This window comes from Cygnus olor, chromosome 4, assembly GCF_009769625.2.
Source record: "Cygnus olor isolate bCygOlo1 chromosome 4, bCygOlo1.pri.v2, whole genome shotgun sequence".
NCBI lineage: Eukaryota > Metazoa > Chordata > Aves > Anseriformes > Anatidae > Cygnus > Cygnus olor.
In genome coordinates, this window is record NC_049172.1 from 31,011,012 (window position 1) to 31,155,190 (window position 144,179).

General features: G+C 36.7%; 1 long non-coding RNA gene across 1 annotated transcript; it reads right to left on the reverse strand.

Moving 5' to 3' along the window:
* Nucleotides 1-5,695: 5,695 nt before the first annotated feature.
* On the reverse strand, nt 5,696-65,666 carry LOC121068945. The gene is made up of 5 exons (XR_005819152.1): nt 65,574-65,666; nt 10,619-10,701; nt 9,726-9,877; nt 9,339-9,431; nt 5,696-8,268 (listed from the first exon to the last, which is right to left on the reverse strand). It is a non-coding gene; the product is annotated as an uncharacterized LOC121068945 (long non-coding RNA).
* Between the last annotated feature and the right edge of the window lie 78,513 nt (nt 65,667-144,179).

Here is a 144,179-nt window from a genome sequence, read left to right on the forward strand (position 1 = left end):
ACTTAAACTCTTCATTAAGCACCTGCAAGCAAGTTGTTATTTAAACTGTGAACAATGCTGGCAAGCAGACCCTACTCCCAACTTGGGGACCTGAAAGCTGTATTCAATTTGCAGTGACTTTTGGGACGGTATTTCTTCATTTACAGATTAAGAATTATACTTCCCCGTGACTGTGAAATCTTCAGATTCTCCAGGCGTTGCAGTTAGCCAGCTTTTCAATCCCAAATCCTTCCCCTTCTGGTCTTCTGAAAGCTTAGACAGTGGTAGGCAAATTGTAAAATCGAGGCTAAACTGAGTTCCCATTGTGGTTGAGGCTTTAGCAGCCTTTCTAATCTGTTTTTGTTTACTGTTGTTTAAATCTTATGTCAAGTAGCTCCAGCTGCTGACGTGTACTTCTGCAGAAGGAATTAAGAATTGAGACCTACTTTCAGCTTGCCTTTTCCTACAGGAAGTTAAAATAGTAAAATTTTACACAAAGTAAAATAATGAGAATGGTGTTAGTGTAATGATGGATACATAAATATCCTGTGAATATACATACTATTTCATATTAAGAATTGGTGACCTATATTTACATAAAGGATTTCAGATAAAATGTTAGATCTATTTCTTTTGTACTCTGTCAACAGCAATTCAGAATAGAAAGAGCACCCACCCCAGTAAGCTTACCATGCCACAGGGGGCTGCAGGGAAGCCTGGGATGTAACAGTCTCTATTACTAAACTCAGCGTCCAGGCTTCTTAAGGTACATTTTGCCTTCTCACCTGAAAATTGTTTACCAGACCTAAAGTTGTAAAGCAAACAGCATTTGTGATATTTATGTTTGATTAAACTATTTCACTAAGAATTTAATACACAATGATATTCAGAAAGACTGTGCTTATGACAAAGAATAATTATTCCATGCTCACCTAGTTTTTTTTACACCAAAACTGCATTTCTGAGCCATATATTTTTGCATAAGCAAATTAGAAATTGATATTTTAAAATCTGTAGCATCACTTTCTTCATAGGCACATACCCCAAAAAGCAGAGAAGATGTTGACTTTGAAGTAACTGGCTTTGATGTTATTTTATTAGATACAGTTATCTGGAGGAATGCATAGCATCATATTTGGTGTTTTGGCTAACAGAATAATCTTTACAGACTTATTCAAAATGTTTCCCTTCTCTTTGCAGGTCGCTAAGGAAACAGGCAGGAATCCACACCTGACCTACATTATAGTGATGTCTAAATATGGAGGAGGACTCATTTGCACCATCTTTGAAGACACCAGTTCCTGCCAGTGGTTCAAAGCAACAGTGACCTGACCTGACAAAAGTCTTCATTCCTGCCAGCTAAGTATTTTTTTTTTAATTGGTTAACTTAGTCCTATTTATTTTTTCCCAGCTTCGCAGATTACACTAACTGGAAACAGAACTGGAATAAACTTATCTACATTATAAATACAATGTTCTTATCAGATATGGCTACTTATGTTCTAAGAACGACAGAAGCCACGTTAAACATAAAATAGAATTTCTAGATGTTCTTCGAGTGTGTGATGAGTCTTCTAGGAAATTGGATCAGTAGTAATTCTAGAAGCATGGTTAAATTTGACTTTCTTGGTTGTGTTTTTTGTTGTTGGGGTGGTTGTTGTTCATTTATTTATTTATTACATACCACTGGAACAGAAAAGAGGAAGAGTATTTGGTTAAAAAAAATAACTACAGGCTCCCTCTAATACATCATAATTATTTTCATTTAGATCAGCTATTAATAAGTTGTGGGTCATTTCCAATGTGATTCAAAAGAGAAGCTGTTGTTAAGAAATGAGGTGGTAGGTGAAGGATCAGAAGTGGCATAATCTTATTTATTATACTCACCATCATAAAAAACACATGAAAAAGTTTCACTGGGAAGTACACTAATATTCTTCTCTGGGAAACCTTTGTTCCATTTGCAGTTGTTGTCTAGATCTATATTTAGAAGTAAATCTGTGCCACATCATCTGTGTATGTGTTTGTCATTCTAAATAATCATGCCACTCATCTTTAAGATCAGTGACCAACTGTATAATGCTGCTCTATGGGCAAGCCCTAGATAATGCTCCCACAGTCAATGACTTGCCAAATGTAGTTAAATTTGAGAATTAGCCAAGTGATGCAGTACTCACTCTAAAGACAGGTAACTGAACAGAGGAACTCACTTCTTTGATCTTCCTTGTCAGGTGGTACAAGTCTTCCTTGCAACCTTTTAAAAATTAGAGGGTTTAGCCAGTATATACCTTGTTCTTGCCTCTACAGTTAGTACAGTTAAAAGAGAAAAGAAAAAAAAAACTGGCACAGCACTGAACATTTAATGTTGCAAATACATACTCATACTATCATGCTTCTCAGCTAGCCCATAGGTACAAGAAAGTATATGAGTGAAGACCAGCTACAAGGGTAAGACAGAAATGATGTTAACAAATCTGGGAGGAAAAAAGCACACTGGAGAATGAGTGTTCACTGGAAATTTGAAGAACAAGTGTTGGCAACAGCCTGTATGCCTCAATTCATAATAAAGTTGTCAAATTCTAGAAGGCTAAGGTTTAGCATTGCATCTAGACACTCTTCCTCCCCGTAGTCCTCTCTCTTTCCCTCCCCTCCCAAATCAACAGAAGCTGGAAATGTCAGCCATTTATTGCTTTTTGAATGATTATCAGGTTCCTTTAGGCCATATGTCACTGTTCACATCCAGATAACTTCTGCAGAAGATGTAAACCTATCTTATTCTTCTGGTCAGAGATTTTAAACAAACAAACAAACCTGAAATAAATAGTATAAAAGTCAAATAGTACATAGCTGATTTAACGAGCAAGTCTGAGCAATTATTTCCTGAAAATAATGCTTCATTTTTGTAAAGGAGCTAGTCTAGCTTCCACTGCACAGTCACAGAGATTACGTTTCCTGTGTGGCCCATTACTGAGGCTGGATTTGATAAGGTAGCTAGTAATAAGTCTCCTGTGTGTAGGAGAGGATTTATGTAGGATTTTCTCCATCAAAATCTTACCATACTGGCACACCCTGAACCATAAGTTACAATGCACTTGAGTCCTGACATTGTAATGCATAGAGCAGGACACTTTGCTGTAAATTGGATTCTCTAGGAATGGAAAAAATGGAGAAATCCAGCAACGTTTCATTATGGAAAGCACTCAAATGTGAGAAGGCTAGCCAAACGGGGAAAGGATTCTTTTCCAGCTCCTGCTGTTGAGGCCAACTCAATATCATTACTTTGCCTTGCTCAGTAAAGGGTCATTTATTTTTGCCATTTTAATAAGACTTTCTAGCTATCGACTTCATTTTACTATTTCAAGTGCTTTTCTGAATATAGAGTGAAACTAACAGTCCCTTTATCCTGCTAGCCTTTTGACACAGTATTTGAACTGCTGTCAGGAGTTCGGGAGTACAATTTGCAGAGAAGGCGTGGAAGGAAAGGAGAGCAGTATGTGCTGCCTGCCTCTATGAAGCAGTTCCAGGGCTGCACCGTCTGACACCACGCTCAGGTAACAAGGTATCTCAGGAAAAAGTAGTTGAGCAAGCCATTAGGGCTTTTTTTACCTAAACTAGCAAAGATCAATACTTTGTACAGAAGAAAAACCCTCATGCTCTACTACCACTATAATGCATTTTCAGTTTTGTGTTTTCTAATCAGCCTCGCACTACCCTGTTCTTCCACATATAAGAATGCGTTACTGTTCCTAATGGAACTCCACACCGTTCTCCATCCCTCATTCATGAACTAGGCCTCACTAGATTGACTAGTTTACATTTTATAGTTACATCTAAATTGACTTTTTTGCAAACTGTTCACAGCTTGATAATTCACCAAACCAATAGGAGTCCATTTTTGATTCATATTCACACATCTCTATATAAATTCCTTTGGGTTTTCCTGTTTACAGAAAAAGAAAAGCGAAAAAAAAATCCTCTAAAAAACTACTGCAAGGAATGTGTTTGTGCATATAAAAAAACTTGTTTGTTGCAAACACACTACCTGAAAGTAATTTATTTTACTTGAATAAATAAAAGAATTAATGGCCTTATGTGCTGCTGATTACACAGTTATACCATCATGAAATTGAGACTGATCCTCAGTGCCCTACTATTTCACCTAGTCATGTTTCTACAAATGGACTTGGGGTTATATGATCTTTAATGTCCCTTCCAACACAAGCCATTCTTTGATTCTATTCTATGATTTGCTCATGTTTTAGAAGCCTAGCTTTCTTACTTCCTGGTCAAATTCACATCCCCAAGTAGCATTTCTAGATGGTCAGAGGCATTATGTTCAGTTTTTTTTGTTTGTTTTCCTAAAGCATACCTTATCTAAGTGTAAATAGGAGCTGAAGCTCCTATTCATAAGTGGATCACATAGTACTCCGTTGTTTATTAAACTGTTTGAACTTTGGGGGGAGGAAAATGTTCTGGCCTTTAAAACCCAACCTTTACCCCCTTCTTCTTTCCTTACATATGCTGCTTTCTATTCTTTTCTCTCCCATTTTCCTGAAGTGTGATACAAGTAGCTAATTTCTGGTACCGACAGACTGGTTTGAACTGTCTTCCATGTCTTACTCTTGGCATCATATCTTAATACCTCAGTATATTGTGTAATTGCTTCTTTTGATATCTGCATTATTCATCTCTCTTGTTCCAGTACCACTTGTTCTAATCCACCAGGAGCCTGTAGTGCCCTTCAGAAGCGTTCTCTTTCAGCACAGGATGTTGGATTGTACTCACAGTTTTCTGGGAGACTCTCTCTGATCATTCAGTCCATTCTCTTCTGGTGGGTTTTGGCTGCTCCCTTCATTCTTCAGATGTTCAGTCCCCGAACATAACAATAACAATTCATCGAAACAAATACTGTTAGAGTACTGGTTGCCTACAGCCGTAGGTTAATGACAGTCTTTCTAACAGGTGAGTCCTGCATATAAATGAAGAACCTGTGTCTCAAAAGGTTCTAGTTCTGGTCCAACTGAATAGTGAGCATGTTACTGGTACATTGTGAGATAACATAATGGACAAAGTATGATTTTATATTTCTAAAAGCAAGGTTATAAATAGGAAATACCATTTCTCTAATATGATAGCAAAGTTCGTAAACATGAAATTAATCATCTTTAAGAAAACAGTACTAGCTAAACAAATTGCTGTGAGTTGAAACTTTAACACATGCATATGAAGTTTGCTTTGGGAAATTGAATGCATAGCTTGCTCAGCCTAAACGAGATGCTCTACAAAAAGCCAAGAAACAGAAGAAGAGAGAGCAGTAGCTTCTCTTTTTGGCTCTTTGGCTTTTCTTTTTTTTAAATAGAAAACTAGTACCTAGGTTACACAGATGATGCATGCAAGCTACGTTAATATGCAACATCTCAAATGATGCTTACCTAGACTGAATGCTTTCAGATTTAACAAGGAATTAGTATTCTTTTTCTATCTACCAGAAGTGCGAGAGAAGCAAAGTTGGAGTGGTGAGAAACTTTGAACAGGTAGTGCCTGTTGAGGTATGATTTAAGCAGTGAGTGCAGCAAGAGCTCATTTCTGGATTTACGTATCAACATTTTCTTATGGGAGACAGATCTCACACAGCAGATGGCGTACGAATTAATGAACATCATCTTAGTGGAAATCTATATAAATAGTATGCGTATTTTTAGTAGAAAGCTTTTTTTTTTTTTTAAGTGGAGCTCTGAACTGCTGGTTCAGTTACTTTTTTGGGGGGGTTGTTTTCATTTGATAGGCTACTAATTATTTCTCACATTTCATAGCCGTTCTGATTTTTCCACAAGCAGTAACAAAAAAAACAAACGGTTGTTGTCCTTATAAACTGTACTTCCTTAGATGATATTTATAAAACTGAAAAACAAACCTAATCTCAATGAATAAATGACACAAATACTAATTTTGTCACCTTAAGGTTAAACAGAGAATATAAAGGCCCAGAGACCCCTTTTCACCATTTGTTCATTATCATTCCTTATGCTTATACCTTAATATTCCTTATATTTTGCATAGCAGAGTTTGCCTGCAGAAGGACAACACATCTAGTTGTGTGGGGAATGCATTCTAGTCTTTTCTCAACTGGACAAGATAACCATTCCTAAACAATTTTCAAGCACACTGAAAATCATTAAGTGTGCAGTGTGTGGATTCAGTAGGCTCACTATTAAGATACCAATAATCAAAACTCTTTTCTTAATATGTAGGTATCTTAACTTAATACTAATTTAAAATTAAAAAAAAAAAAAAAAAAAACATAACAACAAACACTTGCATCACTTAAGAAAAGCAACTTTTTCTTCTTAAGAGAGAAAAAATTATCAGGGTAAGGAGACAAGATACCTAATTTAGCCAATAGTTAAATTCTTGATCTCTGGAGATAGTGCACTTAACTCCGGATTCTTAATGGGGGACGAAGGGTTGTGCTTGTTTTCTTGCTGTTTTGTTCACTTTCCACCCCGATGAAGAAAAGAAGCAAGATGAGCTCAGCCTTCAGTAAGGAAAATCTGAGAGAGGAAAATTGTCACTACAGTAAGTAATCCCACCACTGAAGCCACCAGTCTTATGTCCATGAACACTGAAAATAAAGGATAAGATCTATTTTCTCCTTCAGTCCTGTTAATCCAGGCAAGGTAGCCTTTACTATGAAGACTCAAAAGTCTACAAAATAGCAGCTGAGACAATTTGGAAGGTATAATTTCTTTGTGCCCCAAGAATTATAAATATTAACACATTTTTTGGATCTAGCCTTGGTTATGACATTCTGAGATTTTGTCTAAGAAGGGATTTTTCATTCCTTGGGAGTGTCTTTACACTGTTATTTAACTTGTTCAATTTCACAGGTAGTTGCAATAGTAGGAATTTGGATTGAAAACTTGAATGAAAATACTTGTTAAAAAAACTTCTGTTTAAAAGAAAAGTAAAATGCAAGACTTAGATGCCTAATGTGAGAGTGAAATGGAATTTAAGTGTTTGAATCCAAAACTGAAACTTTTCAAAAACTGTAATAACTGTGCTTTATCCTGGAACCTGAAATGCTGCAGTCCTTAGCTCTCCCCTTCAAAGTTCTTGTCTGAATTTTGGCCTTTGAATGTTTCCACATGCATCTCATTTTGCTAAGGACTGAGTTTCCCAACAGAGGGGGGAAAAAAACAGACGGTAAATTGTGAATTATATAGCATGTAGATATTGAAGTTCAAGGCAGTAAAACCAGCAGAAATGTAAAAACAGTAACTAATCTTCTATGTGTTTAAGCAACCAGAAGTCAACACACACCTGTATTTTTACTAGCAAAGCGAAAATGATGACTAAAATTATTCCATAATTGAGCACTGCCAAAAACACTGATATACTTTGCTACACACCTTTTTGATTATTCCACATATGATTTGGGATTCACAAATAAGTTTTCCCTGGATCTAAAACCCTGAAAGTTTGATTTGGTGCCTGTGGTCAGACCACAGATAGTGTTGTGCAAGAAATCAGGCCGGGGGAGGATATTCTCTGTTTCTGCTTTTGAGACAGTGTCTTTGCAACAGTGAATGTTAGATGTATACAGTCTGAGAAAAAACAAGTATTGGAAACACAGTGATAAATTGTCGTCCAGGACCAGCAGTACTGAAAGTTCTAGTTTTCAGTTCCTGCTCTCAACGCTAAATATATTACTTCAACTACTATTTAAACTAAGATGCTGACATAGCTTGGGATATAGGAATCAGAGACAGCTATTCTCCATTCCAGACAGATGACAACCACTAAGCTAGTAAATTGTCACATACCTTCTGATGATCTCTCTTGGGTTTACCGATTAACGATTTTTTCCACCCTGCAGGCTGGCACAGCTTCCACATGAGTAAAAAGGGGCTGAATTCCTACTTTCCAGGACAGCTTGTAGTCTTCTGATTCCACCACTCTTCAGGTTTAGGAGAAAATTTGCTCACCTGCTGGACAGGCAGCCTAAGCAGAAGGCAGTTAGATACAGAACAGATTTTCATTCTTCCTTCAGAAATAAATTTGAGAATAATTTACAAAAAGTGTTTTCTAGATTGTGGATTCTAAGTGAAAAGAGATGCCTAAGCCCAAGAGAACAGAAGGATTACATGCAAAGAAATAATGGGGACAGCTTATTAACTGACTGTATTGATAACTAAAGTTTTGGATTACCAAATCTTCCCTATACTCTCCATGGTGTACGGGTCTGAAGTTAGTCTTTGAAGGACAGTGTTATCACAGCAAAATTTCTATCTAGAGCAACAGAGAAATTCTTAAGTTACCTCTTACTTTCTTTGAAGCCGTGTAAGGTACCATCTTTGATATTCTTGAACAATTCTAATCCATTTCCCATGTTCACTTGCTCACGTGCTATAAAATAAAGCTTAAGAATGAAATCTTAGGTACAGGGTGTCTTTTAGCCTCTCTCTCTCTCAAAAAAAAAATCTAAGAGAAACTAGAGTCTTGAAAGTTCTAGGGCAAACAGTACATTAAAATCAGACCAAACAAATTGCTATAGTAGACAAACACAGAAATCTCTGCTACTGTATGAAATTAGCATATATTTTTCTCTAGCTTCACATTATAACAGCTTTTTGTATTGTGAGCTTTTTGTTCACACAAACGACTATGCCCCTATTCTAGAAAAGGGAAGATGTTTTAAGCAATAACAGCATTTCCAAAATAGCCATTTTAAAGAGGAATAAATGAGCTTATTAGTTAAAATACAATGTGAAGAGGGTACGTCTTATGTGCTCTCTCTGTGCCAAAATTTTCAGTAACAATAGCATTAAGCAAGATGGTCTTGGCAAAAGTAGGAATAAAAAAAATTCTAGCACACAGTATTTCTTTTGTTTACTGTCAGTATCGGTCCAGAGAACAAAAAATGAGATGCCAGAGCTGCACCTACTTGTCTGCCAAGATGCAACGTACAAGGCTACACACTAAGTTCTTCCATGGGCATGTATTGCTATTGCCTCTCTCTCAAAACAAACAAACAAACAAAAAAACCCACACAATGAAAAGCAGAGAACATGTTTGAAATAAGGAAAAAGTACTCAAATACCACTGCGCTTTCTGGCTCAAGTAATTAGTCAATAGTTAAGTTCTTCACCTCTTGGAGTAGTTAATAAGCAAGTTTGGTTATAATCCTAACTAGCAAGAATATACCCCTTTTCATTGCTTATTTTACAAAGAACAGATACAAGACCGGTCAGTTTCTCTATCACAGATCAAAGTCTCTTTATAGCTAACACTCTGGACTGGAAAACTCCCTCTCTCGGCTTCTTAATGGGGAACTAAACACTTCTCTAAGTCTCTCCTACCATTTCTGCGTGGTCTCACAGCTGCAGGATCCCAGCCTCTCTTTCTCCATTATCAGTAGGTGATTGCTGCTTCACTTTAGAAGAGAGATATATCTGCATGATTGATAATACATTATCATTAACCTGCAGAATTTAGCAGATGTAAGAGCAGACCAGTATAGAGAACATCCCTAGACCTTTGCCTAGTGATAGGTAAATGGTTATAAACGGCTGGTTTACAAATAGATCCATAATTATAACACACTATTATAAATTATCTGCTACTACTTTAACTTTCAACCATATTGCCAGTCTGTTACTATGTTCAGATAGGGCACTTACTGTACAGGTTTCACTTGGTAATCAACAGCCACCTGCACCCTGTCAAATGAGATCAGACTTACTTACCTGCAGGAATGGGGCCTCCTCCTTTCCAATGGTAAATTAATTCAAGCTGGCTGACTGGAAACATTGGACCCAGACGAAAGGCAGCAAGTGGCAGCAACCAAGGCTTGTCAGTCGCGGCTCTTGGAGTTAAAGTACATTGCACTGTACTGAGGCTTGGAAAATAAAGACAGACAGCTTGCGTTAGATGTTAGTGCCTATTGAGCGGTGATAGATGGCAGTCCTGCTATCTTTGAATGGAAATTAGTGTTACCTCCTCCATTATGTTACACTTCACTAGCAATTTATGTTAAGCTGCAGACTAACAGGATAGCACAGATGGGAAGATGAAAAGTTGGAACATACTTCCCAGCAAAAATGAGTCCAATTCCAGTGGGAGCAGGAACACTTATCCTTTACTCCTCCTGAGCATAACAACATTGTGCTGCAGCTGAGACCTGTGCTTTGCTGCCCCCAGGGCTCTAGATGGATGAGGAGCACTCCTGCTGTCCACTGAAGTCTAACCTGGGAAGTGAAAAAGTTAACTCCATCCCAGCCAGACCCCAAAAAGAGAGGGACAGACAAAGAGAAGAAGGATAGGAAGGAACAGCTTTCTAAAGTACTCCAGTTGCCTATGGGCTGGAAAGCCAGGCTCTAGGTTTCCAGCATGTATTAAGACCCCCGGCATTAGTGTACCACAGTATTGTAATGCAGAGCTAGCACTGTGCATGGTCGGAGATGTAGGCCAGAACTGGTTTCATGTAAGGAACAGATGAAAAGATAATCTTTAAGCTTTTCTCTGTATAGCTTACTTTAGGACTGAAAGCAGAGCTTCAAGTGCAAAGCTGGAAGTAGAGGCAAGTGCTTTTAAGACCCAAAGATGAAGAAGTCATCCACTGACAAACCACTGTATGTACCTTAGCAGGATGGGGATCAGAATCAATTTCTCTGGAGTTTCTTGAAAGGCACAGGCTCTTCAGTGGGGCCGCAAAACATTGGCCTGCAAATGGAAGAAAGATTTGGATCTCAGCAAGTTGGAAAGCATACCTTTTTTTTTTTTTTTTTTAACTCTCCCATAGATATGTCTGCAAGAAGACAGAATTAATTCTAAATTAGAATAGCTTCCCCCCCCCCCCCCCCCCCCCAAGCTCCATGTCAGTTGTCCGAGTTCCAAACTCCTTATTTCAGGGAAAATAAAAGTTGTTTCCATTTGCCTAAGTACATTTATCATAAAAAGTTTAGTTGCAATTTTTGCGGGTTTAAATAATAGGACTCAGCATCCTTGCCAAGACAGAAAGGAATGGCTCATGGTTAGGTGGCATGAGCAGGCACACGCAAGCGTTCCCTCACAGTTCTACCAATACGCATCTGATTCTGCCATCTGTGTCTGCTGTTTTAACAGAGGGATTATCTTCAGTGACCAAAATGTACAACTGTTTGCGCAGCAACAATATACACAGATTATTTTTAGTTGAAACATGTGGCACTACTCATTGTGCAGCTGCTTTCATGCATTAATGCATTGTGATACAAAACCCTAACTGCAAGAACCCAAATTAATTGCAAGCAACGAGACATTTTGGACTGAAAACCCCTTTTGGCTACATTAGAATCGACTTGTTGACTTTTCAAGCTAAAAGAGATATGAATCATGGAAAATATTTCATTCTTAACCCCTCAAAGTACCCAATATTCCTGAACTAATGCAAAATGCAGTTGTGTGTTGGCTTAGAAATTACAACTTCTCTGCCAAAGGTTAATTTAGACTATTCATCCAAGATTAGTTGCAAGTTTTTAAACTGTAAATAAATTCTTGTTCCTAAACAGCAAAGGTTTTCAAAGCAGGGAGTATAACCCACAGCCTATAAAAGGAAAAGATTTAAAGCAGAAATGGGACATTTGACTTCTGCATATTTGGAACATTTAATCACCCTCTTGGTTATATGGAATAAGTTAGACTGGCAGCTTTTTCTTCAGCTCCTTCTGAAAGTACATTTCTTTAATAGAGCTTTAATGCTTTGTAGGATGATTTAAAACCTAGTCCTGCATCTTTTACAGACAACTGTAGAACTCCTCTTTATTTCAGTAGGGAAGAAGCCCAAACATTGTAAGTGCCTAAATCTATGGCCCATAACTTTTTCTCCCAATTGCACAGTAGTTGTATCTTTTCACATTCACATTACGAGTTATTAAACAAAATAATATAGGCACAAACCAATAATATTAGAATTAGTAGGACAACCTTAATATCTAGTATCTCATTCTACTAGATGTGGAGGGCTATACAAAACTTCAGCTGTTTTTAGCTGTAAGCACAGGAAAAAAAAGTTTAAGGTATTGAATGACTTTCTCAGCTCTTACGCTGCTATAAAGAAACACAGCTGGGGAGGCAAAGTGTAATTTCTTTATGAGACTCAGGTCTCAGATAGACAATCTTTGGCAGATTTGGCTGTGGCACTTCAAAATGCTAGTGCTGTTGAGTCACCTCATACTGTCCTTTTGCTGAAGACAACTGCCCACACAAAATGACTGCTCCTGCATCTGCCTTACGTAGTACAGTCGTAGCACACGTGTATATTCACTGCTAGCGTCAGTGAATTATTCATGCTGCCTATTACAACATTAAAATAAACATACATATTGTTCTACTGATTTTACTGTAAGATTAGTTACCTGAGGAAAAAAAAATGGACAAATCAGGTCATAAAACTCTCCAAACAGCCACACCCACATTAACCAGAGAATCTAATGTATCTTCATCTCATTTTCACATTTCATTTCTACCTCTGAAATTTCAACAATTTTCTCTGTTGTTTCAAATGAGGGAGCAAACATTTTAATCCTGTTTAGATTGTAAGCAAAAGTGTTTTTTTTTTTTTTTTTGCCTCTGACAGACCTACCTTGTAGTCAGCAGTTTATTATTCACCTTGAGATGTAAATTTAAAACTAAGGACAATATTACAATACTTGACATAATTCTTAATGTCATTAGAACAAAATCCTCAAAGTTGAGGATCTTGTTATTTCTGTGAGGTTGCAAAGTCCACATCAGCTTACCACAGCCAGCGGTTTTGCCAGACGAGCCAAATCTAGCAAACTCTCAGCTCGTGCTATTTGCCTTGTAAAGGACTGGACCAGATTGTTCCCTTTTCCAATAGTTTGCATCCAACCTGCACTAAGATGCTGGAGTTTTGCTTCCTGCAGCGTGCAGAAACCAAACTGTGGGTCTAGGCTACTTAGTGAGGATCTATCCTGTTGCTGTCTGGGCTGGATGCTCTTTATCCTTTCTGATTGTCACTCTACCTTTTGTATCACACCTATGATTAGCTCATCTAGGGTTCCTTGAGAAGGTACCAGCACGCTTTTGTTGACTGTAGCGCTCACATTAAGCAAATATTTACAACATTGCTCCTGGTAGGGCACTGCATCCCTCAGAGATCATCTGGAGCCTGATATAAAACACAGCAATCAGCAGCAAATGCCTCTGGGTTTGATACTCTATCATAGCTCTTCCATCTGATATAACCTGATTTGGTTTAACAGCAAATCTACAAATTAACCGTGTAGAATAAGTTAGCGCATAGATTCAGATACACATTTCAACAAAAGCAGAAGGTAAAGTAACCTCATCATTGTCATGACATTGTCCTTGTTCTTTCTTATGCACAAAGCTAAGGGTTTGGTGACTCACGACATCCAGTTTCACACAGTTTAGCGCTCTTTCCTGATGGTTGCGGCTGAAAGCATCTCTCAAATGCTGACACAGCAGCTATCAGCGTATTCACAGCCCCCCTTGGCATGAATCCAGACATTTTCCATAACCAGCCTCTACCACTGCTTTGTATCTTTTGCACAGTGCTTAAGGGCATCTTCTAGAAATAGTCTGAGGCAGCTGTTAAGCAGATCAGTAACCCAAATACAAGTGTCACTTAAGTTTCTTACTGTTGTGTTTTTGTAGTGCTGTGAGGAAAGATACGGATAAACAACTACCTATTCCACTCAGCCACCTACTTCATGCAGCACCACGCACTGCAATAAGTCAGCGTTCCTCATTGGAGAAATCTGCATGGAAGAAGGTGTTGTTTAGCCACACGTGTGATGGAAGGATTACCTGTAACATGACTGACTTTTACTGGGATGCAGGTTCTATGTCTGCAGTATGGTATACTGGGCACTAAACTGTAGGCAGTTGCTCTTTAGCAAATTTCAGTGAATGCTGGACTTTTGCAGGGAATCCTTTTCCGAGCAGTTGCTAACATTCTCTGTTCTAGCTTTTTGTTATTTGAGGTCTCTACCTGTATACAAAGTTACATATAACTGAAGGACTAACTGCGTTGTTTTTTTTTTCTTCTTCTCTTTGTTGACTTTTTCCAACTGCACAAATGTCTGCCTATTCAGACATGATAAAATGGATCAAGTGATGAAGATTGACAATTTTTATTGCTGGTTTATCCCTTCCCTATTCAAAATGAAAAGGGAACTCAAGTTGAGGATGTCCCAACCTTCCAAGCTAAGTAGCGAACAATCTCTGCTTGAATGTCACATACAATGTTACCTACCGACAGCTTTTCATTATCCAGTTTCTTATGAGACTTTTTCACATCTAGCACATGCTGTGATAGAAATACTGTAATTATAGAGTACACAAAGTAGGCCTACTTTCTCCTCCTGAATTCAGTGATTTCATAACATGAAAGACCACCTTCAGAGCTGTCAGTACTGATAATGGAAGAGAAACGCTAATACCCAGAATGAACCTACTTGAGCTTTGATAGGATTAATATCAGCTGTCAGTCTGTCTGTTGCTCCTGCTTGTGTATCAGTACAAATTTGCACTAATATGCCAGCTAGTGCTGACCCTGCATGGAATCCTCTGCTACTTTCACTACAAGTCATTTATAGTCAGGCTTTACAGAAAGGGTTGCTTGTTTGTTTGTTTCTGTTTGCTTCTCTCTCTCTCTTTTTTTTTCTTTTGCATATTTTAGCCATTTTCACTGGGTGCAATGTTCACTGAGCGCTTGTAAGCTGAGACAGTACATGACTACCAGGGAGAATAATCATAGGAATATGAGACTGATAGAGATCCTAAGGTCAACTACCACTGTAGTTGACTGCAAGACCCATAAGATAAACTTTTCACTGGGCTGGTAAAGAGTTCCCTGTAACTTGCTTTTACTGACCTAATAGTTTTGGCAAAGCCTGCCAGCCAAACAGGAGGGCAAGAGGAGGATAGGAAGTGCTGCATTTCCAGCACTGACTCTTTGGAAACCTTCTTGTCCTAGGAAACTGACCCTTATTCTAGTGCTGTTTGTATTACTATATTCCATAAGCTGTTATTAATACTACTGAAAAATGAGTTTTGAGCTGCCCTCAGACATACTTACATTAAGTAACACATACTGAAATTACATCCTGATAGTTATTTGGCTAACTGCGTTTTGTCCCAAACACTTATACAGTCAGTGCAAGAGCTCTGGTAGTCTAATCTGTAATACTGCTTTTAAATGGGAAACTATAAAATCCCCTTTTCTCTCTTTATTCCATGCATATGGTTGGAGTATTTTACTTGGATGATACCATTCTTACTTGTCTTACCTTTAAAAAAAAAAAAAAAAAAAAGATGTTAAACATCTTCAAACCTTTCTGTACCTTAGATTCTTCAATGTATTTACCAACAGTTAGGCAGCTGTCCCCGCAGTTACCTTGTGATCCCTCCATTAACCCAGGTCCACCTTCTGTTGTTTGTATGGAAACAATTACCGGTAGTGGTTTTACACTATAGATCCTGCTTTATCGGATGCTTATTTCCATTGCCTCTTGGCCACATCATTTAAGACTGCAATAGTTCCCCTCTCTTATTCCCCTCTAAACAAATGTAAGACCTCAAATTAGACATACTGTGATAATGTAAGCTATAATGGAGAAGCAGGGGTCACAAAGAGAACTTAGCGGTTGAATAATCTGATTTGTCAGCATTACTTTGGTACATACAGGATGTCCTAAAGCACAGTGATTATTAAAACACAGAGACAACTACATCCACTGGCATAAAACTCATTAGCAAAAGGAATTTCCAGGAGCAATTATTGTGTAAGTATTGCCCAAATGTGCATTAAACAATCAATTCCACTGTTAAATTTGTGTTTTATGAGAGTCAGCTAAAGTGGTTCAGGACAGGCCTCATACATAGTATGCTTAGTCACATCTTTTGTATTAATTACTTTTGCCAACTTTTAACTTACTTGCATGATGTTGCATAGCAACAGGTTATTCTATTATTTGTTTTCTCTTCATTTTAAAATAGATAAAAGCAGTACAATCTCTAACGTTTCTGACTAAAAAGCCTGTTATCTGATGATCTCACGTATATTCAGAACAGAATAAAACACTTTTCCAGACTTGTGTTATCTACATATTTCTTTTTGCTAAATGCCTGTTCCTCTACAGATCTGCAATAATGCTTTGTGACTTACTAAGCATTAGGTCACCATGACTGAGCCACATTAAGCAGACTTCAGGTGGGACTTAATCACAGTGTGTAAGTGCAGAAATCTAGGGCAGTTTTTGTACTTTACATAAATTTGTTCTTATTTCTGTGTGTAGCTGAAGGCATAAAGCTTCTAAAGTGACCACTGCTCTTAAGGCCTTTCCCTCAGTGTCACAGTATTTTACAGTACTTGTTATTTCCTACACAATAACAAGCTTCAACAATATCTCACTTTCCTGGTTTCTTAATTTCCATTCATTCTCTTCAATTAGCAGATTTTAAGCACTATTACCAGCAAATTCCTTTGGTTACACATTCAGCAGCCAAGTACTACGCTTTTTCTGATCCACTGCAAATACAAAGTGCACTCTACAAAATGGAAAGCACAAGGACTCTGGAGGAAAACCAACCAATAAACAAACCCAAAACAACCCAAACTTCCTGCTATGTCCAGGCTCAGTGGCGGCGGTTAAAGTTGCAGCTCCTACAACAAAAGCTGTCCTGAGCAATTCTGGACAGGCTTCCAGGAGGGAAAGGGGCGTACTAGCAACTTCACTTCAGAGATCACAGAGCTTATTTAAAAGTTATTGGCTACTGCTAATAAAGGTATTTGATATGTGTATTTTATGGAGTTGTAAAAACACAGATTTAGACAACTTCTTTTATTAGTACTATTTCAAGAAAGAATATAATCATGCAGGTTGTAGGAAAGGGTCTGGCATATAGAATCATAGAATCATTTAGGTTGGAAAAGACCTTCAAAATGATCAGCTCCACCCACCCAACACTATAAGTCCAGTGCTAAAGAAAGTCCCTAAGCACCATATCCACACGTCTATTAAATAACTCCACGGGTGGCAACTCCACCACCTCTCTGGGCAGCCTGTTCCAATGCCTAGCCACTCTTTCTGTGAAAAAATTCTTCCTGATACCATTCTAAATCTCCCCTGGCACAAATCAAGGCTATTGCAACAAGATGCAGAATAGTCTACCTCATAAACCTCTATCTTCTTTCAGGGCCTTATCCTCACTTATAAACACTGGTGCTGGTACGTTCTGTAACTGAACTGACAAAAATGGGTACTGGGATAATCCATGATAAAACCATGCTTCACTCAGGCAGATTTTCCAAATGAAGACGTTGAGTCAGACTTGGAAAAACTGACTCTGCCAGCTTCTCTTCTGATAAAAGGCCTAAAGACAGGATTAAAAATTCTGGGTTTGCATATTGGCCTTAAGAAATTGTATTTTATGTTCTAGAGCAAACTGTGTAGTAATATTGCTATCCACCAGCTTTAATTTTACTTTAAATCTTTCAATATTAGGGATACCAAAGAAAGCGGAGCGATGCTCTGTGTTTGGGCTTTTGAACGAACCATGAGAACTGATACTGTAGCATCCTGCAGCAATATGTATCACCACCTTCATTTTCCCTGTTTTCAAAATGCCTGGTAAATTAGTTCTCCTTGTTTGTACTCAGAATCTTGAGTACTAGTAGGGCTGTCTTCGTTGATAAAAATCAGCATCTTAAAGTATGTTATAAAGATATGTAAAAAATATTAGTTCTTCCATAGGGTCTATGTTCACTTTAGAGCTTGTCATGCAACAAATCCAACGATATGATGTAGCACATACTAATCCATCCAAAACATGCTCTTCCAAGGGTGACCTAATGCAGAAATGGCTACAGCATCCCTCCCAGTCCTGTGCTACATGACAGCAACAATTAGCAGCTGCTGCATGCATCGGGCCTGCATTTCTCACCCTTACATAACCTTAATTCCTTTTTCTTTCATTTCTAGCACTGCATCTGCTACTTAATAACATGGGTGCAGGATAGGATGATGATTTAGCTAACCCTATGCAAATTTGGTTGGTAGCACAGAATATGATCTGTGATCCAAAGCAAGGATTTTGCCAGCTGTCATTATTACTAACATTTTGAACTTTACTGTACAATGTTATCTGGAACACTGAATATTGCTTAAGTCCTTTCCACTCCCTTATCCCACAGGGAAGTTTCCGTGCTCTAGGCATGTGATTCCCCCCCACCCCCACCCCCCAACATGTAAGTAAACATGAAGCTGTTATAATTGAGAAAGAGCATTTTCAAAAATAATCTTTTTCATTCACAGAAAATTGCCTTAGGAGCATATAAAACCAAACACCCCTCTCTCTCCTGCCCCTTTCAGTTGCTACTTCAGCAGGTCGATACACGCCCCATTTTGGAATACTCTTCCCAGGGCTAGAAGGAGAGGAGAGAGAATGAGCTGATGTAGCCAGTCATTTTTCAGGGTTTAAAGACATTTTGGCTTTCAGTGAGATTTCAGATGAGGGGCAACACAATTTTTTTACCATAATCCTGGAAGTTTTTACACAATAGCTTCCAAGCTTGTTGGCTTTTTCAAAGCACAACAATGATATCAGCTGTTTATCCTTCACTCCTGAGCCTTATTTTCCAAGGGGCCACTTTGCCTGCTCTGTTCCTCTGTGTCTCATACCTCCCTCCAAAACCAGCAACTCCACAGGACCGTGAAGCATGGCCCATCCACTGGAGAGGTACAGAACAGGAATCTTCCACTTTTCAAACTTGCCTTTTCCATTCTTGGTTACTGAGTCTGTCCAGCTCTTTACAGTTTTAAGAAGAGCTTGTAGCAGATAACATTTAAAGGATGTCTTTTTTCCTGTGCTTCTTTCTGAAGCAAAAATCTAACCAGTTTTCCATTTTGAGAATCATATTAACAACTTCAGAACTGTTGTGAAATCTACAGCACAATTTCATTTTCTGAGAAATTTATTTAAAAAAATAAAAATTCAACTTGGTAAAGTTGAATGGTGCAGATTTATCATGTGAAAAAAAAAAAATTAAATAAGCCCAGAATTGCACAGCAAACTGACAACGAATTTCCCTTATTACTTGCAATCCATGTTCTTGTTTTTATACTTTTTGTTCTAATCTTTTTGATGCAGGGGACTTCCACCCTCTCCTGTCAACTTCTTTCTCTCCTTTGTTTCCCGTCAATCTTACTGTTACATTCGTTTTGGGGATTTCCTACAACTTCACTACCAAGTTTGCTGACTGTAAAAGCTGACTGTCTTCAGCTTTCCTGTACAGAGCTTACAGCGCCCTTTTGCTTCTAGATGTTCCCATCTCTAACACCCAAGTTTAGTATATAGTCTTCAGCAAGTGATTCAGTTCTTACAGAGTAAGGTTGAGGACTCTGCGTATAAAAAAAAAAAACCACTCCAGAAAAGAAATAATGAGGTGTATTTGGAGATAAAAAGTGTAAAAGAAAAACAGAGAAGGATTGAACTGTGAGACTACAGAGTTTAAAGTACTAATGCAGTACTGGCAGATTTAGAATAGTCTATTATCAGCACACCAACACCATTTTTAAATGAAAAATGTATGCTAGCAGAGCACCAGGAATGAGTAAGGGGCCCAGATGATAGCTGTCCAACATCAGTCATTGACAAAATATTAGAAAACCTAGATGGTATAACAGTAGAAACGAGCACCACTATTGTACTATTGTACTGTCACCTAACAAAACAAACAAACAAAAAAAAGTTTAAGAGTTATTATGTTCTTATGCTGGTTGGTGATTATACAGGTCAGTAACACAAAGTCTGCTTCTGGCTGATCTTTCACCTGAGGAAGTCCTTCACAAGCTCTGTCTCAGGAACCCACACCAAGATGTATGGATTTCTCTGTACCGTCCTGCTGGTCAAAAATAAACTACATAGTCAAAGCAGTTCAAAGCTCAACATACCAAATGCTATGTCATAAACACTAATTGAACCGTAGTATCTTGATTTATAGCAATATCCTACCTACAGATCTCTGAAACCACCTCACACTGGTGATTCTTCCCAAATTCAGCAATAGAGAACATGGTAACAGTCCCCATTGGCTTCAACAGAGAGAGGTCTCAACTCAGATTAAGAACCAGGTTTGAATTTTGCTATGTCATCTGCTTCCTGAAGAGTTCACATTTACATAGGCTCAGCCTTGCAATATTCATACACTCTTGCAGTTTACCTTTTAGCAATTATTTCTTTACTAGGTGACATCAGTGGAAATCCAGACTGCAGTAACATGCATAATTAAAAACTTCAGAAGAGGGAGGGAACCAAAGTGATGCATTTCTTGACAAGATCCACTAACATTTTCCAATAGGATTGAAGCACATATTGAAAGACCATGACGTGTCTATCAGGAGCTTTCAATATACATTATTGCTTAATCCGTATCAGACTGCCCACATGGCTTTCTGTGCCACAAATATTGTTCTTTAAATAAAAGTCAAGGCTCAGAATATGCTGTCTTATGAAATTTAACTCTGCCACACAGGCATCACAGACCTTCAGGAAAACCAGTGCCCTTCCAAGATGCCATCTAACCATGAAGGAGCTGATCAGGTACTGCTAGTGTCCCACAGCTCCTGCTACCTCAAGACCCCTTCATGCTGCATCTCTTAAGGTTTGGAAGGGCTTATGCAAGGGAGGTGCTCGTCTGCTATCTTACTGGGGATATTTCTTGCACCCAGACATATCAAAGCTGGCTGTACTTCCCTCCGTCCCCCCCCCCGAAGAGATTGGTAACAAAGAACGTATGTAGCCTGCTGCTTAAGACACAACCTGGAATATAAGCCTAGGCTCAATTCCCTGTCCCATATAGATCACTGCAGAGAATAGATTTACACCTCTCCCCCCTCCTCCCCATCAAAATAAAATGATTTTGACTCATTTAGCTTTGGCACAGGCAACATAAAAACTGGTGTAATGAATACCACTATGTTCACAGACTTAGAAGCAGAAGAACCTTGGGAAAAAGCAAAGGATACGTAAAGGAAAGTGATGCATCTTTCACCATGTGCATGGCCTTAAGACTCCCCCTGGTACCACACTCTTATGTAGCTGTAGACAATACCCCTTACATACAAAGGTAGATGTAAAATCTTGATCTTCCACACATACACACACGCCTTAATTTTGACATTTCTTAATTCCTAGTCCCTGATGTCCAGAAGGCCTGGCATTAAATACAATTTTTTCATGTGTATGACCTTGGTGTCCAGCAAGCTATTTTTAAGCAGAAAAATCTTGCATCCCCATAAAACATAACAGAGCAATTCTTTAGACTGCCTATAAAATTTGCTCCATTACCTTCAGAATGAATGAAAAGCTATCAAGTTATTATTTCAGGCATTGTTCCTATGGGATATGATTCTCATTTAATGGCACAGCAGTACAGCTCTGTGGATTTCAGTGCAGTACTTACCTGTACTACCAGCAGAGCTGTCTCGTTTTTATCAGCATAGTTATCAGACTAAAGTAAACATAGATCAATAGCAAGATTATATACTTGGATGTATCCAAGGACTTGCCAAATCATGTTGACACAATTCTGCACTTATGCGATTGAACTACGGAGTCTCATGTTGTCATAGTATATAAAGTCTTTTAAATAAAGAGAACATAACTGCAGCAAAATCAGAACATCTATATACACCCATAAAATTGGAGCTATTTCCATGTATCTACAAATTCAGAATCCAAAACTTTCAAGCTTTTTTTTTTTTTTCCCCTCCAGAGTAGAAAAGTTTTCTTTCCCTCCAAGAAGCAAGGGGAGCATTTCAGTTGGGTTGCATGGAGCAGCCTGTAAGACCTTTCCAAGTTTCCTAGAAACTTAACCACCCAGTTGGTCAGACCTCCTCCAGGCAAAAGGGCATCTCACTTAACATTTCTGATGGTGAGTGAAGATAACAATTCTGGTGCAATATTGTGCCCTGTTCTCTCTGGACAAATGTAACTTTGAGCCAGTTTAAAACGCAGAAAACATTTACTATGGCCACCGCACTCTGTGCTCCCTCTTTCTTTGACAGGGAGAGGTCAGCACAGCTACAGCTTCTACCAGAAACCCAGTTTCTTCCTGCTGATTCTCTTCTATCTAAGAAATATAGAAACAGAAGAGTCTTTTCCTGTTTGTACTGATTCTGTGAGCTCTACTTTCTGTGGGGATGTAATTACAAAGGACAATGCAAAACTTAGCTGTTTATGTGTTTAGCTTAGTTTCAATACAAATAAATGCAAGCATTTCTTTCCAGTGACCTCATGCCTTTAAACCAAGTTTTTACTCAGACTTGTAGTTATACACTAAACTTGATGAGCTGTTTTGATAAGAAAACTAACACTGTCAGACACTGTTGTAAAATGTTCTTTCTACTGTAGCAGTTTAGGGTCACCCTGAAGAGATGGGTGTGCAAACTTTTTAACAGTCGTCTGTTTACCTGAAAGAGTTTACCACATAGATTTTTTTTCCCCCCTTTCTCCCCTCCCCTCATCCCTCCATCCCCTTCTAATAGCCTCATTGCAGAGGATAATGATGAAAGCAATACTTGGAATAAAAAAAGTATTATTACCCTAAACCCTGAAATGTAACTCATGCCTTCCAAGGCCCGAAGCATGCCTTCAAGAAAAAAACTATAAGACAGGAAGGAATACGACTCAAAATCTATCATATATGCTAATGCACAGAAGTACTGAACATCTAGCATAAGCCAAAATAAAAATAATAAAGAAAAATGTGGCTTAGTTGCTAGGCCACAGGTCCAGATAGCAATGTGCGGCTTTTGCATGTGAAGTATTCTTAGAAAAGGAGAGGGGTTTGATTCCATGCATCCCAGTTCTTTTATTAGTACACTTAACTCACGTATTAGATATATGCAGGATTTTTTAAAACCTAATATTTGCCAGAATATTTATCATGTATAATTTAGCCGTCAAGAAACAGAATCAGACTGTGCATTATGAATACTCTTGGCAGCTTATTCATGTAAGAATTAAAGAAGACAAAAAGGTAGCAAGAAACTGAGGGGGAAAGGAATGAATTATGACTATTTTTTTCAAGGCAAGAATTTCTAAATCAGCTCCACTTTTTAAAATAGTCCTATGAATATGCAATATCCAATCTGGAACAAGACAAAAATTTCTCCAAAGGAATGCAAGTAGGCAACTTCTTAGGAGTAGTCAGGAAGTCTATTTTAGCTGATCCAAAGCAAGCTTTATAGTCTGCTTTCTCCATTAAATCCCACCAGACCACCATTTTTTAACAATTGTCTTTATTTTACTTTCTTTCAGTTAAAATAAAAGATTGCCAAAGAAAATTTATGATTTTAATGTAGGTTTTATAGGCTGTAGAGAAATTATGAGGTACTCTCCTGAGAGGGAATCTTTTCAAAGCCTAACAGTAAACAATATTCAACACTTTCCAATCCCATGTTTTGCTAATCCTTGATAAAACCAGACAAAACTAAAAATTGAGAGAAGAAAGAATAACAGAATGATATATTTGTTAATGTGTGATATTTAAAACTGTTTTATATAACTTGTCACACCGAGAGATCCTGTGATGCAGCTGCATCTATAAAGTTCAGTGGCTTTGCATTCATATCTACCAGGGGCAAACAGCCTGGCTGCTGAAGCAATCACTGGCCTTCCTAATGTTTTGAACATAAGAAACTGGCACCCCCCCCACCAAAATATAATAAAAAAAATCTCACTACAAGTCTGGAAAAATGAAAGTCGGGAATAGTTACAGTACTGTATAGGCCCACAAAAGATTTACTAGTGAGCACTAAATCATTATGCAAGTAGTGTTCAAAGCATGTACACCGCCCTGAGGTTCAGCATATATCTTAAAAGTAGAAAATGTACAGTAAGTCATGGCAAATCTACAGTTTGGCTACACAGAGGCTCAAACACTGACTTCTACTTGGATGCACCTGAAAGTAGGAACCAGCAGTAGCTGCTCCCTGAGAGCATGTGCTCGAGGTAATCATAACGCAGCTGCGCGCACTTCCTGACCACAAGGAAAACCAAATTGCGCTGCTGGCAGAAATTCCTGTATCAGGTGCATGTCTGCTGTGTCCAGGGAGAGGACTCAGCTTTTTATTGGCTTGCCTGCTGCGGCTAGCACTGGGAGGAGTGCATAATTTACTTCTTTTTCTTTTTTAAACTGTTATAGCAGCTCCCACTGCTCTGCCCTCTCACAGAAATACACCCGCCTCTGTCCTGTATCAATTTAAAACTTGGACTCACCAACTCCTGGTGGATGCACACACACTCATATCCTCCCCTTTTTACCGTGGTGTAATAACTGACCTAAAGGGAGAGGAGGAGCACACTGCTTATAGTGACAACAGAGGAGATTGGGGCAACCCAGGGAAAAGTAGAATGTAACGCACAGAGAAGGTAGAGAGAGTGGATTGCAGAGTCACAGGCTGCAGCTGCATAATCATTGAGAGAGATTTTCCTGAGGAGAACACCCACTGTGCACATACCTTGTGATGCAGGGAGGGGAAATGTATGTAACCATAATTATGTGCAAATGGCACACAGGTAGAGGTGAGATACTGGTGTACAGAAATCCAATATGTAGACCCACTTGGTTCTTTATAGTACAGATTTTGAACATTCAGCCTAGCAGTTTAGCAGTGATTCAGACTTTACAGAGATAATAAGATGTCAGGACAGTAGGAATACTTGGTATTCACAGAGAATTAAAAAATCTATTTTGTATGATTACACAAACATATGAACAACTTAAGGCACACAGAACAAAAACAAACAAACAAACCAAAAAAAAAACAACACCCAAAACTAATAAACTGCTCCAATGACAACTCTTATCAACTTTCTCAGAGCACTTGTTTGCATTTCTAGTGCCATCAGTGATGATGACAATTAATAAATAATCTTCAAACCAGGAGCTATTTAATACAAAAGCACTGGACAGCAAGCATAGCTGCTCAAAGTTGCTTTTTTTCCTTTCCTGAACTAGAACACACTGCTGACAAGCAGAGCAACCGGAAATGCTATAACATTAAAACTCGGATATTTCTCATCTCTCTTTGAAAGATGAAGCATCCAGTCATAACGGTGGGCTATAAAGAAAGGGCTGAAAGACATGTTTTCTAAGTGGTCTGGAGGAGATATATACCATAGAAGCAGCTTGCAGTTGAGCATCTTACTCCCTCTGGATATTTAAAAAAAAAAAAAAAAAAAAAAAAAAGCAGCCTAGATGTCGTCTCAGCAGCAGCCTCTTGGAGGCTTGCATGACAACCCAACCCCTATGCCAAGAAATTATAATTGTCCCTTCTGGAACTCAATAATCCCGAACATACTCAATATGTCAGGTAAACCAAAAAGGGGACGGTGGGAGGTGTTGTGTACGGTACCACAATGTGAAGGATGTCCCCAGGACTTCCTTTACATCTTGTGAGCTGTACAGGTGCCACGATACATTTCAACTAAAATCATAATGGAATCCCCTGCATTTTAAGATCTTTGTACTCACACCTGCCATCAGCAAGCAGAATCCCAGTTTGGGGCACAAGCACTTCTCCCTCCCAGTCTTCCCACTTGCTTTGTTTCCCACTCCTTTTACAAGCCCCAGCTCTCCTGGGGGCTCCACTGGAAGAGAGGGAGACCTGACTCCAGCTCATTTATTCACAGAGCAGTCTGAATTCATCCTTGGAAGTGCAGCCTGATTCCACCTCCTCAGAAATATTCGTGTCTCATGGCTGTATGAGGTGTGGTCTTCTGCCACCCTCAAACAGATGTTTCACTAAGCTCTAAATAAATCATTAGCCTGCAGTGAGATAAAATGCTCTTTACTGCACCACGCAGCAGTGTTCAGGTTTTAGGGTGAAGGCTTTCCACACAATTAATCATGGGAGCATATATACTGAATCATATTTCATACAAGTTTATGAACAGGATCGATGCACCCAGTTTACTACAGAATGCTGATTGATTTTTGGTTGGTTTCAGTTACTGAGAGGCAGTTTGGTCTTTGAAGGACAATTTACCAATGACTTTTTTGAATAATTGCCTAAATATGAAATCCCTCAAGAAGGGCATATTTTAACTTTCACTTTCCTGCCCAATGAAACAATCAGCAAATAGTTGAGCAAGATGAGGTTTATCCATATTAAGTGAGAGGGAAGCTAGGCCCTTTCACTTTAAAATTAGCAGGAAATATTGAGCTTGTTATGCAGTAGGGACTTTGATAGCCATAGTATTTTCCTTCTTATCACACCGCTATGGTTATGCTCATAGAATTTTATCTTTTTCATTGAGAAAGCAGTAAATATGAAACAGGCTGGGTTCTTCCTACATAACCATAACCTGGGGGCACGGCACAGCACAGGCAGGATCCTGTGCTGCTCTTCCCTTCAGGCCTGGGGATACGAGTGGGGCAGGATAAGCACAGAGAGTTTAATTCCTCTCTAGGAGTAAGTTTTGCTTTTGTGACCATAAAAAGAGTTACAAGAGCCACAGGTTACTGCTACTTTTGTGTCCAAAACTCTGTAAAAAGTGCTTTCAGGAGGGGCACAGTTTACAAGCCATGGCTCTGCAGAGCAGACAACTGCTGGTCTCCAGCAACGGCACCACGGTGGGCCTGCAGTGCTTATGCGCTGCTTCGGACATTACCGAGAACTGCTTGGGTGCGTTCCCTGGTATTTGCCCTCTTTCCTTGCTGGACAACTAAGGCCATTTTCTGACCTGATCAGAAGCAACCAGAATGAAAAAAATCTTTTTAATTTTCTTATTCTCTCATCTCTCAGAGGGTTCAAAATTTGCATACTAATTATAAAAGAAAAAAACAAACAAACAATACTTTGTTCCATCTTGGCAAATATTCAGACATTTCAGTTTCTGTTTTTAGCTGTGCTGTACATACAACTCTTCTTCCACCATCAGAAAAGATGTAATAGTTTCTGGTTTTCAAGAAAAAATACTATTAAAGAAAAGAAGCCATAAATAAGATTATGCCATGACATAATTTTAAGGCAGGTTAGAAAAAGAGCAAGAGTTTCAACACGTTTCTGCACATACTTTGGCTCGTGTAACTAATAAATATACCCTAACTGGAAAGCAGGTTGCTTAACGTGCTTCTTCCTGACAGCATTTTTGTGTCAGACTGTATCAGGAATTTCCTTTGAAGGACCTTTCATAAATGGAGTCATATCAGTTTGAGCTAATCCTTACATACCATGCTATGCTCACTGCACTCTGGAGGAAAAATTAAAATATCTAACTTCATACTGATATGGAATCACCTCTTGTTAATCTTGTCCTTGTGAAAGGACTCATTCCATTGATTTATGCAAATAGAAAATGTTAAACACACACACACACACAGAGGTTTGTTAGTATTCCACTATATTTTATCAGTTTAACCTGTATATCCCTCTCCTCTCAAAGAGCTCTTAAGTTTTGGTTAGGAAGATGATTGGAAGTCTAACAGATCCTTTACCATTGTATGTTCATTGCATTCTCCAAACGTAGTTCTGTGCACCAGTCTGATTTTCTAAACTATTTAAAATAAAATTAGTTCTATTTTTGTTCTTAATGGGGCCAGGTGGTAAGAGAATAGGAAGCAAAGCCAAAAACAAAACAAAACACCACCACTAGTTTTGGCAGGTATATATATAATTAAGCATGTTCTGCTCAACAGTGCAAAGAGAAGTTAGTTCCTGGAAAATTTTGCTAGGAGGCATTGTATACTATCTCCAAAATATGTGGGGTAAGGGCAGGCTGAGAGGGGAGTGATCCAAAGAGAGTCAGGGATTAGATTCCTGAGAGATAGCAAGAGTCATCTAGGGTTAATAAAACGAACAAAGGAAGGAGAAAACATTGCCTGTAATGAAGTCTATTGATTATGAAACTGCCTCCAAAGGGAGTGGTGTTTGCCCTTTTGAGAATACAACCAAAGCACTAAAGACGGGCTTGGAAAAGGACACAGCTGTACTAACAGAGAAAGGGACTTGACCTAGGAGAGTTTTAGCTTTTTTTTTTTTTTTTTTTTTTTTAAATACGTGATGTGGTATTTAGGTATGAATGCATACTGTAATAAATGTTTTTACCTGTCTCTACACAAACATCGGTGTCATTCCCTGCAGCCACCAGCTAATATCATGGTTTGCACGAACAGGCTACCCATCCCATCAGTCACGTCTGCAATAAGTGTAGACAAACCTGGTGTTCCACGCGCATTTTACTATGTGGAAATGTCACCATTATAGAAAGTTGCATTTTACTCTGAGTGCTCTAAATCACCGAGCTGCAGGTGCCTACACTCGATTAATTTTGTCACAGGTTTCTTTAATCAGTCATGGAAATTACATTACTTATAGCAACATTCAAGCCCACACTGGCTGGAGGATACATCCATCTAAGCAAAGCTAGTTTTTACTTCACTATACTCACAGATGCTTCAGCCACAGATCTACTTATTTATTTATTTATTTTTAAGAGGGAACTAAGTTCTTGGCCCCATTGGGAAGTCCCGAAGATTAATTCTGTATTGCATAAGGCAATGGTGTGGGTTTCTTTTCTGCTTTACTAGAACTCACATGTAGGAAGTCAAAGCACACACCATGCTTTTTGAAAAATTAATAGCTTTCTAGAGAGAAACTGCAATAACTCTATTCCTTCCCTGATTCTACCCTCTGCCCTGACAAACTATTTCAAGTCAACCCAATTCTTGACCCAAAACATTGATTTGGGGTTTACTCAGAAAAGACTTTTTAGAATTTTAGCAGCCATATGACCTAGTCCTGAACCAGAAACAGCATGTTATACACAGATAAAAAATAGACTGAAGAAAACAAAAACTAGCTTATTATCATTTTCATAAGATAATCAATGAGATTAAAAATCACATTTTGTCTCAATCACAAGCAATCACAGCAGGAAAAAGAAAAAGAATCTGAAATGCACGTCGATACACCTCAAGTCTCGGAGAGCTTCCCAAAGTGGCAGCACATATAAGAACCTACAGGCCCAAATTCATTCCTAATATACCTGTGGTGACCTTGAGAAATCTTGATCAATCCTATTGAGTTGTATATTTGGTTACACTAGTCCAGTGTCATCAGTTCTGGCTACCTTCTATAAGGTTTTGAGGGAGATCTCCTCCACCCTCACTTGCATACGTATTGCATTATTAGTTTGCATCTAGAGTTTAAAATCAGTGGCTTGCTAAACCAATGTGGAAAAAACATCTGGTTCTAGAATCAGATTTAGGCTCTCCACATCAGCCACAGAAATTGTGATGATTTGCTACCAAAGCCTCAGAAATGAAGAATGAAGGCTTGTCTAATTGAAACATTTAGTATGGGGACATAATGTTCCTCTGTAGGCTGCTAGAAAGCATTTTAAAGAAATGCTCCTGGCCTTGTTTCTGAAGAATTATAGCTGACCTTGTTGGTGTGCTGTGATTGTTGCATGGCCTGCCAGAGCTGAGAGAACTAGTAGGATTTTTACAGATTCTTGAGAAAAGTCAGTCAGAGAAACTGTTCATCTGAAGCTTTTAAGGACAGTACAATAGAGTAGCTATTGCAATAAAGTGACAACAAAAAAGGTGATGTTACAAAATAATTAAGCATCTCTAATTCTTGCAAAGAAAAAAATTAAACAAGTACAACTCAGAATTTCAGTGTTGCCAGATAATTAACCCTTAAGTCAGAGGATGTTTGTACCTACCCTTAATAAAGTTTCACTTAACATCCCTAGAGAACTAAGTTATTTCCAAGATGGGACTTACATGTAACTCATTGCCTCTCAGTCACTCGGTAACTCTCTACAAATATTGTGTAGCACTCAGTGGCATTAGGGCAAAATAAATCATAAAAGACATGAATTGTGTGACTATGAAGCATTCTGATCTCTTATAGCTTTAATCATAACAGGTGACCATTAAATTTCTGTGTTGAAGTGCATATCTGATGATATTACACTGCATATTGACTCTGTCTGTTTGCTGGAGATAGAAGTGAAAGCCTTGGGGAGAGCTGGAGTGAACTAAGACCATGCAAAGTAATATTTAAACTGGAGTTGAGGGAGTTTCATATCTTGGTTAGTTATTGGGGATTGCACAGTATTAATTATTACTAAATGTAGCTATTTCATACGCTATCTGAATAGAACCTTGTTGCATGGGTTCATTAGTTAACTCTCAGTTAATTTATACCTGAAGGAAGGGAGTCAGTCACTTTCACCACAATTTTTTCCCCAAAAAGTAAAATCTCTGTGCTTTAGTGATAGATTACATGAATTGAATATTGTCTTCTTAGCTAAAGAAAAGAAAGTTAACTTCTCTCAAGTTCCATCTGTAACTATAGCAGTTACCAGATTTTCTCATTTACACCCTAAAGAAGGGCAGAAAGAAGGACAGAGCAAATCTCCTCCTGGTATTTATTATTCCCATTTTCCAAATAAGCACAGGTGGTCAGTGCTGGATTCAAGCATGCTCCTGCTTCAAGTCACATGCTCTTTTTCACATGTATCTGAGTAGAGTTAAAGACGACTAATACTTGAAGCACCACACCATGCCGGATCACCAAGAACACCTCATCCCATACAACAGCAAACAGCATTTTCCATGACCAAGGAAAGCAGACAAATCCTGTCTTTGTAAGAGATCAGGCCACGCAAGCCCAGCTGACAGGTGACGATACAGAAGCACATTACCAGAATGAAAAAGAGTTTTTGGAACTAGAAGGTAAGACTTACTTATCAGTATTCCTGAGGAAAAAAACAAACCAAAAAATAATAATAAAAAAAGCCACGTCTAAACCTGGCACTTAGTCATAACAGAGCATGCCTAGACTCCCTCCCTTATTCTGTGGTCTTTGTGGTACTTAAATATCCAAGGGGAGGATGATATCACAGTGGAAGCAGCTAATGTGTCCTTCTGTGCCTCTGTATAGGCAGACATTTTTAGAGTATTATTCTGTGGCAAAACTGATTTTTCTTTTTCCCCCTTCTAAACGTGTTCCACATTGAAAGGACAGTGCAGAAAGCCAGTGAAACTCTACTCGCTAGCACCCAACTCAGGACAATAAATTAGACTTCAACCTCTACAGTTCCTTAGATATTCAACAACATTGTTCCTTTAAAAAGGAAGAAGAAAGAAACAAACAGCAACCCAAGATACAAACTTTTTTTTAAAAAAAAAAAAGTCATGGTATTTTCCCCCCTTTTTATTGCCCAACATCATAAGCAAGACAACTACTAGTTAAGTCAGACTTGGTAACTAGATGTACTATGTTTGAAAATATACCCAACCTAACATTAAAAGCAAACTCTGCAGCAGCTGCAATATTTTAAGCAGTTACCACTACATCTTTTTCAAATATATCTTCTGATCTTCCCAGTAATTACTAGCTGTATGCAACGTACCATTTTTCTGTCTCGTTAAGAACCCAATAGTATAATTAGATATGCAAAGCCCAAAACTGTTTATCATAACTTGTTATAAAAGATATAAAAATAACAACAAAAACTTTGTCTCTGATAGAGGATTAAGGAGATGTATTGAGAATATACTTGCACAAATCAAGAGCTGGTCTCACAGATACATCCAAGCCAAACAGTATTTGAGTAGATCAGTTACCTGTAGTAATGGGATCATGTTTAGTACTCACAAAAGAAATTGGTGATTGTTTAGAAACCACAAGCTTTGTAGAATGCGTGTAGCAACATTTAATATTAAAGAAAAAAACTAAGCCTCAAAAGTTGAAGTGAACGGGTACCATACAATGTCTCAAGCTGGCTAATGTGAGTGACTTAAGGAATCAAACTATCCTATCAAAAGAAGTGCTTCACTTAAATGCCAGTAAACCATGTATCAGTTGAGAGAGCAGAAATCCCACAGCTTTTCTACTTCTAGCTGTCATTTTTCTTCATTGCAGTTCATCTCTATCATAAAATTTACCTCCAAGGCAAGAAAAGACACTGGAGGAAATGATTGCAAAATTCTGGAAATAGTGTGTTGTGTCACACCGAATTCCTAGCACTGATGCTGGGGTAGGAAGTAGTCCAGGATGGCTAGGCAGCTATAGGTCTAAGCTATAAAACAGTTGTAGCTTAAAGCTTTTTTTCCATCTTTTCCCTAAAATCCTGTTTGTAAACACTTGCTAAATAAATCTTTTTGTTCCACTGTTAAGCCTGCGTAGAACTGGGGTAGGGAGGAGGAGGAGGATGGGAGGTGGATCAGAAAAGCACTGGGAATCTTCACAGCCTGCAGGGGCTAAGGAGTGTTCCCTGTCAAGAATCAGTCTGCAAAGAGCCCGGGTGGGACTTGTACTGTCGGTGACAGCTTTTGGGAAGGAGCTCCCTCAGGCAGGTATAAATCAATAAATACTCTATTGCAAAGTAAAGGTGGTTGAGAGACATACCAACAGTTCTAGATGAACTGAGTATTATTATAACCTTAGGCAATACAAAGCTGACAAATGATATCACTTGCACTCCCAAATGGGTGGCACACATCCAGGAAAATGCACTAAAATGTTAAGGACCCTAAAAGGAATGGGCACAACAGCATTCATTTTAAAATCTGAAATCCACCTCCAATGCCTATATCTAGCCACTAACAATTTTCAGTTGTTAGGAAATACTAATTCATGCAGCTGGATGCAAATCCCCTAAGTTTTTCTTCCAAGTTGTCAAAAGCCTGACGCAGAAGATAGCCTCGGCCTCCAGGAAGCAGGTTCAAGCCTGAAGAAATATGAACATTTCCTCATGTCAGCAGCTACTGCAAGGAACATCTCTTCTGCATTCAACTTGGGTACTTTTGGCTTTGCTGTCTCATGCACAGCAGCACGTGTACGCCAGCTCTTTCACCCATACATACAGAACATGAAACACATAATTCACTTCCTGGAGAGAAATTTGAGGGGTGGAAGGAGAGGAAGGAAAGCATCATGTGAGAGATTGTAGTCACCTTCCTTAACATAATACTAGCAGATGCTCAGACAGCATGGCAGAGACAAAGTATAATAGGAACACAACTTCCTTCCTGAAATGTAGATGTAAAAAAAAGCTCAGATGAAACCCAGTTCTTTGAGAGGCCTGATTCTCTTCATCATGGAAGTATCTTCAGAAGGAAATTTACTGGCAATGTGTGATAGCCTTTAAAACCATTATTAGTAGGACAAGAGGCAAATTTTCAAGTTCTGACACTACTAGAAATGCAACCATAGTGGAACAACAAAATATTAAATGCTTCTGTGTCTGATCCAATAAAAACAAAACTTTGCATTTCACTTATCAGATAATTAAAGTTGTCCAACTGCTTTAGAAAATCTTTAAAACTATTCAGTTGCAAGCATGACATTCATAACAGCATTCCCATATAACTTGAGAATCTTTTTCTTGATTATACATAAGACAGGCTGAGACTGATCAGAAGCATAGAAAACAAGAAACATAAAGGATTTCTTCACTATTTTTGCTGCCAGCTTTTGCAACCCATCTTTGTTAATGAACATCCTTCATTTACTAATTGCAGAGATGAGAAATATTCCAGCTCTAATATGGCAGGAGGGGCATCAGATTTCATAGAAGACACAGCTCTTTCCACCCCTCAAATTGTACCTGCTCCAGACAGTTTCAGGTCAAGCCAGAGTTGACTGATCTTTGGGTTCCATATTAAAAACAAACAAAAAACCAACAACAACGAAAAAACACCATTAACACACACAGATATTTTAAATCTAAACTCCAGACATCTTTGTTGAGAGTTAGGTGGCAGGCAGAGTAAATGGAAACTAACATTACAAAAGGTGCATCCTTTTTTTTTTTTTTTTTTTTTTTAAGATATATTTTATTTTGAAAACATCACAGGCAACATGGAACAAGAATTCCAGAAACAACTTCAATTCTGGTATATGTTACTTGTGAGGCTTCACTATCAGCCACTTCTCAGGTCTCTTGAATAATTTCTCAGCAATTTAGTAGAATGATACATAGGTCTCCAGATTAATTTGTCTGGATTGACAATGATGCTTTCAACTTAGAGGCATTTTAATCACTTAAAGAAGCAGACATGCTGGGATGAAGATAAACATAGATACACAAGACAAAAATCCCTTGTTTCTCTCCCACTTCAGTGTTAGAAACAGTCTCTAATACTTCAACTGTTACTCCTGCTTGCATCTTGGTTTTCTTCCAGACCCCTTCCACTTTTAAGTCCAGGCTCCACATCTCCACTTTTAAAGCTCCATAAATCTCTGCCCTACCAAAATCTGTTCTCATTGCCTCATGTACCTTGCTTCCCTTCATTAAATCTTTCATCTCCTTTTCTTCACATGCTTTTTCATGCTACTATTCCTGTTCCTGAAGATATCCAGTGCTCGTATTGGCTCATTCTCCCACAAACTCCTCCTAAGAATTATTTGAAACAAGACCAGCAAGATATGTCAAACACTGAATCCAGCGAGCTTTCTTCAGTGTAACACCAACCTAAGCCTATACTGGTGCTTGAACATGGTGCTGTGGCTCTTTTAAAGGGTTTTCTCTTTCTGGGACACGAGCTGGGGGATGTGGGGGGGTGAAGCAGCATTTACTTGATTCTGCCTAGAATTTTTTCTGCCTCCCCATTCTTCCTGCACTTTCATCGTAAGATGTTAGTTATGGACAAATTCAGAACAGTTGCTAATAAGGTAATTATTGAAAATAGCTATTAACATCCTCAGAAGCACTGTACTTAAACCCATGCAAATTTGATGAGTAGATACAGAAGTTTCCCCAGATGACTATGTAGAATTTACAGGACATCTTAACGCAAACGCCTTTAATCGCCTCAGTATTTTATGCTACATCCTGGCGTGTCACACTCTGGATGCAGAAATGGAAAGCAACAACGTTTATCCCTTGGAATAATGGAAATAGACACAAAAGGTAAATAATCATTGCTTTAGAGGCTGATTTTCTGCAAAGCAAGAAAAGAGGCTTCTGTGAAGCCTCCAGTACTTGCTGCCATAGTAATGCACCCAGGCTGGCCAAAGTCTGTTCCTAGAATGACACCCGGTGGCCACAAAAATGAACAGCAGGACATTCCCTTGCCCTTCAGTACCAATCCCTGCTCTGAAGAATAGGGGCCATCACTGGAAATTCTTCACAGGAATCTGCAAAACACACGAAAATCCTGTGCAACATTCGTATTACTATACATGCACAGGCTTACTACGTAATGCATGGTGTTTTGGACAACCATGTACTTTTTGTTCTTGTTAAAGTTGTATAAGAGCAATAGCTAGTGGTTTCAGAATTGCCGAAGTGAAATTTCTTATTTTATTCCATACTTTCATTTTGGAAACAGCTAGAAGTGGGTGAGTGGCATTTCCAAAGTATAATGATCCAGATGTAGGATTCAGCCATAAACTTATCTTCCCCACCTTGGAAAAGCAGTTTATCTATTTATTTGAAGTTATAAGACTAAAACGTACTTATTCAGCCTTAAGCTTTAGGATGAAGATATCTAAATTAGAGACATCCATCACTGTGGTTAAAATACCTTCGAACCAAGTGAAACAAACTGTGTTTAAATAAATCATTGTATTAAACACGGCATCATGCTCTAGAAAATTAATTAGCAATTGAGCATCAGTGAGAGTTGAGTTTCTTGCCACTTATTTTATCCAGCTTAACTACCACGAGTCACAGCAGAGCTTTTCTTAAGCAACATCCTAGACAAAATGGTGTGATAATATTTTGTAGATAATAAATGTACTGCTTTAAGGGAAATAAGCAAGAGCACTTCAGCACAGATTTTTGGTGTTACATTCTTAGGCCTTTTGGCAAGTTAAATGGAAAGGGAATATTTATTGCTTGTCAGTTTTCCTTTGTCTCATTTTATTTCTCACTTCAGAGTCAAAATTCCTGCTGATGCCATAAGCTTCTTTATAGTAGCTAGGAATATTACAGAAGACCATTGTCCTTTTTTCTTCTTGAGAAATATCTAATTTTTCTCCAGTAGGTACAAAGCCAAACACATAAAGCTTCACAGACATCCTTGCACAACAGAAATTCTTAAGGTAAGGGCAATTCTGTGCTTCATTTGGCAATCTTTGCACCATTACCCTCACCGGGCACCAGTATAACAGAGATGGCTGGTAGGTATCGAGCCATAACCCTGCAAACTGCTTTACTGTCTTCTCATCTCAACTGTGCCTCAACATCCCTGCTTAGAAAGATAAGGGTTAAAATACCAAAGATGTTTGCTTATATAAGCATAATGAAATTATTCAGGTACTTTGTCTGAAGTAATGGTTTATTAAGATACATTAGCATACAACATCTGAAAGAGATTACCACTGAACAGAAAATGGCGCACACATGGCAAGCATAACAAACTGCACTAGTCTGGAAACAATGACAAAAATGTGTCACTTATCAGTAAGTTATACACGTGTACTTACTGGCCAACCAAGTATGCAAGAATGTAAAGCTTGTGGCAGATCCAACAAATGAATGTAATCTAAACAAATAAGAAGCATAGCAATGGGAAGAATGACCTCCCACTGTATTAAGTTTAAAGCTGGATATTGCCAAGAGACATGCAAAGCTGCTGGAGTATGCACAGAGCTAATCCTTAAGATACCACGGAGCCAGACCAAAGATAGCAACAAGAAGGCAGAAGGTGGGTTAAAACACAGCCATGCAAACTGCTGCCAGCTGCCAGAGCTGGGTCAGGATGCAGAGCTCTGTGTTGCAGCAAGCAGGGCTCAGGCTGAGCAGCCTTCAAAGGATAGTCCGAGCACCTCCTTTCATCTTATCCCTGCTGTCATGATGCAACAGTAGGAAAGTTTTAAATGCTTTTCATTTGCTTGCCTTTTGTTCACTGAAGAAGAAAGACCAACCTGTGATCAGCTGGGAAGTGTCAACATTAATTGCTGAAGTACTACTAGATTTTTGTACTCCTTCTTTCACCTGTTCCCCTGTGTCTACAGACTGCTGTGTTAAGCCAAATCATGATTTAAATGCACTAGGTCCGGGTGTGGGAAAACAATGTCTTCATGGATCAATGCAAACCAGATAAAAGGTACCAAAAGATTAAATCACACAGCACAGTGTTTCAGACTACTGTATTTACACCCACATATACTACCTTTATGCATGTGCTACCATATTTATACAGCTCCATCCAAGTTAGGTCTGTATTTTAGAAGAGAAAATTATAAACACGTGCATCCACAACCTCTACCCGAATCCTAAGACAGGCCTGAAGGTTCCAAAAGTAAAGTTGTGAAAGCAGAGGTGAGCATCATCCTCAAACCTGTCAGAAGCAGGAAAATGCAAAACTCAAGCTCGTCACATCCCTGATGCCTTCTGAACCCATTCTTAACTTCCAGATAACCAGGAAATGTTGCTTCACATCAAACAACAAGGTATGATGTCTACTGACGTTCAGTTGCTTGCTCAGTAAATCACCTTCAACAAAATGCTTATTTTCAGGTGACCATTTATTTTTCCTAAAACAGTTTTAACACTCAACTCCCACATTTTATAAATGCTCAAAATAACTTATTCTGGTGCAACTTTATGAAGTATCTTGACAAACCTCTGTGAATCTGACAATAGTGAAGTTTCTTATTCCTTAGCAAAGATTTCTTTCATTTTTGGCATGACATTTACATTCCCAAACTTGACAGACATGGTAATAGTTGGTCTTGGCATTCACTGTTAAATGACTCTGGCTCATGTGTTCATTCATGTACTCTGTTTTACAGAATTCCTTCCGGCTGTTAGTGCTTTTCAGCAGGACTCTTCTTTTAAGTACTGTTTACTACCTTTGCCTGTATCTGTGGAAGAATATTTTATTGCAGATGGGTAGATCAATGTATTTATCTCACAGGATAATTCAGTATCAGCTCTTCAGATTCATGAATTCTGAAAGAGAGTTTTTTCCCCCCCCCTTCGTTTTCCTGTAATTTGCCCTTACATTCAGTTAATGCCCTTTCTTATATAATCACATTTGCTTGTAATCCCTTCTCTGATTTGTACATTCACTATCTCTTGCCCTTTAAAAATATTTTTATTAGCACATCCATAAGCTCATTTGTAATTCCAAGAAGTGTATAACCCCTCACCATCATTCACAGTGTACAATGGAGATCTGCCTCTATTTTGCCCACCAGGATATAATTTTCTTTCTATTCCATACTGAGCTGATGACACTGCATTTCTAACACTTGATTAAAACTAACAAAAAAGAAGCCTCAAATGAAAAAAAGACAAAGTGGTGAAGTAAGGATAACAAAGGAGTTCTCAAGGTGTGAGAAACAGTTGTATTAAATCTGAAGTAGGAAGCACTCCCTTACTTCACATTAACATAGCTGCCTTACACAGTTACTGCAAGCACTGTGGCAATGCTTATACACATTTCTCTGAAAAATCCCAAGGACAAGAGGGAGCTAAGTTGTGCAAGGCTGACCCCCAAACAAATAGATGTCAAGAAGTAAGATCTCTCTACCATTATACAATTTGAAAACCTCACAATATGTGGGGATTACAAGAACATCGAATATCAATTCATTGTACTATCCTCTTCTGGATCATTTTCCAGTATTCCATTCCCACAAGTAAACTAGAAATGAATGCTGTATCCTGTGTTTGTTGAGCAGAACTCAAGGCACAAGACGTTGTAGTTGTTTTTCCCACAATTAACTATTTGAGTTGTAAGCTTTATCAAAGTTTTACTACTTGGTAAGCACATATTTGATACTGCATTGCAATCAAGTCCTTCAAAGTTATACTCAATTGCAAATCCAATTATAAAAGAAAAGGTGAAATGGACTGTATGTCTTGTGTGGCAGAAACAAAAAACTCTTTATACAGCTATTAGAACTGCTAGTGCTCTGGAAACAAGCATTTAAAAAAGTTGAATAATTTTGCTTTTAACAAATTAGCAGAACAAGCCAAATGGAAAATTACAAGAGTTGAGAAGTGTTAGTAATACAGGAAATAATGTTCTATTGAGCATGTGGATAGTGCAAATAAGGTGTTCTTCAGTGAATGTACTTGTTTTCCTTGTACTAGCAGCCCAAACGACTGTATAAATAGCAACTATTGGAAATGAAACTATAACTTACAGAGACCAGTGTTTCCACAGCGACTATAAAGGGGAAAGTTCAAGTGAGATTTTGATTAGGAAGGTCAGGAAAGCCAATCTTTTGTTATGCTTGTTCTCCCCACAGTAGAAGACAGGTGGTATCTGTGCCAGCTGCAGATAGGCTAGAAACACAACCAGGAAGGGAGAATTACAATAAGAACTCAACTTTCTTGAAAGCCCTACTGAAATCAAATGATTGTCTTCCTGAGGTGGGCATTAGACGCTTTTTACGGGTGTCTATAGCCCTAAGTAATACAATACCCCATACTGCAGCATCCAGTTCTTTGGCATCTTAGATACATTACAAACTTTTCTGCCATTAGAGAAGTGCTGCAGCTGCCCATAAAATTAATGGAGGAAATTGTCTACATATATAAATAAAATAAATATAAGCCCCTGAAAGAGATGCACTGGGAACACCCACATGGCACAAAATAAGATAGTAGTCCTGCTATACATAAGCTAAAATATACCTATATTTATTCTTTTCTACAGCCTGCCCCAAGAAAAGGCAATACCCTTATTGTCAGAATAGCTCTGAGAGGGGCATTGATATCCCAGAATACCAGCAAATATTCTACCAGGCCATCTGCAGAAGGACAACCTCCCTCTTTGCCTCTTCTTGGATCAAGTGGCAGGCCACAGTGAAGGCACCAAGATTCATGCACAGCTGAGCCATATGGACATCTCTGCAATCGTTTTGAGGCAATTGGTGACATCTAAGTGGTGGCTGTAGTCATTCAAGTTCCTCTGATGACTCTTCAGTGATCAAACTGACCCTTTGGTTAAGTCATTTGTATACAACTTCATACACACTGAGTAAACATGGTTTACATGCGTGTTGCTTTTGCCTGGCAAACCACTGAGGCTTATTGTAAGTGACTGATGCTGGACTTCAATATATTTTCAAAAAGGCACAACATTCCCATTCCCAAAAGGGAATGGCATGTTGAATACATAGGGATCAAAGGAACTCATGGTTGTTGACATGATTAGAAGTAGGAAAGATGATTCTTACTGAGTAAAACACACAGCCTCCACAAATACTTTCCCTCATGAAATAACACCATGTTCTTATCTAAGTTAAACTTCTGCATACTGATCACTTTAATCAGACTGAATTAATATGAAAATGCTTGATCCAGTTCAAAGATGGATCTCTGAAACCTTAAATCTACCTTTTCTCTGCAGAAAATGACTAATCCAGAATTCTGATATATTATCTCTAATAAGATGTGCCAACTCTATGTCAAGGTTGACTTAATTAAAAATAAATATACAAAAAAAAAAGAAAAGCTTGCTTCAGTCTTCTTACAAATTCTCACTAAAAGTTTCCAAATATATTTAGAACATGTTTAGAAACATTCTGTCAAACCCTGACACAGAGTGATAGTCATTAAGTTTCCATTTCAATGGAGACAGAATATGAAATTGAAGTTAGATTCTTACCTATTCTTTCATTTTACCATGAAGATCAGTGTTGGTCTTTAAAAATGTGAGATGGCTTGCTTACACATCATGAACTTCTGCACAAATTTTGTGATATTTTAGTCATTAAAGTTTTATCGCTTTAAAAAAAAACAACTTAATATTTCTAAATAAAACAAAAATTTTAATTCCTTAGGATATTATTAACTTTAGCACAGTGCTTTGACCATTTACTAAAGCCAAGATGAGTTCCCTGGAAGAGAAAGAAAACATAAGAAGTGGGCAGATCTTGCAGACCCTAGGATGTTCTGTGTTACACTGGATAGACAGGGCTTTATTCCCCATGAATATTCCATGAAAGAAGATATAAGAATACCTGTCTCACTTCACTTATGAACTGGAAAGAAACATTTTCTCCTGGTAAGAAAGTCTTATGACTTGACAATAAAGGACATTTACCTGACACAAATTCTGCCATTAAAACAAATTTTTAATGACAATTTTTCTAGTATGGGAAAGTGAGTTTTTCAAAATGAGACTTTTAGAAGTCATAATTTTCATTGAAATTTATTTTTTAGGACTCATTTCAAAATAAGCTGGCATTACACTAAACAATATCAACTGGATGTATCGCCACAGTGCCTCTACAAATTTTTAATATGCCGAGGATGGCCAACGCGTGATAGAAGAGAGTCATTGCAACAAGCATGAAGTATCCTGAACTGAAAATTCTATTCAAAAATGCAACACTATTTATGTCCCAATAATGTCCATTATGAAAACTACTGAATCTTTCTTGCACACATGCAAACCACTAATATACGGCTTAGTAGTGCTCTACTTAAAGTTTGTACTTAAGATCAGTTAACATGCAGGAAAGATTATTCTGACTCCTATCCTAGACATATCAGTACAGCACAGGCTACTCAAACAACAAAAACCCACACAATCCAACCCTCCCACCCCCCACCCCAAAAAAAAAAAAGGCAAAAAAAATTAACGAAATACCACCAAAACAAACAAACAAACAAAAAATACTCCAAGAAAAGAAAACAAACAACAAAAGCCCAACCAACCAAAGAAACCACTTGCAGAGCAAGGAAGTACCCAATGCTGAACTATCACAATTTTCAGGCAAAAGCCTCTTTCTTCCAGTAAGGGCAACACCAGTACAGTTATAGGTACAACACTGATCATTTCAGTCTTCATTTATCCTAACACACTACTGAGAAGAATTAGGCATGGTGCCCAGCAGATACCGCTTTGGAAGGGGGTCTGGTGACAATGATCTAAGGCAAATATGGCAAAAAGCTTTGCTGCACCAGTATCATTATATGTCATGACATTCTACATTTGACACTCAGCTTCCTAGAAATGAAGCAATGGATTGCAGTGGCTCAGAAGAAATTGCAATCATTCAGAGGAAAACACAATGAATTTATTTTTACTTCTAAATTTAGGTCTTGTGGCAATTCAAGTAAATAAAGAAAAGACTGTTCTCTAAGTAGCAATCCATGTAACCCACTAATTATCAGAGACTATGGAATTAAAAAGCTATAGATGTGAGAAAATTTTAATGTAAACTACAAAAATCAGGTATGATTTAAGGACACATTATGCTTAAGACATTTCATGCATTCTCAGTACATGACTGAATTAAGAATTTACACTATTTCCTTTTAAATAAATTACCACCTGATCACAATTTGATGTCATGAAGCAATGATATCACGGCAATGACCATCATTCAGATTATTGCAAAATGTTACAAAACATATGGAAACACTATGCCTATATACTTTCTGATGAAATAAAAATTGGAAATATTCCAGAGGAGAGTCCTTCATATTCTTCCAATCCCTTAATTAAAATCCAGACAATGTATATAAAACTACAGATTAAAATATGGTGATGATCAGGTAAATTTATGGATATGAAACACATGAGGGGAAAAAAAAAAGTAACATCTTATATAGTTGTTAAGAACCTTGCACACCTTTACCAAAATCATGTTTTGACAGCCCTGGCTTGTTTTTCAAATTTTAAATTATCAAAGTGCTTTGTTACTGAATAAGAGGCAATCTAAAAAAGCAATTTGACAGTCAAACAAAATTATTAGAGGGGGAAAAAATTGATTGTGAATTGATCTTTGAATTTGCCAGTCCTGGTCAGGGTTAAACAGCCTTCTATAATACAAGAACATGTTAATAAAGCAACATTTAAGTATAAATAACATACATTATCATCAATAAATGATATATATATAAATAAAAAATATAAAAAAATATCACTTTATAAACTTATGACCAAGACATAAGTTCCCGTTTCTTTGTGCTTGGTTACACAAGAGTTTTAGAGGAACACCTCTAATTTACTAATTTAATCAAATTCTTTCCCAAGAAAATTTGTTCAGTCTTATAACAACTTTTTTTCAGGTATCAATCCATTCCGGTTTCATTGACTTCATTAGTCTTCCAAATCCATTTTATACTGGTTCCTCTGCCTTCAGTTCAATTATTCTCAGTTCATTGTTATACAAGTAACTTTAAGTAAGATCAATGAGTCAACTGTGTAAATCAAAGTTACACTGTATATCATGCAAGAGACTTGGCTTTTATGGTTGATTTGAGCTATGAAAACCAAACTGAAGGAGAGAAGGAAGCTACATTAGGGCACCTCTGACACCAGCTGAAAACCAATGCATAATATTGACACTTATGATGAGACCGTAACCATCATGCAAACTGTGTTGTTCTGATATTCTAGCTAGGGTAAATTCATGCAGCTTCACTGGTTTGCAGCTTAGGGGTTGGTAAGCTCAAACTCACAAAAGAAACCGTAGAATAGGTGGTTCGGGTTGATACAAAATATTTTTCTACCAAGTAAGAAGTAAGCTCTTTTAACTAAGTAGGTTATCTAGCATTTCTCTTTCTACCCTGACATTACTTTCAGCCATTTATAATTTTTTTCTGCATGCAGACTTACTACATTCAAGGACCCATTTTGAAAGTAACCAGTCACTATTAATTTCTGTACATTTAAACATCAAGAGATAAAAATAGATCAGAAGTAGCTTCCAATATCCCACAATATGCATATTTATGCACAAACATACACATTCCCTCCCCCCAACCCCGTTCCCTTCCCACTGTTTAACATGTCCTAGGAAACACTCCTGCAGGAATTTAATCAATAGAGATCACAAAAATATGTTCCCGCTTCCCTCTATCCCTTCTCCTGGAAATGGAATCTCAAAACAGTTTTCTTGCCTACTGAGCTCTTGACATTTTTGTCAAGTTGACAAAGACACTGTAGTAACCAGCCAAACATGCAAACACAGTGAAGACACTACAGTAGGAATCATTCCTGAGTCTTTAAAACAAAGGTACATTTGCCAGTAACAAGATTCCTCATCTATCTAGGACAACTTCTGTCATCTAAATAACCTAATATAGATACAGCAATACTATGGAAACAATACCACGGGGATCTACACAATAAGGATCCTCCCTTACAAATAACTGCAGGATCACTTCTGTAACTTCTGAACAGGGCTATAGGAGATTGCAAATAAAACAACATTGTACCTTGAAAAACAGAATTGGTTTAGATAATAGTAGCCTACCACACTGCAAATGGAAAAAGCTGTTCACACTTTTTAGCATACCTGATAGCAAAAAGAATTGAGCTTCAGGGAACAAATATTGTGATAGAAATGCTGATACTCATGTATGGAAAACAGTAATTGATGTAGAAATCTGTTGTATCTGACATGATAAATGCGAGGAGACACTAACACCAATCTGATAACTGCTGTCATGTTATGCAACCATTTCATTTCAGTCTAAGACCTAAAAATTCTGTTAAGACCTAAAAGTGGACATGAACATTTTCTGCCAATTACTGCTTGAAAGGTTGTGATTGATCCTTCAATATCAAATCAGTGGATACTTTAAGACATTTGAACACCATGACAGAAGAAAGGAGATCCCTGAAACGGTGCTGGTTTCACGCTTTTTCCTCATTCTAGTTGCAGAGATAAAGGTTCAAATAGGACATAGGACAGGAACAAAGGATCGAAAAATACCACCACAGACTAAAACAGAGTACACCAATTAACAAGAAAAGGATACACTGTGCAAAAGAACGCTTTTTGCTGACAGGAATAGAGAAATTATCAAGGTCATAATACAAGACCTCCAACCTGGGCCTTTCAATATTTAACCTGATATGGTGTTGGAGGAATCTATCTGTAAGTGTTCCATTCCTTTTGTATTTGGGGCAATAATAATCGCTATTTAGAGTTAAAAAAAACAAACAAACAAACAAAAAAAAAACCTTAATGTATAAATACTCAAATATTACCTTGTCCTGAGATATCAAAAATATTCCTTCAATTTCTTAAAGAAAGCATTATCAGAAAGGCATCTGCAGTAAGTCTGCCAGACATGCTGGAAATAAACATTTTGCCACAGACAGCAGTGGAAAATTCCACCAAGCTCTTCTAAATATTGATGATATTGCTTAATAGGAAGCACTGATTCATTGAAATTTGTCACATCTGGAGAACGAGCCTGTGATAAACAGGTAGGTCATCTGTTTATGTAGCCAGACACTGGGGGAAGAGTTCAGTGTGTTCTCAGTATCCAAACTATTTTTTGTGAAATCCATTACCAAAGAGAAAAATAGAGTACTTCACTGTATGAGTAGCTGAGGGAGAGAGAGAGAGAGAAACCCCACCTAAGGCCAGACTAATTTTTTTCCTGCAAGTACTGAATTCACTGTTTTACAATGGCCTTTAAAGTCATTAAGAACGAATAAAATAAAACTGAATCAGCCTGCTCCCTGAACTGAAAATAAGACACGTTAATATTTCTGTCTAAAGTATAACCTCTTTCCATGGCAAAGCATATCGAATTGCAGAATTAAAAAAAAAAAAAAAAAAAAAAAGAAAAAAAAGAGGAAAACTAGTAGATACATTCAGGATAGATGTCAAGTCCTGAAAACCAGCTGTAATTTAATAGATAAATATAATCATAAAGAATTCATTCGGGCAAACAGATAAACAAGATGCAGCACAACATATATCCTAACTCCATAATCAACCATACACGTGCATGCTTATATATATCCAATAGGTTAACTCAAGACTGATATAGCTTCTATTGTAAAATAAATTATTTTTCACCTTTGCTATACAGTTATTTTCAGGTAAATATAGCATCTACATCCACTCTAAATAACATTTATTGGCAGTTAATGATTTTGCTGAAAAACATCTCTTGCCAGTATACCAAATGTGGCCCTTCTGTTTTCTATCTACTGAGAAAAGGAACAGGGAGATGGATATGCAACATGAACAGTTATTTTGCCTAAATGGGGCCTGGAAAAAAAAAAAAAACAAAAAATTTTCTTAGCAGAATTTACTATTATTTAGGTAGGAAGGAATACTCTATCCTCTCTGTCTCCTCCTTTCACTTTGTTGTTTTCTAAACAACAAATCTGTCATTTTTGCCAGTCACATGGGAGAAAGCCCTGGGTCAGCCTTAAGAATTTAAAGGAGTGTGGAAGGGCCTCTATTTAAACATGGAATATTAGTGAGGAACTTGGTAAAATGTAAGAATCATAGGCACAGCTGTAACAAGAAATTTAGTACAGGGAAAGGCATGATCAAATCACCCCACATATCATGACATGTTTTTGTCAAAAATAACCCATATTTCTATTGATAAATCAATGTTTCTAGAAGGACAGAGATGGTAGATCAATGGAAAGTTAATAACAACAAAAAGGAGGTGCTGCTCAGTGTATGTAACTGTATTTGAACTGGACCACAGGAAGAGAAGAACAACTCCATAGCAGTTAAGAAGAGCACATCTATCCTGTGCCTCTAGAAAATCCCAGAAAAGAAATTTTAATTTAAGAAAAATTAGTATTTTCACTTTAATCAAGGCTTAGCCAGAAAGCCATCACTTCTTAAAACCACATATGTTTTGTGGTACCATTACAGACTCCTTGAAACCAAACTCCCTGTTGCACCTGTGAGAGAGACTGCAGCCTTGCACCGAACTACTTACAATTCTCACAACACATATGCTCTAGGAGGAAGTGCCAATTAGCATGAATACCATCTTGATTTGCAGATCTGATAAACAGCACAGTTACAGCTTCATGAATTGGCTACATCCAACAGGTAGAATGCATTGCCCTCAAATTAAACCACCACACCTTTCTCCTACTTGCAGAGGCATTTATTCCCCAGTTGCCAATAACATCACTTTGTGACATATCCTTAACTCTCCCCCTGCATGCTTGGAAAATAATTCTATATCTAATGAAAAGCTACAGGACACTGCAAAAAATGATTCACCCCTCACCCTTACAGAGGCTTTTGTGTGAAGCCTCATAAATCTCATTGACAGCAGAGGACCCTGATATTTCCTTGTCATTCACCACCTCCCTGCCATGTCCAAAGGAGCTTCTTCAGATTTATTTACCCTAAGTTTTGCATGATATTTAACTGAAATTCAGATTTGCTTAATTAAAAAATAAAATGACATTTATGCCCTCAAATAGTTTGCTTAGTTTTATAATAGTTGCTAAATGCATTTTGTTAACATGATGGGTTCAGACCAACTATCTCTGGGTAGAAAAAAAGGATGATCATTACAGAAAACAAAAGCCAGATCTTATTTACTTCAGTGTATACTTGTCAATGAAATATTCAGAATAATTCCGCAGAACAAATCTGGGGAACATAGAAATTCATATAATCTAGTTAGAATTTTCCTCCTTACCAAGATTGCTCCCATTTATCTATCACGCAGCTGTTAAAGACTAAATATACAGCCAGATCCCTCTCGCCTTCCCACTTATTTTTCTTCCACTGGGACTACAAATAGGATTTTAGATATTTACCTCACAAGAATTAATGCATCTCCACTATAAATCTAGCTCCTGTGCTGCTATGTAAGTTACTCAAGTGCTCCATAATCAAAATGTAAGTATAAACTACAGCTGATTAATTCAAGCTGCAGAACTGGAGAATGGATTGCAAAATCCTTCCACAGATCGCAAAGTTATAAGCTTTCAGATCCACCCTGCTATACAGTGGGTCATATTGCAGAGTTCACATTTAGATTTATTATGTGCTTATGTGTACTCAAAAGTTTTACTCATCAGCTTTTCTTTATAAAAGCCTTGCAGTCTCAAAATCACTGAGATGCAGAGAGGACAGTTTTTTTCAGCAAGATGTTTGCCTTTTTCTGATCCATCCACCCAAGGCTCTGTCTGTTTAGAAAAGGCTTTGTATGCAAAACAGACAAACACGAACAAACAAACCACAGAAAACTTCAAACATCATGTAGTTCCCCCAGCTACAATATCTATATGTCAGATGGTGGAAGCCATGCAAGAGCACAGATGAAAGGATTTTATGCTCATCCTCTTTCTTCAAAAATTCATTATTCCACGCCAGAGATTATTGCTGCCCACCCTGAAGTTAGATAAAGCAATTTATTAAAGTTTACACACAGTTTAAAACGAACAAACAAACCACCACCTATGTATGTGAAATTATCTCTGTAGTTTTCAAATCTTTTGTTGTTGTTGTTAGTTTTGGGTAAATTGCAAGAATGTGGATTTCTAAATCTCTGTATTTCAAAGCCATTACAAATTCCATTAGGCCTGGTAATTTTTGTTGATCAGAAAGTCCACTGATTTTAACTGGTATTGGGTCAAGCCCAGAATTCTTGGCTATTTAGTTGCTTTTTTATAGAGGTAACTAAACACATTGCAGGATTTAGCCTGAACTCCTGGTGCCTAGACCTTGTCCTTCATTTCAGTTTACCTCTACACCTTGTAGGAAACCATTTCATAAGACAGAAGTGGTAGTCCTGACGCACGACCAGCAGGCTGATCCATCAGGCCTAGGGTAGCGAATGAAGGATGTGCTGTCAGACACCTTGGCCGGGAGAGAATGCGTCAGACACCCAACAGCTCATCTGTCTGGTCTGCAGCTCAGCTACATGGTGGCAATAGTTTCTGCAAAGTTCTCTCCCTCTCTTCCTGGAGATATTAGCCGGATGTCCTTTCTGGAAAGCCACTGATGAGAGCTATGCTGTCCCAGTGACGTACACTCTGCATGCAGCACAAAACCTTTTCAGCCCAGTGAAGGGGAAACCACGACAGTTGCTACGAGGCACCTACACTGAAAGACTGGAAGACGATCTGATTACTAAATATGAATTCTAAATAGCATCCAATAACAACAGAAACCCATACATTTTGCCTTGAATTCAGCAGGGGTGGGTGGGAAAAAAAAGAAAAAAAAAGAAAAAGGTATAGTTTAAAAGAAAAAAAAAAAGCACAACTAAGAAACCTAATAAATATCTTTGTTCTTTGCTGAAAGTGATTTTCAGGTACAAGTGATCAGCTTCCAGACTTGTGCTTTTATAACCATTAGCAAAAAGACAACAGGGGAAAACACACAGAAACAAGCAGAACCCATAGCAATATACCTGGTAGTTTATTGTGGTCAAATGTAAAATAAACATGAAATTTAATGAAATGACTTAGTAAAACGCTGGCTTTGGATGATTACTCTTTAACTATTACTTTCTACATGCTGAAAACTTTTACATTGATGAAACACTTAGACTTGTTTTCTTTCAATGCTCAGTCTTGGTTTCTGTTACAGAAAATAAATGTGGTAGAAGAGAACATTTTTCATATCCTTCAGTGTGTTTGTTTTGACATGTGTTTAGTTCTCTTTTCCCACCTCCATCCACGAGAATACAGGCTTGCATTGTCCTGCACAGCCCTTTGGATTTTTCCACTCCTTAGATGTTGCATAAGTTTATTTTTAACTTGTTTTTACATCATTCTGTATGCACTGAAGCCCTTTTCATCATTATGTGGTTTTCTTGTGAATGCTGCAGTGTGAACATTGTAAATGTGACCGCATACAGACAGTGTAGCACAAGCAGCATGTGGCAACTTCAGCTACTGTATACAAGATATTTCAGAACCTCTTTCTAGCTGAGTGCATGCACTTTGTCTCCAGCTTCCAGACAGCCTATCACATAGCACTCAAGGCAGCCAGGGCTTTTATGGGAAACACATGGTAAGAGAAAGTCACGACCTACTTAGTAGCGAGAGTGAAAAGCAACTTTAAAACTAGTTGGTCCTGCTCCTTTCTCAATTCCCTTGAGAAGCAGAAGTCATGCCACTGAAGTCAGTGGAACTACAGCAGTGAAATCCTGATGTTAACCCCCAAAATCAGGAATGCTGCACAGCTGTGCTTGCGACAGCCAAACATGCAAAACACACATTTTCATCCAGTGAGAGTTCATGCAAATAAACCCCTCACAATTACTCCATCTGCAAGCCAGACAATATATGGTCCCTCTTCACAGATCCAAGCCACAGAGGTTTTAAGCAATTCAAGGAGAGGTTATAAAACCGTGTCTGAATTAAGGCTCTAGGCTGCAGCATTCAATGGCATCACACCTCCACTAACTCTGTTCTCTTCCGCATTTACTCACTACCGCCCGTTTCCAGAAATCTGGTTCAAGGAACAGTAACTGGCAACTGAAAGAGAGACCTACAGGCTGATGGACTCTAAAGAGCTCATGGGACAGCCACTACCAGGTTAGGGGAACACAGAAGCAACATTTGACTTATCCCTTCTTCCACTGCAATCTTGACCTGGCTGTTAAGACTTTTATTTTCCCTAAAAATATGTAAATTGTAAGCCTTTTGTATAAAAGGCAGCTTTTAGAACATCAGGCAGACATCATCTTATTGAAAACAGTTTGGCGCCTAAATCCTAGGCTGCTGTACCTCTTTGCAGGAAAGGTGCTTGGCATTTTACAGGCTTTTGCACAGAAATAACTATTTCAGAAATGTTGCAAGAATGTAGTTTGCAATCAGTAGTTTAGCACAGATGAAAAGCTGCAGAACAAGATATTTCTGCAGAAAAAAAACTTTCAGAAGGTTCAGAAAAAACTTTCTAAAGTGGAATGTCTGCAATCCAATGTTAGGTTGTGATGAAACCATAAGGTACGAGTTTTCATAGGCAGAGGAAGAGAAGCAATATGGACAAGTGTAACTCCCCCAAACCCAGAAGATAGCTCCATATTAGCACAGGCAAAGTTCCTCCCAAAGAGACAAAAATCTCCCTTGTTCATTCTGGGGTAGCAGGAAGCTTTTCACTTCCCCTTCTTTGAGGAAAGAAGAACGCAGACTCCCGCCAAAACCACAAACTTCCTGCACACAGAATAGAAAAATCACTTCCAAACATCAGAGTGATTTTAGCATAGCAGAGCTTACTCAATGTAACACTGTGCAGAAGTAGGAAAAAATAAAGGTTAAAGAAGTGCACCAGTAGCACAACCAATATGAAAATGCCTGGAGCTTTAAACAGATTTATTCTCCTTCCCGTCTTTATTCCCTCTACACAGGCTACGCGTTGAAGATTTGCATTTGAAAAGGACTTGCTCATCCTCCCCAGGGGATCAAAGCAGAAAGAAATCTTACTGCTGACTTTAGAACTTCATTAGTTCCCACAGCAACAGCCCCATCACACACACACCCGTCAGTTCTGGGAGCTGCCTCGCAAGCAACCCACATCTTGTTTGTAGCAACTGCACTTTGCAAAGAAAAGCACACTTCACACAGAGCTGCAGCATGAGACCGATTCCTCTGGAAAGCTTAGTGCTCTGCCAGACGTCTCCTCAGCTAAACCAGTCTACATCACTTCATGGGTAAGCACCGTAGTTGGGAATTCATCAGCACTGCATTGTAAACAGAGCTCCACATCTTACAGAATGAGAACTCTAAAAACTACAGGATAAATCCTTCGAACTATTCCCTCTAAAAACTACTTCCCAGCAAATGTTAAGATCCCATTATCTCTGGTCTCTGCAATTGCTAGGTCACGTGTTTCTTCTTCACTGCACATACCTAAGGTCCTAGGCGCTTTGGTTGACCTGCATGATCCAGGTGTAACTGATGATAACACATCTGAATGTGATTTTATAGATGTACTCACCCAAAGAAAAATGCCTATAACTGTATGCAAAATCAGGACATATAATCAAAGAATCATTTAGGTTGGAAAAGACCTTCAAGATCATCAATTCCAACTGTCAGCCTGACCTATACACCACCTTGTCTTTTACCAGTGTCACAGAAAAGATCACAGCTGCTGGCATCTGGTGCCCTTTTCATTTTTTGTGAAGGAAAAAAAATGTATTTGCATAAATATCTGCTGTAAATGTCCTTGGGGGGAGACAGCTTAGTCCTAAATGATCCACTCAACTCTCTTTTGAAATAAGAAGGAAATAAACACAGACAAAAAATAAATATTCTTCGGTCTTGTATCTATAGATTCTATTGATTATTAATACCCTCTGGAGTTGAATGTCTTGTACAGGAATCACATTTATTGAGTAGCAGTATAAAAACTGCAGGCTCCCAATAAGGCAGTCTGAGAGCATGGGAAGGGAGGAGTATCTTATCCAATTTCTCTGAAGAGAAGCACTGCAATTTTCTCTGTGGAAGCTGCTGAATGCTTGCCCCTCTGAGCAAAGATCTCCATGGATACTACATATGAAAGATTTCAGAGAGGTGCTGAACAAAAGCATTCGGTATCACTTTCCTTCTCAGCCCATACAGGTAAAAGACTTCCAGTTGGAAACAGACTTCTTATTTTGTGCTTGTAGGTCACATAGATTTTTCTAAAGTCATATCAAGAGGTACTTACAATGCTAACATAATATATTTGATCTTTTAAAATTAATTCCACTGGTGGTGTGTTTGGGGAGACTAGATCAGATCTAACCTGGGAGGCTGAGAAATCAATCCACAGAATATAATGAATTACACACAACATATTTGATTTATTATAACCTAGAAAACAAACACGCTGCCCTACTTACGGATTTGTTGAGCTGACTACTGCACAGACCACTGACGTTCTTTTACTGAAAGACCTCAGCCCGTGACACCAACCCTGCCCAAAGTGTCCTGTATTACCACAGTTCAGATCAGTTCAAGATCCAGGACAATGGAGAACGTAAAGAGGAGGAGGAAGAGGAAGCAAGAAGGGAAGACAACTTGATAGGAGACAGAGAACCATGCTCCAATTTTTATCCTAATGCCAATATATTTATTGAAATGTTTTGTCCTTAAGCAAAGTGATTTTCCTTAAACAACGCTTCACTTTTTTGCCCTGATTGAAAAACATGGGGTTTTCCAAGATTTAGGGAAAAAAAAAAAAAAAAAAAAAAAAAAAAAACAGCTAGCACATAAGTATTGCTCTGAGCAAAATGAATTTATATGACCATATTCACAATGTAAAATATTGAGATAGTCTTCTAATACTGGGCTACCTTGTTCTCCAGGTCAGACACCTCTGTATCACAGTCTAAAATGAAGACATATGTGATGTGTACAGACTTACAGATTTTTACAGAATCAGCACTGGGCTAGTTTTTAATTAAAATTATTTTATCTTTTTAAATAAATTAATGAAATTGTGGTACAAAGCAAATTATACCTCTTCAGATCCTCCAAGCTCCTGGACATAGTACAATTCACCAATGCAGTGTATGTGTAAAGATGCCAATTTAATGGAATTTCTGCATTGGATGTAGAAGGGTTACTGTTTTCGAAGATACGTTTTCCATCTGATACTTGGTCCAAATGTCATGAGCCTGAACACACTATACTTGACACCACGTCATTTAAGACACATTCCATACTGGACAATTTGAGACTCATGAATAGCAGGTTTTAGATTGTGATACCTTCAAAAGCACCAATTTTAAAGCCCATAGTTGCTTTTTTGTCGTTGTTGTTGTTCTTCATGAAGTTTGAGAACTCTGCAGTAGGAACGACTTGGATGAAATCATAGATCACTTTTCCCTCCCACTTGCACATGGCTCTCCAAAATGCAAAGTCTTTCTAGCTCTTAGTCATTGTCTTGAATATACTGGAGGAAGAGGAGGGGGACAAAGGTGAAAACTTGGAATGAGTTGGAGCAAATACAGCTACCAGTATCAGCACTGAGGATCAGACAAAAAGATCTGTCAGTAATTTCTATTTTACTTTACTTCATCAAAAGTTTTACATCAAAGGTGATCTAAGTGTACTGGATGACTGAGCTTAAGGTCTTCACCAAAGAGCTAAGAACAACTGACAGGGATGCTTCTTCAGTACAACAGTAAGTAGAATACTTCCTGTGGCAAGTATGTATGTGTATATATATATATATATATATATATATATATATATATACACACACACACGTACACACACACTTTTTAAATCTTAAACTTCACATTAGGTCTGTTAACATACTCAACTAGAAAGTTTCTCAAGCTCTCTTTGACAGCTAATTACACCATTTTGCTCTTTCCTCTCCTGTAACTAACAGTAATGCAATACCAGCTCTGTTTTTTTATACAATGAAGTCACTGAAAAGAACCCTCCACACAGCAGCCACCTTTACTCTCCATCATTTAAAATAAACCACCAAACCCACATACGGCACAGCTGAAATCCTTTTAACATTATTGTCAAAGAACTCAATAAGCTGCAAATCAACTTAGGTGAAACGTCATTAGACTGTGGGGACAGAGCAGTGACACCTGTCAGAGTTCTGAGACCAACAAGAAGAAAGGCTTCTCACCATCCCTTCCCATGCAAATGGATTCAGATGTAATGAGGATCCTACATCCACTACTGATCTTCCTTGTGGATATTAAATGACAGTTGCATTTCAAGTGTTTTCTAATGCTTTTTTTTTTTTTTTTGGCAGTCCCATTTCCTCAGAAGTTTCATTTATTGTCAGTTGCTTTTGCTGGAGAGGGGAAGTTATCCCACCACAAGAGGACCTTCATCCCATAATACCAGTAATGAAAGTGTCTAAGGTTCTGCCAAAGTATTCAGTCTGCTCTTCCTTCTCAAGAAATTATTTTAATTATTTTCTTTCTTTCATAGACCCAAACTTCTGACCACAGTCTGATGTGCTGCTCAGATGTTTATAGGGCTACATAATTTTACTGAATCTTCAAGAAAGAATTTATAGGCTCTGTGGAAACTAAAGCACTTCAAATAAGAAAGACCAATGACTAAACCAGTGTAACACATTTCTTGGTCTCCCCTCAGCAATTTTTGCTTACCCTCCTACGATACTCTTCTCAGACTGTGAGCTTACCTCACCTGTCAGTGAAAGATCTTTAGTTTTCAATGCCTAGTAAATGGAATTTTGCCAGACGATTATTGGCTTCACTTCTCGTATAGCTTGTAGATGTTCCACTGGAAAAAAAAAAAAAAAAAAATATATATATATATATATATATATATATATATCTGTATGGATGTTTTATTAGTTTTGGTTATATTTATCCTTTAAAACTGTATATGAAAAACAGTTTTCAACATCTTCCATTGATCCATAATTATGTTATTTTTTCTCCCACATTAACACTTCTGAGATATTTTATAGCAACTGCTAGGTTCTTTGGTGTTTGGTTTGCAAGTCTGAAATCCTTAAAAAAGTCCCGCTTGAAAAACATACCCATTTGCAAGCCATTCTGAAAAACAGGCTAGATGTACTTTGACTACACAGATTTGAACTTGACAAACACAATAAAAGGACTATGAAATGCCTCACTGTCCATGATACCAAGTGCCTCTCTGAACATTCAGTTGAATGCTATTGTTTTTCTTTATCACCAGTTCTTTTACCCTGTTAACCTCTATGTTCTTATTGAAATCCAGAGGCCTCTTATAGTATCTCCAGATGCAAGAGGAATTTTTCTTGCTATTAAGTGTGGGCCACCACTATATCCATCTGGAAGCCTAGCCTGGTCCTGAGAGTTCGACTCTGAATGGTTTCAGCATTAAATCCATTCTCAATTCTGCACAGAAGTTACTAGGGTTCAGATCAATAAAGCCTGCATGCAGCAACGTGCTTAGAAGTTTCTCCTGGTTTAAAAATGTGTAATAGATCACAGTAAGCTATTCTTTACAAAACAGAAGGTTACAATGTACTTGGCAGTTGTATCAGTCAGGCTTAGTTCAGCTTCCAAGCTCTCTGCATTGCTTTAATGAAATTCTCAGCCAAGGTTCATATAACTAGTAATTCTGAAATGAAGTGCTAAAAATCCCCACAGACAGTCCTCTCTCTTTCTGCTTAGGTTGCTTGTCTGCTTAGTTTTTTGGTGGCACAAACTATGACATGGTTTCATGGAGCAATCAAGAAAGTTGTTGCTATCTTTGGCATGACATAAGACTTTCATAACTCAGAATCAAACAAGAGTTAATACTGACTTGATTTGACAGCTCTGGAATTCAGTTTTCATGATGTTCCATTTTCACTCACCAAGCCCACTGAGACTAACAATACCCAACATCCTAATTGCACAGAGGGAAAAATTATTGCAGAGTGCAATCCTATAAAGGACATCTACCACTGTTGTGACAGTTTGAATCATGCTGTTGAAATTCTTTTAAAAGCTTAAGAAAATGTACAACTGATTGATTCTCACAAAAATTTAGGCAGCATGAGGTTGTTTTTTTTTTTTTTTTTTTGAAAGGCTGTTTCATACCAAAGCCTACATATGCTGTGTTTGATGAACAATTACCATTTGAGAAAGTTCTTATAAGGTTCTGAATAGGCCCTATCATATATTTATAATATATATAAATAAATAAATATAAAATAAATATAATAACCTTACTATTTTATTTGGTCTTTCCAATAAATGGCAAAAAGTATCATCTACCCCTGCTAATCTGAGAAAAATCCATTACTGCTAGAAGTCTAAACACTTGTACATATGTATATATGGAGATACATAAATATAATATTATTCTACTTTTCTAGCAGGCTTGTATCCTATAGCAAGCAAAAAAAAAAACACCAAAATAATAAGCTTTTCCCATTTTTTCATCTATTGACAGACTACTGTCCCTTTGTAAGTTTTCTTTTTGTTCTCCAAGTTAGAACAGCTCAAAGCAGTCTTGATAAGTTATTTTAAGTATAATATGCTTAAAAGAACAGAGTAATTAAGTCCAAGCCCAACCTGATCTTTAATAACATTCCCTGTAGTCTATAACTTCGTTATCATTCTTAGAAACCAGATACTGGTTATTGTTTTCCCTCCGCAACATTAACACTAGTTAATATATAGTGCCTCATAAAATGATTACAGACCTCAATTCTTCATTCTTTCATCAGATACCCAGATCAAGTAGTCAGGCATTCAAGAACAGTCTGGTTAGTCTAAAATATCATCTGGATGACTACAAGAATTGTATATACAACATTTGCCCAATTCCAGTGACCTCGAGGTGACTCACCACCCTTTCTCTCAAAATGACACAGCAAATCCCATCTCTAAGTACAATACATATCCACCACAGAACCCTCTGATTACTTTGCACAACCAATCATAAAACCATGAACGATGTCTGAAACCAATTTCAAACTGCATCCCAAATTCTTAGGCAACAATGTACTCTCCCCTCAGCAAGTATTAATGACCAGGGCCTCTTTCTTTGTTTTTCCAGTGAGCCATCTGTAAGCCATATCACCTCAACATGGAAAATGCATGAAATAAACATGTCTGATTTCAATTGAACAAAACCAGACTGACTGAGAAAGCTCCCTGGCAGAGAACCAAAGAGTAGCTTTGGAAAAGAAATCCGATTTTTTTTTTTTTTTTTTTGGGGGGGGGGGGGGGTGGGAGGTGTTGGGAATTTCTAGCAGGTGCCTTCACTTACCAGCTACTCACATTCTGTCAGATCACCATATCACACAGAAAGAAACTAGAAGACACCAGTCCCTGTGGTATTTGAAACTTCACACTGCTTCCCTATGAATACAATTGCTCTATTTTTTGAATGCCTCTAAAGACATTAAAGGAATCCTATTTATTTGAAAAAGCTTAAGAAAACTGGGATTATGTCTTGGGGAGAAGTGTTACAGTGTTTTTGGCAAGATGTACTGAGCCACAAATTAGACAGTTTTCATCTGTGAAATATATAATCTAACAAGCAGACTTCTCTTTGATTTCAGAGATTCATAGATTCGGAAGGGTATTCTCCATCTTGAGTTTTTACTGTTGGTAAGGATTTATTGGGTGAAAAAAAAAGGGTTACCAGATAGCAAAACTCACAATGAAGCATATGATTTACACTACAGAAGGGAGGAAAATAAGAATAAGAGAATGATCTTCTGCTACTGAGTTTTCAGTCTGAACAGATTTTTTTTTTGTCTCCACAACTTTCCCTATTACTTCATCATTTCTAAGTTTTGCAGGTGAAAAGAAAGCAGGGCCTAATTCTTTTATAAGATTACATGCACAGTTCCATTAGTGTGGCAAATGGATCCAGAAAGCTCAATATTAAGCAAAGGAGGATAAGCTTAGTAGTGTAGTATCTGTGCTATAAAAAAATGTAGGCAAGCTACTAGAAGTGACAACATTTGCTCCCCACATCCAACAGTTTAGTCTCATCAGAAGACTTCCCACCAGATGTTCAGGTACACGCACAGAACAGTGGTCAGATAGCTCTCCTCTTGCATTTAAGAGTTTTTCCCTCTTGGCCATCTTAAACACAAAAACCATTGAGAAAACGCCAAGAGGAGCGCAGAGGTCCTGAAAGTTTGAGACTGGGGAGGTGGAGGAGGGACCCAAGAAAATATCATTATAGGCAAACTGCTGCATCTAAATGCAAATAGCATAATCAAACTGCAGCTAGAGCTAATGCAATTTCATTTTCTAAATACAATGCCACCACTAGATGGTCAATCCCTAGCAATATAATACTGTTTCTAAAGGTCTGAAGGCAAAAAAAGAAAATGCAGAATCTTGAACAATACAGTTATATACAACAGTACACTATCAGTTTTGTGAGCATTTAATCTAATTCTCATTCTTCAGGCTATATGGTAGGTGTCTAGTAAAGAGCAATGCACCTTTCAAGGATCATTTCTCTTTGACTTGGTAAAAACATAGCGCAGCACCTGACAGCTTTTCTTTAACAACAGTGCCAATGGCATAAATAAAATAAATAAATAAACTTTTGTACAGAGAGATTGTTACAGTAGCACTGAAATAATTGTCTGTGGACCCCTCATTTTTATTAGTAGTTTTTAAAGCTGTGTGCATACAAGCAGGAGGAAAGCAATTGCTTCACTGTACAGCAAGGAAGTCACCAGGGATGCTAGTTAACTGTAGACATTTTAATGCAACCGATAGTGGAAGTGGAAATGGAAAGTTTAGAGTATTCTACAGGAAAAACCAGGCAAAACCTTTGATAATTAAGCTGTTATAAAATGGTAAATACAGATGTAGCTTACATAGGAACTGAGAAATTGCTTTGTATTAAAACAAGTTGCACCTAGCACTTGGATAGACCTTCACAATTTGCATTCTTTACCCTTGATGATTTTGACTGAAAGCAGACCTTAGATCATAAGAATTGAGTTTCACAAATCCAAAAGTATATGAAAGGTTTTGTAAGCCAGAACAAGACACAAGTGCAAAACCCAGGATTCCTATGTCCCAGCCAAGCTCCACTGCTCCAACTATTTACAGTACTGCCAATGCTTGAGCACTAAGCCCATGTAAACAAAAAGTTGCTCTCCTCAGAACACACCTGCCAAGTATAACCTAGATTTACCTTTCTTCTTACCTCTGGCATTTTTAATGAAAGTCCTGAGATGTCTCTCCAACACTGACTCCTTTTTCTGTTGCCCCCTAAACAAAACACAAGCTGCTGCCACCAACACCACCACCAAAAGTAAATAAATCAAACCTTCAGTTTTCTAACTGCAAACATTTTAATACTGCAACTCTTCATTCCAGAAAACCCAAGATGTTACATAAAAGAGGAGACTGAGAGGAGGAAAGCCTTTCCCAGCTTTAGGCTGGAACAAATTAACTCCAGCCTGCAGCCTAAAACTGCAGTAATCACCATTAACCTCTCACACCTGGGCTTGCAGAAAATGGTAAAAGGAACATTATTTAACCCTTCATATCTTTTTAAAATGTGGTACTTTTTATTACACTATTGCTCATTTCTAGGTGTACAAAAAAAAATCACTTTAGGCAGATAAACTCTTTAAAAATAACTCTCACACACTTTCCGTTGTGAAGTTGCACAACACAATATTTTTAACATACTGAGTTTTGTGAGAAAGACAGTTCATTTATTGAGTGCCAGATATTAATTTTATTGGGGTTTATAGCAAATACAAAGATTTTTTTGGTGAGTATTTTGTTGTTTTAAAAATAAAAATAGAGTCTGAAGCGATATGTTTGTGCAAAGGAAATAGCTAAGGTAAGGCAAAAGTTCAAGGTATGGCTAAGGCTATGGTCAGGCCAAGGTAAAAACTAATTGAGAAAAATATATCCATAGCCTTCAAAATTTTTAGAATGAGCTATCATGCATTCTAAAAACAAGTTTGATTCATTGTTTCTTACTTAGGAGTAAATTATATCACTAATATTTTGTAAATACATTACATTGCAAGTTACATTACCCTCATATTCACAATGACTTTTTGTTTTAAGATAAAACAAGAGAACAGGAAAACAATAGTCTCCGCTAAAAGTGAAAAGGAAGCAAGTCTGTAATTAAAGGCAACAAAAACAGTAACATATAATAGAGATTTTATCATGATATTTAGACAAAAACACACACTGGAAAGCTTTACTAACTACTGTGGCTTAATAAGGAATCAATATAGGCAGATCACAGAAGTGTCTGCAACACACTGCCCTCAGCAGAAAAATTACTTTTCAGAGAAGCAAGTTAAAATATTTATTGATTGGAAATCTCAGAATAAGGTACAGCAACACCAGTTCCAGGAGAGTTTTTAAAAACTAGCTTGATCTAGTAAACTAAATTTCAGCTTTCAAATTATCATCTGCACAGGCATGCAAAGGAAGACAGGCTAGCGTGTGAGCAACTTTGCTTTTTCTCTGCTTCTGCAAGAGAGAAATTGGCACAGCTGAAGGTCTTCAGCTGTTAGGAATATGTGCAAAATAACCCTTCACCTGTGCCAATTTCTCTCTTCCAGAGGTAGAGTTGAAGTCCTTCAGCTGTTATGAATATATGTAAGATTGCCCCTTACACATCTAATCACTCAAAGTTAAACTCAGCATCTTCAGTATTATGTAGCAAGTTTTTATCACAGAAAATAGTAACTGCATTTTCTGGTTAAATATAAATAAACTAATATCTTTTATCTGGGACCCATTATACTCTGCTAATTTAGGAACTGTGTTACCACTTATCATTAAAGCCAACCCACAAGCACCTCTTATATATGGCTCTCCATACCATACCATGAGATCTGTAAGATTTTATACAAGATGTCTATACTATGTGTGTGATTATAGAGTTGAGCTCTCCACAGCATTTTCTGCAGTTTTCCTCACTACTGTCTTGTAAGGTATGTGAACCCTGCTGAGCCAAGCTGAAGTGTGACAGAAACTAAGCTATATATTCTGGAATTGCCTGGAAATATTTGGTAGAATGGAAAATCTAGTTCATATCTCAAGTTCTAGGTAGAGTCTAGATTATTCTTTTTCTCCTTAGATTTCTTTGGCTGGTGGGGGGAAAAAAAAAAAGGCTGCTTCTGTGCCTACAATATATGTAGAAGGCAACAGAGAGTAATCTTTAGGTAAAATTTTTAATCAATTTTTTTTTAATGAAGTTAAAGCATATTAATGACTTGTATTAGAAGACCTACAAAAGTCTTAAAAAAAGATAAAGGTAGTATTTTACCAAAATCTTTCTCTTAGTTTTCACGGCTTTTTTATTTCCTATAAATTTGGTTCTGAGTGCAGTTTGAAAACTTTCTGTATTACATACTGACTCTCTTCAGTTGGGGAGAACTGAATTTCACACATTATACACTACCATATCATAGTGTCCCAATCCCTAATAAATAAATACAAAGATTACTGCCATATTAAATGTTTATGTGTCTGTGTCTTTCCATTTTTTTAAAATATTTTTTTTTAGCTTTTTAATGTAGGGCTGTAATGCATCAGCCAAAAACCTATGTAATTTCTCTCTGATCATGGAACAGCAACCTAATGAGGCAGTTAATTCTACTTCAGCAGAAAGATCAGCACTGTTTTGTGACACGGTAAACATACCTGAAATATGAAACATATTTCATACCTGAAGTATGAAAATATGGATTATGTTACATAAAGAATGAACGTGAATGTAAATGTAGCTCTCTGTGAAAAAATTATCCTGGAGGGGAGGAAAATGAATTTTTCCTTTTGTGTAAGACCTCTGTGTTTTATCCAGCCCCGTGAGAAATCACACCAATGAAATCTCATCCTTGCCTTTCCTATGACTTCTATTTAGTGATCACAGGATCACTGAGAAGGCACCTCAGGATGCCTGATTAGAGAAATTAGCATTGGTATATTATTCAGTTAGGAAAGTCAGAATTAGAAAAACAGACTCACACCCACAAAAATGTCACAAACATTGCTGCTTGGCAGCTGCACTCATTTACTTGATCTCGTTGCTTGTTGGCAATAGCCTTCCTAAGCTACAGCTTTTCTTTTTCCTTTTGGGACTTCTGTGTCAAGCCAGTATTTTCCCCTGGCATGACAGTTTACTACCAATCCATTATCCATTACCTTCCTGGCACGTGCAGACTTCAGAAAAGGCTTGTCTGGGATTTGGCACTTTACCCAGTGCCTGATAAACCTTTTAAATTGTATTCATTCTCTTGTGGTGCAAAGTGGAAAAAATATGGCATGCAGCTATGCCAGTGTTACACTGCCCTCCGCCAGGGTTGTTTTTCACCATAAAGTCCTCCAAAAAGAACTGAAATAATGTAGTGTATCTAAGGACACTTCTTGTAATATATGATTTTCATGTAATATACATGATTTTCCCTTATAATTAGCATATTTTACTGATTTATGCAGTTATATTGGAGAAAATAAAACAGAATAGTTGAATTCTATATAAGGCAACTCACAGGTAGTCACCTACTGTGATTAAAACAGCTATCAGTAATCTAACACCAATGTATCCGTGAAGAAGGCAATGAAAACACTGCCTCCTCTGACACATGGAAAATTGCAATCATGCTAGTGGAAGGTTTGGAGAACAGGAACTCTGAAGAATAAATACTCAGATTCCCTGTGATCCAGAATGTGTGTATTGGTCTAAAATAGCATTTGCTTTATATGCTATTGTGCATTTTCAATTCCTCTCAAATTCTGGTCATACTGAGATGAGTTTCACCCCAACAGATTTCTGTACTCATCTGTCCTGTTGTGTCCTGAAGATGCTCTGAAAGCACACTCACTAACAAGACCTTCATAAAAAAAGTTTGTGCTGAAACTAGATTTAGAGAGACTTTGTTTATTATTTTACTCAAAAACTCATTGTTTTAGCCATTCATCCAGCCCTTATTGTCCCTGCCTTGTCCAAGCTAAATCAGACGTTGAATGATTAGGAAAGGAGATAGCAACAGACATGCACAAACACACACACCATTAAAATGTGAGAAATTGATTTTTTGGTCTCATGATCATGATGCTGTATAAAACCATGGAAAAGAGAGGCTTAAACCACTCCTGAAATTAGAATTTATTTCTATAAAACTCAACAGTTCCAATCTGAGAGACTGAGAAGTAATCCTGCCAGACTGCCCACTGTCTCTGCCATTTCTTAGGACACGAAAGACATATCATCAAACCCTTATTCTAACTCAGACAGAATGTAAATTGAAATTGGATCCCTCTCTCATGCTAGTAAGTATCCCCATCACTGAACTTTTGTGAAAACAAATCTATCCACTTAAGTGCATGTCACCAAGGCAGTGCAGTAGATTAGCATTTTCTTCGTAGTCAACAGCTATGCACCAAATTAACTGGGTGGCAGGAGTTTGGCCATTTGCTGAAATCTTGTATTACTGCCAGTTTAGCTACTAGCCTCCATCCATCCCTTCAACCTGCTGATTTCTACAGATGTCATTCTGAGGCAATTAATTTTACAAGAAAGTGAAAGAGAAAGAAAAGCATCTGAAAATTAATCACTATAATTCCTAAGTTCCTTTAGTAACTGTCAGGGTAAGAAAATTTTGCAAAATTATCATGAACTGAACCGCTAAATCCTAGTACTTTAACAGTTGCATTACATGTCCAATTTGCTAAATAAATATGATATAAGCTCCATAAGAAAGTTTGTTTACAGCTCCATCTAGAGTTCCTCCACCCTGAATACTAGAAGAAATTGATTAATCCATGATACTAGTTTCTATGACAGCAATAAAAACACACTTAAAAAATATCTTTATAACTATTTAGTACCCCAAGATAGATGCTACATACTTATTGCTAAAGGTTGTGTTAAAATACTGAAGATTTTCTTAAGGGAGAGGATGCTCCATTCTTAAGTCTTCTGCTTCTTCCCTTGAGCAATTAGATACTCACTTTGTGTCTCTGACATTCTGCAGAAGGAATCATTCATCTATATAAACCTGATTCTGACTGATTCACCTCTATCATCAGCAGAGCATGATTCTTCTCCTCTTAAAACAGGCATTTAAAATAGGTGAGAGAAATTATGCCTAGAAAGTTTCCTCCTCTCTCCTACAACTGTAGATGAATATAATTAATTCAAATGCAGGTGTCTACATAGTTGAGGTTCAGTGTTATTGGAAATGTGTCCCAGTCTGCTTAGGTGAATCTAAATAAATATTAACTCACTAGATGTTTAAACTTCTACCGAACCAATACATTTTGAAAATCAAGTTACCTATAAATATGGTAAATATATAATAAGATTGCAATACATGATAGCTTTTGTTTGCTTTCCTTTAACCCTGTAATCATAAAACATGTGAATTCCTGTTTGCACAAACTAATCTGAGTTCTTCAGTCAGTCTGTTTATGCGTCTTGTATCCTACAGCTTGGGACAGGTCATAGAGCACAGCTAGTTTTTCATGTTTATGAAATAAAACTATTTTATAACAAAGGTAAAAATAATCAGGAAAGAGGTATCTTAATACAGCAAGCTTAGACTGTCTGGCACCACAGGTTCAAATGTTCTTGCTGATTCAGCCACTCCAAATCTTCATCAAAGGGAACAAACTGAATGTTTTCAATGCAATTGTGCCTAATCTTGCACAATGAGAGCATAAAAAAAATAAATCTACTTTCTAATTTTTGCATGAGCATTAATGATGCAATGGCATCTTTAGTAACAATAATGGTTTGCCCTTTGGCTCTGTCTAGAATTTTGATCATTATCCTGACTCTTGTCTTCACCCCCAGCAGTGTCTGAATTTCAAAGGTGTTACATTTCTGTAAAATGAAGTATTCTGGATGGAACTACTTTACTTTCAAGTGTTACCAATGTCATTGTTACAGAACCTACCAGTCAGAAGATGATCTTCATATGAAATAATTATAGGCAAGATTATAAAAGTGAGAAAATCATAAATAACCGAGAATGAAAAAGCAGGAAAGGAATCCTATGTATGTGAGGTGAGAACAAGAGAAAATCACAAGTAATATCATTCCTGAGAATTAATGTTTTAGCTTTTTGTCACAGGATGTTCTCTTTTTCCAACATCTAGTCACAGTTGCATTTATGACATTCAGTTTATTCCCCTTTCTTGCAGGATTAATTGTCTGGCCATGGTAAAACAATAAGCTGCTATGATCTATTTCACTTTTTATTTTCCTTTCAGCCACAAACAAATTGCAGGTCTATCCATTTCAGCCTCTCTTTCACACATTAGCAGTTATGCTGTTTGGGACAAAATTGTGGCAGGCTTATAAAAAATCTGTGCAACTGTGCATGAGATTATTCAGAAAAAATATACTCATGACTCAAAGCAGGACATCCAAATGTACCAAGAAAGGTAAGTATGCAGCAAAAAAGGGGGTCACTAAAGAAAGAAGATCAACATACCGAAACTATTCTGGTACCTGTTTTCAAAAGCACCATCTCTCACACAGGTGTTCAGCATGTCAGCAGAAGAGGCGGGTGTGGAGTTTAGAAGGGCTGTAGAAAGGAAAAGGTTTGTTAGAGCACTCCTCCTCTCCATAATTGTGTACAGATTCACATTTACCATTGGGTTCTTTCAAACATAAAGGACCTGTATCGCAAGCCTCATAACTTCACATACTAGATTTGCTTACTATGTCCTAGTTAATTCAACAGTCTAGAATGAACAGTTTTATTAAAATTGTTTTTCTGTGACTTGAGGCTTTGTTGAGGCTTTTGGCTGAGATACATAAGCATACCATTAGGTTACAGAATTGTGCATCTTGTTTTTCATTTTTCCTACGCTCAGAAGTTTGCTAAGCCTGCCTGTTGTATTTACTTACTGATTAGACTTACATAGCCTCAAATCAAATTTTCATCTTCACACCATACAAACAAAAGCAAGTGTCATTTTATTCCTGTGGTATGCCAGTCTGCTTCAGAAACATGCCAGCCCTTGCAGAGCACAGAAATTAATAGATATTAGGAGCCAGAATCACATTCCAGAGTCTAGTCATTCTTGTCAACTATTTCATATTTGCCTCGCTGATGACCTGCCGGCCTTACTGGTACATTGTAGCATGAACGCTCTCTTGGCGTGCATTTAGGATGATCATGTGACTTGCCTGTGGTTTTGCCAATTCTGAGTAATTTAAGGTAATCCTAAATGAGTGCTAACAAAACATATCACCCCACACTTGAATGAATTCTCTAACACATAGCATATTGGAGAAGTAATTTCTCAATTCTTAAGTGATTTTTAGAAGAAATTGTCCAGATCTCTGGATAAGCTGAGATATATTTTATGAAAGCCAGCACTAGGAGAGGTGGTTAAATGGTGTTATTATATATGTTCATGCCTCTCTAGTCTTGGGTCTGGTGGGTGCAACCCTGGCTTTTTCTGGCTGCTAACATTTGTGCCAAAACAAGCCAGGATCAGCTTCTATGCTGGTAGATGGGAAATTGCTGTCAAAGGAACTTTTACAGCAGTCCTTTCCATAGTGGGATCCTATAAACATCAAGGAGTATCTTGGAGCCTGAATAAACATGGTGAAATCCTGTCTCCATTGGGATTTTTGCCATGGATATCAGAGGAGGCAGGATTTTTAACTGCTGTGTTTAAGACTGCTCTGCTTCACAGGTTGCAATGTCTGTCCAGTGACTATGCAGGTCTAGCAGGAATGCCAGGCGGGAAAACCCCACTGTTTTTAGTGTGCTGAGAGATCTTTTTTGATTCAAAGAGCTGTGCCATTCCTGGAGCTTTTATTCACTGCCAAGAGCTAACATTGCTTAGGCAAATAGCAGACACTGGCTGCAGTTCTTCAGAGCAGTTCACTTTGTTCTGTTTTATTTTTAATTGAATGCCAAAACACAAGCTTCTGGCCTTAAGGAGGGGAATAAAAACAGTGTCCAGTGCTATCAGATTGCAGAAAGTTCTGCTCTTGCATTTGCGACAGAAGTCTGAAAGAAAGTTTGCTAGCAAGTAAATATTTTGGAATAATTATTTTGCCTCAAAGAACTGTAAAATATTACATAAATGTGAGAATTCAAAACATAATGTATAAAAGCCCAGATATAAGCCCTGTAACTTTGGGATATATTTTGTTCTGCAGCATGACTATTACCAGAAGACGATACAAAAAATTTGTTTTCATTTAACTCAGTAAGTCAGGAGTATCTAAAAATTATTGGTGAAGTTCTTTATACCCTATCAAACATGAAGCAAAATTAACCAACACACTTTAAAATATGTTTTCATATAATTATGATAAGGTAAAGAACACAGGAAATACTTAAATTCCTTTTTGATAGATGGCCACTTTGACTTTAATAGAAATATGCTCTACAATGTAGGCATAGACATAATGTTATAAGTCCTTAAAGAAGAAATTCCAGTATTTATTAGCTATCACAAGTATGAAGGGCATTAGTGACAGTACTGACATCTGTTATAAGAGTCCTTGGTAAAGACTGAAATTTAGACACTGATGTGCCATATATGTTGATATGCCACATAACTTTTAAAAGCAGGCAGCTAGAAAATGACTGAAATTAATTTTAAAAATTACTACAGGCTATTACACTTCATTTGCTAGCCTGGTGAGAGAAACCTTACATTTATTTTCTTAAGCAAGAAGATTTTGAAAGGGAGGATATGGGTCGATTAAGAATTATGGCACAAAAACAATAAAACATATTCTAGAAGAATGGTCAAGATGATCAAACAAAATGGCAATTCATTTCTATTTCATTATGATAAACATTAAGGTCACCCATCTATTAATCCATAAAACAATTCATCTCATCTCATGTCAACAATATTGAATTATTTAAGTAACGTAATCACGTATCATAAGTTTAAGGGGCCATGTCATCTGAAACCTTGATTTAGTTGATGGGAAAAAGAGCAAATTTCTTATGAACACGTCAGTGTTACATAACAGTGTACCAAAGGAGCAGCTTTTCTGAGTCCTAGCAGATGTCTAGCATGTCCTAGATGTCCTGCACCTTCAACCACTAGCTGAGGCATAAGAAAGGTGTGAGAAACATTTCACTGGCATATCTTTCCAACTGCACAGGAATTTCCCTGAGTCGGAAATAGACTACTTTATCATATAATAATGTTATCGAAACATGCTTAAACTGAAATCCAAATTCATAATCATGTTACTGAAGCACATATCTCATTTAACTTTTGGGTAATTTTGTAATTTTTCAAAGAAACAAAAAAATACACCAAAACCATATTAATTGAAGATTGCACAGAGAACATTAGTACATTGTGATCTGGTTGAAGGACCTGGGCCTGCTAAAATTACAATACTAAAAGTTGTATGTAGATCGAGGTATTGGGGCGGAGCCCAAATCTCCTAGTTTATATTAGATTCAATAAACTTGCAGAAGATCACATGCTTACATGAACATTGATTTAATGTCCAAGTTTACCCTTGAATTCCAATCCCATTGCTTGCATGGAGTTCTTTTTTATTTCCTTGCATTGATAAATAAAAAACCCACAGGTTTACTTTAGAAGTGGAAAAACGCATAGTGTATGTTATTAACCATGTTATTGTTATTTTTACAGGGCAGCACCTATGAGTTACCAAAGACTGATGCCCCTTTATGCTAGGCATTTGGAAAACACATGCACAGTACCCTCAGCATATAGCCTTCAATACTGCAATGGAATACAATTCCAATTACAGAAAAGATAGTAGAAAATACCATAAAAACAAGAGTCACACCAAAGATCTACTTAGTCTATATTCTGTCACTGACAGTGATCAAAAGTGGAAAAACTACAGAATGGCTGATGTTGGCAGGGTCCTCTGGGTTCATCTGGACCAACCCCTGCTCAAGCAAGGCCCTGTAGAGTAGGGTGCCCAGGACCACTTCCAGGTGGCTTTTGAGGATCTCCAAGGAGGAGACTCCACCACCTCTCTGGGCAGCTTGTGCCAGTGCTCCATCACCTGCACAGTACAGAAGTGCTGTCTGGTGTTCAGAGAGAACCTCTTCTGTTCCAGCTTGTGCCCAGTGCCTCTTGTTCTGGCACTGGGCACCACTGAAAAGAGCCTGGCTCCATCTTCTTTACACCCTCCCTTTAAGTATTTATAGACATAGGTAAGATCCCCCCCCCAAGCTTTCTCTTCTCCATGCTAAAAAGTCCCAGCTCTCTCAGCCTTTCCTCACAGGAGAGACTTTACTATCCATAATAATCTAATTATTAATCTGGGGACATTTTTACTCAATTGAGCTTCTCCTAAGTTCTGTATGAACTAAGCAGAATATTTCATTAATATACACTGGGCTGTGCCATACCTTTTGTTCAGATGAACCCTTTTCTGGCAAAACTTCACCATTATTTGCTCATCTCTATGCTGTTTAATTAAGATGTATTATTTTTTTCCTTGAAAAGTAGGGCCTAACATTAATTATCATTCTATTACTTTTGTTGTGAAAGGAATGAAAAAAGTTGGCTATTTCTTCTCATAGTTATCAGGCTCTGAAATCATTTCGAAAAATAATTTAAGGGATTATTTTTAGTGTGTATATTTTTAATTTTTACACACTTCACCTGATAAACTGCCAAAGATGTATCAAACTATTAGGTCAGATTCCTAAAGATGTTAGTGAGAGTCAGATTCCTAGAGATGTTAGTGACAATGTTCCATGCTCACCACATCTAGGAAAAATAGTCTGTTTGATTCGGGAACTATAATTAACTTCATGCTAGTTAACATGAATCTGACAATTAGAAAGAGCCGACACAAGTAAATCTCTTATTTTGAAATTTTAAGTTAGAAAATACTTAAATATTCAAGTATTCAAGAGGGAATAAAAATATTCAAAGGTATTAAATAATTAATTTTCACTTTTCTAAGACTTTATATATGCACACACTGCAAATATGTTTTGTAGTCCACTCCTTTTTTTTTTTTTTTTCCAAAATTTTCAGTGAGCTCTGAAGTGTTTAAAGGGTTCTGTTTTGCTGCAAGTAAGCATGGAAACGTCTGCCTGGTCAATGTAATATGCAAATAGCTGCAATAGCTTGAATGGAAAACTATCAAGGAAAACAAAGATATAGAGTAGGACAACTCAGTGTTTTCCAAACAAGCATATTGCAGAGTCATACCTGATATAGGAATTCCACAACACAAGTTCTTATTCAGGCTAAATTTCAGGTGTTGATTAATGAAACAGTCAGATTAAAGGACTCTGTTAAATGAGGTATATCTGCACTATGCTAATTTTAAGACCGTGTGGCTGCCTAATAATGCTAATGCCTTTCTGACATTTCTTGGGCAGGAATATTTCAATAGTACCTTATTATAAACTGGATCGTTATTTTTGGCAAACTAAATGATATGTCACATGAGACTAAGTGAATTTTTAATGTATTCAGGATTTGCAGGCTCATTTATTGGAAATTTGTTTGATTGTTTCTACAGGTCTTTCTTACATATATCTTTAGGAAACTGAAGGTATTTTTAGATGTATTTAAATGGATTAACAATCTAACTCAGATTTTTGAAAACGTTATTCAGAATAAAAAATAATTTGCATGTTGAGTTGGATTTTAGATAAAAGCAACAGGAACTTGATTTAGCACAGAAAATATATTATACATTATTATACAAATATTGTATTATATTATACTACAAAGCATAGTGCCTTTGATTATGAAAGTCTAACAAGATTCATTTCAAATATTACAGCAAGACTTCCTCAAAATTGCAAAAGGAAAAAAAAATGTTACTGATACAGTTTGTGGATGCATCAGTTGCACATATTTGTGCAGTTTATTAAAGTACCCTATGGCATAGCAAATGCATTTCCACATGTTCCTTAGTATTCCCTACTGTTCATAAAATCACAAGATATTACTATTCATAACTAGAAGTTAGAACAGATGTGGCATACCAATCTGGAAAATGCTGGCTCCTGATTATGAGCACTTCTGCAACACTTCCCTTTTACTCCTGAATTTTAATAATGACTAGACTGTAAACTTTGGAATACAGCTCAGCTGAACTGCAAGATCAAATGAGCAAGGATGTCAGAAAGTAAATTGGTTAGAATACATACTGCAACATAAAATTTTATATATATATATATAAAGTACATAATTAATGACTCTTTCTTCTCCTAAATACTCATTCTCTTCTATTTCTGCCAACCAGAGTGTGTATTCCCTTACTCCATTCATAAGCTCCCACTGCTCTGCTCTTTAATTTAAGAGTGAAATAAATGTATTGAAAGTACCTCAGGATTCAGTTCAGCTATCAAAACAACCTTTTCATTCACAAATACAGAGGCTATGGATGGATAAAATTTAGAAAATGTATCTGTCAGTTTAAAATATGATCTTTTCCTTCCTAGGATGCAGTCTTAGAGCTCCTGTTCCTCTGTGTACGTGCATATGTGCCTGTTTGCAGTCACTCTGAGCACACATTGAAGTGGCAAATAGAAAGAGGGTTCTAAATGAGATAATTGCCCTGGAAGCAGAAGCCCCATAACTCAGTTCTGTCTCAGTAGATCTCTCCATAAATTCTCAGAAACCTGCAAAAGAGTAGTCTCACAAGGCAGCATCAGCAGGGAGTAGGGGCTGTTGCAGTGTTATCACATTTTAAAGCTAAGCACAATGCAAGCTGTACTAGATATGACCTTCTGTGACTGGAGACTATGTTGCAGGTAAGCAGGGCCACTTCCAGGGGCTCATTCTCCTGGCTATTCCATATTTTTTGAATGGGTCATTGCTGGTCTTATTTCTAGCTTTCCATGGATGAAAGCATGACTTTCTTATGAGAACTTTTGTAAACTCTGGTTCAAATTTCATTGAAACTGATGTCTTTCAAGAATAATATTTTACAGGTTCTAAAGCCTCTGATAAAGCATGTAATACAACCATAATTTATATGCATCACAGAGGTATACTATCTCAGAGGAAAACTAGGTTTTCTGCTTTAATCAGTACTAAATCATTATTATGTATACGATCAGAATTATTTATTGCTTTTCAGTAAAAATCTGCTTCTTTGATCTTCAAACTGTTAGTCAAAGTATCTGAATTTCCTTTGTAAGGTTGAAACTCACAAAAATTGTAAAATAATAAGAAATTACTTTCAAAAATATTTTTTATTATTTTTTATTTTTTGAAGAGACTAAGTTGCTATTGAAGAAATGCAAAGCATTTCTTATGCTCTTCAGATATTTAATTTGTAGGTAAGTGTCAGAGTGTGCTTCAGAACGTTTTCAAAATTAATCTAAATTTCACAACTCCATAATCATGTAACCTCTTGCTTTATTACCTGTCACCCTATTTCTGTGTCTTGGAAGTTCCACGACAGTTAGTTTATCTGGCATTATTTCCTAAGACACAAATCATGATTCCATCCAAACTTGTCAAAACACAAATTAAGTAAACAATTTTCCCTATGATGACATCTGGAATTATGAAAAATATACTCTAACTTTTCACTAAGTACATTTATGAAAAATGCAGTATTGTTTGCTACACTGTCAGAAGCTCTCTGATTACACACAGCACATATGCATGTGTTTCATAAATAGCTTTGGCACTTACAGTCTGATTTCAACTGAAATTAAACAAAAAGACATTGATCTCAAAGAATATTTTGTTTCCATACATTTTGCAGAAATAGATGGTCAAACTGAGGATTGAGACCATATAAGCTTCTGGCTGAGGGAAGGGCTGCAGAAGGAGTTCACATTTTTTCTATGACCCCCAAAAATCTGCATGCCAGCACTTATAAATATTCATGTCATAGGAAAAGCTTCAAGGTTTTAGTACCTCAGACATCAAGGCCAACCAACCACAAGGCAACAGTCCACAGGAAATGGGGCTTCATTGATTCTGCATTTCTACATACCACTTGTTAATTATATGACTTCTTTGTTAGTCAGACATGGATTTATGGGGGAGGGTGAGGGGGGTGGTTAAGAAATCAGCCTCCCTTCTTCACACAATAAAGTGCTGTGCATCTGTCCGGGATTTCTGAGATCTGAGCTCCAGCCAAGTTGCCTGATGTCTGGAAGCCATGCCCAGTATCTGAACAATTCACTCTCATGGTGCATCTGCACAAAAAAAAGTCGCATACTATGGGTCTACTATGGATAGAAATTTTGTGCAATTACCGTGTATAGCAGCATACCTGTCTTTGTCTACCAGTTAAGATCAGTGGGGGTGGAATTAGTTTAAGCAAAAATTTAAGTAATAAAAACAATCACTCATTTCCAATGTTCTACATACACATTAAGCAGACAAGAGGCAATGTCATTTTCCCCAGTTCAGTGACTATTTGGAATGGATGCAAAAAAAATGCTATTTGAAGGTGTTGTATTCATTGGGAGAAGGAGTACCGGTGCATTTTGCAAACAGAGGATGGTGGAGAATGCATGTACAACTACCATGTTCTAAGTAGTATTGTGACTTAGGTAACAGAAATTAATATATAATATATAGTGAATAGGGAGATTAGGAAGCAAGCTGACAGCTGAGGGAAAGTAAAATTTCTGTTCACCTTACAAAACATTTCAATTTTTTGCCATTTATGCAACTGAATCTGAGGCACTGAAACAAGTATATTACATACAGTAGTATAACCACTTTGATCCTTTCAGCTGACTGCAGCTGCTCCTGCACCTCTGGATACAATCAGGTTTTCCCATTTTTGAACACAAGGGCAGAACTTCCAAGTCTGGGTTTGAAAAGCAGTGCTTCTGTCTTCTTCAAGGATTAACAGTAAGAAAAATTCTTCCTACTGGTGAATTAGTCTGGTAGTCCTTAACAGTGATCTCTGAGCTGTCGTTTTAGGCTGTGTGAAGGCTGGCAGTACGGTAGCTGGAATTTCTGCCCTGTACTGGGTGTCTCTGCCCTTCTTCAGCTAGCACAACCAAAGTGTGCTCAGACCTGCCTCTAACTGCCAGTGTAGGCATGCCCTCCTTCACATATTTGTACTGTGATTTTAGGCAAGTTATAATCAGTAGAAAATGGGTGGTGCTGGAAAAAGGTTAGAACTTGTCTGGAATTTTTGGTTAAACATCAAGAAATTCTGATTCTTCAAAACAGAGCCTTTTCATGGAAATAGAAAATTCTCAAAAGGATAGTTCAGATTGAGAGTCAAGTGTACGGCTGAAAGCAAAGAAGACCTAAAAACTTAGATAATCATAGAACCAATTAACTACAGTTTTCATCTGGGATTTAGTCAGCCAGCATCTGAACCATCTCTGTTTTTGTATCAGATAGAACAGAGATTTAAGATCTGGACTCCCATATTACAATTGTCAGTCTTTTTCAGCTTAAAAATAGCAACAGTAACAAGTGAAAAATTTTCCCCTTTGAATTTACAAGCTTACTATTCTAATGTCAGTTCCTAGAAAGATGTTGGAGAAAAAAAGCAATTAATTTATAAACATGAAATGAATAATGAAAACAAAGAAAGAAACGATATGGAAACAGCTAACAACAAACTATCTAACTGCACTGGGTGTGGACAGGATGGAGTTCACTTTCTTCATAGCAGCCCCCATGGTGATGTGTTTTGGATTTGTGACTGAAACAGTGTTGACAACACACAAGTGTTTTGGCTATTGTTGAGCAGCGATTGCATAACACTGAGGCTTTCTCTTTTCCCTGCTCTGTATCTGTTGTTATTCTTTTGCATTTAATATTTTCATTCTTAAGTATTTTTAGATCGTCTTTTGCCTACCCCCTCAATTTAATTAATTCTTTAAAATAACCTACAATGGTTAATTTCATGTAAACAAATAGGGTAAAGAGAGAGAGTAATGCCCAAAAGAGCAAAAGTTCTTATAATAACAGGTAGTATTACTGTCAGTAAAATCTTGTCCAAAACAACATCCATTGGCAAGCTTCATATTTCTGATCCCTACTTATTGTACAATATCATAGTATTTTAAGGAAAATTAGAAAGTGAAATAATTTAGTTTAAAATTCATTATAAATGTATGAAGCAGAAAATGGCTAGGGATGGCCTGAATGATGTCAATGAACATTAGCTCTGTAGCAGAAAAAACAAACAAACAAACAACAACAACAACAACAACAACAAAAACAGATTTAAGTGCAAGTTTAAGTACTTTACCCTACAGACTACATACAGAATTGAACTCTTTCAGTTATTCAGCAAAGAAAAGAGAGCTAATGCAGAAAGTTTCTGTCCAGAATTACACTGAAAAGCTACATTTAGTGCCACCAAATTTACCACCCTAAATGAAACAGTAAGAAAACAGTGTTTTACAGAACTAGTCTAGCCCAGTCCACATGCTTTTGCTGGATTGAGTTCTTAGGAAAAATAAAGAAAAAATAAAAATAAAAATCAATCTCTGGTGTTTATTTTCAAATACAAATTTATGGGGAAGTTGAATTTCCTCCCAGAACAACCTGGAATGGTGCACTAGAGTATGTTTGGGGAAAAAAATCTTCAAAGCATATACACACCTCTCTATGTGTGTGTACTGGAGCAGAAGTTCCTCCTCCACTTTTAAATTAATCCTACTTATGGATAACATTTAAATAGTTTCCTTGAATTTCTCAGAAAACACATTTTCTTAAAATATAAATGCAATCTCCAGTAATTCCTTGAGATGGGAACAAAATATTGAAAGCAAATGAAAGCAAAGTAGCAACAGGCACAGATCTGTGAAGACAAATAATTGTGGTTTTGGTCACCTTTCACTAGAGGATTCTTCTTTTTGTTGAGAACTGAATATTTTTCATATGTGTTTATGTGATATTATCACAATTTATAGTCTTAATTTCTTCCACAGTGAAGTTTACTGTTCCACAAAAACCCAGTGCAACTGCAATTTGGCCTTATAATTCTTTTAAGAAGTACACTGTTATAATTTTGCAAATGTACAGTAAAAATGCAGGCAATCTTAAAAAAAAAAAAAAAACATTAAATAAACTATTGTTTAACAGTATTTTTTTATATTAGAGCACACTGAAAATAGATCCCCATATTTTATTTTCACAGGCAGATAATCTGGTGGTTGCTTATAGAGGTCACTTTTAAATTTTCAGATAAAATATTTTACTAGGCAGTGGAATAGTGTGCTGCTTGTCATTTTCAGATCGTTGAAAGTAAATTGGAAAAAAATTAATAAGACCTTTCCCTAAAGCCCTCAAAGCTTCAGCCAAAAGTATTTTGGCCAATTTAATTAACTACTGTGTATATTGGTTCTACTACTTCAACTTCAGATGAACCCTTTGCAATTCCTTTGCCAGGTGGCTAATGGCAGCAAAAATGGGCCGGATACAATATATCAAAGGCCCCTCTCAACAAATAAATAAACCTAGCTGAAGTCCACTCTAAACTGTGGAAAAACTATGCACCATCTTTATATGCACCTTCTTTATATGGCTTCCACATGTAAAATCTCTGAGATAGGCACAAACTAGGAGAGTGGGAAGTGAATATGTTTAAGAATTTTTCAGAATAAGAATAAAATATGCATACACACAGTAACATGGGCAACTAAATAGTTAGAGACTTATTTACCCCTGCTGAGAACTCTGGCGACGGCACTCTCTCCCCAGACACCAGTGAGAATATCCCACAGGTAACAGTTTCCTGATATTAATTCATCTATCCTCTAATGTCCATTTCTAAATTGGTCCAGCACACAACAGAACTTGTAGTACCTCTGTTAAGGTCTGCTTCTATTTTCCAAAGTGCTTCTTGCTAAATCCCAGCTAGAAGCATCATTCTCTTCCTACTGAATTAACTTTATGACAGAGATAGGTATGGAGGTAGGGCCCATGAAACATACGTCTCTTTTTAGTGCCTTCCAGCTGTACATAGCTCCCAGTATTATCTCATGGCATCTTTGTTTTGTGTCCTCAAATGAATCCTCAGCTGGGGAGCAAAAAGGAACCTGGGACAACTGAACAGAAACCCAGGTTGGCATTAAACCCCACCACTTAGTCTACTCCTTCCCTTTATTCTCTAGCAAATGGCATCATCCAGGTTGGGCTGCAATTATTCACGGGACTTCAGGAACTGCAAGCAGGCAGCCTATGCAAATAAAATCCATTACTACAATTTCGCCTCTCCTGGAAGGTCTGTTCTTCCCATTCCATACTAATATTTCTTTAGGCAAAAGTGCCCATAAATGAGCAAATTTCCAGCACTGGAAATTTACTAAATTTATTTCAAGAAAAGGAACACTTTGGAGATTGTTTTCCAAAATAGATGGCAGCAAAGAAGCCTAACCAGCAGTAATGACATTTTAATAGTAAGTATATACAGACCATCAAGGTTCAGAATTGCAAGTCCAGGGTGTTAAATTAATTCTTGGTCAGGGATCTATTTGTTCAGTGAATCTGGCCTGCTACCTTCACTTTCCAGAGGCCAACTTTACACCATTCCTTTCATCCCAGCTCAGGTGTCAGCTGCTCACACATCTTAACCTCACAGCCCCCCCATAAGGGGCTGTTTTCACACAGCCCTCCCTGCTATTTACATTTTGACGCCTCTTTCCCATGTGGAATCATTAGCAGCTAAATACACGTCTGACCACAAGGCAAGACATAATGCATTCATGCTTTAGCTGCTAAATACACATGCCTGCTGCACATGCCAACTGTGGATTGGTGGAAAAGCACCGAGTATATAGGAAAGGGAAGTAATTACTTAGGGCTGGTATAAGGCTCTTGCATATGCACCACAGCAGCCCAAACCAGGCTCCAGCCTCTGCAGCAACCATGACTGTAGTATATTAACCCTCCACTCCCCCAGTTATCCAACCCCTTTCTCAAGATGTGTTGGATGGTAGTTTATTGTAATGTTTAATTGCTACTTTTAATGCATATCTTATCTCATACTTGTTTTGAGTCAGTTTCTCATCATCACTTCTTTATTGTGCCATTCTAATTTAAAGACCTTTCTTACCCTTTTTTCCCCTTTAGAGATACATAACATTTATTATTATTATTATTATTATTAAACTGGAAACTTCAAAAGGCAAAAACACAGAGGGTGAAGATGGCTGACAGAAGTCCATTTCATATTGAAACAGTTTAGAAGAAACATAAGGGGATCACAGCCCAACTATTCCCAGAATCTCAGAATGGTTGAGGTTGGCAGGGCCTTCTGGATCAATCTGGTCCAACCTTCAGCTCAAGCAGGGCCACCCAGAGCAGGGTGCCCAGGACACATCCAGGCAGTTTCTGAAGATCTCCGAGGAAGGAGACTCCACCACCTCTCTGGGCAGCCCATGCCAGTGCTCTGTCAAGAGTAAGAGGGTACACTGTCCCATCACCTAGACAGTTAATGAAGATATTGAACAGAATTGGACACAGTACTGACCTTTGGGGTACACCATTAGTTACTGGCCTCCAAATAGTCTTCATACCACTGATCACCACCCTTTGGGTCTAGCTATTCAGCCAGCTTTCAACAGTGCATTGTGTACCCATTGAGCTTTCTGTATTTCAAGGGCATCTGACTGCATACAATGAAGTAGCTCAAAAAGAAAAAGATCATAATCAGACAAATAGCTGGAGAAGGCCATATTCTTTCAGTGTGTATCTCTCAGAGTTTTATCTGGCCATACGGCCAAAGTGATGGCTTTTGGGGTCATAATATTCCTGAACACATGCTGAAACATACTAAATGGGGATGTAAACTTTGTTGAACTGTGACAGCCGATCATGCTGCAGCTTCTGACAAGCACTGGGATGATACTGAGAGCATGAGAGAGCAGGTAGGACAGCTGGGGCAAACCACCACAGTTGTGATCACACCCTTGGATGTGCCTGTGGATGCAAAGTCATAGTGCCTGTGCCCCATCTGCTTCACTGGCAGAGATCTTGTAAAAGACAAAGTAGCTACAGTCATTATACTATATGGGCTTTTCCTACACCCTTCTTGTGGGAAGGTGTGGACAGGGTAAGGAAAAGCTATACTTCAGCATTATTTCAGGTATTTAGGACTTCTTTGTTATCCCATACTTTATTTAGAGATCCTAGCCGATAATCAAGGAAGAGTCCTATTGAAACAGTGTTCTGCTTCTATTTTGAAAAGCAAAGTACAATTAGAACTGACACAGTGAACTCATGGCTCAGACCTTCTCAGTCAGTAATCCTTCCTCTGGACATGCATTTTGAATTCTCATCCTCTTGCTGAGTAAGAAATCTAGGATTTATAATCACTATAAAGAATTATTGCATCAATTATGGTGCTTGTAAGACAGAATTTCTCCCTGTTTTGAAATTCAGCTGAAGAACTTTCAATTTTATTGTAAGAATGCAACAATAAAAATCCTTATCAAAAATAAATTGTGGTGTTTTTTTATTCCTTTACTCAAATCCTTTTCAAGTGTTAGGTTTCTTACTAGTTTGTTTGTTTTTTGTTTTTTGTTTTTTTTTTTAGGAAAACACACTATTTTTTGAAGCTAGTTAGATCTTCCCTTGCAAAGATGATGCAAAATGTGGCATAACATTTTATTTCCTACATACTTATTTATTCACAGAAATATATTTCACACACATATTTCATAATAGACATTTTCTTAACATTTAGAAACTTCAAAGGATCACTATTTTTATTACTATTTTAGCATATACTTTACTTTCTTTTCCCTAATACTTATTAGTGCATGGAGTATGAGTGCTGCAAAAAGAGAAATGCCATTTATTCTTCCAGAGCAGTACAAGCTGCTTTTCTCATTCTTACTGTGAGCTACTTTGAACATCATTTCCATTGAGTATGCCAACTTTTCATGTTTTGTGAGCCAAGACCTCCTAATTTCATAGCCAACTTGCATTACCATGCAAGTTCAATTCCTATTTTATACCTTAAGGATTACAGTGATGAAATCTGACTCGGTTACCTTAGGGCTAAAAAGATTGAAGTTTTGATCAATGATCACTGTCAGCTTTAGGACACGTTTTCTTTAATCCTGTTTAGCATGCTGGAGCCATTAGGATTGTTTTTGCTGTAGTTAATTTGGGTTTTTGGACTAGAAACAATCCTTAATTTAATCATAAAAGTTTGTTCATGTCAACCGCATTTCTGGATCTGTTAAAGTTTCATTAAATATGCTGCCTGTTCAGCTGTGCTTTGAGATTTAGGTGATGCTGTCTAACTTTCACAGAGCAATTATTTATAACTGACAATTTTCTGTCAAGTTCCTTGAACAACATAGCTTTGGATGTATGAAATGCAAGACATTTCTTTTAAACAAAAATAAGATAAGTGACAGTACTGCAGGAAATAACAAGATGTGGAAATAAATGTAGTGGAAAATGGACAAATCATCTCTAATTGATCCTGCATTTCCAATTAATCCACCTCCCTTACTGCATCCCCCATCCTCTCAAACACATAAAAAGAGAAAACTAATATGAGATCAGTCCTTGTGGTTAATGAAGCAGAAGACAACCAGAATATCATAGATGGAACTTAGTGCAAGCAGTTTTTTTCAGTAGAGCTGTTTCACTTTTATCCTGACCTACAGATCGTGCTGATATATTGTAAATCACCACTTTTACCAACTTTTACCAAACCATTAAGTGGTTTGGTTATGCTAAGTAAAATGTTTTGAGGACCAGAGTAAGATTACCAAACTAATTCCTGCAATGGTGATTTTATTTTATTTTAAATGGGAGACCAGTTCACATTGCTGAGATCTAATTTCATTAAACTTAACACCCTTATTGAACAGGCTGTGAGTTTTAGTTATTTATTAATCAAGAATCCTGACACAGTGCTGATTACTTTTCATTATTTCTTAGCTTATTGAGGTTTTAGCTGTGTTTACAAGGATTACACTGTTACTTTATCATGTCTTTGTTCCCTTAAAAGGACAACACCCCTTTATTAATTTAGCATCTACTGTACATAATTATTTCTAGGCAGAGTTTACCTTGATTAAGGGAGCCCATGCAAAATCTCCATACTGCAAGACTGCACATGGTTGCCAATTGATGGAGCTGGCACACACTCAAGCTAGGTAGATACCTCATGGTTAGAACGTGCATACCAGCTTTAGTTCTGCTGTAGTTCAAGGGAGTGTTGAAGAAAGGCTTAAAAAAAATGCAGGGATAAGGTGGATATGTTATTTCAATGGCCCATGAACCTAACATGAAAGAGCAACTCATGCTTCTGAAAGTAAATCCTCAGGATGCTAAAGTAACCTGTGACATGACCTCAGGTTCGGGGATAGCTATTGTCCCTCGAGTGACTTCTACCACCTCACATCCCCTAAAAAAAAAAAACAGTTCTTTCTTATTAAGGTGAAATAAGCTTTATCACACACATTGGTTTGAGTGTGACCTTACTTAAACAATTCCAGACCATAAGCTACAATACAAATGAACATGCAATTTACTAGTTTTGCACATAACTGTGAGTGTTGGTTTTATATAATGTTACTTAAGTGGGAAACAATTTGTAAACTATTGTGATATTTGGATTTCTAACAGCCAGTCAGGAATCTTTAAGTTTCTTAGCAGATAAAACATGTGAAGAATTTAATTTTCAAAAACCCAGTATATGCTGCATTGCATCTTTGAAAACATATAACCTATGGTTTTTCAGTTGAACACAATTATGTATTATACACTTTCTTTTTCAGCTACAGCTGTATTTAGAAGTATTTAGACTGTAATGCTACAGAACTTGCATAAATAAGAACCTGAGGTCAAACATTCACATTATTGTCTGAAATTTACAGCTGAAACCTTATTTTTCCACAGGTCTTCCTTTGTAAGTATATACGTAACTCCTTAATATCAATCCTTAGGCTATACAAGCGTGTACAAGCAGTTAATATTATTTTTATTCCACCATTTCTGCCTGTTTGCTAATCTGGAAACAGTAGAGGTCATTTAAACAACTACCCGATTAATGAGTCTGATTAAAGATTAGTAGAAGTTTTAGTAGTCTACATTTGGGTAAGCTTCCCAAAAACTATATTCAGCATTTTCTAGTCCTTTACTTTCTGGGAACTTGATCTTTTTATCTTATTTCATCATAAGAAGGTGTGAGGGATACACTTCTATTCCTCCTTAAATGGATGAGCATATGCTTTATTGTTAAAACACAATTGTACATCATGTCAAAATCTGTTCAATTTTAAGTATGGCATGTTTAAGAAAGGTTTAGGACATCATGCAGTTTAAGAAAACTTTCACACAGAAGAAAACTCTAAAATGTTATCACTGCCAGGAATAACTTCATTCATTTTATCCATAATCTTCTTCTGCTGCTGCTTCACTTACAAACATGTCACTTAGATATCCTCCCACAAAACCTTTTCTCATACTTAACCTGCAACCATGGTGACACAATTGCCCTCCTGTTACAAAGGGGACAAACAAATTTGATCTCTATGAAAAACAGGAGTTTCTACAAAAATATTAAACAATACATAAAATCTCTGGTCCAATTTAAAGACACAGAGAAGAAAAAATGCATCCTGAAATCAGCTTTTACACAGTTATTTGATTAAACTGAAATAACATCAAAAATACTCTTCAATATTAGTGGGAGTGTGAAGCCAACACTACAGCAAGGAGTCTTCCAAATTCTATTTAATTCTATGTTTGGGCGAATAGATTTGAATAGCCTTTTTAACCATTAGTTGCAATAAAAATAATGTTGTAACAGCCAAATGAGTTTATTGCTTGTGGGCTCATTTATAAGTGTACATACACATGAGCAAGTGTGTATTTTTATGACTTGTGTATTTGTGTCCTTTGAAGAACAGGCAAGAACAAATAAATGACATATTTTTCACAAGACTATAGCTCAAGTGAATTCACTGGTGGATGTTTTACAGGACATAGCAGCTCATTTTGTATATGTGATATTCCAAACATGTGAATTGAACTACAGAGGTGGAACTTCAGCATCTTTTATCTACTGCTTTTGCAGATTAATTTCAAACTGTGGTTCTGATCTAGAATCTTTTAAATGGCCAAGGCCTGTGTATCCGAGATGTATCTATAAACATCCAGGTTGTAGAACTGTTAACAACACAAAAGAGGGGAATCCCATATTTGGACCCATCTTCTGTCCATATGGACACAGATAGTCCAATATTTTCCCTTGGTTTGCAAACAATAAAGCCTAAAAGTAATTTCCCAAAGGCTCTGGAGCAGGAAGGGCATAAAAATATCCAGCAGACAGACAGGAAGAAATGTCCTGGTTTTGACTGGCTACTTTCTGACTACTGAGAGAAGAGCTGCTCAACTGCTTCACAACGCTTCCTAGGATGACACTTATATGTCCATACTAAACCAAAGCAAGCTTAAAGGTTCCTTCATTTTCAATTTCTAAAGTCTTCCTCATGATACACCTATAAGAACAGATGGATTCTTCACAATTTCCTGACTCTTTCATGTTTTCCTCCAGAAGTCCCAGGTCACAATTGCTCAGAAGCTCCTACTTAGCAATATTTGCCTGTAGACACAGGTAGTTTACCTGAGATTGTTACAGAAAGTAAAATCTATCATGTCTCATTGGTTTCTCTTCACCTGTTGTGTCTAATTTAATTTTTGATATCTAAACTCCCTCAGAGTTCCTACTCCTTAGCAGGCCTTGCAGGAAATAGCACTTCATATCATAATAACTGCAGGGCCTGTTTTATATGCTTAACTCTTTTCTGTTGCTCCAAGATTCACTGAAGTACATAATACAGAAAGATAACACAAGCTGGAACTATTTCAGCTGTGTGTGTTGGCCTATTTTATATTATTCCTATGGTGGTATTTATCTTGGCATTTAGGGAAGGAGTAAGACAATTTTACACAAACACACATTAGAATATACACATACATTTGGGATGACATGGTATGGTAAATGAATATATTTGTGTGTCTATATATACATACATATTTGATAGAGAGTACATATGGGTGTAGATCAAGTGGTACTGAGCTTGCATAGTATCAGCCTACACACTGAAAATATAAAAGATCTTTCTTTACCGTTCAGCTGTCACTAATACAAGCCTACGAACTTTGAAGGTAGTCAGCAATGCTAAAATGAATCATGAAGTGCTATTTCATGTAACTAATGCCCTATTTTCCAATGCAAAGGTTCACTGAGGGAAATGGATATAAATATGCCATTCAGAGAAGAAAGGATAGTAAGAGAGAGAAGTTACAACAAGACCTAATCTGGCAAAATAAGAGGAAGGATGATCAAGTAAGAAGTGGAAGAGAAAGAAAAAAAAAAGTTTGAAAGAAGAGCAAAGGCACTAGGGATATGAGATGAAAAAGAGCACAGAAAAGAATATGAAAGAATGTAAGTCCAGGAAGGAAATAAAATTACTGCCAAATGAATATCAGGCTATTTTTTCTTTTACTTCCTTTTTTTTTTTTTTTTTTTTTTTCAACTTTTAGTTTTTCTTTTCCTTAAAGTATTTTGGAATCACACCTGCATACATCATCCCTCAGATGTTCAGTCCCTGAACATAACAATAACGATTCATTAAAACAAATACTCTGTTACAGCACTGGTTACCTAACCAGTAGCCACAGGTTAATGAGGGTCTCTCTAACAGGCGAGTCTTGCATGTAAATGAGGAATGTGGACCTGTAAGGGTTACAGTTCTGGGCCAACCAAACACCAAGCATGCTATCAGCGCACTGTGAGATACTATAATGGGTAAAAAAATGTTTTTCCATTTCTAAGAACACAACTATAAATAAGAAATACTATTTTGCTAATAAAATAGCACAAATAGATCATGAACACAAAATTAATCATCTTTGAGAAAACAATATTAGCCAACAAAATTGCTGTGGGTTGAAACAGTCTTTAAAGCATGCATACAATTTTCATTTTCTGTAGCAGTTGCTAGGATCCATTTCTGTTCCCTAGCAACATAATTTTAACCTACTTTCCTAGTGCATCTCTTACAATGAACAAAAAGTCTTTTCAGAAGGAAATCTTTAGCTCTTCTATCAATACAAGAATAGGCACATAAATCGAATGTCTTTCTAGAGGAGATATTGAAAATTCATTATTTTTTTCTGAAAGTAAGTGCAATGAATGGAAAATGATAATCGAGTATCCACGAAGAACTGCAGATTTTCAATGTCTAGTGTCCCTGTAATTCTCAACTTACTATTTTTCTTGCCAAAAAATATTTTTAGTTCTTAATGGAAAAATATATTGTTTCGGGGGGAAGCTTATTGGAGAATTTTAGAAAAGGACTTAATGAAAGCATGACTTCTTTAAAAAAATAGAATATTTCCTTTTAGATTGCACAGGGATCTTTAGAGTGCAATATACTGGATATTAAAGTTCATAACACTTGGACATATTTTGAAGTCTTATGAAAAAACAACAATTGAATAAAGATCCCTCTTTAAAAATTCATAAGAAATGAGGCTGTTTCAAGGGAACAAACTAGACTCCCCAGTTCCTGTATCATTCTCATAATCATCGTTTAGATATCATCTCGGTAAAACGAAAATCCTCTGGTATTTTTTTCAGAAGCAGAGTGCTTCTGACCTGCAGCTAATTAAACAAGAATTAAAAAACCACTACAAGTATAACATTATTTGCATGTTCACATCTTTTCATTTTCACTTCTCATCAAACACACTAAATGAACCAATATCATATCCAAGTCACATCCCACAGCACAATAGGAGCACCACAGAGCTCTTTTGATATAAGTCTGCAATGAGAAAACTATGGTATCTTCCTTCTGAGAGTTTGTAAATAAACCTTGCATGCCCCATGTAATTTAGAGAAATCAATCTATGCAATGTCATTAAGTCTCTTTTCCAGCAGGCATTTCCATAACCCATCAGCAAGACATACACTTTAAAACTCAGAAAAACGCAGCAGGCTTAGTCAATATGGGTTTCAAAAGAAATACTAGAACACCTTAAACATGTCTCAATGCCTAGCTTGTCAAGCTAATACTTGAGTGCCAGAGAAGGCATAGGGAAACTAGGGACATTAACCAGATGGGTGACACAAGAAAGCAGTGCAGATGTGCATGCATAGAATAGTAAATATGCATGAGCTCAGTCCTATTCTTATTATCAGTTTTTAGTATAAAGATGAGTACCGATTTATTAGGAAAAAATAATCTTTAAAGTTTCACTAATGTTAGAATACATTATTAAAAAATTGAAATGTATTTGCTATTAAAATTATTTTTTTCTCATTGTTCTTATTTAAACAATTAAATGGGAAATAATACCATGTGATATGACGTACAATAAAAAGCATACAGTTCATCAGCAACACAGAAAATGATTTTTTTCACAAAGTACTCATGGAATTCTTTGCAAAATTCTATCACTTCTCTGAACAGTTTGCAGAGAAGCAAAGAAAAAAGATATACTTGATACATTTAATTGCAGTTAATGATAAATGATCAGCTCTAATATTTATAGAAAACTCTCCTAATCTATATAAAATTTATTTCAATTGGAAAAATGTTCCTGATGTAATTACACAGATGATAAATTGCCATACTTTACTAATTCTTCTATATATTTCCATAAATTTACCATCATTATGGTGTGCCTGTGTTGAGTAAGAAGCTAGCACAAGCTTGCAAAAGACATATTATTACTGATTAATGGAATAGCTCATGATTGCAACCCCAGATATCTGGCAATTGATCTGTTTGGTAGGCATTGTTTGGTATTTAATCTATTAAGATATTTTTACTGGATAATAAATGCTCATTCCTGAGCTGCTATTGAGGTGAGCTGTACCGGCATGGTATACAACTATAGATGTATAATTCCTGCTGAAATATTATCCCAGAAAAAAATATTTCTGTTTCAATACAGTTACCTTCAGATGTACTGCAGATTAAATAGTGGTGCTGCAGCAGAGCTTTAAAGCATATTCCATTGCCACAGTGGAAGGAACTGTGGCATACACAATTCAGTAAAGTTATTTTAACGAATAATATGCCAATATTATGATCATTTTATAAAGGCTAATACAGTAAATCATTTGAGAAATCCTACAAACACCTGCCCTTCAAGGAAATATTAAATACTAATAAAAATTGCATACATAAAAATAGAGCATGGAGTTTGGGAAGTGTTTAGCTTACCTCTCAGACTTTACTTAGTTAATTAGCCATATTTTGTAAATCATCACAAATCCACAGAGGAATGAATGTGAGAAGCCACTGCCTTTTCAATATTGATTTTTATATTATGGAACACGGAAAAAACAACTATCAGAAAGGAGACAGACAGGAATATCAAAATATGGGAAACTTCAGAAGAATAGAGATGCCTTACTGCCTTCCAAAGCAAACACCTGAAGATTAAATGAAATGGTTTTGTAATACATGCCAAGTTCTGTCACAGAATCCAACACCTTTTATCCTAATGTTGTCCACAGGAAAAGACTGAAATAGTTGAGGCCTGAATTAAGTATGAAACCACAACATTGCTTTCACAGTCGTGTTACTGAGCACCTGAAGAAACATGAAAAGAGGTTGACTTTCAAAGGCCACTCAGAGATAGAAAGGCATGGGATTTAAATTCAGATTAGGTCTACTGCAGGAAAGGTCCTGAACAGACGAGATTTGAGGGAGCTGGTTTTTTCCTTAGCCTACTGTCAAATATAAGTACATTTACACTTCTTTGGTTGTAAAATAAGGCATGTGGCTTGCAAGGGAAGAGAACCAACACACAGTCTCAGAAACCTCACTATTTAGAGACTTATGCAGATGTTAAAAATTTACTGAGGAAGCTCTGAATAACTGTCAATATATAACATTTGAAAAAAAAAATCTGAAATCAGAAAGTCAATTGATCAGACAAATTTTTTCTTCCTACCCTGATTATATATTTTTTCATTATGGCACAACATCCATCTTGCGTCCAGTGATTTCCGTAAAATACTACAGACCTAAAATCAAGCTTAAGGATATGCATCTTGAGCTGGAGCACTAATAGTCCTTTAAGCACCTTCTGATACAAAATTTGGTCCATAAGTTGAAATGCCTAGCAAGTTCAGGGCATAAGTTGCTGAGACAAGGGGCTTATTTATAAAAAGAAGTCCCATCATACCATTTTGCACAATGAAATATTGGCTCACTGCATTATCTCATCACTCATTATGCTAAGGAAGTCACATACATGCATGTATGTTACCTCTGCAGCATGGCAAAACCCTAATATTAATGGCTGAATGCTTGAATGGTTCTGTCCAAAGCTTCCAAACTTGCCAGACTACTTGCCAGAACATGAGTATATTTATTGTACATAGATTTTTATTAAATATTATAATAATTCCATCTGTACAAAATACACTGACAAGTGGCACGTAGAGATGATAAGATTTTGCCAATATTCTCCTTTCTCTCATACTCATTTAAGGCCTGTATAACCATTTTAGTCTTAACATACGATTCTTGGGTTACTGGGGTACAAATTGGAAAACTGTAACATCCTATGCCTTTCCTGGAACTTGGAATGATGTTTTTATGTTATTTTCATGTGCAGTCTCACAGTTCATTCTCCCGTGAAGTATGTTTACTGATGTACATACTCTTTAAGCCAGTGGATTTGCTGTCATAAGAACAAAAATAACAGTTTTCTTTCATATATGACTATCATATGATGTCACACTCATTTCATATTTCAAGAAAAAGATGGGAAAATTTCTGAGCAAAAGACAGTGATGCTGGAACCACAACCTGATAGTGGGATTCAACAAGAACATTTTTTGCTACTCTGAGATCATCATTGCTATGGTAACACTTGCAACATTTTATTGCTGCAAAATCTCTCAGAAAAAATGGGATTGCACAAATACAATTTCATAAAATAGATGTATGCACACCCACACAACTATAAAATGAATGCATCCTGAACAAAGACTCTTTGGGCTTTAATTAAATAGAGCACTTTGAGATATATCCCCACAAAAACATACAGTTTCAAATATGCTAGGAAGAATTTCACTGTCATTTAGCATTGATTACGCTTAAACTAGGCATAAAGAAAAGCATATAAAAATGTTTATAAGTGTACATTCTGATGAAAAACATCAGATTGCTATTTTTCCTGTTAGGAGTCTCAGGCCGTGCAATAACATGATATAGTTTAATAGGATGGCAGTTAGAGACTGCTGTGATTTGCAGATAGCAGAGTAGACCCTGTGGGCATTTTATCTACCATCAGAATTTAAAGTGAGTGCGATACTGCTGTCAAGGTACGACTTTACTCTGGTTAGGGGGTGTAAGGTTAGCAAGAATAGGTTTACCTATCCCAGCCTCATTCTAGAATGGCTAGCAGAGGGAGTGAAGAGAAGAAAATGGAAACAAGCATTCCTATTTCCAGCTCTTGTTGAAATTTGAGCTGACACTACTATTACCTGCTGGTTCCTGCTAATCCCTGCTGGTTAGATTAAAGATGTAATTAAAGTTCCTCGCTGCAGCGGAGACTTGCCTAAGCCACTCCAAGAGCGAAATCAATTTCTACTTATCATGTCAACTAGGGAAATGATCAGAAGGTGGCATACCCTCTGGAATATTTGAAATACAATGTCAGTTATGATTCCAAATGTGCAGTCTGGTAAAAAGAACACCAAATCCCAACTGAAAGGCCCGGCCGACACAATAGTATGACTTCTTAATAAGCTTGTATTTCTGATAATTCATAATAACCATGATAACAAAGATTCCATGAATGTGCAAATAAACTAGAAATATGGCTCAAACTCAAAAAGCTTAAAAGTCATATCCTCCCTCCTCCCACCCTCCCCCTTTTTCAATGAATTTTTTGTTTCCCGGAAAATGATTTTTGGTTAGCAATAATACCTGTTTTCCCTTAATTCCCAGCATTGCCATATCACAAACATATTTAGCTCTTGGTCTTACAAATACTCATGCTTTGCAGTCAACGAAACTACTAAGAAGTTAAACGTTATTTTTTGCACAGCTTTTGCCAAACTGAACCTGAATGCTGTAAACTCACAACTGCACCTAACCCATTCTAACACAGCAAAAATCTCTGTACATCAGAGCTCTAGCATTCCAGGGACTTCAGTTTAAGTAAGAATATTAATAATATCAATGCAGAACAAAAAATATAAAATATTTAGATGTAAAACACAAAAAAACTACAATTCAGCCTCAAGAATTGCTTAAGTATACATCCAATTTCTTATCAAAATTTGTGGATGCACTTTAGCAGCTCCATATTTCTCATACTACAGCCTCAAAGTCATACATTTATTTTGCATTCTGACCTTTTTTATTTTTGTTTAAAGCAAGGTAATTTTTGTGTGATTTTTTTTTTCTTAGTGCAGACATATGTACTTCCCAGAAGATTAAACATTCTATTCACCTGGTAACTTGTGAAATGTTATTAATTTACTGAAGATTTCTGCACTGAAAGCATTTTCCACTGTTGCAGCTAAAGTCATAAATAAGCAACAGAAATGTCCTCTGAACTGAAACATCTCTTCAGTTTCTTCTTGTTAGTTATTGGAGATAGTATAGTGTACATTTTTCAAATATATCTGACTATAAGTTCTAAAAAGAACTATTAAACTATAAATCTAGCTTATTCACTCAATACATATCTCTTGGCCTTAAAGGACCATATACATTATGTATTAATCATAACAGTTTCCCTTGATACAGAATAAATGTATATCATGTATTGCACAATACCTCAATATATCTACTATATGTTTGCTATTGAGACATGGATCTTTTTAGTCTCAGTTGTGGCAACAGTCACAGCATGCTATTCTTCTATTTTTCAAACTTATGTTTTGCTAAAGTATTTATTAATGTGTAATGATTTTATATATTGATATTAACTTGAAAAGGTAAATCTTGGCTCAAATATTGACCCTTTCTTATGGAGAAATCTAAATAAAGTGTTCCTCGTAGACCACAATTTAAGGGACCATCCAGAATGTAGGCTAAGCCATATTCAGAGCATTGAAGAGTAAAACAAAACAAAACAAAACACACACACAAACAACAGGCATTAGATCAGCCCAGATAAGGCTACAAATGTGAGTCCTTTGGTGGCTTTGTACAAACTCTTATAAAGGACTCTAATTTGATTCATAAGAGTAAAATGTTCCCTGTAATCTATAAATACTACTTGTTACAGAAATAAATTTAAAAAGAGAAGGACGGGGAAGGGAAGGGAAGGGAAGGGAAGGGAAGGGAAGGGAAGGGAAGGGAAGGGAAGGGAAGGGAAGGGAAGGGAAGGGAAGGGAAGGGAAGGGAAGGGAAGGGAAGGGAAGGGAAGGGAAGGGAAGGGAAGGGAAGGGAAGGGAAGGGAAGGGAAGGGAAGGGAAGGGAAGGGAAGGGAAGGGGTATGCTAATCAGGAATATACTGAACATAAAATCTCAGAAAAGTAGAAACTCTTCGTTACAATATTCTGACTTTTCTTCCTTTCTGCCAAGTTCTCTACAATGGCAGACACCAGAGCTGGCAGTCAGAGCTAAAAACTGAAACCAGGACTCTACTGAGGTCTCATTTTTATTCTCTCACCATTATCCAAGAAGAAAATTTACTAACCTGAATGAAGAGTAGACTAGATTTGGATATGATGAGTATGAGATGTGACATGATGCCATACATGCAAATTTTCTGAGTTTCAACCATTAGCTACACATTACCACTATGTCATTATAAAAATAAAATGGAAAAAAAAAAGGAAAGAAAAAAAAAAGAAAAAAAAAAGAATAGCTTAAAAAAGAGCACTGAGGCAATACATGGAATAATTCTAATATCTTAAGCACCCACATTTTCACAGGAAAAAAACAAACAAAAAAGACCAACACTTTTTTTCAATGGATCTGCCTTGAAGTCTGATCAGCCTGATCAAAACCCTTTTCCTTCAGTTCTTCCATTGTTCCAGCTAACAATAATATTCCTCCATTCCTCGCTGCTTCTTGTCACCTTCAATTCAGTGTTCAAACCATCCCTTTCTCATGTTTCCTTTTATACCATCATACTGAATATAGCCAATTTGTTTTAAGAGAATAGTGATAAAATGATGTGAACACTTTCCAGCTCTACACAACTTGCTTTCTTCCTATTCCTCAAAGAATTATCCCCAAATTCTCCCATAAACCATGTGAAAGCTTATCTCCTCTTCTCCACCTCCAAATCCTCTCCTCCTCTCCAATCTCTTGCATTTCCCTACTTTTCTCTCATTCATGTCTCTTCCCTCTGTATTTCTTTTTGGCCTTCTCCTTCTTTCTGACTCTTTCTTGTCACATCAAGGATGCAAAGAAATCTCTTATCTTTACAAATCTCACTTCTTGCCTATTTCCCTTGCAGTTACCAACTGACCTTCTATATAATTCTGAAACCCTTCAATGTCCAGCTTACAGCTACCTCCAGAAGCTTCCTTATTTCTTCTACTATTTCTCCAGTTCAACTTCTCTTAAATTTCACAGAAAAAAAAAGAAAAGAAAAAAAAAAAAAAGCTGTTCAAATCCAAGTTGTTAATTATCTCTTCCTAGCTAATGCTACCTCTAATGCGGACGATGCTCCTGAAGTGCCTTTGGTTCAATCAGTCAATTAGTATCTTGAAGTTTTGTTTTCCAGTGTTTCCCATGAGAGTACCCTCTTCAGATTCCTCTTCCACAAAAATGCATTCCTTCAATATCTTGTGAATATTACATAAGCCTCTGCGCAGATCCCTCTTTGCTTTCCATAGACTTATCTAGATAATCCCACAAACAAAGCAACAACTCTCAGCTATTGGCAGATGTAGCCAGACCTCTTTCTTTCTTTGCAAACACAACTACCTTTTTTCTGGTATCTCCCTGTAGTTGTCTAGTCACCATCCCAGACAGAGGCAAACGGAGTGTTTTTTCCAGAAGCCCTCCTTGCTCCTTCCTCTCAATTGCTGTTGACAGCAATGACAAGGCTTGCTGTGCAGCCTTGTCATTTAAGACCACGCCAATACCATTGATTTGGGCATCTGTCATTTTGGAGATTGAAATTCCATACACATTTGGTGGCCCATGCATTAACCAACCCTTTGCTAGTAGCTGATAAATGACTGAGAAGTGCAGCAAAACCACCAACATCTATGCTTCTTTAGTTTCTAATATCTCTTTCAGGAGCATATTCAAACCTGCTTAGCCAGTATCTTGCAGCTGGTTATTATGTGGGCTCTGGGCTCCCTATGGAAATGGCACAAACAACTTGCACTTTAAAAGCTCTTTTCAGCCCCATCACCCTGCTTATCAGCTTTCATTCACCTATCCGTGACTCCCATCTCCCAACAGCTCATCACGCTAACCTTCAGCATGAATTTAGTAAATTTTAAAACAAGTTTGCCCTATCCTGCTTCTCATTAGCACCTAGAATTCCTTAGTATCTACCATTCTATTTCATAAACTTTTTTCAAACACTTTTTTCACCATTCCTGTAGTGAACTTGACAACGGTAGGCTGAGGAACAGTAAGTTGGTTTGCTGAGACTGTTGTCTAACAAGCTGAATAATATCCTACCTATTTCCTCATACACCTGGTCCTAAATTATGCTCTAGATCACAAGATGTTTGAGGACTAACTCTTTGATTTATGTTTGTTTACTCAGTGCCACCCCACCTACAGCTAGGTATGAAATAGTACAAAAAGTACAGAACAGAACACTTTCTTCTGAGGACCTCTTTGTTATTTATTGTATGCCATTTTTTTTTTTTTTGTTATAGTGTCCTGAGTCAGACAGAATCTTATAAATATCAAAAGGAAAGTCTGAAGAGTCAAGGAAATGATAACCGCCCTACAAAATCAGATTTCACTTCTGAGTCTGTCACAAAGTTTTAATGTCATCCAGTCTCGGCCAGTCACTCAAGCCCAGCTTTTCATATGTAACCACTAATTTTACATTCTATATTTTTTATGTCTCGGGTCTGAAAATTTAATGATCTGCAAAAGTCCCAGGCACCCCAACAGCAGAGTGAAGAAATTATCTTTTGCAAAAAGAAAGTCATCATTCTGTATCATTAGGTTGTATCATAGTCAGAACTGAGGAAAAATTGCATTTTTTTGTTGTTGTTGTTGGCATTTCATCTTATTCTTAAGCAAAAACAAAAGTCAAATTAGTAAATATTCTTGCAAGGCTAAAAATATAAAAGGGAATTAACTGATTGGTATACTTCAAGTAAACACCTACAAAGAGCTACAATTCAGAGGGTTTTTTTTTCCATTTTGATGTTTTGATTAAATATTAAATTTTAAATAATTTCAAATCTCAAATGGAGTTCTTTTATTTTGAAAAGAAAATGGAATTACTCAAGAGATCCTTGATCCTTTATTCACTTGCAAGGATAACTGAGAATAAAAATGCCATTGAAACTGGTCATTTTCTGAAACACTTTAAATCAAAAAAAAAAATCTTCGGGATTTCTAACCACAATACATATACATTTCCTAACCTCTGAGTACTTGACTTTACAACCTGAATCTTTTCTTTATGCATTGAAGTCTAAGAACATGCACATACATATGTATATAATACATAACTCTTGTTCTAATTATTTATTAATAAGTAAAGCAATGATTTGACAGAGGCAAGCAAATTGTAAACTTACTTAAAACTTCATAATAGTAGATTGTAAATACAAGCAAAAATGCTTATGTTTAGAGTATGGCTATCAGTTATACCACATCTAATATGTTCACTGCCTTTAAACCAAAAAAAAAGATATAAAAAAGTGCTGTCTCACAAATCACTGGCTCTTTATAATCTCTGATTGACCAAATTAAGTTTTATGCATTGCTTCTGCTTTTCCTAAGTGTCTACAGGGCATGAGGAGAACTGAGAGCTTTAGAATGCGAACCCAAATGGTCAGTGTGTGGGGCAGAGTGCTTCTGTGGGCTAGCTGATCAAACCCTAGATGTCTCTCTGAAATCTCAGTCCTACTTAGCACTGCAACCATATTCCTGCACCCACTTGAGGAAAACAAAAACAGACAAACAAACAAAAAACAACAAAACAAAACACAAAGTGAAACCATCTTCCAATAATTCTTTCAGATAAACAAACAATAGAAATATTATTTAGACATCATTAGTTTTTTAGCAGCTCCGGCCATTGAAAGAGGAAGGCGAAGAGATGGTACTTCTTTCAGTCTTTTATGTTTGAACATCTGCACAATAAGTAGGAGACATGAGTTCAGACTCTTTTTTTTTTTTTTTTTTTTCAGCATCAGATAATTTACACCTTTTTTACATCGATAGCCTAGCAGTGAGCCTCTGGGGAGTGTTCATCGCACCTCTTGATAAAGGAGAGTTCAAGATTTGCTATAATGCAATGCTATAGCAAGATTGAACTTGAGTATATACTGGATGTGGCAATCCCAGCTGTGAGGAAAGAGCCCTGTATTCAGTCTCTGCTACAAGGACTATTTCTTTGTTTTATATAGTGAATGTTTAATATATTCAATATATATATTTATAACTATGAAACCAGTAGCATCTGAATTCTGAGTGGTTTTAGTTAGGAGACAAATGAGTATTGCCTCAGGCACTTAGTAAGTTGAACAAAAGCAGCTAGTGAGATGTCTAGAGGCTTTTACTACTTAAAATGATACACATTCAAGTGTTCAGTCACTTCAGAGAAGTACCTGCAGATAGAGTGCTTGGTTTCTTGCCTGAACATGAGCCAGCAGGTGGCCAAGAAGGCCAACAGAATCCTGGCTTGTATCAGGAATAGTGTAACCAGGAGGACCAGGGAGGTGATCGTCTGCCTGTACTCAGCTCTGGTGAGGCCGTACCTTGAGTACTGTGTTCAGTTTTGTACCCCTCTCTACAAGAAAGACATTGAGGCCCTGGAGCATGTCCAGAAAAGGGCTATGAAGCTGGTGAAGGGTCTAGAACACAAGTCCTATGAGAAGTGGCTGAGGGAGCTGGGGTTGTTTAGTCTGGGGAAGAGTAGGCTCAGGGGAGACCTCATTGCTTTCTACAACTACCTGAAAGGAAGTTATGGGGAGCTGGGGGTTGGCCTCTTCTCACAGGTAACTAGTGATAGGACAAGAGGGAATGGCCTCAAGTTGCACCGGGGAGGTTCAGGTTTGAAATTAGGAGACATTTCTTTTCACAGTGTGTAGTCAGGCATTGGAACGGGTTGCCCAAGGAGGTGGTGGCATCACCATCTGTGGGGGTGTTTAAGGAAAGGTTGGACTTGGTGCTTAGGAACATGATTTAGTGGGTGATATTGGTGGTACGGGGATGGTTGGACCAGATGATCTTGGAGGTCTTTTCCAACCTTAATGATTCTATGATTCTTTTTTTTTTTTTTTTTGTCTTGTGTCTTCAGTTTATTCACCTTTATTCCTCCTTAGCTCTGTGAGGTGCTTAAATAATTAAATAAATCCAATCATTATGACACTTCCCTTCTGCCTGCTAAAACAGAGAACAATGAAGAATGAACGAATGTATCAGTAAGGCTCCTAGTCTTCTGTCAATGCATTTACCTCCATACACTTTATATTTAAGCTGACATAGAATAAGTGATAAAAAAAAATTAAATATACCCTGACTTCAGCTCATGAGTAATAGTTAAGTTGTAAAACAAGGGGAAATGAAATGACTTCATCAAATACTGCTTCAAATTCACACCTCCAAAGGGTATTGTTCACTCTTACTATGCAACAAGGGCTTGTTTTGGTCCACGTAGTGTGGTGAGTGTTGCAGCATTATGACTTATACTAAGTGGTTAGGTTGTTACAGCTGCAATAATTTAAAATAGAGTCAGTTCTGAATTATCCCTGACTAGTTTATCCAAATTGCACATGTTAAGACTTCCAACTTGGCTCTGTACAGTGCCACCTTAAGTCCAGTTTAGTTTATTAGCTCATAAGGTTGTTGGTAGTGTTTCCAGATTTATTAGCAAGAGTGTAGTGCAGTACAAATACACAGCCAGCCCAAGTTTCGTCCTTTCCATGGGAAAGTCATTTACACTACCAGTAGAGAAGGAAGGAAGAAAGGGAGATGGAAGACTAAGACACCCTAGACTAAAATAAGATGCCAAATACAAATGAAATTAATGTTTGGCTATAGAGAAACTGGGGACATAACTACAAAACACAAAGACATACTCAAGGTAGCTTCCATCTAGATAGCAGAGATAACAGTGATGAAGAGAGAGTGGCAACACTGCTCCCCAGGAACCCTACCTTTTCTAGCTGTTGTGGTTTAGCCCGGCTGGCAGTCAAACACCACACAGCCGTTCGCTCACCCTCCCCCCTCCCTCTCCGGGATGGGGGAGAGAAACGGGAAAGTGAAGCCTGTGAGTTGAGATAAAGACAGTTTATTAAGACAGGGAAAAGAATAACAACAATAATAATAATAATAATAGTATTAATAGTAATAATGTGTACGAAATAAGTGATGCACAATGCAATTGCTCACCACCTGTTGACCGATGCCCAGCCTATCCCCGAGCAGCCGGCCCCCCCTCCACCCCGGCTAGCCACCCCTATATATTGTTCAGCATGACGTCAGATGGTATGGAATACCCCTTTGGCCAGTTTGGGTCAGCTGTCCTGGGTCTGTCCCCTCCCAGCTCCTGCTGCATCCCTAGCCTGCTCGCTAGCAGGACAGAGAGAGGCTGAAAAGTCCTTGGCTTGGTGTAAGCACTGCTCTACAACAATTAAAACATCAGCATGTTATCAGCGCTCTTCTCATTCTAATCCAAAACATAGCACCCTGCCAGCTACTAGGAGGAAAATTAACTCTGTCCTAACTGAAACCAGGACACTAGCTTACACAAATGAGGCTATCTTCACTGCTATTTCTACCCAAATAAGTAATATAAAAACCAAGTAGGGTCATGCTTATATAGGGTGACAGACTAATTCTTAGTGCCTGTTCTGCCCCTTTTTAAATGTACAGATGAAAAGGGGAGATTAAAAGTCTGTTTAGAGAAAAGGTGCCTTTTTTTTTTTTTCTTTTTTTTTGGTCATATGTCTAGTTCACTAGGGATCCAATTTGAGGATCCAGTTTGTGTTTCTCTTTGATTCTTCATGTGTATTCCAAGGAAGCCAAAACATGCAGGTGGCTAGTAATCATCCATACTTATCCAAATACAGAGGTAGAACCTAAGTGGGCACATTCTTTGTGATGTCTCAGAGTTCTGTGGTTTCCATGTAATGAAAGAAGTGAAGAAGACCAAAGAAAGTGAACTCAGATAATATGGAGATTAAGGTTGACCTGACCTAGAACTAAATGGAAATTTCCTGCAAAAAGTATAATTTTTTCCTGGGGAATTCTAAGTTCAGCAAAAGGGCACTGTCTGGCAGGAAAATGTTTCATATGCAAAGTGTATCATCAGCCTTTGTAAGAAAGAAGCAATTTACAGATGCACGCATATGCTTAAGAAATAGATTCGTTTGACACACCACATCCTCATCTTTCTTCATCCATGTTACATACATTATAGGTTTTTGGCACTGCAGTGAGGGAGACTCGCTGAGAGATTTATGAGAATTTTCTCTTAAGGTAGAATTGTTGGAAGGAATTAAATGAAATAGTTTGTGATTAGCATTTGCTTTACATGTCAAATGTGACGGCTTTACTGAATAAAAACAAAAGAAATAAATGAAAAATCTTTCCATTCTTTTTAACTGACCACTATTAGATTCTGGTGGTTTGCTTGTCTTTATTATTTTATTATTATTATTATTATTACTATTTTTTAAAATTTATTTTTCCTAACAGTTCAATGTCTTTTATGAAGATGTTTTACAAATGCCTACCAATCTTTCATATCTTGCTTTTTGCTTTCCTTTCTTCTGTTTTATTACATTTTTGTAACAGTATTTTTGAAATAGCCTTGTACACAGGCCTGTGTTCTTTAGTCAGTGTTATCTATTGTGGAGACTAGATTATGAGTGATTTCGTTGTCAATGGATGTTTTAATGATTTGGTTCTACTCCCAAAGTTTTAGTAGTAGTAACATTGATAAGGATACATCCTGAGGTTCCTTCACAGAGAAGATATTTATATAAAAATACACAATATTTTAAATGTTTTAAATGAGTGGTATAGTGTAGTGCTAAAAATAAGACAACTCTGCTTCAGTAAATCTTGATATTCACTCTAGATTTCATCGATGACTTGGTATAGCTCAGATTTTACTTTTTGATATATCTAAATTACTGCCATTTATCCTCTGATGGAAGTATAAAAAGATATATCATTAAGCCATCAAAAATCACATGTTAATTAAACTATCCAGATTTGTGCTATGGATAACTACTGCTCAGAGGGTATCTAAATATCCAACTTCAAAGCCTAAATTAAATAAATAAGGTGGGATGCTTTTCTCCATATAAAATTAATGGAGAAACTTAAGATTCTGCACAAGTGGGAACCCATTTTACGCACTTTTAGTCACAGAAATTGGATCACTGATGCTGTTTGAATGTAGTGAAGATGTGCACCAGAGTCAGAGACAGGCCCTAAACTACCCCAAAAAATATATATATATTTTTTTTTCATTCATGACACAGGTAGAAAAGGTTCTGTATAAGGCATTTTAGTTGGATGTATAAAATCAAGAGGTGTGAATGAATCCCCAGAAGGAATACTCTTTATAACTTAGCGGTTACTTTGATTTTTAGAGATTTATTGTAAAGTTCAGTATTGCATGTTTTCCACTTAAACTAGAAAGCTGCAAGTGGACATCTGAGGAATACTGGAAGACAAACAAGCATAAGCATATATTGTTCCTAACATCATATCTAGCATGATATAAAAATTATTGTTATACTTTAGTGCTACCTAAAAAGGAAAGAAGCACAGTAATCAATGGTATGTGGAGAGCTATTCTGCTGAGATCTGCATTTTTGCTGAACTTTGTCATGACCTTGAATGCAAATCAATCTGGGATGCATGTATCCTAAAGATTTATTGCTGCGGTTTGCTCCAATCTTTTCTTAATAAACTGAGTTAAAAATAACTCAGACAGCTCATTAGTTATAGCACAATACATTTTTCCCTTAATTTGGGGGATGGCAAATGTCTTCATTACTCTTAAAGTAACATTACTGTGCTGTATAATACTTACCCTACCACAAAAATCAGGATAGCCCTCCATGCATCATCTGCTTAAAGAACAATAATCATCCTGTGAAGTATTTATCTTCTGCATCCTGCCTCACACTATTTTCTGCCTCGTGACATCCTTCACTACAATAATGATTGCCTAGTCTTGAGATTTATCATTCCTCTCCTCTGAGTATTATCCAGAGCTATTAATAAAATTCAAATAATCTTTAGCCATATTTGGGTTGTCTGCAATGTAACTGAAAGGAAACATTTTAGAGAGTTACCTCACTGGAAACTCCATCGCTAAGAAAATTCTTATGGCATTAGCATCAGATGTTCTATGCAAAGGAATTGTTTTTCTTCAAGGAATTTTCCAGTAAATCACTATGAAAATGGTATTTCTCTCGATGTTTCCATTCAAAAGTACTGTAGTTTTGCCAGATTTTTTTTTTAATAGACATTATGTAACATAAAGACTATTTGCCTTCTTTTTTAATTTTCCATTTGTTCAGTGTCCTGTACCTAATCAGAGCCAGTTATGTCTGTTTCATTTGCATATTAGCTATAAATATGCATTTCAAGGGGTAGCGTTAGTCTCACTGAAATTGTTTCCTTTATCACTATGCTGTCTGTTTACTTTGAAAACTATACCTCTGCACTACTCATTACTTACTCTTGTCCCTTACCCAACTTTTTGTGAGCACTAAGACACTCTTCAAACAAACCATAGGTAAAAAGCAACATATTTTGCCTACCATACCAACCCAGTTATAAACTGCCTGGAAATCTGAGATGATCTTCACTTTTAAAACAGGAATTAAACGTGATACAATCTACTTAAAATAATAAGAATAATAATCATAAAAATAAAAAAAATAGTTACAGTCTTTCTCTTCTCCTTTCTAAAACTCTCTCAGGTCAATAAATCCCTACGTTGTCTTCTAACTTAGATACAGTACAATGATCCAACTCCCCTACAGTTCCACCTGCCAAGCATATTTCTGTAAATCAGCTAAGCCATTAGGTACGAGACCTCTATGCTCCTGCATCAATCCCACCAGCTTGGAGCTCCTTACAGAGGTGCATGGTTCTTATAGCTGGATGGAAGCAGCCTTTGGGGCAGGGGGTGGGAAATACATACCCTTTTGCACCTCTGTGTTGCCTATGACTTAAACTCCTACAGAGGCTATTGGAGACACTCTGTAGGGACAACAGTACACACAAGGTTGTACAACTCTGTAAGACAGTTCTGAACACAGAGCAAACTGCTTTCCAGAGGATTCTAAGAAGGAATTGCCTATATTTAGGCCTGTATAATGTTACTGTGATAATGACATTGCAATGAATTCAGATTCCAAGCTGAAAAAATATTTGACTCTACTAAAGAAAGCTCTTAGAACCCGACATTAAATTTCTGAGTATGTATGAAATCTCCCTATATAAAAAATACAGAACATCCATTGGCTGAACACATTTGAAGTGAGGCCTGGTAAATAGGCTGCCTAATTTTAGCCTTACAGTGCTGAAAAGTTTGGACCTAACCGCAGCTAAAAGTGAATTACTATATGCCTTAATCAGTACATAAAAAAAAAAAAGCTCCAAATTTTGTCCTACTGTAAGTAGGTACAAACTCCAAATTTATCAGATTTTCATATTTTTAAACTACTGCTGAATTTTGTACAATAGCATATTTCTAGTTTTTACAGCATTGAATCACCAGATTGAATATACATCCTTATGATGAATAAATGCATCCTTATGATATGACTAAAAATAATCCTTATTATATGACTAAAATTTCCAAAGCCAAATTTCTGAGAAGGTTCTTCCAATGATCCAAAGTTTCTCTAGATAGATTGAGAATATAGGTAATATTAATTATATTTTACTTGAAGTGGGGAACTCTGAAATAATCAAAAAAATCAGAATTCAGCATTTAAGTCCTAGCTAAGCCACTGATTTACTAAGTGATCTGACAACCTTCATTTCTTAGTCACCCGATTTATAAAATACTGATAGACCGCTTTCGAAAACCAAAAGCTCAGCTCTTTTCAATAAGAAATAAGTTTTATATCATTTAATAATATTTAGTGATACAAAGAGTTAAAACATATTATTATGAATGTAAAAACACTACCAAGGTGAAACATTCTTCAGGAATATACTAAGTCTTTAGATAAGTACACATACCTTTTTGACTGGCTTGACAGTGATACCCATTCTTCTCCCAACAGTTTTTAATACTTTCCATAAGAATAATTTATGTTAAGTTTTGCTCTGAGAACCAGCTTTAGATTTATAAGGGCTACAGAGATCAAAAGTTAGCCTCTCCTTTTTCCTCACATACCACATGACTTGCATTAATGCCTTACTTCACCAAATGAAGTCCATCCATAGCCTGGTGATCTAGACAACTGATTGCTTAGTCTTAAAAGTTGCTGTGAATATTGCATTGAATCATGATGCACTAGTAGTTAAGAGCACTAATTTACTATCAGAACAAAGAACTATGTATTATGACGTGAGCTGTCAAAAAGACTTATTAAGTCACTGAAAGGTATTTGTTGTATAAATTTGGCAACAAATTCAAACAAACGTTTTACTTAATCTTCAAATCAAAAGGAGAAGATGAAAACAGGGAAAACCAATGTATCATCATTCTGTTTCTAAACTTCTTACTTTTATGACTTTTAAGGCTTGGATAAAAAATAGCAAATAATGATGATGTTGGATCATATTTAACCAGGTGAGTCACCAAAACTGACTGCAGACATGATTAGCCTGTTAAACTGTAACCTAAAAAACGGATTAGTAGTAATCACTTTCAGAGCGGATTAAGCCAATGTGTTTCATTTTACATTAGTCATGCATAAACACATATGGTTTATCTAATGAGTTGTAGATTGTTAAACATGGCAAGGCAGTGGTGAGTCAACTTCTGGACAAACTTTCATGCTAAAGTCTCAAAATTAAAATAAAAGCATGAAAACTTAAGAGATTTGCTTTACATGAGATTGAAATGAAATTATATATTCTGTCCTAAGCCACTCTGACTTTGATGACAGCTATTAATTTTAAACAGTCATCTGATTATTAACTAATTTCCCTAATTGCTTATTCCTGGGCAGGGATCTTCTGTCACTTGTGCCTTATTTTATTCTTGCAAGCTTTTAATGGTAATTTATACTAAAAGCTTGACTAGATAATTTATTTTGATTTGTTTCAAATCCACACAGAATAAGGAAACAAGTCTATCACAGTGAAACTGAAACTGCATTAATCACTGTTTCATAAAAGACACTTGAAATCTTGTCTCCGTTAGTCAGCTGGTCAAAATGTCTCTATCATATCATTATACCCCACCCAATTCTTCAGCTGATTTCAGGAGTGAAGATTTAAGTCCAAGGACCCAGATTTTTTCTTTGGGATACAATAATTCCTACTGGTGTCAAATGAATTTTCACTTCCTTCACGTCAGGACAGACAGGCAGATACACTTAGGCATTAGCACCCATCTGGAGCCCATCGGAGGTTCCAGAAGGAAATATCGAAATCATATTCAGATATGTTAACAAATGAGTACATGTGTTAGCATGCAGGACATCAGTCAGAACAGTCTAAGGTAACACACTCAAGGATGCTGGCAGTAGGCAGAAGATACACATTCTCACTAGGAATTGTGGAAAGAATGCCTTTGAGTCCTATTTATATTAGCAGGAAATGTTGACATCCCTCATGAAGAAAATGACATCTTTGTTTTTTTCAGGTAGCTAAATCTATTTCACTTGCACTTACTTCTATCTGAAATATCAGTGTCTCCAGGTTTTTGACAAATGGCATCACATCTGTTTTTGTAAGCTTTATATCACTGCCAGAAAATAAGCCAAATTCTTTCACGTTTTAACTATCTCTGAGATTGGATATGTGAGGCATATAAAATTAAATGGCATTCTCATGGAGCAAAAATTCATTTCCTTATTCTTATTTCCTTTACATATATTTTACTTTGTACCAGTACTACCAATGTAATGGTGGAAGAGACTTAACATATGTTTTTTACTGTGAGATTTTTTTTTGAATTAGCTATTAACACAGACTTGAGCTTTAAGGTATTTCATTAGTACAGTATATAGAGAAAGACCATATTATTGCTTTAAATGTAAAGGTTTGCCTATTTCCTGATCACAGTATAGGGGCTCTAGAGAAACCTTAGATTTAGGTTCCATTATGATTTATACTTCTAGCACCAATGTGAATAAACTGGTCTCTGATGGGAAAATTTTTATACCCTATATGCTGGAATTTACCTTTTTAAATGAAGTATTACCCTGTTACTAATTTTTCAGGGAGAATATTTTTAACATAATTTTTCCACCCATCACTACATAAGGCAAAGAAAATGAGAAACAAAGATAGGATCTGAATGCAAAGGAAAGGTCATGAACCAAAAGTGGCTATGACAATACAAAAGGAAGCAAAAGCAAAATGATGATACAGTTAGTTTGCAACTTAATGGAGGTTAAAAAAAAAGGGGGGGGGGGGATTGGAAGACATGTAAGGAATCATTTTCCTTCATATTAACTTGATCTCTGAAAATCCCATTAAGAAAAGATAACCCTGAAAGTAAGTAGATTATTTTTTAAAATCTGTTAAAACCAGTGTTATTGCAGAAAACACTGATGATTCACTGAACATTCTCCTCAGACAGGAGATAAGTGATAGTAAATATCAGTGACTGTGTTTTTGCTGATATATTTGTAATTTGTCTTGGCAAATGCACAAATAATTTTGCAGGGAAATGATTTTGTTTTCTGAAAATGTTTTGAAGATAATCTCCTATCTCCTCATTGCCATTTTTTAGTCACACTCACTTCTAGTTTGCGTCTTTAAGGGTCTTTATAGTTGTACTCTGAAATGAAATTAAAAAAAAAAAAGAGTGTATTGATCTGTCAGATTTTACCTGAAATGAAAAGTCCAGAGATGTAACATTTCACAGGCATCTGAGCTCAGATGAATATTTCAAAAAAATCTGTTCAAATAAACACAGCAAATGAGAGAACAAATTATTTATTTCTTGTTTGTATCGAATCTGAGCTTCTTTGGTAGAACGTGCCCCTACTCCAAATATTGGAGAACATGCAGAATTGATTGAACTTGCAAAAACTAACACAAATATCTTTTGCCACTCTCTAGGATGAAAGTTTAACTGTGAGACCACTTCCCTGTAGACATTTTGCCCCAGGCTCATATTATCCTAATTTTAGATAAACACTGCTGTGCATAAAGGAATCTGAACAATTTGTTCATACACAAAATGACTTTGTTGACTTGGGAAGGAGCTTGTCACTAACATTTAACAAAATTGCATGGATGTTTTTGAAAGCTGACAAAGGCCATTTGTTTTCCTATGCAAGCTTTAGGCATTCTTTTCAGAGTTACCTGAAAACTGCACTTTTGCAGAAGAAAACATTTTATTTGGCTCATCTTCCTTCCAACCTTATCAAAATCATTTATATTAGGACAGTAATGGATGATGTGTTCATATCTTGCCAGGTATTTTAATGACTTTAAGACAGTCAAGGCTCCAAGAAAAAATCTAAATCTGATTAATGATATACCAAATTCCTAGAGTAGTGGTTAAATATGCAGCTGTCCAAAACCACACAGGAACAGTTTTGCAATGATGAACTGCCCCTTAATTGAAGAGATTCATTACTCTAGAGCACTAACTCTTTGCCACATATGATTCTCAGTGTCATATGAAATTCCTATGACCCTAGTTGGGCTTAGTTATTACTCTTTATGCAATCTATTCCCCTGTAAACAAACCCATCTCTTTGTGGGCATGCCTACATGGTCACGATGCAAAAGATGAATTACTTAGCTCAGGCTCTGTGCAGTCCTACATGGCTGCCAGAAGAAAACTGGCTTGCATCCTGGTACCTTGAAAAATATGTGAAGCCACTTTGCTTTTGACTTTATAGATGTATCTTAACTCTGTCAATTGAAAGTGCCATAAAATGAATAGCTTAAACTTTTGCCACAAGTCTACCACTAGACAATGTTGAGTATGTCTTTTTATTCAAAATTCATTCCATTAAATGTAATAATGCATGGAAAGGGAGAGAAAGCTGGCTCATCTCGGAATTCTTCTAAGAATTGGCTGCCAATCCTTAGACAGTTATTTGTTCTTTTACAGGAGCAATGTGTCCATGAGCAAAGTTATTTTCTTTTAGAGGAAAATTTGGTACAGTTTGATATATCAATGACATTTTAAAAGATCAAGGAACAGTAACACTTTCACTTAAATTAATTAAAAAGTATAATATGAAGCCATGATCAACCACATCTGTGTATAAGGTCACCTATCGTTAAGTTTCTCATTGTGAAGCTGTGTGGCACCCAAGATGCCAGATAAATCTTATATGGCACCCTGCATGAGAAAGAATTTGATCCACAGTGGCTGTATGGGTTTGGCTGATTGTTGCTGCAGGGACCAGTGTGTGGAATAACAACACATGCAGATGGCAGCATGGACTGGAGGCCATCGCCTCCCTGACTTCAAAAACTACCACCTGCTAAGTCATTTAGAGATTTCACAATATATGCTCATGTGAGAAAAAGACTACTTGTGTCTTAATGTACCTTGTCCACATAATTATATTACACACCTCCCAGAAGAGGTGTTCTGGAAAGAATTCACAGTTTCAGAATACACCAAGGATACAAAATCCCAGACAAATATGTAAAGAGTACACAGATCATATTAAAAGAAATGTTATTGCCTTCTATCCAGTCATCAGCTGAAGGCACAAGAAGATTCCTACCGTGAACCTGAAAACTTTCAATGAAAAAAGCAGCTTACGTTCTGGAGAATAAATGGAAATGTGTTCATAACGGCTGAAGATATACATACACACAGCACATAACACATACAGCAGGTTATAGTATGTACAATCACAGTCACAGATGTTTTCATTGCTAAAAGGCTGAAGTTGGTTTAAATGTACATGAACAATTTGATTTTGGCTACAAGTCACAACAGGTTTCCTGGTTCAGACTTTATTCCCCCTGTGGATATTAATGTAGACAAACACTTTATTTCACACCTACATTTTCTACTGCCACACAGAGATATCTTACCTCTGGGTACTTGTGACGTTATCCATATTAGGAAGAGAAAGGCATTTTTGCAACATCATATAATGAGAGAAAAAGTAGCATAACATAGATAGCAATGAGAATAAAGCTTATGAAGGTGTGAATAATGAAGCAATTTGAAATTAATAGTCTTTTAAGATCATCTAACATGGGAACTTCCCAATCTGCTCCAGAGCAAAATAATGACAGAAAAAAATCAAAGACCAGGTTACAGCTGAATTATATTGGGCAGACATATATATTATAATTATAATACATATTATAGTGGTCAGACAGACGCTAGGATTGCACAAAAGAAGGGCTGTGCAACTTCCTAACTGAAAACTGGCTAAATCTACAAAATACATCACATAGTTTATGACATTGCACTTGTCAACACTTAAAGTACTTTAGTCACAGGCAGGATGCAAAGTGAGCAATCATTCTGCCAGCTTCTTGCTACCTCTTGGAGGGGCTGGCAGCCTTCATCACACAAGCATGCTTCTCTTATCTTGCAGGCAACAGAAGAATGGATTCTGAATGAATCCCAGACACTAGTATACATGTAGGTAGTGTAAAGACAGAGGTTATTGCAGTGGAATTCATCATCAAGCAAAAAGCCTCAACTTCAGTAACTATTTGCTTGTGATGCAATGTAAACTGCTAGCAAAGAGTGTTAGTGCAGTTTGCATGGAAAATTCCTTGGGATATCATTACAACCCGCATCTTTGAATTCAATGACAAATGAACTAGCATCTGAAGTAAATCTGAGCAACAGAACTTTAAGGTAATTAGTAACTGCAGGACATTTCATACTCTTGTGGACAGTACAAGCTGTGCCCAATTAGAGAAGACACTTCAGATCTAAATATTTTAATGTTTTTTTTTGGCTGAGCAACTAGAATTTTTGAACCAGCATGTGAAGATCAGCAGAAAAGAATTTAGTGTCATCACAAGGATCTTTCAGATTCATATATTAAGAGACCAGCAAATGATTTAACACGGGTTTTAGGACGGAAGATAACTTTTTTATATTTACGTTACTTCATTAGTTTCCAGAAAATATGTGAGGAACATCTGGTAGGAGCATAAAGGACTGTATTGCTTTCTAAGGAGTCAGGCCTTATGTGACAAATCACTACTTTACTTTCATGAGGCATATAATCAGAAAGCATGGATTAAGTTTCACCCCCACACTGAATGGAAAATTTCTACAAACCTCAAGAAGAAGGATCAGTAGGCCTCTGTGACTTAGAAAGACCAGGCAGCATCATTATATGACCTAAGAGAAAATTTGTCTGGAAAGGTGAATGCTAAGAAGATATTCAAGTCATAAAGGGAACTGCTCTAACTCATGCTAAATCGAAAATTCCAGATTCATCCAATCTGTAGTAGTCTATAATGCCAGACATACACGTCAGCAGATGAATAAACTGATGTGACTCTCCAACACGAACTAGTAACTTACAGTGACTGCAAATTCAATCAAAGAGACACCAAATATTCAGTCACAAAACTTGAGTGCTGACCATTGTGGAGACCCTCAAGACCTGAAGTCCCAATTTATTGGCATATGATTCATATTCATTTTTGCAGCATTTTTAAATCTAAATATCTACTTCTCTCACACTTGGAATGTATAGATATACGTAGACATTGAAGGGGAACTTTATTTAAGAATGTAACAGTTTTGCCTTTTGAATGAATTGCATTATCCACTACCTGAAAGGAAGTTATGGGGAGCTGGGGGTTGGCCTCTTCTCACAGGTAACTAGTGATAGGACTACAGGAAATGGCCTCAAGTTGTGCCAGGGGAGGTTTAAGTTGGAAATTAGGAGACATTTCTCTCAGAAAGAGTAGTCAGGCATTGGCATGCGTTGCCCAGGGAAGTGGTGGCATCACCATCCGTGGGGGTGTTTAAGGAAAGGTTGGACATGGTGCTTAGGGACTTGGTTTAGTGGGTGACATTGGTAGTAGAGTGATGGTTGGACCAGATGATCTTAAAGGTCTTTTCCAACCTTAATGATTCTATGAGTCTATGATACCACTAGTTATGATAATGAGTGAATTAAAACCCAGAGCTTGCTTTTTGCACAGATATTAAGAGTGATCATGGTAAGGCTGACTACTTTTATAATTTTGAGGAACTCAAGATAAGTAACTACCAAGTCCTCCTTTAGCAAAGTTTGAAAATAATTTTTAACTGGAAGTTCAATATCATACTGTGTAACAGTATCATAGCACAACATAACATTATAAAAACAGCATGCAATATAAACTAAATATTCTGAACATCACAAGATCCTTTAAAATCTGTTTTCACTTGTCTACACTTTAAAATGGTCTGAGGAATATAGATATTCAAAAGCATAATTATTCTAGACAATTATGGAAATTATGGAAGCATGACATTTCCATTCACATCTTCTGTTTTCCTCTGTTACAGAAGGAAAAATAATTTTAATTTTAACATTGAATATGCCATTTACAGTGTACATCTTATTCATTTGTTCTCAGAATAGTATTTTCATGTCTGTTAAATTGCATTTTTGGGCCAGTCTCACAGCTGCATGTCAGAAACAAACAATAAAAAGACTTGTTCTCTCAGGATTATTATCTGAGTTGATCATGTGTTCAAGATTTAAAGGTTACAAATGATGTTTTTTTCTTTTGCCATTACTACTAATATTTGGTTTCTGCATGCCTAGCTTGTCAAATCCTTTTAGAGGTCAAATGTGATCCTTTTATTTATTTATTTGTAAGCTTCTTTGTCCACAATGTCCAGAGAAGATTAACTATTCTTTTTGTATGTCAGTTTATCTTGAGGTGATATTCCAAAGTGTCTTCCTTCTTCTCATGTATCACCATAAAGTTATTATTGGAAAACACTGGAAATGTTACTATAATTTAGATAATAATTTCACAGAAAATTACTCCTCATAAGTTTTCTGTTATGACCTAAAATTACTGTTCTATATCAGGAAATCAGGTGGTTTGGAAAAAAAAAAAAAAAAAACTACTCTGCATCTTGTATCAGTTTGCCCATCTTTCTTTTGGCTTTTAAGACACTGGTGAGGTGAAATTATATATGGCAGTTTGCCTAAAATATCAAAAATATCTGTTGACATTAAAAAGCTCAGATTTACCAGAAGCCAAATTTAGGGATCCAGTGGAATAAAATGTTATTATGTTTATCTAAAATGATTGCAAAAGAACAATCACACTAACCTTATTTACTGCTTTAAATTGTACCAGCATACTTCAATATTTATTAAGTAACTTCCACTTTTTGCTCCTAGAACTTGACAGCACACATCTTCCCTCCTGCACAATCTCTGTCTTTACATTATGGGTTCAATACACTCATTTCTGTAGTATGGGTCATGTAAGAAAGAACTGAATGTGTGTGATTCAGAAGGAATTACTGTTTTCAGTTGTATCTGTCAGTACCCAGGAAACAGTCCCCTTACTCTGGAGAAAAGTCCCCTTACACTAAACACACAACAAAAATATAGCAATACCACTTCTCTGCTCCCCATCCCCAAAATAAGCACCTCACTTTTAGAAACCCAGAACAAGGGATTGATTAAAACATAACTGTTAAAGAAACTTAAAATTCAGGTACACCATGAAGTTGCTGCAGCTTAACAAGTAGCCATGCACCAGCTGAGCACAATAACAGTCAGTGTATACCCTTGGTCACCACATTTTTTAAAAAGCGTTCAGTAGAATTTAATGCAGAAAGAGACAAAGACAAATGGGAGACCTGCAGGTGAGTATCAGATCACCAGGCAGACTGAGAAAGTGGAAAGCTGAGATCTTGGAAAAAGCTCTGCAATTCATGGAAAAAATAGCAAATCTATAAATCTGGATTTGCTAAATTAATGTTTCTTTCAATTAATGTGAATCAGTAACCTCATACTGAAAAGTGACATAACACAAAGTCAGCTATTAACTCTCCATCATCTTATATCCATCTATAAATGAAAGACATTGACGCAACACACACTTGACTTTTGACACAACTTGCTGATGTATGCTTGGTTTGGAAAGTCCATAAATTTATGTATACGGGAGACCACTATTCAGGTTTTACAAGTGTAAGAGGTTTTTGAAATCTGCCAAATAATTTGTTTACCCCAGAGAGGAAAAATGTTGGACTCAGTGGTAAATAATACTTTATCCAATTGCCCAATTATTCTTTGCATTTAGCAGAGAAATGGGAATTAGTCCAAACTCATAGTTATAGTCCTTTGTAGAAATAATTTGTTACACTTACTCAAGCTTTCCATGATGGGTTTCAGAGAAAGAAATGATACACACACAACTACATACATATACACATATATGACATATGTATTCAAAACTAACACAGGTTTTTCTATTTGCTAGACCTTGAGACAAGTGGAAATTAAATTAGTACATGAATACAACCAGTCACACAAACATATGGGTACAAATATCACCAGATGACAAAAGTGCTGTTTTAAAAAATGGTAAAGTCATTTAGGAAACCTTAAGAACAGGGAACAAAACCTCTACATAAGAAATCTATTATAAAAGTTACAGTCTTTAAATCTATTTGAAAAAGAGAATTCCAGTTCTAAGCCTCACCCTCAATGGATAGAGAACTTTTAGTAGCATCAAAAAGCACATGATCAACCACTGTGTTCTATTAATTACGTGTTCTAAATTCCCTTATCATAATTCTTCCAGAGAATAATTCTAGACTGCAATAACAAGATGGGAAGTTAAGATGAACAGTTAGCTTGTGGTATCATTGTTATTCAGAGTCTTCTCATACAAGATCCCAGTTTGTTTTACCACTATTTATCTCCATTTATTTATAAGCAATAGAATGGAAATACATATATGCTCAATGCAATATTACAAAAGGTTTGTGCTGAGAAACAAATAGATTTTGTTAATGTCTGAACATCAAGCATGGAAATAGGTTATTTTCTTGTTGTTGTTTGTCATTGTCTTTTAAATCCTAAATGCATTTTCAGGAAAGGAAATAAGACTTTGACAAAATATAAAGCCCATCAGTTGTGAGATACATAGAAACAGTGTCACCTCTCTGAAATACCATTACTAGTAATGAATCTCTGTTGAATTTAAATCGAAATATTGAAACAACTTTCCCTTAGGAACTTCCACTGTGTAAGAAATATCTTTGGAAAAAAAAAAAATCTTAAAGCAGAAACAGAAGGTGACTAAGCCTGAAAAACAATGCCAACAGAGACCAAGAACTTAGTTTCAGTGTAGTTCCCAAGTATATAACTTAGATCTTAAAAGCCACTGCTCAGATCCCACTTTTCCCTGAGGTAGTTAAAGCTCTGATGTACATACAACCAGGAAGTGATGATTCTCTCTTACTTTGCATCATTTAGACAGTGTTCCTTTTATACAGAAGACAGTAAAGTTCAATACATTTTTTGACTAAGGAAATGTATATGTATCTCACAAAAAGGACCTTGAACACCAGGCTATGGTCTAGTTTGGAATGAGGTGCTCTCCTTACAAAAATTGTATCTTGATGTACAGAGTAATTACAGATGAAATAAAGAAAAGACAAAAATCTCTCTCCAGGATGGCATCTTTCTCAATAGGGAAAGTAGAGACCTGAATTCAAATCTCTATGATGGCTAATAATTATAATCCATTTTATCCCAAGAATTCACAGAATGATTAAGGTTGGAAAGGACCTCTGGAGGCATCTGCTCCAGGCTCAAGCAGAGCCACCCAGAGTAGGGTGCCTAGGACCACATCCAGGCAGCTTTTGAAGATCTCCAAGAAGGAGATTCCACAGCCTCTCTGGGCAGCCTGTGCTGGTGCTCTGTCACCTGCACTATACGGAAGTGCTGTTCAGGGGGAGTTTCTTGTGTTTGTTTGTGGCCATTGCCTCTTCTGCAGGTGTTGGGCACTGAAAAGAGCCCTGCTCTGTTCTCTTTGTGCCCTCTCTTCAGGTATTTATAGACATTGATAAGATCCCCTCTGAGCTTCCTCTTCTCCTGGCTGAACAATTCCAGCTCTCTCAGACTTTCTTCACAAGAGAGATGCTCCAGTCCTACTGATAGCTCAGTAGCCCTCTGTTGGACTCTTTCTGGTATGTCTAGGTCTCACTTGTGCTGGGGAATTCTTCACTGATAGATCCATAATAGGCTATTTACTTTAACACACAACTTACAGAAATAGTCAAAGATCCATTTGGGTTTGAAGCTATGACAATTTAAATTAAAAATCGGATTCAGTCTTACCAACAATCATTCAGTAACTACATACCTTCAAATCAGCCTATCTGTTTTACATTTCTGTCTCAGGGAGAAGATGCATATTTTTCTACTACAAGAAGGAGTCTAAGGACTTATTAAACATTGACAGCTAACTTTCAGATCATTAAAATCCAGCAGGATGGAATCTTATTCATCGAAGAACTTCATGATGTTCAGGTTCTCAAGACTGAGTAGAACTATACTTCGCTTTTGAAAATGAGCAACACTGACTAATTCTTCCCTCACCTGAATGCTAACACTTGGTGAAGAATGATACAGGCTTACTTTAGCTTGAATCCAAAGTAGCCTGTCAAATCGAGTCTTTCTTTTGACTTAAATAGGCTTTGGATAAGAAATGTGACATCAGGAATGACATGCTCATGCTCAACCAACTACTTATGTAATTATTTTATGGTTAAAATGCTGAGATCTGGTGCTTATATAATGTTAATGAGCCAGAAAATATAATTTATAATGAGTGAGAAAAACAAATATAATGTGTGTAATTTGTCATTCTCAAACATTTAGGACTCAGTGCTCCATTCAGAAACCTCTCCAATGAAGTTTATCAAATTAAGTATAATGAAACAAATGGAAACCCTTTATGTGCTATTAACTATAATTACCAGGAAATGTTAAAATTAAGTACAGTAATTAACTGAAATTTTGTGATTGTTTATTTGCCTATTTCAAATTACTTTCAAGGAAAAAATAAGTGCAAGTCAAAGAGACATTGCCTCCTGGAGATGTAGTTCAATTCAAATGCTAGCATCTTCATTCAAGCTACCAATAAGCACAAGTACACACTGGTTTCACACACTTTTTCTTCTACTTCTAACTAGCATTTGAAACAATGGCCATAAAATGATATGGAGAATTATATTTAAAATTAGGAGTTGTGTATATAGCTTCTGAAGAGATGCACATTGAACACTTCACTGTTTTTTGGAGCCCCTTGAACATTTGGGCCTTTCTCTAAAACACTTCTGTTACTACAGCCACAGTCAGAGATCTTTTATAAGCTGTAAAGCACCTGCATTCTAGAAAAGAGATTATTGGGTGTCATTTTTCAAATATGATTACAATCATAGTAGGTGCTGGAATACGATTTCCACAATATTGGCCGACTATTTGATATTTCTAGTGCTAAAATAATTTAATATATTACTACAAATAGACACTTTTTGAAGTACTTAAAATAATTCCATGTCCCTTAACAACTGACCGCAGAGAATAGTATATAGCTTACAGAGCATAATGACATGAAACAGCGACTGTAAGCATGAAATCCTAGGTGAACAAATCACCTTTTAAATATGTCCTTGAGAAATGGAGCTCCTTTGGTCTCTCCTTGTATGGCTGATTTTCCAACCTTTGAAATATTTTTGTAGGTCCTTTCACACCCTACTACCTCTCTCACTGTTTTCTTAGACAAATAAAGGATTTTCTCAATCACATCACATGTTAGAAGATTCTATGTGTATATATTCCAATGCAATAAAGTAAAAAAATAACAAGAAATGTGTATTGCTATTAATTGATCTGCAGTCTTGTCTAGGAGCGTTGGAAAGTGTATATTGTAACCACACTAGAAAGTACACACAGTAAAAAAGTGTTGTGCAAATGTAGTATTAAAAATCTTTCCACAAAGAGGCTATCAGGAAATACAAAAACATATGCAAGTTTCAAGTCTGCTCAAAGCATTATGATTCTAATGAGATTTTGCACCATTTATAGGAACCTCAGAAAAACTAAGCACAGCAGGGATCTGTATTGTCATTAGCTGCATGACCACGTTACTGCACAGTAGCAGTAGTGCCACTGGCTTTGAAGTGACCACACTGTTATGGCAAAATACCATCTGGTATTTTCCCTTGTTACTCCATAAAAGGAATTTGTATGCTGCAGCTACTCTAATAACGTATTTTCAAAAGGTGAAAACACTAAGCAGATGTTGGGTCAAAATGAATTGTTTATATGGCATAGGCTTCACACAGGCAAATTAGAGCTTTAAAATTATTTTTCCTCCTAATATTATTACACTGTAAAGTAAACGCACACCATAAAACAAATAAAACAAATTCAACAAAGCAAAAAAAAAATCCACAAAAAAAAAAAAAAAAACGTAATGCTTATCTAGAAACAGATACGAAATGACATCCTTGGAATCCTAACTACAAATACTGAAGCTGTTTTTGTGGAACAAGGTTTTTATAGAGGAAAGTCTTCCAACTAATTTGTATATTGGTAGCAGGCAGCTCTTTGTGAACACTGACTGTTCCATCTGTGTTCTTCAACTGTGTCCAGCCAGATAAAGGGTAAAGTCTTAAGTCTGTTTCCTTAGTGGACATACAAATATATAAATACAGCGCATTTACTACAAATGTTCCTGCTTGCGTGGTAGGTAGAAAACATGGTATCACCACTAGTACCATTCAGCTTTACTTTATAGACAGAAATGTTTGCAAAGAAGTCAACAGCATGTATTCATGGAAAATTAATGCATAATTCAAATGATACCATTTAAAATCATTCACTTAAAATTTTATACAAACGTCTAAAAAATTTCTGAAGAATATTCTAAGTCTAATTAAAACATTAGACATAGTCACAAGAAGAAAAATGGCTCTGGTGCCAAACTTTGGGGACTGATTTGAATACTAATGGTATTTCTAAAGCTGACAACTTTCATGGCAGCTGGACAGCAGTCAAGTGAGGCTGACTGTTTTTTTCTCAAATACGCTGACTATATTTATGTGAAGAATGTGAAGAATTAAATGGATTTCATAGTCAAAAAGCAATTTCACTGCAAAATTACAGGAAGAAAAAAAAAAAAAACACAAACAAAAAAGCACCAAAATACAACTCTTCCTGCAAAGAAAAAGTAGTCATTTGACACCAATAACAATTCACCAGCGTTTGGTTTGAACTGACATTTCAACAAGGTGATAAATAGGAAATTTAAAAACATCCCACAATTAGTTACTCTGCTGGAAAAAGAAAGCATGGTGTGGAGAAAGCTTCCACTGGTATTTTTTTGAGCACCATTTATAGATAATCATACTGTACATGCTGTGTAATTTACATGGAAATTCTGCATAAATGTACAGTCAGATAAATTTTGAATCCTCTTCTCTAACTTATAGCCAATGGTTATTTATCTCAATAAGGACATTAAAATATTAAAGAACCTCAGAGTGTGTTATGCTTCTTATAAATGTCATAAAGTAATCCTTTAAGATACCAGTCATCATTTTTTCTCCATAATGAAAGTACTTGTTATGCTTATGTGTATAGATATATATACAATACATATGCTTGAGTTTTAATATCACCCTAAATAATTAAGTAATGTGTATATGAAGTTTTTAAATGCTGTGGTGTCCACTTAGGAAAAATCTTTTTAATTTTCCTTCCTGTTCTACCTCCACGGAATATTATTTTTTTTTACTTACACAGTTTCTCTCAGGAAGATGTATGGCATTATAGCTAAAGTTTTAGAAAGGGGAGATGTAACAAGACAACAAGCAATTGTTGCTAAATTTGGTAGTCATTCCCCCACCCTACTGTTAGATTGGCTCAACCACCTTATGAAATTTCACCTTGAAAGCACAATCACTCCCTTGACCCAGGAAATTTGAGCCCTTAATTCATATCATATCACATCAGAAGCACAATTGAGTTAAACTGTTCAATGAATTGTGATACTACTCTTTCTTCATCATACTTCTTAGTTAATTTATAGTGAAATATTTGGACATATTGTTAAAATTATCTACCTTCTACAGACACAGACACACAGACACAGATTTCTAGGTTGGAAGAGACCTCAAGATCATCGAGTCCAACCTCCGACCTAACACTAAGTACTCCACTAAACCATATCGCTAAGCTCTACATCTAAACGTCTTTTAAAGACCTCCAGGGATGGTGACTCCACCACCTCCCTGGGCAGCCCGTTCCAATGCTTAATAACCCTTTCGGTAAAGAAGTACTTCCTAACATCCAACCTAAAACTCCCCTGTCGCAACTTTCGCCCATTCCCCCTCGTCCTGTCACCAGGCACGTGGGAGAACAGACCAATCCCCACCTCACTACAGCCTCCTTTAAGGTACCTATAGAGAGCGATAAGGTCGCCCCTGAGCCTCCTCTTCTCCAGGCTGAACAAGCCCAGCTCCCTCAGCCGCTCCTCGTAAGACTTGTTCTCCAGACCCCTCACCAGCTTGGTCGCCCTTCTCTGGACTCGCTCGAGCACCTCCATGTCCTTCCTGTAGCGAGGGGCCCAAAACTGAACACAGTACTCGAGGTGCGGCCTCACCAGAGCCGAGTATAGGGGGACAATCACTTCCCTAGACCTGCTGGCCACACTGCTTCTTATACAGGCCAGGATGCTGTTGGCCTTCTTGGCCACCTGAGCACACTGCTGGCTCATATTCAGCCGACTATCAACCAATACTCCCAGGTCCTTCTCGGCCAGGCAGCTTTCCAACCACTCATCTCCCAGCCTGTAACTCTGCTTGGGGTTGTTGCGCCCCAGGTGCAGGACCCGGCACTTGGCCTTGTTGAACTTCATACAGTTGACCTCAGCCCATCGCTCCAGCCTATCCAGATCCTCCTGCAGAGCCTTCCTGCCCTCGAGCAGATCGACACACGCACTTAGCTTGGTGTCATCTGCAAACTTACTGAGGGTGCACTGGACGCCCTCATCCAGATCATCGATAAAGATATTAAAGAGGACCGGCCCCAGTACCGAGCCCTGGGGGACACCACTTGTGACCAGCCTCCAACCAGATTTGACTCCATTCACCACAACTCTCTGGGCCCGGCTATCCAGCCAGTTTCTAACCCAGCGAAGCGTACGCCAGTCCAAGCCCCGCGCAGCCAGTTTCTTGAGGAGAATGTTGTCGGGAACGGTGTCAAAAGCCTTACTGAGGTCAAGGTAAACCACATCCACAGCCCTTCCCTCATCCACCAAGCGCGTCACTTTGTCATAGAAGGAGATCAGGTTCGTCAAGCAGGACCTGCCTTTCATAAACCCATGCTGACTGGGCCTGATCGCCTGCTTGCCCTGCAAGTGCCGCGTGATGACCCTCAAGATAATCTGCTCCATGAGCTTTGGGAGCTACTATTGGGAGTTTTGCCTGCTGCTCTGTGAATGATTCCCACAGAATCCCACAATCACAGAATGGTTTGGGTTGGAAGGGACCTTGAAGCTTCTTCATATCCACAGTTCTTTACACCAAAAGTTTTACCTGTATGTTTGCAAAAGTAAGCTTTCAAGGTTTTTTTTCCCTCTTGCTTTTTGTTTCTAAATATTCTGCCTATACTTGCAACTAAGCATGTAACCTCATAGAGTTGGAGCATTATTTTTCACCCTTAACCCTCAAGCACAGACAAGAAAAAAAAAAAAAAACAGCAAATTTACTCCACAATGAAACTAATATATTTCAAACAGTTTCAGAAACTATTAGAATCCATTAGAATCACCATCTTACTGGTTTTAGAAGAAAAAACAAACAAACAAACAAACAAAAAAACTATCAAACTGAAGAAAACAATTTCATCCTATTTTAGCTCACATTTGATTTTCTTTCATTAATGATGCATTACTGTATTTCCCACAATACTCTTGTGCCATCATCTCACTTTAAATGAATGTGGCAATACCAGTACTTGTCTCAGTCTTGGAGGTTTCTTGTTTCATTTCATTTTTAGCAGTAGTCAAAAGACAAAACAGTACACCTTTGACAAAGTAGCATTCCTTACAGACACATCTATATATTCTAGCTATTCTTGCAGACTGGAAAAGAACAAGTACTTTAATTGTCCAGACTTGTATTGTTCTAGGGAGAACTGTTGCTGCTCCATCAACACAATAAATCTTTTGATTTCAGTTCAGCAAATAACCACTGCAATCTACTTATATTTCTGAACTATTTTGTGATTTTTTTCATGTTATTAAGATCACTCTAAGTAGCACTGCAGTCAAGACATTAATGGGGAATTTCCTTTGTCTCCCTGTACAGTCTTGGCATGAAAATTTCACAATAGGCAAATCTATACTAATCCTTTCTCTGGATCATCTGAAGTCATGGTGAGTAGTTCTCATAAAATCTACCTCAGTAGCAATGCTTCTACACTATGAAGTACTTTACTTGCCTCAGTGATCTGCGTCAAACCAGGTCAGTGTTTCTCACTTGAATAAATAAATGGGGAAAAGAGGAGATGGAAATTAAGAATAATTTTCTCTAGTGGAGAGAAGTAATGGAAACCAGAAGGGGTCTATATGGTTCAGCATATTTATTAATGAATATTCATTAATTAATTCACTCTCAAAATGAGAAAGTAGCCAATGATACAAAGTTATTTAAGGTAGTCAAGACAAAGAATAACTGCAAGGAGTCGTGCATTTTCCTTTACAGTAACTGGCCATCTTGGCAACAAAGTGACAGTAGATAAAGTCATGTACAATGCTGTGCTAATACCATAAGCACATCATTGCCTGAATGTAAACCTGCCTAGCACTGAATGGCATCATTACTTTCTGCCTCAAAGCAGCTCATGATACAAAGTCACAAAATCTGTTATCTAGTATGCTTTAGCAACAGAAGAATTCACTTTCAGAATTGCAAATCTTTTTTTACATCAGAAGGACACTACTGTCTGTTTGGTGTTGTGCAGCACAGAAAATCCACTCAAGAATTTCAGTCAGGGAAAATAAATAAATAAATAAATAAATAAATAAATAAAATGAACCACATTCATTTTAGTGTTTTCTATTTTAGGCTGCTTGTACACAACAAGCTTACATTACAGATACTGTACTGTAATGTTAGCAACATGCATGTCTAGTTATATCTAAATTCAAAGAACAAAAGCTTGAGATGTGTGGTAAACAGTTACTGCTATCACAAACAAATTAAAACTGAAGCAAAATATATTCAGGGTACATGTGCACTCTACATAGGTGTTTGTGATAAAGAAAAAAAATGCATGTTTTTCATTGTCAAATGAAAATGGGATTATCTGACAAAATTCTAAAACTGCACAATTGGAGGACCAGAAACTACACTTGTCAAGAATGAAATCCAACCCAATACAGCACATTTTCACAGTTATTTGCTAGAATTTATTTCATTATATGAGGCTGTACTTATTGAAGAGAATATACAGAGTGCTGAAACTGCTACTGTACAAATTAGATTGTCTCTGTTTGACATTAATTCAAGAAATCTTTTTATGTACTGTGTTCTGGTATCGTTCCTAGTTCATATTATATGCTATGCACTGTAACTCAACAATTAAAATACAAATACATATGAATAGCTTTTGACTTAAAAAAAATCAGCTCTTATACCTTGAAACTCACATGTCCTTTCAATATATATATTTGAACATGATCAGGTGATTATGCTTCTCTATCACTAACTGATGTTATAAACTTGGGTTATTTAGTTCCTATTTATCCTTTTCTGTTTTGACATTACAAGGATAGCAGAGAAAATTATGTGCAAATTTTGCATGCTCTTTTTTGCTTAACAGTCCAATAATGCATAAGTTAGAACAACATTTTTTCAGTACTCTGCAGACAGCATTACTTGAGACAAAGTCAAGATCCATACGTTACAGCCATAAATTTAGTCCTCAGAACTGACTTAGCAAAATAAGCTGTAATATTGATTTAATACAAGTAAGCAAAACAATCAAAGTCTAAAATAGCTTTTAAATCACTTTTGAAGGGTGTTGGTAACAAAGACTTTCCTGTTCTCAAACCCAGAATCCTTCTCGCAACCCTTCTCATAAAAGCACCATGAAATCAGAATCATTCACTTCTGAATTAAGACTCAAGCTTCCATTTCATTTTTCCATTGCAAACTTTACTTTCCTTGACATATCTCTGAACACACACTGAGATAGATCAAGAATGGAGATCTTTACCCCAGTTATGGTAGTATATTTGGGTTATTTCACCTTTCTTATTTTTTTCTTGCTCTTTCTGTTGGATGTGTCTTTACTTTCCCACAGCTTCAAAAAGCATGGTGTGGAAGGACTGTTTATTACATACATAGAAGGCAAACAAGAGAAACTGGTTAAAGCAGATCAAAACATGGAAAATCGATAGCTAGCAAAGCAAAATGGTGACTAAAGCAATTAGATAACAAACAGCTAATGAAGTTTAGGATGGAAGAAGGAAAGGTTGATGTTTGATGTATGTATGTATGTACATTGCCTGATCAATGAAAATGATACAGGAATCACAGAAGATGAGAATGAAAGTAGTTATTTTGTCCTGCCTGAAAGCAAAAATCAACTTGGATGATCTACATGCAATCATTTCTTAAAGACTTCTAAAGTGGAAATTCCTTATAGGCAGGTTATTTCAATTCTTTATTATCTTCATCCTTAGAAAGTTTCCAGTAATATGTAGTAGACTTCCCTGCTGCAATCTGAACTCGTTAATTCTCGTCCAATTTTACTCAATTGTTCATCTATGCTATATGATGAACAATTCACTTTAATTTTGTTGCTGCCTTTTATCTATTTAAAAAAATAATGTTCTCTGAGAGTCTTTTCTCTTTAGGCCGAATAAATCCAGGTCACTCAATTTTTCTTTCTAGAAAGAACTTTGATAATTTTGGTCCTTTTTCATTTCAACTCCTACATTTTTCAAGGTGTGGGGTATTGATGTAGTATATTTTGTATCACTGGTCAGTTTGGAGAGAGGTTATCTCATCAAATGAAATTCCCCTGATGCCTAATTTTGTGCAATAAAATCTAAAATACTGTGCATATGTGTCTATTGATGCTGAAAGCAGTCTTACAGGCTTTAAGTGACTGAATGGCATTGCTAAAATCATAATTTAAGTAGATATGTACAAGACCATCTTCTTACATTAAAATTGAGGTGTCATAAGGTACAGTAAGAAATGTCAAATACTGTGCCTTAGCTATCGATATATTAAGGACTGTCAATCTGATCTGCAATTTGCAGGCATAGTTCCAGTTATTTTGGTAATAACAAGTGCAAATACAAGCAGTTTGATGTCTATATTTTACATAGCTACCAGTAATATTACATCCTACTTATCCAATTAAATGATTACAGATAAAGCAAATTATATCACAGATATGGAAAGCCATAAAAACAATTAGACAACCTACATTTCTGTCAATCATTTTTTTTAATACAGATAAACATAGATTCTAAAGACTCATACTTCTTTTCTTGAAGTTGTCACTTCAACTTAATAATTCCACATAGTTTTTACAAGTTTTATGTATCTTAATATAAACAACAACAAGACCAAAAACAAACAAAAAACAGAACATACAGCTGTGGTTTAACTTATCTTAAAGCATTTTACCAACAGTTATTATCAAAAGAAATAGATAATTAACTACTTAGCAAATCTAATAGGCAAGTCCTGCAGAAATGAGCAAGGAACACCTTAGGAAACAGTTTTTTTTTTTTCCAAACCCAAAGTTGAAATTTCCTTCTCTGTTAAACCTTCAAGTTTTAGCAATTAAACTGTATGAAATACTAGGACATAATATGGATTAATTCACCCAAACTTCTTATTACGTACCCCTTGTAACACGCATGTATCATACTGGCATAGAATGAAATAACATGGTAAATTGGACTAGCATGAGTCAAGTAGTTTTAAAGGCTATCTATCTGTTAAACACCAAACAGGCATACTAAAAATATGCCTGGCATAAAGAGAGCTCTGCAAAAAGATTCTAATAATTTGTTCAGTACCTGATGTCGTTCTCTCAGCCCCATGACTGAAGCAAGCTGGTTTATGAAAGAATTCATCTAGGCCAAGTAATGAGATTGCCTGACTAAATTAATATTGAGAAAAATATGTCTTCAGAGAAATATACAGCAAGCAAATAAAAGTGATAAATAAAATTAGCACAAAACATCTATATATTTTGACAAAAATTATAAAATACTTCAAGCTTTCTTCTTTGCGCTAACTCTCCCCCGCTAAAAAAAAAAATAATAAAAAAAAAAAACAAATAAATAAGAAAACCAATTCACAACTCACTACCACAAGAAAAAAAAATAACAAAAAAATAGCATATTAACAATTGCAAAATTTTATGCTAAAAAAAAAATCGAGAATTCCAGACATAAAAATGGATCCCTTTAATGTCTCTTCTTTTGAATTATGGTGCAGATAATAAATATATTAAAAATTTGGTGATTTGGGATTGTTTTAGTAATATATTGAGGCATCATAGGACTCAAGAGATAAAATTTTACTTTCCTCTCAGTCATAGTTTTGGGATTTAATAGTTATATTGCAGAAAATGTATCTGTATCTCAATTTAGGGATTTTCGAACTAGGGATTTTAAGTTCTATTAGAAAGGTAATGACTCTTAAACCTTTCCAGCATTGGCTAGGGACTGCACTAATTCACTCACTATCATTAGTCTTATCCAACGTCACTAATTACAAAAGTGATGGTAATCAACAGGTCTAGTACTTCAAAAGTAAGTAGGAGAAGAAAAGTGTAAGTATGCATTACAGGGTTTGGATTTTCCTTCATAAAATTCTTGAAAAATGTTGTATGTCCGTATAAGTAATATTCAAAGTGGCATAAAAAATGTAGTGCAAATAAACTATAGGTAAATGAAAGATAAAATTGGTGGAATTTCCAGGGGAATCTCAACTTAAAATATGGTAAAATATTTTTAATTGCAAAATTACATATTTTAATGCATAATTACAGATTTTTCCTATGGTAAAATCTCATTTTAGAGACTATCTGTTGCTCAGTGCTGCATTCAGCTGTAAGGAAGCTCATCCTTGCAGTAGATACCCTTGGTCTTCAACAGACATTGATCCAAAGGTGTGTGAGTTTTCAACAGTGTTTGGTAGACAGCAAAAATGTAATAAACTGCAAGTGAAATAATAAACTAATGAGTGGTAAAAGCTTGATTCAATTACTTTGAGTTATCCTGAATTAACACATAAAAAATAAAGGGAGGGAACGGACTTGCCATAAAGGGACTCAGGGAGTCAATTAGGAAAAAGACATATAATTACACAATGGAGAAAGAGGTAATGGGAAAAAAAAAAAAAAAAAAAAAAAAAAAAGGTTCACGTGTTACCAGACTAAAATATAGCTTAATAGGTACTTGTTTTACACTGAAAAAAGGGATTTCTTTCCTTAAACTGAAATAAGTTAACAATAAATATATTATAAAAAACACATAATAGAAATATATACTTTTCATCTCTATTTATTTCATACAAAAATATCTTGTACCATATATTAATTACTAGAACTGTTTTTTTGTTTTCTTTCAAAATAATTACCACACTTTTAGTCTGGATCATAAAAGTATTGGTTACGTCATTTTCTGGAAGTTGTGGAACCTATTAATTCTATGCCAGGCAATCCTTGACCTAGTCTGTCACAGATTTCCAAGACATTGAATGCAACAAATCTTAACACAGATAATGAAGTTTTCAGAATGGAAATCTTAAGTTACCTATTCAGAAACTGAAGAGAGAAAACATTACAGAGTGAAAGCATCCATCCTGAATGTTGTTGCTGATGTTTGGGCAATCTGCTAACAGAGGAATGATTTAAGTTTCTAGTCTGCTCAAGTAGTAAAAAGAATTGAGATGAAACACATCATGTCCTTGAGGGGACTACCAATAACTGGACTACCAGGAAGATGTGGCAAACTAAATACAGTAATTTCTAGACAGTAGGACAGTATGATCTGCTTCTGTGATCATCCTGTCCATAATGTAGATCTAATCAACATCCCCCACTGCCCTGTTCCCAGATTTCATCTCGTGGAAATTGTGGAGCAGCATAATTGTCCTGGAAAGGCAGGAAGTACTCCAGGTCCCGAGGGTTATATATGGCCCTAAAGATATGACCATCATTCATTTTGTGGCTCTAGATCCTGTCTTTACTATCTCACTATCTGCAGAATTTTGACTGATTTTAAAACATTCCTAGAATAATGAAAAAACACATTTTTAGGGCATTAACCATTTCCTTAAACAAATACATAAATTTCTATTTGTGATTCTGAGTTTCACTATCGCCTTGCAGTATGGAGAAAATCTAATTTGCAATTCTGAAAGTATGGGGTTTGACTTATCTTAATAGAAAATTTGAAGTGGAGTGCTGCTCTTAAGTCGTATTAAACAAATACTAAACTTAAAAACACAGGAATAGAAAGGAAAATTAGGCTCTGCATGCTTATAGGTTCCTCTTCTGTTACCTTGACAACCAGGCTGGTACTCAGAATAGACAAGGCACTTCATTCTTCCATCAGATAACATTTAACATTTTATTTGGTTTGTACTAGCACGAACATGAAAACTAAACCCTCAAACAAAATTAAGTTCATATGTGCAATAATGTATATTATATCCAAAATAAATCGATATACATGAGTATTGTGGTGTAGCCCCAGCAGGCACCACCCAGCCATTTGCCCACTCTCCCCAGGTGGGATGGGGAGAGAAAGGGAGAGGTAAAAGCGCGAGAGCTCAGGGGCTGGGGCAAGGACAGCTCGGTGGGGAAGGCAGAAGCTGTGCGAAGAAAAGCCTGAGCGGGCCCCACTGGCTGCTTCCCACCGGCAGACAGGTGCCAGCCGCTCCAGGCCAGCAGGGCTCCTCACGCGGGGTGGCTTCTCGGGGAGACAAATGGCATCACTCTCAACATCCCCCTTCCTCCTCCTCGGCCCCGGCTGTCATCGCTGAGTGTGAGGCTGGGCAGTATGGGACATCTCTTTGGGCAGCCTGGGCCAGCTGTCCTGGCTGTGTCCCCTCCAGTTCCTGGGGCACTCCCAGCCCCTTGCTGGCAGGGCAGCACAAGGAGTTGGGAAGGCCTCACCTCTGTGCGAGCGTTGCTCTGCAACAGCTTAAACATCTGTGTGCTGTCACCACTATTTTCATCAAAACCAAAACGCAGCATTGTGTAAGCCTCTATGAAGAAAATTAACTTTGTCTCAGTCAAAACCATGACAATGAGAATGATCATTTTGAGAAAGGGAAATAATACATTGTATTGAATGCTAAGGAATTGCATTTATTGATAGAAATTATCTGGAGAAAAGAGATTATAGATATTTCACCAATGACTTAATGTTTTGGAATTTCTTCCTGAAGTATTTTTTAGGCTTCTATGCATCTATTTGTTTTACAAGAGGAACTTTTCAGACTTAGTGCCTGAAATCTCCATTAGATCACTGTTATCTTGGGGCAAAATCTTGTAGAAATAGTTGAGAGGGAAGCTGAAGATTAAGTCTCCTCTGGCTTTGGTGAAGCTGAAATGCAAGTCTCCCCTGGCTTTTGCTAGGCTAAACTCCAAATCTCATTCCAGAACAGTGGAGGGATTCAGACTCAATGTCTGAACACAATTCTAAACCACGTAATCAGCTAATCCAAAATACTTACCATATGATACACAAATCTGTTAGAAAGCATTCAAAAAATTATTGCATCCAATTAGATCCACAGTTAGTAAATTACATATTCACCATATTCACTTCATTTTAAGGGATAAAAAATGTTTCCATTAGTTCTTGATTTTTAACAAAATAGTAATTTATGAAATTCCTTTTAAAGTTATAAGAGGTTTTTGCTTGAGGAAAGGTGGTTTAAATTCTGAGCCTGGTTGGGATTTGTTCCATTGCAGTTAAGCTTTTCATAAAGAAAGGTGAATAATATGCTAATGACTTTATTGGTAAGCAACCACTACAGTATCGATCAGTCACAAAATACAAAGGATAAGAATAAAGATTAAAGTTTGCAGATAATTACCCATGTAGATGAGTATGTTAAAACAATATAAACTGAACACACTCCTACTCACTGATAGAATAAAGTCCCCACATACCTTTAGCTCTAATAAGTATTTTATTTCAAGGATAAGAGAAAAAAAAATAATTAAAATATTTCATATCTTTTTTTGTGCCAGTCCTAAAACCAGAGCACATTGTATGCACCATTCCAATGTGTCACACTTACTTTCAACTTTTATAAATAGCCAGCAGTGAATGAAGATATTGAAAGTCTTTATTCTTGCTGCTTTCTCCTCTTTATTATACCCAAAGTAATCTTAAAATACTTTTAGCAGTAATTTATGTCTACCCAGCAAAATCATGATGTTCCTGTACTACAGAGAAGAACTTAATAGTTTTAACACAGGAATTTAACTGATAGTATTTGGCCTAGGAAACAGTAAGAGGGAAGACATAGCAGTGCTGGCTGCAATGCAGGAGTGATTGCAGTAAGGCAATGTGTACCAGCACTGCCTGCCTGCTTCTCTGTGGTGCTCACTGCTGCTTCAACCAAGAGAGCAGAATGAATGACGCGTAGCAGAATCCACATTAGCAGCCTTGATAAGCTTACTCTTACTACCAATCACACCTTCATTTTAATGTGTACTCAAAAATCAGAAACAGGTGTTTGTGATGGCTTCTCAAGTGCTTAGTATTCAATAATACCTACTCCTAAATCTTTCAGTGGTAAGAGTATCCCTGACTTCATTAAGAGCAGCATTAGGTCAGTCCTAAGCTCTTGGGAGAACGTCACTCTGATGTACCAAGTAACCTGGATGTAAGCAGAAGGCACGCAAAATATTTCTGAATTTTATATAGACAAAGGGCTTGAATTTTTCTTATACATGTATGAGATGAGCTTAATCCCCTTAAAGCTTAAACACCATATTCATTATTTTCTTTTGTACATAGAAACAAATTGAAAGATTGTGTATTTAAAAAAAATATACCGGGAATTCTGTCCAAGTTTGAAAGTGATTGACATTTTTCAAATTCTTAGTTTTATGGTTAATCCTCCTAGGATGAAATAAACTGGGTGGTTGTCAATAAATTAGCTATAAAAATAAATCAATTCATTAGCTTATCCAAATCTGTGGAAACATTTCTGAAAACTATTCTGACACCTCTAGCTCAGTTACCTGGACTCACAATATGCTTGTTAGGAGTCACATCCTAGAATGTGAATCTTGCATCAAAAGACTGAACAGTACCTTCCACGCAGGAGAGTGTTTTGTTTTGTTAGGACTACTCATCTTCTCATTTAGTCACTGGCCCTTCCAAGACTTTATGTCTCTAGAGCCTGCCTCAAGCTATGAAGTTCTACTACCACCAATCATCTGATAAAGTTGATTGAAACTGCATGCAGACACTACTAGTGTGAAACAGGGGGCAGAGGGAAAAGTGATTAATAGGAAATTTTGAAATATTTTAGTGAGCATTGTTTTTCTACAAATTGACATAACAGATATGCAGGTATACTACAGAAATCAAAGCTATTAATTGATAAAGATGGCTTTGCCCTTCAGTGAGATTTTGTTTAGTTTACTATACCACAGCATGGCTCAGGAAAAAAAAAAAAAAAAAAAAGACAACACACAGAATGAAACTGCCAAAGATACTAATAAATATTGCCAAGCCATAAGAGAGAAATGAAAACAAACAAGCAAACAAACAAAAACAACAGCAACCCCAGAACAGAGTTAGCAAAAGGCAGACACAAACCAAAAGATCAGATTTTGCTGCTGAAGAGTGTCAAAGAAGTAATTTGGATGAATCTATGGAGCTCAAAAAAATAAAAAATACAACAACAACAAAAAAATGTCCAGATGTAGAAATCAGAAAATATATTTTGGATTAAAAATATTAGAATTTCATCATTATAACATGCATTTACACTTATTCTATATCATGACTTTAATATTTAAACATTTTTAAATATATTATAACAGCATTAAGCCATTTGTATATGCCTGTTACGGTGCTTAAATTTTTTGGATAGTTGGAATTAGTTAGCCCTTAACCCTAATGTATATCATCAACACATATGAAGTATATACTTACAGTTTACTAAAATATATTCTCTTGCGCTTTCTTGCTAAAGTAATTCATAAATAAGCAGACAGGAAACAAAAATTATGTAAAACAGCTAATATGACAGCTAAGGATTATTACTTATGGGCAAGAAATGTTTTTTTGGGATAAATCTTTGGAAGGGGATAAAAGAAGCAGCAATATCTGAGCCTTCGGATTCCAGTTGCTATAGCAACTGCTTGTATTTTTAGCTATCATAACTTTAACAATTGTAGAGAATATCAGTGCTGGTCTTTACCTCTTTTTCCAAATAAAGGTCCATATGTTGCTGCAGCACAGGAAATTCTAAATACTGTTTTGCACATATAAAATATCTTGCATGTCATTTTGCCAACTTTGCCTTACGGCAGGGGAAAAAAAAATAAAAAGAGGCCAGAATCATTTGGCCTTTTAATGGCATTAAAGAAAAATTGCAACTAAGCCTTAAACCTTCACAGAATTCACTCCATTCAGAATGTCTTTTTTTTCCAATCCTTTGTCTTTCTAGGCCATGCATGTTTCATTCCCTACCATTCCCTTCTGATATTTCAACTCATGATTTTCCGAATCTAAACTTATTTTACACAAATAAGTCATTACAGGGCAACAGTCCAAACCACTAAAAAATAAAAAAATAAATAAAAAATCCCATTAATTTTTTTTTGGATCAGATATAAGTAGACAAACTAGTTCTGGTTTAGGGGAAACTTCTCATACTTCATGGAAAACCTTGTGAAAGACAAGTTGTCTGTTAGATTGCTTTCAGCTTCCATCCTATTTCTATCCCTCCCTATGGACTAGATTGTGGCTGAAATCCTGCTTCCTAACACCTGCAGAGAGGGCCAAGACAGTTGCTTATCTCAGTCTGTTATTTTCATATATAAAACATGTTAAGTTTTGGCTTTTTCTTAGGAGTACAATTTATTTGTTCTTAATGAAATACATCCCAGGAATCACAGCAATGACAGAGTAAGAGTAGTATATAACCAGCCTTGCTATTTGTAATAAAAACCCCACAACTGTACCATAATCATGTAGAAGGTGCAATTTGTATCTTCAATAAATCACATGTTAAAGCCAAAGCAATCACCATAAGTAGAGTGTGATTACACATCGCCTGACTCTTAACCACAGTTTAAACAACAAGATAAGATGCTGTCTTGGCTGTTGCCTTTTCCTTTAAGCACAGCAAAACACCTAATCAAAACAAGATGCTCTGAAACACAGCATGCTGCTCAAGCTAAAATCCAAGCACACAAATGCTGGGGCTGAATGCGATGGGCTGTTTTAAGAACACTCACTGCAGTAGAAGTAACAAGAACTAATAGGCGTTCCGCGGATGTGCCATAAATTACTCCCTGTCTAGTTTCAACTACAGAAGTGTAGGCAGTTTCCCTTTGGGTTTGAGCTGTGAAGCAGGAGTAGGAATTGTCTGGTCTGTGATTCAGGTCCTGTGGGTGTTATGAAGGAGAGTCAGTACCAGTGCCTTTTTTTTTTTTTTATTTCCTTTTTTTTCTTCTCTTTTTTTTTCTTCCCCTTTCAAATTCTGCTTTTACTAATAGGAAAACTGTTAATGAAAACTTACAATCTAGGACTAGCAGAAGTAGCAATGAAATATGACTATCGGATATGTCTTGCCTAACCTCTTGTTGGTCCATAATCTGTCTATAGATGCTGCCACAGAAAGCAAAATACGTCTTAATTAAGTATATTGGTTTCTCTCTTGTATCTGTTTTACTTTAAAAAAATCTAAAGTGCTATGGAAGCGCAAAAGAATATGCAATTGAAATCCAATTTTATAAACAGTCATAGAAACTTATTTTCCAAAATAATCATTTAATTGTGTGGTTTTATACTCTGAATTTAAATGAAGAATTAAACACTCCAAGGGTCACTATAAATAAAATTCCAGGATGATTCAAAAACAGCAAAGGGTTATGATACTTTGGTTGCCATCCAAGTGCCTTCAATAAAGAAAAAAAAAAAAAAAAAGCCTTCTGACCTTCTAATTAGGCCCAGCTCAATTCTGCAGATAATGCATAATGCACTTTAAGAGACATTGGATAATCATATTGCCCTAAGAGGCATTAACTTGTATGGACTGGGAAGAGGGATTTATAGTCTTCAGTATCTTCCAATTTATTTTAGTTTGGTGAGTGAGAACTGAAACAAGCAGTGCACAGGGTACAGGGACTGCAACTCAGTCTGCACCCAGCGACATCCCCTTAGTACATCCAGCACACAGCCAAAGGCCTGTTCTCATCACCCAGAACTAATAACCAGTCATGGCTAAATTGCCTTGGTCTTACAGTGGAGCCGAGCGTAGCACTGTGATCCATTGAGGGAACACTGGAGAAATCCCACCAGAGTCAGACTGCCTACATGCTCAAAGCGAATGCCAACCTTGCTGCATTAGGCAAGTACACTCAGCATCTTTCAGGTTTAAGCAATAGCAGCCCTTTGCCCTTCAAACATAGGGCAAATGTAGGTCTGCAACTACTTTTTGCTACCCTTAAACTACATTTTCTGACTTGTCACATGGATTAAATTGAACTATTCTGAAAAGTTACATTTGGCACAAGAAAGCATGTCAGAAATATGTTCTTGAGAAATATTTTCCAAGCCCATTTCAACTCAGCCAAATTCATTTGTGGAGCTCAGTGAACAACCTCATAGAATAATTATTTACTGAACTTAAAATGAATTCACTTTGGCCTTGGCCCTCCTGTGTTTGGTTTCTGAAAACAAAACGCAAGTCAAGATTTACTTCTAGGATACAAATTTCTAAATGTTGAAGAACAACTTGGGAACTTTGTCTCCTCCTGCACTGAGCACTACTATCTCTACAGAAAGCACTGCTTCTTACATTTGGAAGCAAATTCTTTGTCCCAGATATATGTCTATACATGCGTAAGGCAGGTGCAGCTAAGAGGTACTTGCACATAAAAGTAAATCTGTGGAGGAAGACGCTATGTCTTCACACGACTCAATAAACTAGAAAATAATGTGACTTCAGACTCTCCAAAAACATAGCCATACATGCAAATCCCCGTGCTTGCAAATTATGTAATAGCTTAATTTTAATACTTGTGTGGTCAAAAAATGAGAAACAGTACAAGAAATTCCATGATCGTCTCCATTTCTTTTCTTAAAGATCTAAAGTCATGCTGCCTACTTAAAGCTAGTTTTTGCCATCATCAGGTAACTAAAGAGCAGAAGGAGTACCACATGATTTAGACAAAGAAGTCAAAACTAACAAGCATAACGAGGATGACAAATATACAATATTTCATTTTCAGAGCAAACCATTTGTAGTTGTATTTATGTGAGGAAAGAAAATTACCTTCCAAAATATGTGTTCAGTAGATTTTAATAACTGTATTTGAGAAGGTAGCAATCCACATTTTTAAACAAGAAAATATTTCTCAAAAGCAAATCTATTAAGACATCTGTTTTACAAAGGATGTACTTATAAACTTGATGAGATAAAAATCACAGAGAATCAAACATGAAATACTGCAATGACACGTGTACTATTAGCTTGTCTGAAGGCACTGTATAGGCAATCAGGGCCTACTGATGAGTTGTGAGACCTGATGCTCCTAGTCAGAAGTGTCACCATTGTTTCCAGATAGTGTCTATCTACCATTTGGGAGAAAGGTGAGCAATCATAGGCAAACATAATATATATCCCTTCAAGGAAATAAAACATCATGGCACAAAACTATATAATTTTTGTCTCATTTTTTCAGCTAAGACATTTTTGAAAATATCTTTGAAATAATCTTTAAGAAAATAGAAATAGCAGGAAAGAATTAAAAGCCAAGACAAAGACCATTTGCATTAAAAGGAAAAAAATCTGTATATGTAAAGTCTTTCAAACAAGACTCTTTTGTGAAGTAAGAGAAAAAAATAATTTACATAAACCACCTCCTTTTGTTTCCTTAAGCGGAGAGAATAAATATATGCAAATAGAAGTTCTGTCTGTTCCAGAAAATATCTGTGATTCACAGCTGATTGCCAAACTCACATTTATCAGAGCAGCATGAATCAAAGCAGGTTGTCTCATCTTGCTTTTACTGAATTTTGGTTAAGACTTTATTTTCTGTTAGTTGTCATAGAAACATGTGCAGAGCAAATTAAAGCAGATAAAGCACTGCTGCCAAAAAAAAAAAAAAAAAAAAAAAAATCCTATTCAGGCTGTGCTGATTAATGCTTTCTGAGATACTTAGGAAAGTGTGGCACCCATATACAATTATACAATTTGGTACTATTGAAAAGTATGTTTTCTGACACTAAAGCTTTATACAATCACATGTCCAGCTACAGTTTAGTGAAATGTTTATTACTATTCCCCAGAATTCAACAAGTCATCTTTTTAGCATATTTCAACATTTGCAATTGCTTCAAATGCACCATCTAGAGAGGAAAGTACGAATAAGAGTAACCAAAAAAAAAACAAAACTCAGAAATTGAAAGAAAAAGAGTGACAGAAAGAAACAAAGACTGAAAGAAAGAAGTACAAGCTCATTGAATCTATTTATAAATTATAGCATCTTTGTATGTGAAGCTTCTTCCTTTCCCTTACAACTTTTTCAGAAAAGGTCAAGTAACCTTCTAACTTTCCTATTATAAAAAGACCCCGACTCCCTTTTCTCACAGCAAGTTCTTACTTTGACTTGTGAAAAATTGAAGGGTATATATTTATATATCCACACACACGGCTGTCAAGAAAGGTGAAGGTAGGAACACCCAAAGTACAGCTGCGGCACAGAGAAACTGCGCTAGATCTCTCCTGAGAGCAGTCACAAGCTGCACTACCCCAAATCCAACTAAAGTACAGTGTTAAAGATCCTCTTTCCCAAATGATGAGCAGTGAAACAAGTTAGCCCGTAAGCATACGCAGTACTCCTAGCATGGCCCCTAAAGATTTATGGTTTGTCCACCTGTCTACCCTCAACATAACCTTCTTTTCAGACCTCCACTAGGGACACCCCTTACCACTTTTCTTCTGTATCCATCGGGGTCACTCAGTACAAGAGCAGGCCGTGACGGGAAGGAGTGCTACTTGCAGAGCTGGGTAGGATGAAAACCAGAGGCTGAACAATGGGTGGGCAGCATGAGAAGCACAAGCCTCAGCATGCTGGTGAGGATAGCCATGCGTCTTGTGCCAAGTGCTCTGTCCCCTGCCCCTGGAAGGCAGTCTCTACTACAGTCTCTACTACAGCCATCTCCAATGAAAGAATCCCAGTAAGCTTTAACCCACCCCACCATTGGCAGTTCTAGGTGTACTTCTGTAGTATCCCCTGGTGGGATCACTAATAATTTTTATGTGGTACAATTATGTTACATAATTTTCACATGGTACAATTGTTAATTATGGATATGACCTGACATTTCCTCTGAGAAAGATCTCTGCTGATACCAGCCCTAAAGGATCTCCATTTTGTTTTCTCTCACTGACTTCAAGAGCAATTTCTGAGTCCTATGTCAATACGTTATCTTTGTACTGGAAATTTGAGAATTTATGTAGCGTCTGACATATTATCAGTGGGCTACCATCTAAGATATCCTGGAAAATGCTACAACTTGGAGCAGGTGCAACATGATCAAAGGTGAAGGTGGCATGAGGATGTCATGATGTGGGCTATGCTGTGCAGGACAGCAAGGGACTCATTTGCTTCCAGACTTGAGCCATCACAGCTGAATGTGGGGTTACCCTGGATAATAAGATACTGGGGAGAAAGACTTCTTCGGGGTCTCACTTTTGGCATATCAGGTGTGACACTTTATTACTAATAGAGAATAGATATGACATTAAGAGCACTACCCAAGTAAACCCTTGGGAATGCACAGTGTAAGCAGAAGGAAACAAGGCAACTGTTGTTTGATTCCCTGAAGACGAATACAGTCAATTAGGCCGTGCCCTCTTCACTGCAGTCTCTTGTTTAAATCCAGAAAATAAGAGTTTGAAGCTAGGATTGTTGCTCACCATTTTCAATGGAACATTAGGCAGATGAGCCATATAACTTTATATACAGGCAATGCTATATTTCCCAGGTCAGAAGACCTTGATCAGTAACACATCATGCTCCACAAGAGCACATGAACCCTTGAAATCAGATAAGAAAGTAACCTCAGCTGAGAAATTCTCAGATTCCAGAATTAAGATTGTCTATACACCAAACAGTCATGCAAAATTAATCAAACCCTAAATATCAATTTTCTAAGTGGAAAAAAAAATCTATATTATTTCTAGGTTATTCCAAACATTTACATTGACTGCAGTATAATATTTATATGGATAGAACTAGACACAATATAGTTAGTATTTTTAAATTGTACAATATAACAGTAAAAAACAGCCTCTTATCAGTATAAGAATCCTCTTGTACTACTGAAAATGCACATGTAAAGATGGATGGTGATTTATTAAAATGGGAATCTATTAAATCATAGGTAACATGACTTAAAACTCACTAAATATATTAGGTTCAGATCAAAACCCATGTTTTCTTACATGTGATACAGTTGCTGAAATTGAGACATAGAAGGTATGTCTGAAAGATAATTATTAACTTTTTTTTCCCTTTTTTAAAACAAATAAATAAAGCAAAATTCTGCTGCTTAGTGAAGACTCTAGATACAAAGTTCTCACCAGAAGGGTACTACTATGTAGACGAAGGAGTTGATAATGATGGAATTGCTAAGACTCATAATTACAGGATGCTAATAGAGAGCATTTTAATTATCCATATTTAATTGAGGAGACTGAATTCTGAGTGCATATCAATGGCAGAGATCCTTATAATTATATACCCTTCACATGTCTTTCCACAATAGACTGCGTTCACAACAAATACAATTGAAAGCATTTCAGAGTGATAGAATAATGCAAATGGTGACGCTTGCAACTTACTAGTGAGGTTTTGTCATTGCTGGTCTGAAGTTGTCCATATGCTCATAACACCGGTTTTAAAATTCACAGAGGAATTCTGAGGGTATTTTGGTTTCTCAGAAGAACAGAGGCATCACAAACATAGTTTTTAGTTGTTTGTTAACTCAGAAGGGAATGTAGCCTCACTGTCTTACTGACTGGAATTTGAAGTCTGACCATGACAGACACCAGACACAGGCAGTCCCTGGGGAAAAAAAAAAAAGACCTACAACTGCTACCATCCTATGGTCTGGCCATCCTGTAAGTTAATATGTAGTGCGCTAGCAGAACAGACATCTGAATTTATTTTTTTCAGGCTGGAACCATTATGCCACTAAACAGACAATATTACGTTCTAGCTCTCAGACTTTGTGGAGGACTAAAATTTTGTTTAAATTTTATTATTTTTAACAATGCCTGTCTCACATTCATTTCATCCAGTAATTATTTGTAATATTTTTTGCAGTGAATGCCAGGTGTGATTTGGATCCTATAAGCACATTTCACCCATGTAAGCTTAATACACTTAGTGCTATAACTACTCTTTGTGAAGACTGGTGAATATAAAAATGAAATGCAAAATTAATGTATTACCTCTTTCCTATGAATTTCTGACATGCTTGAAGTGACCGCAAGAAAGTATTCTTTATAACTCCAACAGAGGAAAAGATTTAATACTAGAATATACTAAAATATGAGAGCATATATAAATTAGCTGATTCTATTTTCAATTTAATGGACAAATGAAAAAATCATGACCATGTGCAACTTGACATCCTGATACTCCTCTGCTAAGAAGAAGAAAAAAAAATATTTAAAACTCAGTATGAAATAGTATTTGTGTATATTAACTAAAAGTAAAAACAAGGCTACGCTGGCCTGGGAGATGGCCAGGGACACTTTCAGAGATCCTGTTATTCACTTTTCAAACCATGATTTAAATAATATAGCTAGTTAATCACTTCAACTTACTAGTAAGTTTCTACTGATGTAGAAATTAAGTGTAACTGAAGAAGAAACAAAAAATGTACTGTTGTAGGAAAAAAATTTCTTAACACAATTAATAAAAATTATATGTATTAAAACCACTTCATGTCATTTACTTTGGATTCACTAGTGCTGAAACAAGATTTGTAAGCTCTATAACATAAGACCTCTCCAGTATTTTGGTTTTTAAGCATTTCATTTTAAAACCATTTGAAAAATAAAAATGCTATTGAAAATGCTGGAGAGGAATCCTTCCAATAATCTTTAACACTACCTAGAATATGCGCATTTTTGAACCTTTCAGGCAGCTGTAGTGATTACCATTTAGCACCTGAATGTAACTCTGGTAGTTGCACATTTGGCAGCAAATAGCAAATGCTGACACTTTACCACCACCTCTTGGTATAAATTCCAACTGATAAATCCTTCTAATAGATTTATTTAATTATATATATATATATATATATATAAATATATATATATTCCCTTAAGGATGCAAGAAAGTTGTTTAATGAAAATTTCTGTAAATGCATAACCTACTTAATATCAAATACTATACTCAATTTTTAAAAAGGCATTTTTCCCATAATCTACATAAGCCAGAGTACAAATTTGCTTTTACCTTCTAAGACAGTTTGAATCCCTATTCAACTCACTCTGACAGATTTCTGAGCCAGATGGATGTGGATCAAGAATGTATAAACATATGGCAGAAAGGGTAACCAATATCCTTTTAGCTGTGCGTAAAGATTCACTTCAAAAATATATATCCAGGGTTATTAATAGTCAGTCTTGTAAGTTTCATATTTTTAAGAGGTTAAGTTTTAGAGGAGTGTAATTTATTTCATTTTTCTTCAGAGAAGTACTTCAGAGTCTTATAACTGCCCAGAATGATTTCTACGCTTAGCTATAACCTTTTGGGCAGCAAAACATAACCAAATCATCCCGCATCACTGCATACTCTGGCATTTTCAAGTAGTTAAGAGGTTTTATTTTACCCACCCTTTTTCACTGTCACCCAGTAATGTCAATTAACACTAGAAATAGAGGGCTTTGGTTTTATTTAACTTGCATGTGTGCAAATGATGATATATTTGATGCGAGTCAATACATACGTTAGCTAGACTAAGTGTAAATGAAACCAGGAGGCAGTGCCTTCATACTGCTTTTGGAGACCTCCAAATATAATATAAGACAGTGAGGTAAGAAATTCTTCCTGATATCCAAATTAAATCTCCTGTAGCACAACCTGAGGCCATTTCTGCCCCTTGCTTAATGAATGGTCCTGCTTTCTCCTTCCCTGCTCTTCCTCAGCGAACTGCATATTTGCAGATGGGTATGTAATTAACACACCCAAGCCAACTTTAATCAAAAGAGTTCAGCGTTGAAACAGAGGGTCAGCATTTTAGACAGCTGCCTGCACAGGCATCCAGGGAGATGAATGAGCTTTTGAAGAATAGGTGACATCCCATGCTGCTGTAGTTTAACTAAAATTGATGAGCAATCACACCTCCTAAACGTAGCACAGATAAAGTCAACTGGACTTGGACCCAAAGGACCCAAATGATCCTTCAGAAAAACCGATAGAGAAAAAAAGATCTCATATGCTTGTACTTGATCCCATTTCTCATCCATGGAAAATTCCACTTCTCTCTGAAGTGCTGATGTGATCAAGTGGCATTTAGCTACCCTCTTCACCACTGATGGGTACAGGAGATGGTGCAATTAGTCTGTCGTACTGTTCTGTGTTCACAGCAAGCTCTCAGAGCACTGAGAGCTCCAATAGCCCAGATTCCAGTAAAGTAGAAGGAAAATGAGAAGTAAAATGAGCTGAGAAAATGTGGAAAGCATAACCTATACTCTGCTCAACTCTAGCACTGCAGAGATAGGTAGATTTCCTCACACTTTTGTTGTATGCTTGTAAACAGCAGTATTTAAAAATAACATTGCTTCTACAGTTTTGCTGTAACTACAACTTTGTTCCTTTGAAGTTTCCTTGTTGACGTAACTGGCTACTTTGAAAAAGCAGTTCCCTCCAGGATGGCATTTTGAGGAATGGAATATAACTGAGCCAAATATGGTTCTAGCGTATGATGTTAAAATAAACCCTTTTGGGGCTGGGTATTAGCAATGTTTATGGGAAAACTACCTTAAGCTGTTGTAACCATCAGGCTTTAAAAATGATGTTGAAACATGAGTATGTTTTGGTTTGTTCCTTATTTCCTATAATGTGACTATGACTAGGATTAACTTTTTAAAGTTTTCATTGCAATGTACAAACAAGGTACGTAAGGGTGAACATCCACGTTTTCTTTCCAGTATTATGATACAAAAAGCAAGTATCCAAGTATCCATGTACAGAATTACAATTTGCTAGAAGTTAATTACACATTACTCATTTTTTCCTAATTAACTTGATTCTACAAAGCACAGTATCATGCATGTGCTACAGATGTTTTTTCCGAAGTCATAAACTAAATCTTAGGTTTAGACATTTATACTAATAGCTCATATGACTTGAGGAAACAGGATAATTTATTAATATGATTACTGCTACATTAAGCAGGATTTGCATGCATACAGTAGGTAAACCCACAGAGAAGATTTAATATATTGAAAGGGAGTCTAGACATCTTCAAAAAGAATTTACTAAAAAAAAAAAAGTAATTATTTGATCACCCAATAAAAAGGTATGTGAATTCAGACTTTTCCTTTCTTCTTTTCATGAAAATCTACAATTAAATGTGTAATGTTTTATGTGCTTTAAGCAAAATGATACGCTTTTCACAGCTGTAGTGTTGCCAGTCTTTCCTTTTTCAAGTGCATAGCAAAAGAAGAATAAAAAGTGTTAAAACAAAGAATCTGGTAAATAGTCTAGGACAACAGGGCTGAAGTGTCTTCTTGAACATCTTCTTATCTTGACATGGCTGTGTTAAAAGTTGATTCTTACTCACGCCAGGGTATAGAAAACTGCATGTAATGCTGAAGACATAAATGTAAGATTTTTTTTAGTAAACCACCTTTTTCTTACTAATTGTAAACAGGATGGTCTTAAAAGTTTCTCAGTTAGACAGAATATTAGGCTGTGATCCTTGCCAAATCTACCATTTATGCAAGCAGTCCTTCAAAGTCAGCAGCCTAGGTCTTATGCCCTATATAACTATGTCTGAAACACAGAATAAAATACAAAAAAAAAAAATCCTTTCTAACTTCTGTAAGAGGAGACACTGAATTTTCAATATAAGTATATAACTTTATGTATATGAAATATCTAGAACCACATAATTGTACACTCCCTGTCCATCTGTGCTAATGTCATTAAATATATATGTATATATATGTGTGTGTATATATATGTGTGTGTGTGTGTGTATATATATATATATATATATATATATATATATACATATTCTTTCCTGAAGCCATCTTAAACCAGTTTTGAATTAGAGTTAATATTTACAGGACACACTAGATCTGCTGTCAATTAGAAAAATCTGACTACAGGAAATATCATAAAGTCCAATTTACCACATCCAGAGGCAGTCTCATTTAGCATAGGAAATATCTGGACCCCCTCATAACACAAGCCTGGGAAGCAACTTACCATCTATTTCTCCTTCCACCCTATAACAAATTTAAGACAAGTTAAGCAAAACAAGAAATCCTCCAAATAGGTTTTGAAATCCTCCAAATAACACAGGTCAAACTGACTGCAGGACCAGTGCTTCAGTTTTGTATCTACAGTCAGGATGTCAGTATCCTCCCACCAGAGCCTGGAGAGCGCACCCAGGAGATGAGACAAGGCAAAGTGCTTTTTCCTATGTACTGCAGCCCTGACTACAAAGATGAGTGAGCAAGTCAGGTATCTTTGCCATCATTTTTTATCTGCCAAGAATTTCTGCATTCTTTTCTCTATGCTAAAACTGAACTAAATGGAGCTGTATTTCCTCCTCGTTCACTCGTATGCGAACTTCTGTAATTTGATTGGGAGCGGTGGTGATCATGTGTTGAGTACTCTGTGAGACTTATCTCTTCATTTGTCTTTTGAAAGACAAAACATTAAAATACATATATATTAGAAGACAGACCTGCTAAATGTGAAGGGAATTTCAAAAAGAGGAGATCCAAAATCATCTGGTGACCTTCACCTCCGCAGGATTAGCACAGATAGTACCATACTATACATAGAGGATTAAAATCATAAATGCACTTTCTTGCCCATCAGCTAACTTATGAATGCAAAAGTAAAATAGACTCTGCTAATATGTCAGTACTCACTATACTTCTGTCCATGATGAAGACTCAAAGTAAAGTGAGAAAGCAAACAGAACACCCAGGAAGCCCAAATAACGTTTTGCATGGAGAGAGCATCTGGTAATACAGAGCTTTTTGTTATATAACAATTGCAGCGTCCTCACCATAATTTATTATTATTATTATTATTATTATTATTATTATTTACTTACTTATCTTTCTGTAGAAACTAAATGTAGACAAAGTATTAGTCCCACAAAAACAAGGGAGACAAAATTATTATATACGGATATTTTTTGCTTAATTTTTAGGGCACTTAAATTTCCGCTATCAGGTTGGAGTGTTTGTTAGCCCACCTGTAACTTAGTATATAACAAAAATATAGTATACAGCTTAGCATACAACAAAAATACAGCGCCACTACACAAAAGCAAAATGACATATGTTATTCAACAGAATGCCTCTATGTAACCTATCTGAGCTTTTTGCTACCTTTGCTTGTGCCAGCAATATTACCAGTGGTCTCCAGCACACAGCACAGATGCTCCTCTTATATTGTGCATGTTTATTTTTCAAGTGAGTTCTCAAAGCAGATGTTCAAATAATCTGCAATGTTCCCACAGAGACTGCAGGTTGAATTGGTGCCTTCCATTTGAGCCCACTAAGGGAAAGTCCTGCTTCACATGTAACAACTGATGGTTAAAAATATTTGTACCACCTGTTCTTCTCTTCCCTCAATCAATACTGAATCTTACTCTATTTTTTAATTCTCTAGTAATGAAAATACAAGGGGTTAAAAATAAATAAATATCAACATCTAGATAAGCTGAAAAGGTGATATACCTGTCGTGTGAAGAACTGATCGTTGTTGCTTTAATGAAATGGCTTGTTGATGGAAAACAATGATTTGTTAAGGTCAACAGCAGATCTGTGTGAGGCAGTAGTCGAACTCAAATGCTAGAAGTTATTAAGAAAGAAAACAAAATAATCCATCATAAATAATTGTAAAAAAAAATGCTGCTTCTAACCCCTTGAAAATTGTACAAAACTCTTATCTCCTAATCTCAAAATGGAAACAAAAACTTTAAAATTCAAGCAAAGATAAGTAATGCTTTCCATAAGAACCACTGAGTAGGATAAGACTGTTCAGCTTAAAGAAAAAGAGTGGTTAGAAGTTTACAAAATCACAAATTGCATGGAAATGGTACAGAGGTAACTGGATTATCCACTGCTTCTGTCTGCACAAGTACAGAGAACGCACAACTCAAACATGTTGAAACAAACCAAAGGATGGGCTTCAATGTACAGAGCTACACTACACTGCGCAGCTCCTGGTCAGAAGACATAGTGGATGAAGAAGGTTTTGCAGTTTATAGGGAAGAACATGCAAGGAGAAATATTAAAGGTTATTAAACAGAAAACTATATCCATACTAGACTCAAATACAAAAACTGTATCAAGCTTAAGAAATCTTGTGAACCAAGGTATAGTCAGAGAGCAGATGAATACCTTGAGAAAGTATCGTATCTTCTTATACTGATTGTATTCCTCTTCAGGCATCAGCATATGACCACTTTAGGTCAGGATGTCATACTACTTATACCCCTGGTCTGAACCAGTAAAGCTGTTTTCATGTTCAGGGGCCAGTTTTGATTAAATTTATATTGGAAAAGATTCTCCCTACAAGGTGGAATTATAAAACTAAACTAGGAGATAGAAGAAGACATAATAAAATAGAAAAATATATATCCTGGTGCCTAGTACAGTCAAGCCTCATCTCTGCTGTCTTGTCATTTATAGGGCAAGCAGCAAGTAGAAAATCATCTATTCTGTGTACTTAAACATTCCTTTCACCAGGGTGAGTGACTCAAGATCTCAGAAGTTTCCAGTGACAGTTTTAACTAGCTACACAGACAAGTCTGCCTTTTGGTGATGAGTACAGATAAAAACCAAGCAATTACCCCAAGAGATACAGCAAGACACCTGCCAGACATTTGATGGTCAGAGCTTTCAAAGAGGAGCCAAGAGAATATTAGCTGAGATTTAGACGCTGACATCACCTGTGTTTTGGTGGGGTGAGAATAATGCAAGAGCTAGGCAGATGAGCTAATGCGATGCTGCATCTGAAATACTTTGCTGCACTGAGACATGAATATTAGCAGCAGCACAGCACTGCCTGGCTGCTGGATTTATGTTGGGTTGCATTCAAGCACTCAGGAGACAGGGATAAAACTGGCATGGAGGTACTCGGAATTTTTCACATTCCAGATGTATTTCAAGACTACTAGACTGTTTACAGACTCACTTATCTCACTCTAGCGTGAAAAATTTTGACAGGTCTTGGGTTATTTCAGTACAGATCTGGGTTTTCCTTTAAAGCTTTGGCGACTGGTTCCTGTTTAGAAGTTTTGCCATTATAATAGGTGGTAATGTGCTACACCTACACCTTTTTTACGGACTGTCATATTCACAAGGAGGAGCTCACCTCTGTTTCTGAGATGTCA